This window comes from Pseudophryne corroboree, chromosome 5, assembly GCF_028390025.1.
Source record: "Pseudophryne corroboree isolate aPseCor3 chromosome 5, aPseCor3.hap2, whole genome shotgun sequence".
In the NCBI taxonomy this organism is placed as follows: domain Eukaryota; kingdom Metazoa; phylum Chordata; class Amphibia; order Anura; family Myobatrachidae; genus Pseudophryne; species Pseudophryne corroboree.
In genome coordinates, this window is record NC_086448.1 from 741077599 (window position 1) to 741221777 (window position 144179).

Consider the following 144179-nt stretch of genomic DNA (forward strand, 5'->3'; position numbering starts at 1 on the left):
GGCAAGTGAAGGCTTATCTAATGGCCAAACGAGAACCATCCCGAGCGGAGAGAGACATGGCACCTCTTGAATTCTTGCAGATGTGGAGGCAACGAGATAAGCTAAAGATGCGAGGAGAGTTGTTGTACAGACGGTACACTGACCCGAAGACACACTTGGTGAGTGAACAAATCCTCATACCCCGTACAGCAATAAGCGTGGTCTTACAAGCATACCATAACAGATCTGGCCACTTTGGAAGTAAGAAGACGGAAGCCAATCTACGAAGCCGGTTCTACTGGCACAACTTGCGACAAGATACTGAAGAGTGGTGCAAGTCTTGTGTGACCTGTGCAGCCCGGAGACCGACTACCGCTGCATAAAAAGCACTACTGCACCCAATCGTCAGCCGAAGTCCTCTAGAGTTATTGTCCCTCGACCATGTCAAAATGGAGCCCAGTCGTACTGGATACACTCACGTCCTCACCATTGTGGACCACTACACGAAGTTTGCAGTGGCCTTACCGGTGAGGGATCTAACGACCAGGACCACCGCAGAAATCTTCTGGAGGGCGTTTGTTCGACCATATGGATTCCCGCAGAAGATTCTTTTCAACCAAGGCCCGTCTTTTGAATCTCAGCTTTTCAAAGAACTGTGTGCCCTCTATGGCTGTTACAAACTATGCACGACCCCATATCACCCCCAGGGAAATGGCGCATGTGAACGCCTGAATCAAACACTCATCCACATGTTACGGGCGTTTCCCCCAGCTCAAAGATCCGAGTGGCCTACATTGCTAGCAGAACTGACATTCATTTACAATCATACGTGCCACACCTCTACAGGGTACTCACCCTATTATCTGCTTTTCGGACAACCAGGAAAACTACCGGCTGATTTGCAGCTCCACCTTCCGGATACAGAGACACAAGTACAATTACAGACCCCTTGGGTACGTGAACACCAGTGTAGATTACATGAGGCTAGCGTACTCGTGGATCAACACCTGAAGGCGATGCATGAACATCAAAGGAGAGACTATGATAGAAATGCACAGGCGTGCCCTTTACCTGTGGGGAGCATTGTTTTTAAAAAGAACAACAGACCCCAAAGTAAACTGGATTCTAAGTGGGAGCTGAGTCCGTATGTGATTACAGAGGAACCTCTATCCACGATGGCTGTCTATCAGATTACTAGACAGTACGGCACCCAGCCACAATGGGTCCATCGAAATCAAATCAAACCCTACTCCAGTCAAGATAAAGTGCCTGAAGAAGTGCTGACCGATGATCGGGACAAAAGACTACATATTGCCGACAAACCCCTACCTCAACTACCAACTAATCCACTTGAACTACTGATGAATGTGAGTTGGCAGGTGATGCCTTCCCAAGTACAACCCTGTTTACCGGACATTGTCCAAGTACCCAATGTCCAGGTGGAGGTGCCTCCTGACTCTGAACTGAGGCTTTCCACTAGAAGTACCAGGGGCACTCTTCCACATCGTTACCAAGATTAATGTTGGTACTGCATAACCATGTTGTGTAAGTTATATGTTGATGTGATACGTTTTGAAAATGTGATCAAGTACACTGTTATATTGGTAAACTTCTGCAAATTATGTTAGGTGTCTATGCGTGAGGACACGCACTTGAAAAAGTGGTGTTGAATGTGGTACCCTGCAGGGTCCCTGAACAGCCCAGTAGTAAGGCCTGCATGCTGTAGATAAAAGTACAGGACTTCCTGGAGATAATGTATCCTGGTGCCTTTAAGGATTAGAGGAGGGGCGGGACCTACCCAGGGGTTTGATTGACTGATGAGAGGAGACTGGATTGGCTGGTGGAAGAGCAGGAAGAGGCGGATTTTGAGGACTCAGTGTGAGGAGTGCAGCAGCATGGAACGAAGCAGGAGAGTGAGCTGGTAAGGTGACCAGGCTGACAGGATAAGTTGCCACCATTGACTGCACTAGTGATTGGTGGCTAGCTAGGAGAGTGCTGCGGGCAGAGGTTCCAGTGACACAGCCAGCCATACAACACCGGGTGTGGGCGACACACCAGCGGGAGAAACTAAGCAGAGTTTGGAAGTTCGGTGACTGCACGACCCGTGGAGCGCCTCGCAGACAAGGAGCAGCCGCGTGCGCAGCGGTGAAGACTGCACATACCGGTGAGACACCACATTTTGGAAAGAGTTAGGGAAAGACACTGACAGTCACCACATCACATGCATCTGAGACACCATTGCAACCCCCATGGTCAGCACCTGTGAATTAGGACCACCCCTGCTCATTTACCCTGTTCCTAAAGTACTCTGAAGGGTAAAAAAGGGGTCCACACAGCCCTTACTCCACTGTCCTACCCAATGGGATAGACTGACCAAACCAGATTACGCACCCCTCCCTAGACCGGGACTGTATCCTAATTGGAGGGCTACAAAATACTAACTCTCTTGTAAGAAGAGGGGAGAGGGGCTACCCAGGCGGGCTATTAGCCTAGTTGGGAGTGCGCATATCATTACTTACACTGATTTATGGAGAGACAGCGCCACCTACTGACTGTAACTGGGATGAACCCAGGTTGTGTGCAGATATTTACCTGAACCAGCAGCAGGTCTCCTGCATAACAGATGCCCCAGAGAGAGAGTTAATAACTGGAAAAGGATACACGTTGCTCGAGAGATATTTAATGTACGCAAGGGGACGCCTCAGTAAACTCCTGTGCACAGGTCAAAAGACAACCCGGGTTGCTGTGAACATATCTCGCACCATTGGGTACCCAATAGAGACATAATTTGGTGCATCAAGGTCATTAAGAAATACGTGAAGTTAGTATTGAGGTTAGAGAAGTATTGTATTAATATTGTGGTTTTGCATGCAAAGTGCGTGTTTATTGGCAAATAGTGTCGCCTTCCAGTATTAGTGGTATTGCTGCGGTTCGTCCTAGTGAATTGTTATTTACAGAACCTAATGGGCTGGTTGGTCCCGGGTGAAGCAGCGTATCACCCATATTTCGAAAAGCTGTGGCCGACCTAAGTGTTTCATAAGTGTTAATGCAATTCTATGTCGTTTTGGTGATTACTATGTTGTACGCGTTCTATAGCTAGAGTAATAGTTGTTTACATAAAAGTTCATTATCTGCAATTGACAATCAGGCACACAAAAGTATATTACCTGCATTTGATATTTGAGATTACAATCAAATAGTTAATAAAACAGATGCAGTTGGAAAATTGTTATTCCTTTCATTGAAGTGTAGTTGCCTCCTCATTCACCGGAAACAAAGTACCAAGATTCTCCAGAGTTGCATCCAGCGAACGGAGGTAAGGAAAGACTCACCCGGTCACCACACATAACACTGGATAAATGTACAGGCGACATATAGAGAATAATAAAGTCTAGTGAACAGTGCATGAAGAGGAGGCACTAGAACGGCTAGAACTGTGCGTTTTACAGACAGTATTTGTTAATCCAATCTTCATAGATGGTACAGAAGCAGGCATTGCTGAGGTTGCTACAACCTAACTGTAATTCAGGAGCTAACTATTTATTAAAGTGCTAAGTGTATCCAGTTACTGCTACTGTACTATTGATATGTCCAATACTTGAATGGGCCCCGTTATTGAGTTTGCTATAGAGAGAAACAAGTGACTGTGAATTAGACCCTCACAAATAACAACACATCCAGCCTACAAGCAAGGAATAGTCAACATAGATAGAGACATTAGCAGGATCATAGAGAGCTGGAGATATAGACTCACTTAGCTCCATTGATATAACCTAGAGACTATAGCTAGAAACAGCTGCAAGGACACAAGAGTTGTTCAATCGGAATAGTCACCAGGTACTAGCATAGTGTTATACAGGGTGACCTAAATCTTGATGTGAGAGAGCTGCAAAAGTCACAACATGTGAGGAAGTACTGGTAACTTGGCTCACTACCAAGATAAAGTATCGTTGAATTATTAAATTGAGGACACCATCAGAGAGCCATGTGTTAAAATTATGGCTGCAGGAGAAAGGGTCTAGAATTTTGTTAAAACTTATTTCTCTTACGTCCTAGAGGATGCTAGGGACTCCGTAAGGACCATGGGAATAGAAGGGCTCCACAGGAGACATGGGCACTTTAAGAAAGACTTTAGGTATGGGTGTGCACTGGCTCCTCCCTCTATGCCCCTCCTCCAGACCTCAGTTTACTACTGTGCCCAGAGGAGACTGGGTGCATTACAGGGAGCTCTCCTGAGTTTCCTGTCAGAAAGTATATTTGTTAGGTTTTTTATTTTCAGGGAGCCTGCTGGCAACAGACTCCCTGCATCGAGGGACTGAGGAGAGAGAAGCATACCTACTTCTGTGAGTTTCAAGGCTCTGCTTCTTAGGCTACTGGACACCATTAGCTCCAGAGGGATCGCTACGCAGGTCTCACCCTCGCCGTCCGTCCCAGAGCCGCACCGCCGTCCTCGTCGCAGAGCCGGAAGGTAGAAGCCGGGTGAGTATGAGAAGAAAAGAAGACTTCAGAGGTGGCAGAAGACTTCATGATCTTCACTGAGGTAACGCACAGCGGTAAAGCTGTGCGCCATTGCTCCCATACACCTCACACACGGCAGTCACTGTAAGGGTGCAGGGCGCAGGGGGGTCGTCCTGGGCAGTATATGAACCTCTCTTTGGCAAAAATATATATATATATACAGCTGGGCACTGTATATATAAAGAGCCCCCGCCAGTTTTTAGTATATTTGAGCGGGACAGAAGCCCGCCGCCGAGGGGGCGGGGCTTCTCCCTCAGCACTCACCAGCACCATTTTCTCCACAGCGCTGAGAGGAAGCTCCCCGGACTCTCCCCTGCTTATTCCACGGTGAAAGAGGGTTTTAAAGAAGGGTGGAGCACATAATTTGGCGCATATATATATGTACAAACAGCGCTACTGGGTAAACATATATTTATAGTGTTTTTCCTGGGTCATATAGCGCTGGGTGTGTGCTGGCATACTCTCTCTCTCTGTCTCTCCAAAGGGCCTTGTGGGGGAACTATCTTCAGATAAGAGGATTTCCTGAGTGTGTGGTGTGTCGGTACGCGTGTGTCGACATGTCTGAGGTAGAAGGCTTTCAGGGGGAGGAGGAGAAAATGAATGTGGTGTCTCCGTCGACAACGCCGACACCTGACTGGATGGATATGTGGAATGTTTTAAGTGCTAATGTAAATTTATTGCACAAAAGATTAGACAAAGCTGAAGCTACGGAACAGCCAGGGAATCAACCCATGTCTGTCCCTATGTCGCAGGGACCTTCGGGGTCTCAAAAGCGCCCACTATCCCAAATAGTAGACACAGATACCGACACGGATTCTGACTCCAGTGTCGACTACGATGATGCAAAGTTACAGCCACAATTGGCTAAATGTATTCGATATATGATTATTGCAATAAAAGATGTTTTGCACATCACAGAGGAACCCCCTGTCCCTGACACGAGGGTACACATGTATAAGGAAAAGAAACCTGAGGTAACCTTTCCTCCCTCACATGAGCTGAACGAGTTATGTGAAAAAGCTTGGGAATCTCCAGACAAAAAACTGCAGATTCCCAAAAGGATTCTTATGGCGTATCCTTTCCCGCCAACAGACAGGATATGGTGGGAATCCTCCCCTAGGGTGGACAAAGCGTTGACACGCTTATCCAAGAAGATAGCGCTGCCATCCCAGGATACGGCTACCCTCAGGGATCCTGCTGATCGCAAGCAGGAGGTTACCTTGAAGTCCATTTACACGCATTCGGGTACCTTACTCAGACCGGCTATTGCATCGGCCTGGGTATGTAGCGCTGTAGCGGCATGGACGGATACCTTATCAGCGGATATTGAAACCCTAGATAAGGATACCATCTTATTGACCCTAGGACATATAAAGGATGCTGTCTTATATATGAGAGATGCTCAAAGAGACATTGGTCTATTGGGTTCTAGAATCAACGCTATGTCGATTTCGGCTAGACGAGTCCTGTGGACCCGGCAATGCACAGGTGATGCCGACTCAAAAAGGCATATGGAGGTTTTACCTTACAAGGGTGAGGAATTGTTTGGAGAAGGTCTCTCGGACCTGGTCTCCACAGCTACACCTGGTAAATCCAATTTTTTGCCTTATATTACCTCACAGCCTAAGAAGGCACCACATTATCAGATGCAGTCCTTTCGGTCACAGAGAAACAAGAAAGTACGAGGTGCGTCCTTTCTTGCCAGAGGTAAGGGAAAAGGAAAGAAGCTGCACAACATAGCTAGTTCTCAGGAACAGAAGTCCTCCCCGGCCTCTACAAAATCCACCGCATGACGCTGGGGCTCCACTGAGGGAGTCCTCCCCAGTGGGGGCACGTCTTCGACTTTTCAGCCACGTCTGGGTTCACTCACAGGTGGATCCCTGGGCAATAGAAATTGTTTCCCAGGGTTACAAGCTGGAATTCGAAGAGGTGCCTCCTCGACGGTTTTTCAAATCGGCCCTGCCGACTTCTCCCCCAGAAAGGGAGGTAGTGTTAAATGCAATTCACAAATTGTATCTTCAACAGGTGGTGGTCAAGGTTCCCCTACTTCAACAAGGGAGAGGATATTATTCAACCCTGTTTGTAGTCCCGAAACCAGACGGTTCGGTCAGACCCATTTTAAATTTAAAATCCCTGAACCTATACTTGAAAAGGTTCAAGTTCAAGATGGAATCGCTCAGGGCGGTCATCGCCAGCCTGGAAGCGGGGGATTTTATGGTATCTCTGGACATAAAGGATGCGTATCTTCATGTTCCCATATATCCACCTCATCAGGCATACCTGAGATTTGCGGTACAGGATTGTCATTACCAATTTCAGACGTTGCCGTTTGGGCTTTCCACGGCCCGAGAATTTTCACCAAGGTAATGGCGGAAATGATGGTGCTCCTGCACAAGCAGGGTGTCACAATTATCCCGTACTTGGACGATCTCCTCATAAAAGTGAGATCACGAGAGCAGTTACTGAACAGCGTGTTACTTTCACTGAAGGTGTTACAGCAACACGGCTGGATTCTCAATATCCCGAAGTCGCAGCTGGTTCCTACGACTCGTCTGACCTTCTTGGGCATGATTCTGGATACGGACCAGAAAAAGGTTTTTCTTCCGATGGGAAAAGCTCAGGAACTCATGACTCTGGTCAGAAACCTATTAAAACCAAAACAGGTGTCAGTGCATCACTGCACTCGAGTCCTGGGAAAGATGGTGGCATCTTACGAGGCCATTCCGTTCAGCAGGTTCCATGCGAGGACCTTCCAATGGGACCTATTGGACAAATGGTCCGGGTCACATCTACAGATTCATCAGCGGATCACCCTGTCCCCCAGGGCCAGGGTATCTCTCCTGTGGTGGCTGCAGAGTGCTCACCTTCTAGAGGACCGCAGGTTCGGCATTCAGGACTGGGTTCTGGTGACCACGGACGCGAGCCTCCGAGGTTGGGGAGCAGTCACACAAGGAAGGAACTTCCAGGGTCTTTGGTCAAGTCAAGAGACTTGTCTTCACATCAATGTCCTGGAGCTGGGGGCCATATACAACGCCCTTCGTCAAGCGGACACCTTGCTTCACGACTTACCAGTTCTGATCCAGTCAGACATCACCGCAGTGGCTCATGTAAACCGCCAGGGCGGCACAAGGAGCAGAGTGGAAATGGCGGAAGCCACCAGGATTCTTCGCTGGGCGGAAAATCATGTAAGCGCACTGTCAGCAGTGTTCATTCCGGGAGTGGACAACTGGGAAGCAGACTTCCTCAGCAGACACGACCTGCATCCAGGAGAGTGGGGACTTCATCAGGAATCTTCGCACAGATTGCAAGTCAGTGGGGACTGCCCCAGATAGACATGATGGCGTCCCGCCTCAACAAAAAGCTGCAGAGGTATTGCGCCAGGTCAAGAGACCCTCAGGCGGTAGCTTTGGACGCCCTAGTGACACCATGGGTGTTCCAGTCGGTCTATGTATTTCCTCCTCTTCCTCTCATCCCAAAGGTGTTGAGAATAATAAGAAAAAGAGGAATACGGACAATTCTAATTGTTTGTTACGCACACCAGTGCTAACAGGAGTATACCGGTGTATGAACAGAGAGGGAAGCGAAGCAAACGAACTCACAGACAGTATAACATACACAGGAGGTGATGGAATAACTAATAAACACAAAGTGAAAGGAGAAGCACAAAGGCTCAGGAATTGGGTGTCTCCCTAGTGTCAGGAATGCTCAGATGGAATAGAGCGGACAATGAAGCGAGGTGTAGTGATTTAACATGTGGAGCACCTGAAATGATATTGCTAAGAGCAACAGAAAAAACCCCAAAGGGTTATCAACGGGTGTGGGAATAAACTCCTTGGTCAGAGATAGAAATATAGACACAAGGAGAGTATCCACAATCCTAACCCCCACTTGCAGGGCACAGGTTCAACTTACTGCCACTAAACTGACACCTGGACGCCCTGCACAGTGAGGGAGGATTAAGCAAGCAGGTCTGAGAGTACAGCCGCAAACCTGCTGGGTTCACGGAATAGCAAAAGAACCCCAGCAGGTCAAACAACTGACTCCAGTCTTACTGCTAGGTCCGGATTGGCAGAATGAAGTACCGAATCCCAAGGCCTATTCGCAGTAAGCAACAAGTAAATACAAAGTCACACAGTACTAGCTAACTCTCTGGAACTGACTAACAAACAAAGATTCAGCAGCATTTGCCTAGCCTGAGATGATGGTTTATATAGCAGGTGCTGTCCACGCCCCACTCAGACCTCACAGACTGTGAGCACAAAAACAGCGCCGGATTCCCTGCCGTGCACAGAGCCTGTAACCACTACACAGTAAAAACCCGGACCGGAGTATCAGCTGCGCTCAGGTTACTTCGCTAACACTTGCCCCCCGGTTGCCATGGCGACGTGGCAGCAGAGAGCAGGAGATCCTAACAGTACCCCCCCTCTGACGAGGGGTCAAAGAACCCCTACCACCGGGTTTATCGGGGAACTGCGAGAAGAAAGAGCGTATCAGTCTGGGGGCATGAAGATCACAACTGCGCACCCACGACCGCTCCTCCGGGCCATACCCCTTCCAGTGCACCAAAAATGACAGCCGACCCCGAACCATCTTGGAGTCAAGAACCCTTTCAACCACAAACTCCCTCTGACCCCGTATCAGAAGAGGAGAAGGTCTTCCACTGGAAGAAGGATTACTAACAGCCAGTTTTAAAAGGGAACAATGAAATGTTTTATTGATACCCAATGAACGGGGCAGATCTAACTGAAATGCCACCGGATTGATAACCCTGGTGATCTTATAAGGGCCGATGAACCGGGGGCCTAACTTATGAGATGGCTGTCTCAACTTCAAATTCTTGGTGGACAACCAGACGAAGTCTCCTAATTTGAAGCTGCAGGGTCTTCTCCGCTTATCAAAAACCCTTTTGGTCACTAATGACACAGACACAAGGGCTTTCTTCACTTTCCTCCAAATACCCCTAAGGACCGAAACAACAGAGGAACCACCAGGCGTGGAATCCAGGGGGTCAAAAGAATTGGCCGTAGGATGATGCCCATACACACAAAGGAAGGGAGAGATCCCTGTAGCAGAGTGAGCCGCGTTGTTATAGGCAAACTCCGCCATGGACAGATGAGCAACCCAGTCAGTATGACACTTGGAGACATAACACCTGAGGAACTGCTCCAAGGACTGGTTCACCCTCTCAGTCTGCCCATTAGACTGTGGATGGTAGCCTGACGACAAGCTCACAGAAATCTGGAGATCAGAACAAAATGCCCTCCAGAATTTGGCCACAAACTGGGATCCACGGTCAGAGACCACATCAAGTGGCAACCCGTGGAGGCGCACAACATGCTGCATAAATAACTCAGACAGGCGTCTGGCCGATGGCAACCCAACCAGTGGAACGAAATGCGCCATCTTCGAAAACCTGTCAACGACAACCCAAATGGCTGTCATCCCCGAGGATTTGGGCAAGTCCACCACAAAATCCATGGAAATGTGGGTCCATGGCTTAGACGGAATAGAGAGTGGATGTAATGGGCCGACTGGAACCCCTCTAGGAGTTTTATTTCGGGCACAAACGTCACATGCCCGAACCCACTGATCCACATCCCTAGTCACCGAGGGCCACCACACCGCCCTAGACAGCAACTCCCGAGTTCTGGCAATACCCGGATGCCCTGCCGACCTCTTGGCATGGAATTCCAGGAACACTCGCTGTCTTAACCTAGGAGGCACAAACAAGAGACCTACCGGAAGGTCTGGAGAAGCCTGCTCCTGTGCTCTAAGGACTAATGACAAGAGGTCCTGGGTAATGCCCACTTTAATACATGATGGGGACACAATGGGCAATGGCTCCTCGGTGGTCTCTTGAACTAGAGCAAAACTCCGCGAGAGCGCATCAGCCTTGATGTTTTTTGACCCAGGGCGATATGTTATCAAAAAATTAAAGCGAGCAAAAAACAAAGCCCATCGTGCCTGCCTGGCATTGAGCCGCTTCGCTGACTCTAAATATGCCAGATTCTTATGGTCGGTGAGAATTGAGACCACAAACTTAGCCCCCTCAAGCCAGTGTCTCCACTCCCCGAGTGCATCCTTTATAGCCAACAATTCCCGGTTACCCACATCATAATTCATCTCGGCAGACGAAAATTTACGGGAAAAGTAAGCACAGGGATGAAGGCGATTATCAGACACCCCCATCTGAGAGAGCACTGCCCCAATACCTATCTCAGAGGCATCCACTTCTACCACAAAAGGACGCTCTGGATCTGGGTGTCGCAGCACCTTGGCCGAGACAAATGCCCTTTTGAGACGGGCAAAGGCCGCTTTGGCCTCACAAGACCAGTGAGCAACATCCGTCCCTTTCTTAGTGAGTGCCACCAAGGGGGCCACTATAGACGAAAATCCAGCGATAAACCGTCTATAAAAATTCGCAAAGCCCAGAAAATGCTGAAGCGCCTTCAAACTAGTGGGCTGCACCCAATCCAGGACTGCCTGTACCTTAGAACCCTCCATTTGGAAACCTTCTGAGGAGATAATATACCCTAGAAATGCGATTTGCTGGACTTCAAACTCGCACTTCTCCAGCTTCGCCCCAAGCTGGTGGTCTCTGAGTTTCTGGAGGACTAAGCGTACATGCTTCCGATGTTCCTCCAGGGAATGAGAGAAGATTAGGATGTCATCTAGATAAACAACTAAGAATCTATCCAAATATTCCCTGAGCACATCGTTCATGAATTCCTGGAAGACTGCCGGGGCATTAGAGAGCCCAAAAGGCATCACCAAATATTCATAATGCCCTGAGTGGGTATTAAAGGCAGTCTTCCATTCATCCTCCTCTCTTATTCGGATTAGATTGTACGCACCGCGTAGGTCAATCTTAGAAAAAATGGTGGCAGTACGAAGCTGGTCAAACAAAACCGAAATGAGAGGCAGTGGGTACGAGTTTTTAATCGTGATACGGTTCAATTCCCTGAAGTCGATGCAGGGTCGCAACGAACCGTCCTTTTTTACCCACGAAGAAGAACCCCGACCCAACTGGGGACTGTGAGGGTCTGATAAATCCCTTAGCCAAGTTCTCCTGAATGTACTCTGCCATAGCCTGAGTCTCAGGACGTGACAGGGAGTACAACCTGCTCTTGGGAAGCTTAGCATCCGGCAACAAATCAATGGCACAGTCATAGGGGCGATGGGGAGGTAGTACCATCGCAACTTTTTTGGAGAACACATCCGCAAAATCTGCATAACATCCTGGCAATCCTGGCAAACTTAGCTGCGAGAGCCTGACTGGAAGGCTCAAGCAACTCCTGAAACAATCACTACCCCAACTAAGAATCTCCCCAGAGACCCAGTTAAATTGAGGGTTATGGGCCCTTAACCAGGGTAACCCCAAAACCAATGGGGCAAAAGAACAGACAGTCACATAAAAAGACAATTTTTCAGAGTGTGTGGCTCCAATAAACAAAGGAATTTGGCTGGTGCAGGAGGTAATTTTACCCTGGGACAATGGTTCCCCGTTTAACCCACAGATCTCAATCTCTGATGCCAAAGGTACTGAGGGAACAGAGTGTTCCAGGGCGAATTAACGGTCCATGAAAACCCCATCGGCCCCACTGTCAACAAAGGCCTCAGTCTTGACAGTTTGACCGAGGATCTCCAAAGTCACCGGAATGAGAAAAGTCTTTTTGGGAAATTCTGACTTCTGGCCTGACAGGATATTTCCCATCACCCTCAGGCCCTGAAGTTTTCCGGTTTTTCTGGGCATGATACTACAACATGACCTTTATTCCCACAGTACAAACACAAACCCTGCTGTCTCCTCTGCGTCTTCTCACGCCAGGAGAGGCGGGTAGCCCCAATCTGCATAGGCTCCTCTGAATATTCCTCAGAGTCTGAGGTTCCCTTGGGAAAAAAGGAAACTGCGGTCTCCCTTTCAAGCCTACGCTCTCTCAGCCGTCTATCCACCCGGATGGATAACTGCATGAGCTGATCTAAGCTATCAGGCGAGGGATATTGTACCAGTTGGTCCTTTATCTGGTCAGAAAGGCCCCTTCGGTACTGGTTTCTCAGGGCTGGGTCATTCCACTGGGTATCATGAGCCAACCTCCAAAACTCCGTACTATAAACCTCAGCTGGCCGTAATCTGAGCCTCGGCTGAAGCCATCTTGTCAGGGTCATCATACAGAATGCCCAGTGCCGTAAAAAAAAGCATCAACACTTTTAAGCGACGGACAGTCAGGCTGTAACCCATAAGCCCAGACCTGTGGGTCTCCTTGTAGCAAGGAAATCACCATGCCCACCCGCTGAATCTCTGACCCAGAAGACTGGGGCCTAAGCCTGAAATATAGCTTACAGCTCTCCTTGAAACAAAAGAACTGCGAGCGATCTCCAGAAAAACGATCCGGGAGATTTACTTTCGGCTCCTTAACCCCTGAACTTGCCGCTGCTGCTGCGGGAGCTCCGCTAGCGGCCTGCGGGGTGTTCATTTTAATGGACATCTCATTAAATTGTCGAGTCAGGACCTGCACCTGATCGACCACCTGTTGCAAAGTATTTTGAGGGGTATGCTCCATATTCCCACAAAATTTCAACAGGAGTAGGGCTGCTGAATATGTTACGCACACCAGTGCTAACAGGAGTATACCGGTGTATGAACAGAGAGGGAAGCGAAGCAAACGAACTCACAGACAGTATAACATAACTAATAAACACAAAGTGAACGGAGAAGCCCAAAGGCTCAGGAATTGGGTGTCTCCCTAGTGTCAGGAATGCTCAGATGGAATAGAGCGGACAATGAAGCGAGGTGTAGTGATTTAACATGTGGAGCACCTGAAATGATATTGCTAAGAGCAACAGAAAAAACCCCAAAGGGTGTGGGAATAAACTCCTTGGTCAGAGATAGAAATATAGACACAAGGAGAGTATCCACAATCCTAACCCCCACTTGCAGGGCACAGGTTCAGCTTACTGCCACTAAACTGACACCTGGACGCCCTGCACAGTGAGGGAGGATTAAGCAAGCAGGTCTGAGAGTACAGCCGCAAACCTGCTGGGTTCACAGAATAGCAAAAGAACCCCAGCAGGTCAAACAACTGACTCCAGTCTTACTGCTAGGCCCGGATTGGCAGAATGAAGTACCGAATCCCAAGGCCTATTCGCAGTAAGCAACAAGTAAATACAAAGTCACACAGTACTAGCTAACTCTCTGGAACTGACTAACAAACAAAGATTCAGCAGCATTTGCCTAGCCTGAGAGGATGGTTTATATAGCAGGTGCTGTCCACGCCCAACTCAGACCTCACAGACTGTGAGCACAAAACCATCGCCGGATTCCCTGCCGTGCACAGAGCCTGTAACCACTACACAGTAAAAACCCGGACCGGAGTATCAGCTGCGCTCAGGTTACTTCGCTAACACAGAGCAGGAGATCCTAACATTGTTCCAGATTGGCCACGAAGGGCCTGGTATCCGGATCTGCAGGAGATGCTCACAGAAGATCCGTGGCCTCTTCCTCTAAGACAGGACCTGTTGCAACAGTGGCCCTGTCTGTTCCAAGACTTACCACGGCTGCGTTTGACGGCATGGCGGTTGAACGCCGGATCCTAGCGGAAAAGGGCATTCCGGATGAGGTCATTCCTATTCTGATAAAGGCTAGGAAGGACGTGACAGCTAAACATTATCACCGTATATGGCGAAAATATGTTTCTTGGTGTGAGGCCAGGAATGCTCCTACGGAAGAATTCCATCTGGGCCGTTTCCTTCACTTCCTGCAAACTGGAGTGAATTTGGGCCTAAAATTAGGCTCCATTAAGGTTCAGATTTTGGCCTTATCCATTTTCTTTCAAAAGGAATTGGCTTCTCTCCCATAAGTACAGACTTTTGTGAAGGGAGTGCTACATATTAAGCCTCCTTTTGTACTTCCGGTGGCGCCTTGGGACCTTAACGTGGTGTTGAGTTTCCTTAAGTCACACTGGGTTGAACCACTTAAAACGGTGAAGTTAAAATATCTCACTTGGCTTTGTCTCATAAAAGCCCCTATCTAGTTTTCCATATGGATAGAGCGGAATTGCGGACCCGTCCTCAATTTTTGCCTAAGGTGGTGTCGTCTTTTCATATGAACCAACCTATTGTGGTGCCTGTGGCTACAAGAGACTTGGAGGATTCCGAGTCCCTTGATGTGGTCAGGGCTTTGAAAATTTACGTGGCCAGAACTGCTAGAGTCAGAAAAACAGATGCACTGTTTGTCCTGTATGCAGCCAACAAGGTTGGCGCTCCTGCTTCAAAGCAGACTATTGCTCGCTGGATCTGTAACACGATTCAGCAAGCACATGCGACGGCTGGATTGCCGTTACCAAAATCGGTCAAGGCCCATTCCACTAGGAAGGTGGGCTCGTCTTGGGCGGCTGCCCGAGGGGTCTCGGCACTACAGCTGTGCCGAGCTGCTACTTGGTCGGGTTCAAACACCTTTGCAAAGTTCTATAAGTTTGATACCCTGGCTGAGGAGGACCTCCTGTTTGCTCAATCGGTGCTGCAGAGTCATCCGCACTCTCCCGCCCGTTTGGGAGCTTTGGTATAATCCCCATGGTCCTTACGGAGTCCCCAGCATCCTCTAGGTCGTAAGAGAAAATAAGATTTTAAACCTACCGGTAAATCTTTTTCTCGTAGTCCGTAGAGGATGCTGGGTGCCCGTCCCAAGTGCGGACTACTTCTGCAAGACTTGTGTATAGTTTTGCTTACATAAGGGTTATGTTATAGTTTTCATCGGTCTCCGACTGATGCTATATTGGTTTTTCATATTGTTAACTGGTTAGTATATCACAAGTTATACGGTGTGAATGGTGTGGGCTGGTATGAATCTTGCCCTTGGATTAACAAAAATCCTTTCCTTGTACTGTCCGTCTCCTCTGGGCACAGTTTCTCTAACTGAGGTCTGGAGGAGGGGCATAGAGGGAGGAGCCAGTGCACACCCATACCTAAAGTCTTTCTTAAAGTGCCCATGTCTCCTGCGGAGCCCGTCTATCCCCATGGTCCTTACGGAGTCCCCAGCATCCTCTACGGACTACGAGAAAAAGATTTACCGGTAGGTTTAAAATCTTATTATAACGCAAAGTTAAATTGTAGAGTGATTGTATGTTACACACTGCTATTCTGTATGGAGTAAGAAGTTGAGCCCAGCCAAGTGAACACTTACTTTGTTTCAATTCCGAAGATACACACAGATGCAGTCAGTGTAGCACAAGTGTGGCAATGGTATGTCGTTACTGACTGTCAGGACAGGATAAGAGTAACCAAGAAAGGGATCACAGCCGCCAACGAACCCAGGAGTCAGTAGTATACATTTATATGGCAAACATCATCTTATACTTTGGAAACCTTAGTTACAGTTACCCAAAAGCATTCTAACCAGTACAGGGAGAGAGGGAGTCTGAATTTGGTACCTAGAACGTATAAACAGTCCGCATCATTTCAGTGGAGCTACAATCTAGAGATAGCTGTTACAGTGATTTAATTGAATTCCATTGACTTGCTAGTAACATATAGTGTTTAAGGGCCCCAATTGCGCACTTATTTTTTCTAAAGAGTACCCGGGTCACTCATTATTTCTTCAGTGACGGATTGAAGGAGTGTTTTTTGTGTTGCTTGCACATTGATTGTATAGTGGTTTACGGTGGGTATTAGTGGTGGTAAAGTTTAAGTGTTGTAATGTATTTTGGACGTACTTGTACTTAAATTGCTTGGAGAAATGTTCACCATGACTATAAGTCTGTTATATTAAGGAATGAATACTTACCCATCATATTGTTTGTTTAAAACTTGCTGTCCAGGCTACAGGAGCTGAAAGAAAGAACAAGTATCAAGAGTTGAAGCGAGTTATATTCAGGAATAACAATAACCTTTATCAGGCTTTCTCAAGCGAGCCGTGAGTATAGTTAATACAGCTTGGGTTGAGGCACACTTGACCCGTAGTCACCTTTCTGTATAGCATCATAGAGGGTGGGCTACATTATTATTATTGCAAACTCTCCACTCATTTTGCAGTATGTCAACTTTGTTATTAATCTGTTGTTACCATGTGATTTGGCCTACAATACACCGACTGCCTTCCATCTCTCTCCATAGTCCTCATCGTGGTTCCTTCCCCTCCCTTTTTTCTTCAATCCCCTTCTGGGTGCTTCTTTGTGTTAATACTTTTTTCTTTGTTCTGTAATACCCCACTGTATATTACATTTCTAGGAACTGTACACCCTGCCCACTGTAACCTATGTAGTGCACCCCAGATGACTGTCTAGCCTGCTACATTCATAGACAGGATGTACAACAAATGGAACTATTGTTGCAATGGGTACCCTATCTGTGACTTCTCATTTTACCCGTTTCCAAGTATTGCTTATCTCGCACATAGTAATCTATGTACTACAACCAAGATGGCTGCCCTACCTGGTACTTTCATGTGTAGGATGAACAATGCATAGTTCTGATGATATTGTACGGATCTTTCTTCTTGCTTCAGTATTCTGTATGGAATACATATGTTTTGTTGACTGTCAAAATGTTGACAGGAGAATGTGTCGGGATTATAACTTTAAACATGATTGTAAATCCTCATGTTCAGATTTATAATGCCGACACCATTTGCGGCTCCAGAGATGGGGTTGCAGTGAAGTCCAAAATGCAAATAGGGGAGCCGCACCAACCACCACCCCAAACGCTGCTGGCCGGGACTCACTGGCAGTACGTGTGGCCCCCCCTATGTGAATTTTGGACTGCGCTGCAGCCCCATCTCTGGAGCCACCACTGGTCAACACAGTTAAAATATTTAACTAACATTACATCCTTGTCGGCATTCTGTTGCCTGCATTCTCTTGTCGACACATTGCCTGTCAACATAATGCAAGAATGAGTATAGTGTCTCTTAAATGTGCAAAAGACTGCTGCCTATGTCTAGGTGATCTCCACACCTCACAGTGGGTGGTATGTACCAACCTCTTATAATACATCCTGCCAAACATCATGCTGATACTAATCGCATATGTACAAACATATGCAATTAGTATTGCAAAGAGCAGCTCTCCCAATAAGAGCTGCCCGTTGTGATGGCTGCCAGTCCCTGGACTTCCGGGTTTGCATGCGCAGTGTGACACACAGCCATGAGGGATGCTGGGAGTGATGCATTCGGATCTCTCTGAGAGCACCGATGTGGAAAGAAGCCCATAGATTTCTATAGGGTAACGCCAGCTCCTCCACACCGAAGCCCCAGCATCCAGGAATTAGTACATACGGGAAATGCGGTAAAGCCCTATAAACGGGGGTTTTACCACATTTTCCTATTAGTACATCCGACCCAGTATCAGTTAAAAATGAAACAATTGGAATCCTTCACACTGGCGCTGTCATTTATACCACTTTTCCACCAAAAACCCAGGTCTGACCCAATTTTCCGGATACAGGGGCCGATTCAGGGGGTCATTCCGACCTGTCCGCACACAGTGGTTCTTCGCTGAGGTGCGAACGGGTCGGAAATGCGCATGCACAGCGGACGCCAGTGACAAGTGTGATCGCAGCGCCGATTGCAAGAAGATGGACAGGCGGGAGGCGTTCCGGGGGGGGGATACTCACCGTTTCCAGACGTTTTCGGGGAATGGTAAGAAAAACGCACACATGTCCAGGCGAACGGAGGGCGGATGTCTGACGTCAAAGCCGGGACCTGCATCGCTGGATCCGTCGCTCAGGGTAATTAGGTCTAGGGCTAGTCTTGTTTTGTGTGAAACTTTTTAGCATAGCAGGGCTGCACAAGCGTTCGCAGCCCTGCTATGCTAAAATACACTCCCCCATAGGCGGAGATTAGTTGATCGCACCAGCAGCAAAAAGTTACTTGGTGCGATCAACTTGGAATGAGGGCCTCAGACTTGATCGCTGCTGTGTGTTTTCTCACAGGTTGCGATCAGGTCTGCACTGCGCATGTGTATGCACCGCAATGCGCAGGCGCGACGGTCCCCAGCAACGGGGATCGCCAGTCAGCGACTGAATGGTGCGAAAATTCCGCGCGCACCGGTGATTGCAAGATTGACAGGAAGAGGGCGTTAGTGGGTGGCAGCTGACCGTTTGTAGGGAGTGTCCGGAAAAACACAGGAGGAACCCGGCATTTTGTGGGAGGATTTCTGATGTCAGCTCCGGCCCCGATCATCGCAGCGGCAGAGTAAGTCCTGGGCTGTGCAGAGACTGCACAAACTGCTGTCTGTGCAGCTCTCCAGCACAAGAGATCGCACACCTACACACATCTAATACTCTCCCTCTGTAGGCGGCGACTACCTGATCGCAGGGATGCAAAAAAACGCACCCTAGCGATCAGGTCCCCCTCAGTTCCAAAGCAAAAGGGTGGGAAGGCACAATACACAGTGTTATAACAGAAATGAGACAAAAAATAACCCACAGAAAAACAGAACCAAGACTTCCCTTTTGTATAGGCACATCTCCCGAGAGTTGAGTATTTTTGTTAACGTGGCTCTTAGGTTTGCCCACATTTTGTATTCTCAAGCAGTTCAAGGTGTGGAGAAAAAGGGAAAGAAAAAAAAAACAATAGTGTAGTACAGTGTGTCAAAACTCAAATAAGAGTGGTGTTCTTGTAAGTCTCAGAAGGGTTTTCTTGTCAATTATAGGGTCCATCCACTTTTTCTTTATGGAAATGATGACAAACATATCATACAATAGAAGGAGTAATAACATGTATAGTATATAGAGGTTTCTTTAGAGTTATACATATGTGTGTTCTACCCAAAGTCACAGTATGATAGATGTAAACCTGCACATTGTCACAACTGAGGGTTTAGGCTGACAGGTGGAAGCCTCAGTTGTAGGGGCTGAAATGAAATTAAACTTGGGAGGTTTAATCAGACCCCTGGACATGTAAGTGTAGAAGAATTACCCGAAGGTGTGACCATGACAACCAGGTTAAAAGTCAATAAAAGATTTATTAACAAACTCCGTGTTGAACAACAGTATTCACAGTTGATAAAAGCAGTGGCAAATAATACAGTTCCTGGATCACTATAACCATGGAAGGTATAACAGAGCACTGGTAGGTTGAGGAACAGATGTTAAAGTCCTTTGATGGAATAACCTTACCAGGCCTGGCTGTAGTAGTGAAGATAGCCGAGGAACATGCCAGTAGAAGTATAGATGTAGTTGGTAACTTGAACAGACTGTTGTAGATACTGGATGGAACCAGCCAGGTGGTAGAGACACGGAGTGGATGCTGAATGGAATCAGCCAGGTGATGAAGACACGGAGTGGATGCTGGATGGAACCAGTCAGGTGATGAAGACACGGAGTGGATGCTGGATGGAACCAGTCAGGTGATGAAGACACGGAGTGGATGCTGGATGGAACCAGTCAGGAGATGAAGACACGGAGTAGATACTGTAAGATGCTAGGGAGCGTGGAAACAGAAGAGTTGACAAGAGGTTTCCGGTGGTAGTGGATAATGCTGGTAAGTAGGAATCCGCTGGAACAACACCGGCACTTTAAAGAAACTGGATACTGCTGGAAGCTGACCGCTGGAAGCAGATGGGTTAATAGCTGGAAGCTGGAATAGCCACGGAGGGCTGCAGAGTCAGGCTGCACCGCAGGATGGAAGGCAGGTGCGGGTCTCGTAGTGGATGCTGGAGACAGGAGCTGGACCCTGGAGAAACAACCACAGGAGAGAGAGACTGGAACAAGGTTTGACATTCAAAGCACTGACCATCTCCTGGTTCAGGCACAGGATAGGATACTTATACCTGCTGGCCAATCATGCAGATTCACAGTGCAGCGGATTGGTGGAGATTGAACATATGACTGGAACAAACATGGCTGCGCCCATGTTAGTACTGGAGGGAAAGTTGGTTTGGAAAACCATGTGGAAACATAGCAGCAATGGCAGAGGACAGGAGACGCCAAACTGACAACTGCACACTGAGACACATGGATGACAGCGGAGGCCGCGGCAGGCATGGGGCACCACTCTGACAACCTGCATACTGGAATACAGGAGTGGCGGCGGAGGCCGCGGAGGACGGGAGACGCAACACTAGATTCAAACATGGCGCCGCTGTGACAGCGTCTCAGAGTGACAGGAGGGATATGCAGAGTGTGGACATCAGTAACACAGATGAGATCCGGCCCTGGAACGCTGAGCCAGCTTCAGAAGGCATCTAAAAGGCAAGTAATGGCGTCCAGATACCCGGATCGTGACACACATAAAGGTATTACATATGGGACTAGCTTGCGTACCTCAACTCACAATTAAATGTGCTGGTTTACTCCTATCAAGGTTTCTTTCAATAGTCCAAAAGACAAACCAATATAGTAAAAAGAGGTATTTATTGAATAATACCACATGTACTGTAGGGTGGCCAATCCCGGGATCATGATCAGCGGGATCCTGGGATTTAGGCCTAAAATTGGGTGGGATTCAATCCCGGGATTAGAGCTTCCAATCCCGGTTATTTCGGGATTAGAAAGCCCCATGTTTTTTCAATGCCAGGCAGCGTTGTGTGTCCTCAGGAGGTTCGGATGCTGCCCAGCTCCTGGCTCCGCCTGCAAGCTGTGCGCACTGCACAGGGTGACGACGTGAAGTCAGAGGTCATGCTGCGCAGTCTAATACCAGTCTCCCGCGCTGCCCGGATCACACTTTGCCGCCCACTACCTGCAGCAAGTGAACCTGCCCGCTCTCCCAGAGGATCGTGAGTAGTTCTGTGGGATGGGTGTGTCCGGGAAGGGGTGGGGGGCACTGAAGATTTTAATTTTAAAATTTTCAATCTAATCCCGGGAATCCCAGGATTGATAATTTTTGAATCCCGATACCCGGGATTGAAAAAAAAAGGCCCTGGATCAGCCTCCCCAACCACATGTAATTAAAAGGTCCAAAGGTTGTACAAGTATCAGAATATAAAACATAAAATTCCAGGGTGCACTTGATAATTCCTTCAGATAGGAAGGGGGCCATGAGAAGATGTTTTCTAAAATCCTGATAAAGAGAGGTCCAGATACTCCTTGTCATCAGTGTCCCAATGGTGGGGCATATGTCACAAAAAAAGAAGAGGGAGGTTCCCCTCTGCTGCCAACGCGCTTAGATCCTCTTGGATCTTTTTGAAGGTGTGCAGAGGGGAGCACCTGAAGTGCTTTCCTATCATAGTGGGTGAGACAGGAAGTCAGACCCCATTTACACTGCACCTTGATTATTCCTGGGTCAGCCCCGTTTACACTGAGCCCATGTCTGCCCTGCATGTCACTCAAAGACACTTTGGACCTCTGCATACACAGCCAATCTGACGATTTTAAGCATAACTGGGGTTGTGCAGTTTACACGGTACCCTTACCCGGATCGGACCTGGTAGTTGCCAGGGCTGCATTCCTAGATCACTCAACCTGGGTTTTGTTTTAAGGACCCTTTTACACTGAATTATGAACCAGATAGACCCAGCAGTATCCCAGGTTATTGCAGCAGTGGAAAAGGGTATTCAATACCAAGCAATGATTCCTATTTAGTATAGTGGTATTTGTCCTCCACTTTCTTCTCTGAAAATGTTATAACTCCACACTGGTCCATTGTCCGCACTTTAAGTCTTTGTCTCCCCCTCACTCATGTAGGGTCAGTGGTGCAATTCAGTGACTCAGTGGTCACATGGCAAGTACACAAAAATAGAGGAAGGTTGAGATCAGGCCCATTCCTAGACAATTTGGCTCCCAGTGCGAACAGTAAAAATTGCGCCCCCATCCCCCCATAGACATTCAAAATGCGCCTCCCAGACATAAAAACCCCTATTTTACACGCCCTCCCGGCGAGGGGGCATGACCTCACTAAAATGGGCATGGTCTCACTTAAATGACCTGCTCGTTGCCAGTGGTTTTATGCGCTGAGTGTCATGCTCGTTGCTAGGGGTTTCATGCGCAGGGTGTCATGCTCGTTGCCGGGGGTTTTATTCACTGGGTGTCATGCTCGTTGCCAGGGGATTCATGCGCTGGGTGTCATGCACATTGCCAGGGGTTTCAATCACTGGGTGTCATACACGTTGCCAGGGGTTTCATGCACAGGGTGTCATGCATGTTGCCAGGGGTTTCACGTACTGAGTGTCATGCACGTTGCCAGGGGTTTCACACCCTGGGTGTCATGCTCGTTGCCAAGGGTTTCATGCACTGGGTGTCATGCACGTTTCCAAGGGTATCATGCGCTGGGTGTTGTGCTCATTGCCAGGGGTTTCATGCCCTGGGATCCATGCTCGTTGCCAAGGGAATGCTCGTTGCCAAGGGGGTGTATAAAGAAAATTCGCTGGCGGACACTAACCCGCCAGCACTAATATTACGCTCCCCCTCCACCCTCTTCTCTAGTACTCCGTTTGGGGGGGGTGGAGTTTTGCAGAATGACGCAGTTGTGTCGTGAAGTCACTTCATAACAGCATCATTCTGTGAAACTCTGCCCCCCGAGCGGAGTACTAGGGGAGAGGAGGGGTAGTAGAATGAGGGACAAAGTGTCGCGGCGGGCACCCCATGCGGTCTCACGACTCGTCTCACTGGTTGAGATTGTTCATAGAAGCAGTTTGCTAAGAAATAAAGACAATGCAAATGCAAGAGATAAGAATTACAGCACGTTTGAGTGGGCTTTTATCATTGGCTATAATGTTCATTATAAACATTTACAAAAATCCCTGCAGAAACACTGGGCGACATTAAAAAAGACCCGATTATTAGTAATTTATTTCCAGACAAACCAAGATGCACAGTATTTACAGGACGGCAGAGAGAGATGTGTGCCGACCCCTGTGTTTTAATTTTGGATCTGTAATTTTTTTTTTTAATTGCTAAAATCACATAATTTGGTCCTGCTTTTGTTCCTACAGTATTCTTAACCTCAATAACATGAATTTCCAGTAATTTCTAGTCAACTTTGACATTGTCACAGCTCACAATATTGTTCACCAACATAGGGGGTCATTCCGAGTTTGTCGCTAGCTGCTTTCGTTGGCTGCGCAGCGATCAGGCCAAAAAATGGCACTTCTGCGCATGCATATGCAGCGCAATGCGCACGTCGTACTATTACAACAAACATTGTAGTTTCACACAAGGTCTAGCGAAGCTTTTCAGTCGCACTGCTGGCCGCAGAGTGATTGACAGGAAGAGGGCGTTACTGGGTGTCAACTGACAGTTTTCAGGGAGTGTTCGAAAAAACGCAGGCGTGCCAGGGCGTGTTCGTGACGTCAAAACAGGAACTGAATAGTCTGAAGTGATCGCAAGCACTGAGTAGGTCTGAAGCTACTCTGAAACTGCACAAAATTATTTTGTAGCCGCTCTGCGATCCTTTCGTTCTCACTTCTGCTAAGCTAAAATACACTCCCAGTGGGAGGCGGCATAGCGTTTGCACGGCTGCTAAAAACTGCTAGCGAGCGAACAACTCGGAATGACCACCAAAGGCTGGCTGGCTAAACTAAGCAACAGAAGAGAGAGCAGAGGCCCCCGTGTTTTGGTTCTGGATCTGTATTAACTTTGTGTTTTGGATTCGGTAAACCGCCCTCACATGTTTTGGTTTTGGATCTATTTGAGGTGTTTTTGAAAAATTATAACAATTGCTAAAATCATATAATTTGGGCCCGTTTTTGTTCATACAGTAATATTAACCTCAATAACATTAATTCCCAGTCAACGTTGACCACCTCACAGCTCACAATGTTTAAGCGTGACTACCAGATAACAAGATGGTCTAAACAGAGTCAATCCTATCCATAAGAGTCCCGGTAACTCCCTCACATGCAGGCAAAAAATGCTAACAGAAATGGTAGTTCAACACTCCACAAAGGTATGGTGATCTATGGAGGCTGCACTTTTTTGTTTATCAGCGCTTGATTTCACTTATTACATTGTATTTGTCACGTCTAGCAAAGTTTGAGGATCCGGCAGCTGAGATTTGCCCGAGGAGGTAGCAGGCTGTGACTGAACCAGATGAGGCGGCTGGATATAGTTCCTTCGCATGGGACACGGAGCAATGAAGAACGTAGGCGGGGTTTGAGAGTCAATGGAAAGTATTTATTATGTACAGTGCTGAGGTAGAGGAACGAGGCTGGAGCACGATGGTTAAAGACGTGGCAGGGGGCGAAGAACTGTGGACTGTGATTTGAAAGATGAGACTGCAGATGAACTGTGGAACTGTGGATGGTGGTTGAAGACGTGGTTGGAGACAAGGACTGTGGACTGTGGTTTGTTAAACGAGGCTGAAGATAATAATCTGCAGGCTGTGGTCGGTGGTACAAAGGCGTGGCTGGTGAAGGAGATCTGTGGAGTGTGGCTTGAAAGATGAGGCAGAAGACCCGGGGCCGACTGTGCCCAAAGAGTCTTACTGGACCGGGTTTTCCAGGAGCGCTTCCACAGGCAGTAACAGGCTAGAAACGGCAGGGCTGCAGCAGCAACAGAGAACCGACCAAGCAGGATCAGGAGGAACCAGAATACAGCAGGAATCCTGGGAGCACAGGCTAAAGCACCTACAACAGGGTTGTAACTTGAAGCACTGGCATCCCTGTCCTAAACCAGCCCCCTTTTATAAGGAGAGCTTCCCCTGGATTGGCTGGAAGAAACAGGAAACAGGAACTATGCTTAAAACTTGGTCTCCAACATGGCGGCGCCCAGTAATGCAGACCTTTTTGCAAAGCCACAATGCTCACTGCCCCTGGTCTCCTAGCAATGGCTCAGCAAGAGCGACCCGCTGTAGCAGCGTCCCGCCGCCACGAGCGGACCCCCTCACCGCCGCTACTGCTGCCCACGGATCCGGCGCAGCAGCCCACCTCCGCCACTGCCCGCACATAGCCAAGGAAGCCAGCCCCGCGGCCCCAGCGTACCGGTAAGACTCCGGATGCTGACAGTACCCCCCTTTGCGGGTGGACTCCGGACACCTTTGTGGTTTAGTTGGAAACTTGGCATGAAATGTCCGAAGAAGTCTTGGAGCATGGACATCCTCTGCATCTACCCAAGATCTCTCCTCTGGCCCATACCCCTTCCAATCAACAAGGTACTGGATGCGACCATAACGTCTGCGAGAATCGAGGATCTTGTGAATCTCAAATTCGTCTCCATGTGCTGATTGGATCTTGGGTGATTTAGGCACAGCGGCTCTGAACCGATTAAGTACCAATGGTTTTAAGAGAGAAATATGAAATGCATTAGGAATTCTCAACTGCGGAGGTAATTTCACTTTGTAAGCCACAGGATTCAACACTTTTTCGATTGGGTAAGGCCCAATAAATCTGGGAGCAAACTTTTTTGTAGGAACCTTTAATCTTAGGTCACGTGTGGAAACCCAAACCCGATCTCCTACCTTAAGTCTTAATAGAGCTTTTCGTTTCAGATCTGCATAGGTCTTATATCTCTTGGATGTCTTGAGCAAAGTCTTGTGAACTTCTTTCCGGGCTTCAGTAAATTGTCGAAGTGTTGACTCTGCGGCAGGAACCTCGAGCGTAGGCAGAAGTTGGAAGTCAGGAACTCTTGGATGGTAACCATAATTAATGAAGAATGGAGAAGAGTTTGTGGCAGAGTGATAAAGATTGTTATGGGCAAATTCTGCGAATGGGAGGAAGTCCAGCCTGTGAGGAGGACATGAATAAACGCAGAAAAGTCTCCAGATCCTGGTTCACTCTCTCTGTTTGGCCATCCGTTTGGGGATGATATCCTGAGGAGAAGTTTAATTTCACACCAAGAGCAGAACATAGGGATCTCCAAAACTTGGCCACAAATTGAGGACCTCTATCAGACACAATTTCCTGTGGTAGACCATGGAGTCGAAAGATCTCTGCTATAAACAATTTTGCCAACTGGGATGCAGATGGAAGATTAGCCAGAGGAACAAAGTGTGCCATTTTAGAGAATCGGTCAACTATGACCCATACGGTGTTCCGCCCACCAGACGTAGGTAAATCTGTAATAAAGTCCATAGAAATATGCGTCCATGGTCTTAGTGGTACCGGCAAAGGATGGAGTAACCCAGCTGGTGGACCCTTGGGACTTTTATGCTGAGCACACTTTGGACAGGCAGCTACGAATTCCTGAACGTCAGTCCGGAGATGAGGCCACCAGTAGGAGCGCTGAATGAATTTAAGTGTCTTATGACCGCCCGCATGGCCCATGAAGGAGGAGGAGTGAGCCCATGTAAGAAGTTTTTTGCGAAGATTTGGTGCAACGAAGATCTTCCCTGGAGGAGGAAGTGGAGAGGTATTAGTTGCAGAAAAAGAGGTGGATTCCAGGATAAATTGCTCTTTTGAATGGTCAGAGGGTTCTTCTGAACTTAGGGAGCGAGATAATGCATCTGCCTTTTTGTTGAGGGAACCTGGTCGGTAACTGAGTTTAAAATTAAAACGGGTAAAGAAGAGTGCCCATCTTGCTTGGCTTGGGTTCAGACATCGGGCTGACTGTAGATACAGAAGGTTCTTGTGATCCGTGGTCACCGAAATTGGATGCTGAGCTCCCTCCAACAAATACCTCCACTCCTCAAAGGCCAACTTAATTGCCAGTAATTCCTGTTCCCCAATAGCGTAATTCTGTTCAGCAGGTGAGAATCTTCGCGAGAAGAACGCACAAGGATGGACCTTCTTGTCCTCGAAAAGCTGGGATAATACTGCTCTCACTCCCACAGTAGAGGCATCAACCTCCACCAAAAACGGACGGCTGAGATCGGGTTGTCAAAGAACTGGAGCAGTCGTGAAGGCCTCCTTTAAAGATGAAAAAGCTTCCAAAGCCTCAGGAGACCACTTGGCAGGATCGGCTCCCTTCCTAGTTAATGCGGTTATAGGAGCTATGATAGAAGAATAATTTTGAATGAATCTTCGGTAGAAGTTAGCAAACCCTAGGAAACGTTGAATTCCTTTAAGGGTAGCTGGAAGCACCCAATCCTGAATCGCCTGGACTTTAGCGGGGTCCATCTGTAACCTCTGCCCTGAGAGAATGTAACCAAGGAATGGAATCGTGGGTACTTCAAAGGTGCACTTCTCTAACTTACAGAATAACTGATTCCTTCGTAAACGAGTTAACACTTCTTTGACTTGTTCCCGATGGGTCTTCAGATCCCTAGAAAAAATGAGGATGTCATCCAGATACACTACCAAGCAGTCGTAGAGGAGATCTCTGAAGATTTCGTTAACAAACTCTTGAAAGACGGCTGGGGTGTTACATAGGCCAAAAGGCATTACCAGGTATTCGTAATGGCCGTCGTGGGTATTAAATGCCGTCTTCCATTCGTCCCCTGGGCGAATACGTATAAGATTGTAGGCCCCCCGTAAGTCCAACTTAGTAAATACAGTAGCTCCTTTAACACGGTCGAACAGTTCTGGAATCAGAGGTAACGGATATCTGTTTTTAACTGTTATGTCATTGAGACCTCTATAGTCAATACAGGGCCGCAACCCCCCATCCTTCTTTTTGACGAAGAAAAATCCTGCTCCAGCCGGAGATGTAGAAGACCTGATGAACCCTTTCTCCAAGTTCTCCCGGATATACTCCGACATGGCCTGTGTCTCGGGAAGTGAGAGAGGGTAAATTCGTCCTCGGGGAGGAGTCTTACTGGGTACTAGCTCAATGGGACAATCCCAAGTACGATACGGAGGCAAGGTGTCCGCCCCATGCTTACTGAAAACATCTTGAAAAGCTTGGTACTCCACAGGAAGGCTGGAAGGTCTGAAAGAACAGAGAGGTCTAACTGAAGGTAAACAGTTCTGGAAGCAGTCTTGTCCCCAAGAGAGAACATCCATAGATTGCCAATCTATGTGGGGGTTGTGTCTGATTAACCATGGAAACCCTAGTATTAGTTCATGAGAGGCTTTAGGAATTACAAGGAAAGAGATTTTTTCTGAATGGAGAACTCCGACCTTCATCTTGAGAGGAATAGTACGAAAGGATATAATCCCCTCAGGGATATAACTTCCATCCACTGCGGTAACAGAAATGGTACGATCCAAAGGAACCATTTGTATTCCAGATCGTTTGACCAGAGCTGACATAATGAAACTTTCGGCGGCTCCGGAGTCGAGTAGTGCAGGGATGAGAAGAGAAGAAGAAGGGAGCTCCAATTGGGTTAACAGGACAGACTCTTTCTTGGTATGTAATTCTGAGAATTCTCCTAGCTTGACCTCTCCAGCACAAACTAGGAGCGGGCGTTTCCCGGACGTAGATTACAAGTTTTAACAAAGTGATCAGATGCACCACAATACAGGCAGAGGTTCCCTTGTCGCCGTCTCTGACATTCTTCATTGGAGAGGCGGGAGCGATTAATCTGCATGGGTTCTTCCGCAGTTGGTGATGATGGTGTTGGTGGAAGAACAACTCTAGGCTTAGGGCGATCTGACCGCAACCTCTCCATACAGCGCTCTCTGTACCTTAGGTCTAACTTATTGCATAAAGAAATTAGTTTATCCAACTTATCAGGTACGTCCTGAGTTGCGAGGTCATCTTTGATCTTTTCGGAGAGACTGCTCCAGAAAGCTGCAATGAGAGCCTCCTCGTTCCAGTTCAGTTCTGAGGAAAGGGTGAGAAACTGGATCACGTACTGACTGAGCGTACGCGTGCCCTGACGCAGGCGCAGGATCTCCAATGAGGCGGCAGAAGTCATGCCCGGTTCGTCGAAGATTCTTCGAAAGGTGGCCATGAATTCTGGATAGTTAGATAAGATCCTCTCCCACAATGGTGAAGCCCATTCCAACGCTTGCCCGGTAAGTAAAGAAATTATATAGGCTACTTTGGTTCGTGCTGATGGGAAGTTGGCCGACTGTAGTACGAACTGGATTTTGCACTGGTTAAGAAACCCGCGGCATTGTTTTGGATTCCCATCGAATTTACTGGGAGGTGGCAAATGCAACCGTGTAAGTGGTACTGGTACAGGAGGGAGCGGGACCGGAGGTGCTAATGTAGGAGCAGCTGTAGATACTTGAGGGGCCGTCATGGCAACACAGAGAGAATCGAGACGTTCGGACATACTCTGCATGAACTGCACGATTTGAGATTGTGTGGCCTCCTGCTAATTTAAGCGAGACCAGATATCTGCAGTTGAATCCCCTCCTGAGGCCTGATCACCCGTCGAATCCATTGGTCCAGTGCTTACTGTCACGTCTAGCAAAGTTTGAGGATCCAGCAGCTGAGATTTGCCCGAGGAGGTAGCAGGCTGTGAATGAACCAGATGAGAGGGCTGGATATAGTTCCTTCGCATGGGACTCGGAGCAATGAAGAACGTAGGCGGAATGATGACACTGCGGAAGCAGGTAAAGTGTCCATTGTAGTATAGGGTATGCTTGTAAAGGAATGGGCATAACAAAATTGCACTTTCATTAAAAGGTCCATCAAAAGAAGTATGGAGCAGCAGAAGTGGCTCTTCTGTTAGACATCACCACAACAAACCTGTGGCCGAAAAGAAAGCAAGGTCGTCTGTCCCGCCACAAACACAGCAGGCTACCCCGCCACGTAGATTATCGTCCGTATGTTCTGTCCGCCCACTCCAAATTTTGGACACACCTCCAAGACGTCATCCACACTCCCCTCATCTTGATTGTGAGTATTAAACTGGAAAAAAAGTGTAAAATGTCAGGACATAATCATAATCAGTCATAACCGCATTAAGTCCAAACACATCCAAAACAAAAATACTTACCGCAGTAAGTAAAAGCTGAAATGGAATCCAAACTAAATGGCCTTGTCCACATCCAGTAAAGATATGTATGTCCACTTGAGTCATACAGTATGACATTGGGTGTAAGATGCTGCAACAAAAAAGCATGTTGGTTTGTTTGTAAAAAGTAAGTTTGTTTTTCCAAAAATCTCATGTGTGCTTAAGGTAACATTGCAAAATACCTACAAAAACATTACTATGTTTGTTTGAACAAAGCTATAAGGTAACACATTATGTATTACAATGTTTATTTTATGCTGGAGTATGTGTGAGCTACAATAAAACTAAAGTGTTTGCTTTCACAATTAAGTAACCAGACACATTTGCCACAAGCAGGCATATGTATGTATTTAAGCTATGAGTGATGATGTTGCTAGGCAGAATAGTTGAAAGCAACAGTGAATGACATGTGTTCCATGTGTAGTGTTTTGTTTTCATTTCACAACCATATGGATAGCTAACGGAGATATGTTTAACATTTCAGCTTCGAGTCCTGGGAACAGCATCCCTCCACAACAACACCAACACAGTGACATGAAGGAGACAAACATCTTAGAAATGCAGCCATTAATGCAAGGAATGAGCCCCACAGCACCTGTGAGTACACCACCACTGCAAAGCACACCACCCCCACCACAACACAGCCCAACAACACCAGGAACACAAGGCCCTGATCAGGTGTTTTGGACTATTTGGGCTAGACAGCAGGCCACTAATGAAGATTGCCTGCATAAGCAGACACAAATGTTTGCAAGCCTACCATCTCACCTCCGAAGAATCTCTCGAAATCTGAGTGGACAAAATGAGCAAACAACCAGAATAGGCAATACCATGGAACTCATGCGTACAGACATTACACAGGTCATGGGCAACTTACAGCGCATAATGGAAGAACAGCACAGACTAATGGAAGAACAGCACAGACAACAGCAAAGTTATATGAGCATTTTTCAAAACAGTCAAAAGATTAATGAAAGCTTATTCAGAATAGTAGACAATCAAAATGCTGCTACACGTGAATTCAATGCCACCCTCACTAACCTGAATGAAACACTCAGATGCATGCACCAACAGCAAACAACCAGCAGTTCTGGTACGACTACTCCAAATATCACGCCAGTCTCATCACCACCAAGATGGTCCACCAGAGCACGCCAACATGACAGTGCTAAAGGCAAAGGGCAGGACAAGCAGCCACCAAAAAAAACGTAACATAAAAAGTTAGACATTTGTGATAATTAAAGTTAGCAAGTGTTTTTGATGCTTTACAAAATATCACAATTAGCTCCTTGCCCCATTTTTAAACATCATTAATTATAAGTGCACCAAATTAATTGAGAAAAATAGTACGCACATTTGTTCCTTTTCATTTATTTTTAGTATTGGAGGAGGAAAATGTTGATGGAGCCACACATACATGTTAGCAGGAAGTAAACTGACCACTTGATTTTTTTCTAATCATTACTCTTTCTAGATTCCAATCATTCTCTTTGCCTGCAGATACAATAATTACCAGCCAGGCAGAATGTCTTTAGCAGGAAGTAAACTGACCACTTGATTTTTTTTAAATCATTACTCTTTCTAGATTCCAATAATTCTCTTTGCCTGCAGACAATCCAAATTACAATGTTAGTGATACATATCTTAGCTATCTTATCTATACAACAGAAATAGCTATTGATGATGTGTTGCCTAACCTGCCTCCCTACATCAGTACTCCAAGTATCACCAGATGTCTCTAATTCCTCTGCTTGCTGGCTGCTTTCTTCCTCCTCCTCCTCCTCAACATGTGGCAGATGTTGTTGCAAACACATGTTATGAAGAAAGCAGCAGCAGAACACAATTTGAGTCACCTTGGAGGGACTATACAACAAAAGGCCACCAGACTTATCCAGACACCGAAACCTAGATTTCAGCACACCACAACATCTTTCTATCACATTCCGCGTGGACTTATGTGCATTATTGTAATTGTGTTCAGCAGGGGTATCAGGTCGGGACAATGGAGTTAGAAGCCAAGAGAAACAGCCATATCCTCCATCACCTAAAAGACAGATATAGTAACGTGATTCATGTGAAGATACAGCAACGCATAAGTAACACACTGTGGGGCAGATGTATTAACCTGTAGAAGGCATAAGGAAGTGAAAAACCAGTGATATGTGCAAGGTAATAAAGGCAGCAGACAATCTGATCCTAAATGTTCATTTACATATTGGAGCAGATTGGCTGGTGCCTTTAACACCTTGCACAGATCACTGGTTTCTCACTTCCTTATGCCTTCTACAGGTTAATACATCTGCACCTATATTTGGGCAAAGTATACGCAGGCCTACACATATCAAATTACATACCCAGCAGCCATCCATCTGGCATTTGTCCATCCTCAAACTTATCAAAGAGGGATGACTGACTGAGGATGAAGGAGTCATGACAGCCCCCAGGGTAACCAGCAACATTACTCATTATTTTGAGATTTGCATCACAAACCACCTGCACATTTGTGGAGTGTTGAAAATGGCGGTTTGTATATATGTGCTGCCTGCCCCTAGGTGGTCTCAGCTGAATGTGTGTGCAATCTATGGCTCCAAGCACATTGGGCATGCCAGCCAGCTCATAGAAATCTACCCTGACGGCATGCCACTGAGACTCCTGGGTAGGGAAGCAGATTGAGGCCTCGATGTGTGGCTGCAAAACGGCCAAAACCTGTGTGAACATTTTAAAGAACAATAAACTTGAGATTTTAGGACAGAACTGGCCACCGAAAAATTAAAACAAACACAAAACAGAAGAGGTTGCTAGGTATACATCACCTGTGTTAAGATTCTGGAAAATGTGGGCTGTGAGATTCCTATGACATCCCCAGACACAGCCTGAAAGCTACCAGTAGCCATAAAGTGCAACACAGCCAGGAGTTTGTGCAGGCCTGAGACAGGGCGAGAGCGTGCTGTCTCAGGGTCTAGGCCCAGTTTGACAAGGTCATACAGACGGAAAATGTTGTTACGATTTAGATGGAACATCTGTATGACCTTATCATCGGACAATGCGTTCAAGTTTAAATGCCCCCTAAAAAAACGAGGCCTGCGCAGCCTCCGCGGAACCTGTACAACCTGCTGACCATGTTGAGTCTCTTGGCCCTGGGTACTTACAGGCTGATGTCTGAGTCTGAGGAATCCCACAGCACACAAAAGATCACTGGCCCACAGTCCTGCTGCCATTTCTGAGTGTAGGTGTATTGAAATGGGCCTAACATCCTTTTATAAGCATCCTAATTCAGGTGTGAGTGATTTTTTATTTGCAACACATGTAAACACGACTGAAAAAAGCAGGTCTATTTTTTTGCCGCTTTTTTTAACGAATCGCAAAAAAATACGACCGCATTTGAGCCCTCAGAGACTACACCCAAATACGAATGAATAGTGAATTCCCGTATTCTATGAAATAACAGCCGCGTTTGACCGATGGTCTATTCATTCGTATTTCGGGACGTTGTCATTCAAACCATTACGAATAGACCAAACACTACCGAGATTGGTGCTTAGTGAATTCCCGGATTGGGACTTAGAAAAAAAAACACAAATCGACCAAACTCGGACTTTTAGTAAATACTGGCCCTGGATTCTTATCAATATGCATGCAAAGAAGTTTGCTAATATCCTATATAATAAAAGGCTAATGCTGCTTCTCACCTCTATGGGGGGAATGCAAGTGTTGTGCACACTGGCGGCCACTAGATGGCACCCAACGGAACATTACTGTTATGTAACTGTTATGTACTGTTATGGACTGGATCCAGCTGATAGGAGGCTGGAGAATACATTAAAAAGTATATACACACATACGGGTGTTATACTGAGACCAGCAATCGCCTCAGCCTGGATGTGCAGTGCTGGCGTGGCTTGGTCGGAGTCACTGTCTGAAAATATTGATACCCTGGATAGGGACAGTATTTTACTGACTATAGAGCAGTTAAAGGATGCATTTCTTTATATGCGAGATGCACAGAGAGATATTTGCACTCTGGCATCAAGAGTAAGTGCGATGTCCATATCTGCCAGAAGAAGTTTATGGACGCGCCAGTGGTCAGGTGATGCGGATTCCAAACGACATATGGAAGTATTGCCGTATAAGGGGGAGGAATTATTTGGAGTCGGTCTATCGGATCTGGTGGCCACGGCAACGGCCGGAAAATCCACCTTTTTACCCCAGGTCACCTCCCAGCAGAAAAAGCCGCAGACTTTTCAGCCGCAGTCCTTTCGTTCCTATAAGAACAAACGAGCAAAAGGACATTCCTATTTGCCCCGAGGCAAAGGAAAGGGTAAGAGACTGCAACAAGCAGCTCCTTCCCAGGAGCAGAAGCCCTCCCCGGCTTCTACAAAGGCGTCAGCATGACGCTGGGACCTTACAAGCAGACTCAGGGGCGGTGGGGGGTCGCCTCAAACATTTCAGCGCACAGTGGGCTCACTCGCAGGTGGACCCCTGGATCCTGCAGGTAGTATCTCAGGGTTACAGGTTGGAATTCGAGAAGTCCCCTCCTCGCCGTTTCCTAAAGTCTGCTTTGCCAACGTCTCCCTCCGACAGGGCGACGGTATTGGAGGCCATTCACAAGCTGTATTCTCAGCAGGTGATAGTCAAGGTACCCCTCCTACAACAGGGACAGGGGTATTACTCCACGCTATTTGTGGTACCGAAGCCGGACGGCTCGGTAAGACCGATTCTAAATCTAAAATCTCTGAACCTGTACATACAAAAATTCAAGTTCAAGTCCAAAATCCCAACTGATCCCGACGACACGTCTGTTGTTCCTAGGGATGATTCTGGACACTGTTCAGAAAAAGGTATTTCTTCCGGAGGAGAAAGCCAGGGAGTTATCCGATCTAGTCAGGAACCTCCTAAAACCAGGAAAAGTATCTGTGCATCAATGCACAAGAGTCCTGGGAAAAATGGTAGCTTCTTACGAAGCGATTCCATTCGGCAGATTCCATGCACGAACTTTTCAGTGGGATCTGCTGGACAAATGGTCCGGATCGCATCTGCAGATGCATCAGCGGATAAAATTGTCCACAAGGACAAGAGTGTCTCTGCTATGGTGGTTGCAGAGTGCTCATCTGTTAGAGGGCCGCAGATTCGGCATACAGAACTGGGTCCTAGTGACCACGGATGCCAGCCTGAGAGGCTGGGGAGCGGTCACACAGGGAAGAAACTTCCAGGGCGTGTGGTCAAGCCTGGAGACGTCTCTTCACATAAATATACTGGAGCTAAGAGCAATCTACAATGCTCTAAGCCTGGCAAAACCTCTGCTTCAGGGTCAGCCGGTGTTGATTCAGTCGGACAACATCACGGCAGTCACCCACGTAAACAGACAGGGCGGCACAAGAAGCAGGAGGGCAATGGCAGAAGCTGCAAGGATTCTCCGCTGGGCAGAAAATCATGTGTTAGCACTGTCAGCTGTGTTCATCCCGGGAGTGGACAACTGGGAAGCAGACTTCCTCAGCAGACACGATCTGCACCCGGGAGAGTGGGGACTTCATCCAGAAGTCTTCCACATGATTGTGGTCCATTGGGAAAGACCAATGGTGGACATGATGGCGTCCCGCCTCAACAAAAAACTGGACAGGTATTGCGCCAGGTCAAGAGACCCTCAGGCAATAGCTGTAGACGCTCTGGTAACACCATGGGTGTACCAGTCAGTGTATGTGTTTCCTCCTCTGCCTCTCATACCAAAAGTACTGAGAATTATACGGCAAAGGGGAGTAAGAACGATACTCGTGGCTCCGGATTGGCCAAGAAGAACTTGGTACCCGGAACTTCAGGAGATGCTCACGGAAGATCCGTGGCCTCTACCTCTAAGACGGGACCTGCTTCAGCAGGGACCGTGTCTATTCCAAGACTTACCGCGGCTGCGTTTGACGGCATGGCGGTTGAACGCCGAATCCTAAGGGAAAAAGGCATTCCGGAAGAGGTCATCCCTACCCTGGTAAAAGCCAGGAAGGAGGTGACTGCACAACATTATCACCGCATTTGGAGAAAATATGTTGCGTGGTGTGAGGCCAGGAAGGCCCCGACGGAGGAATTTCAACTGGGTCGATTCCTACATTTCCTGCAAACAGGATTGTCTATGGGCCTCAAATTAGGGTCCATTAAGGTTCAAATTTCGGCCCTGTCGATTTTCTTCCAGAAAGAATTGGCTTCAGTTCCTAAAGTCCAGACTTTTGTAAAAGGAGTACTACATATACAGCCCCCGGTTGTGCCCCCAGTGGCACCGTGGGATCTTAATGTAGTTTTGGATTTTCTCAAATCCCATTGGTTTGAGCCACTCAAATCGGTGGATTTGAAATATCTTACATGGAAAGTAACCATGCTACTGGCCCTGGCTTCAGCCAGGAGAGTGTCAGAATTGGCGGCTTTATCGTATAAAAGCCCATATCTGATTTTCCATTCGGACAGGGCAGAACTGCGGACGCGTCCTCACTTTCTGCCTAAGGTGGTTTCAGCGTTTCACCTGAACCAGCCTATTGTGGTGCCTGCGGCTACTAGCGATTTGGAGGATTCCAAGTTGCTGGACGTTGTCAGAGCATTGAAAATATATATTTCAAGGACGGCTGGAGTCAGAAAATCTGACTCGCTGTTTATACTGTATGCACCCAACAAGCTGGGTGCTCCTGCTTCTAAGCAGACGATTGCTCGTTGGATTTGTAGCACAATTAAACTTGCACATTCTGTGGCAGGCCTGCCACAGCCTAAATCTGTCAAGGCCCATTCCACAAGGAAGGTGGGCTCATCTTGGGCGGCTGCCCGAGGGGTCTCGGCATTACAACTCTGCCGAGCAGCTACGTGGTCAGGGGAGAACACGTTTGTAAAATTCTACAAATTTGATACCCTGGCTAAGGAGGACCTGGAGTTCTCTCATTCGGTGCTGCAGAGTCATCCGCACTCTCCCGCCCATTTGGGAGCTTTGGTATAATCCCCATGGTCCTGACGGAGTCCCAGCATCCACTAGGACGTCAGAGAAAATAAGATTTTACTTACCGATAAATCTATTTCTCGTAGTCCGTAGTGGATGCTGGGCGCCCATCCCAAGTGCGGATTGTCTGCAATACTTGTACATAGTTATTGTTACAAAAAAATCGGGTTGTTATTGTTGTGAGCCGTCTGTTCAGAGGCTCCTACGTTTGTCATACTGTTAACTGGGTTCAGCTCACAAGTTGTACGGTGTGATTGGTGTGGCTGGTATGAGTCTTACCCGGGATTCAAAATCCTTCCTTATTGTGTACGCTCGTCCGGGCACAGTATCCTAACTGAGGCTTGGAGGAGGGTCATAGGGGGAGGAGCCAGTACACACCACCTAGTGGTCAAACTTTTAAATTTTGTGCCCTGTCTCCTGCGGAGCCGCTATTCCCCATGGTCCTGACGGAGTCCCAGCATCCACTACGGACTACGAGAAATAGATTTATCGGTAAGTAAAATCTTATTTTTTAACCCCAATTTGTGGAAAGGCGTCAAGGTCAACATGGAAAAAGGTCAACATGAGTATTTTATGTTTTTTTGGGTGTCGTTTTCTTCATAAAGAGAACGGGAACCCCAATAAGTGACCCGTGTATCCTTGTCATGCTTTGGGCAAGGTGCCTCGCTGTGGTCGGCACAGGTTACTATTCACAATCGTAGTCCACGTGGATCGTAAAGAACTTTATAAACAAGTTTTTAAAAAAACAATTTCAACAACTCATTTCGACCTTTTGCCATGTTGACCTAATGGCCATGTCAACCTATATCTGGTGTCAACCTACTGTAGTAACTGTCGACCTATTGGTGTCGACCTAGGCGGTGTCATTTTTGACGTGGATAGTACAGGTTGAGTATCCCATATCCAAATATTCCGAAATATGGAATATTCCGAAATACGGACTTTTTTGAGTGAGAGCGAGATAGTGAAACCTTTGTTTTTTGATGGCTCAATGTACACAAACTTTGTTTAATACACAAAGTTATTAAAAATATTGTATTAAATGACCTTCAGGCTGTGTGTATAAGGTGTATATGAAACATAAATGAATTGTGTGAATGTAGACACACTTTGTTTAATGCACAAAATTATAAAAAATATTGGCTAAAATGACCTTCAGGCTGTGTGTATAAGGTGTATATGAAACATAAATGCATTCTGTGCTTAGATTTAGGTCCCATCACCATGATATCTCATTATGGTGTGCAATTATTCCAATATACGGAAAAATCCGATATCCAAAATACCTCTGGTCCCAAGCATTTTGGATAAGGGATACTCAACCTGTAAATGCAAAAAAGTTGGAAAAATTTATAAAAAAAATACTTGACCCTGGTTAACTTTTGCACCTTGTTTAACCATTTGTTTAGCACAGGTACTGTATAGACCGGATACTTGCTGCCACAGCAGACCCTGTTTTATACAGTACCTGTAATTACAGTAACCTAAAGTACAGCAATCTACTGTACTTACAGTCACGCATGGCCTGCAGGCGTCTTGGGGTCCTCCGGATAAGGTCACTCCATCACCTTTGGAGTGACCTCACCGTCCGACTCTGGTTATATTTCCGGAGGATCTCCCTGCATGCCTTCCGGTATACTCTCACCTTCTCCTCATTGCTGGCGAGAACTTGGTACCGCCAGCAAACGAGGAGTCGGAACTCACAGAGGGAATACGGATGGTCCCTGGCAGCCATGATATACAGTAATCACAACGAGCGTCTCAGACGTCACGCGTCTCAGACGTTGTGTGTCTCAGATGGCGTGCGTCCCAGATGGCGTGTGTTCCAGACGGCGTGCATCCCAGGCATCTTAGGTTGTTCATCTTGCACCCAGGACATCAGTTCCCCTTGGTTTTGGTTACTGTATGCCTTGTCTTTGAACATGGTATTTAGTCACCACCTACCCCTACCCCCATCACACTCCCCCCTTCCCCCTGGGGACCTACACAGTTCATGCAGTAGACAGGGAGGGAGGTCAGGTTACAATAAATGTACAACACAATACTACAGTATATTGTATATGAAAATCACATAGAAAACTGCAGTCACTTTGATAGATGTGTAAATGGTGCAGTAGCAGTGATCCGTTCTCATAAAGTACAACTCATATTCTCTATCGCCGATGATCTACGCTACTGTGTTGCTCAAACAGTTAATTGCGTCAGGATACACTAATTTATATTTATTGGTATGTCTACGGGTCCTCATTACCGCTGTGTATTTTTGATAGCGGAATCAGACGCTCCTGCAGATTTACCCTGATTTATGTGAAACCTGTGTGCCCACTTCTATTGAATGTATTACAATGGATTACAAAGAAAAAAATAATAATAAAGTGAGTGTCAGAAAAAATCAAAAACCTTCGCACTTTGGGAATCGAACCCAGGATTCTAAGCGTGGAATGCGTAAGCCTTCCTCTGTACAATGAAATATGAAATTGGGTACTGAGGGGTACATTTACTAAGGTGGGAGTTTTTTTTAGAACTGGTGATATTGCCCATAGCAACCAATCTATTATCTTCTAGAAACAGCTAGACAAATGTTAAGTAGAATGTGATTGGTTGCTATGGGCAACATCACCAATTCTAAAAAAAACCTCCCACCTTAGTAAATGTATCCTGTAAAGCTGCCCTGCATGCATTTATTCCATCAATCATGCATGGCGCAGTGGATAGAAAGCTCCAATTCCCCTCTATGCCATGTCCCTTTCTTTCCGCCATGCACATAATAATAATAATAACAACAATACCATGATTCATTGAGGTCAGAAATAAGGACACGCATTGGAATATTTTAGGATACAAATGTAAAGCGGTTGGAGGTTGAACACTGCACCTCTTCATATTTTCAGTTATTAGATAATAAGATTTTACTTACCGGTAAATCTATTTCTCGTAGTCCGTAGTGGATGCTGGGGACTCCGTAAGGACCATGGGGAATAGACGGGCTCCGCAGGAGACAGGGCACTTTAAGAAAGAATTAGGAATACTGGTGTGCACTGGCTCCTCCCTCTATGTCCCTCCTCCAGACCTCAGTTAAGGAAACTGTGCCCGGAAGAGCTGACAGTACAAGGAAAGGATTTTGGAATCCAGGGTAAGACTCACACCAGCCACACCAATCACACCGTATAACTCGTGATAAACTTACCCAGTTAACAGTATGAACAACAACAGAGCATCAGATAAACCTGATGCAACCATAACATAACCCTTATTTAAGCAATAACTATATACAAGTATTGCAGAAGAAGTCCGCACTTGGGACGGGCGCCCAGCATCCACTATGGACTACGAGAAATAGATTTACCGGTAAGTAAAATCTTATTTTCTCTAACGTCCTAGTGGATGCTGGGGACTCCGTAAGGACCATGGGGATTATACCAAAGCTCCCAAACGGGCGGGAGAGTGCGGATGACTCTGCAGCACCGAATGAGCAAACACAAGGTCCTCCTCAGCCAGGGTATCAAACTTGTAGAACTTTGCAAAAGTGTTTGAACCCGACCAAGTAGCTGCTCGGCAAAGCTGTAATGCCGAGACCCCTCGGGCAGCCGCCCAAGAAGAGCCCACCTTCCTTGTGGAATGGGCTTTTACTGATTTTGGAGGCGGCAATCCAGCCGCAGAATGAGCCTGCTGAATCGTGTTACAGATCCAGCGAGCAATAGTTTGCTTTGAAGCAGGAGCACCCAGCTTGTTGGATGCATACAGGATAAACAGCGACTCAGTTTTCCTGACTCCAGCCGTTCTGGCTACATAAACCTTCAAAGCCCTGACTACATCTAGTAACTTGGCATCCTCCAAGTCACGAGTAGCCGCAGGCACCACAATAGGTTGGTTCAAATGAAAAGAGGACACCACTTTTGGCAGAAATTGCGGGCGAGTCCGTAATTGTGCCCTGTCCATATGGAAAACCAGATAGGGGCTTTTATGTGACAAAGCCGCCAATTCTGACACACGCCTAGCCGAAGCTAAGGCCAATAGTATGACCACCTTCCACGTGAGATATTTTAACTCCACGGTTTTAAGTGGCTCAAACCAGTGTGATTTCAGGAAACTCAACACCACGTTAAGATCCCAAGGTGCCACTGGTGGCACAAAAGGGGGCTGAATATGCAGCACTCCCTTTACAAACGTCTGAACTTCAGGAAGAGAAGCCAGTTCCTTTTGAAAGAAAATGGATAGGGCTGAAATCTGGACCTTAATGGACCCCAAGTTTTTGTCACTCCCGACTGTAGAAAGTGAAGGAAACGGCCCAGCTGGAATTCCTCTGTAGGGGCATTCCTGGCCTCACACCAAGCAACATATTTTCTCCATATACGGTGATAATGTTTAGCCATCACGTCCTTCCTAGCCTTTATTAGCGTAGGAATAACCTCATCCGGAATGCCTTTTTCTGCTAGGATCCGGCGTTCAACCGCCATGCCGTCAAACGCAGCCGCGGTAAGTCTTGGAACAGACAGGGCCCCTGTTGCAACAGATCCTGTCTGAGAGGCAGAGGCCATGGGTCCTCTGTGAGCATTTCTTGCAGTTCCGGATACCAAGTCCTTCTTGGTATCCTCTTTTTCTTACGATTCTCAGCACCTTGGGTATGAGAGGAAGAGGAGGAAACACATAAACCGACTGGAACACCCACGGTGTCACTAGTGCGTCCACAGCTATCGCCTGAGGGTCTCTTGACCTGGCGCAATACATTTGTAGCTTTTTGTTGAGGCGGGATGCCATCATGTCCACCTGTGGCAGTTCCCATCAACTTGTAATCTGTGTGAAGACTTCTTGATGAAGTCCCCACTCTCCCGGGTGGAGGTCGTGCCTGCTGAGGAAGTCTGCTTCCCAGTTGTCCACTCCCGGAATGAACACTGCTGACAGTGCTTTTACGTGATTCTACGCCCAGTGAAGAATTCTGGTGGCTTCCGCCATCGCCACCCTGCTCCTTGTGCCGCCTTGGCGGTTTACATGAGCCACTGCGGTGATGTTGTCTAACTGAATCAGCACCGGTTGGTTGCGAAGCAGAGGCTCCGCTTGACTTAGGGCGTTGTATATGGCCCTTAGTTCCAGGATATTGATGTGCAGACAAGTCTCCTGACTTGACCACAGACCCTGGAAATTTCTTCCCTGTGTGACTTCCCCCCACCCTCGGAGGCTTGCATCCGTGGTCACCAGGACCCAGTCCTGAATGCCGAACCTGCGACCTTCGAGAAGGTGAGCACTCTGCAGCCACCACAGAAGAGACACCCTGGCCCTGGGGGATAGGGTGATCAGCCGCTGCATCTGAAGATGCGATCCGGACCACTTGTCCAACAGATCCCACTGAAAGGTCCTCGCATGGAACCTGCCGAAGGGAATGGCTTCGTATGACGCCACCATCTTTCCCAGGACTCGCGTGCATTGATGCACCGACACCTGTTTTGGTTTTAAGAGGTCTCTGACCAGAGTCACGAGCTCCTGAGCCTTCTCCGCCGGGAGAAAAACCTTCTTCTGGTCTGTGTCCAGAATCATGCCCAGGAAGGGCAGACGCGTCGTAGGAATCAGCTGCGACTTTGGAATATTCAGAATCCAGCCGTGCTGTTGCAACACTTCCCGAGAGTGTGCTACGCTGATCAGCAACTGCTCTCTGGACCTCGCCTTTATGAGGAGATCGTCCAAGTATGGGATAATTGTGACTCCTTGTTTTCGCAGAAGTACCATCATTTCTGCCATTACCTTGGTAAATATTCTCGGTGCCGTGGACAGACCAAACGGCAACGTCTAGAATTGGTAATGACAGTCCTGTACCACAAATCTGAGGTACTCCTGATGAGGTGGATAAATGGGGACATGCAGGTAAGCATCCTTTATGTCCAGAGACACCATAAAATCCCCCTCTTCCAGGCTTGCAATGACCGCTCTGAGCGATTCCATCTTGAACTTGAACCTTTTCAGGTAAATGTTCAGGGATTTTAAATTCAATATGGGTCTGACCAAACCGTCCGTTTTCGGTACCACAACATTGTGGAATAGTAACCCCTTCCCTGTTGAAGGAGGGGAACCTTTACCACCACCTGCTGGAGATATAATTTGTGAATTGCCACTAACACTATTTCCCTCTCTATGGGGGAAGCTGGCAGGGCCGATTTGAGGTAACGGTGAGGGGGCATCACTTCGAATTCCAGCTTGTATCCCTGAGATACAATCTGTATAGCCCAGGGATCCACCCGTGAGCGAAGCCACTGGTGGCTGAAATTTCGGAGACGTGCCCCCACCGATCCTGGCTCCACCTGTGGAGCCCCAGCGTCATGCGGTGGATTTAGTGGAAGCCGGGGAGGACTTCTGTTCCTGGGAACTAGCTGTATTGTGCAGCTTCTTTCCTCTACCCCTGCCTCTGGCAAGAAAGGACGCACCTCGGACTTTCTTGCCTCTTTGTGATCGAAAGGACTGCATTTGGTAATATGGTGCTTTTCTTAGGTTGTGAGGGAATATTTGGCAAAAAATTTGACTTCCCAGCCGTAGCTGTGGAAACTAGGTCCGAGAGACCGTCCCCAAACAATTTCTCACCCTTATAAGGTAAAACCTCCATGTGCCTTTTTGAGTCGGCATCACCTGTCCATTGCCGAGTCCACAGGACCCTTCTGGCAGAAATCGACATTGCATTTATTCTAGAGCCCAGTAGGCTAATGTCTCTCTGGGCATCTCTCATATATAGGACAGCGTCTTTTATATGCCCCAGGGTCAGTAATATAGTATCCTTGTCCAAGGTATCAAGTTCCTCAGACAAAGTATCTGTCCATGCTGCTACAGCACTACACATCCAGGCCGACGCAATTGCCGGTCTTAGTATGGTACCTGAATGTGTATAAACGGACTTCAGGATACCTTCCTGCTTTCTATCCGCAGGATCTTTTAGGGTGGCCGTATCCTGTGACGGCAGGGCTACCTTCTTAGATAAGCGTGTCAAAGCTTTGTCTACCCTAGGGGAGGATTCCCAGCGTAACCTGTCCGCTGGCGGGAAAGGATACGCCATAAGCAACCGTTTGGAAATCTGCATTTTTCTATCTGGAGATTCCCAAGCTTTTTCACATAACTCATTTAACTCATGTGAAGGGGGAAAGGTCACCTCATGCCTTTTTTCCCCAAACATATAAACCCTCTTGTCAGGGACTGGGTTTTCCTCTGAGATGTGCAATACATCCTTCATTGCTATAATCATGTAGCGGATGGCTTTAGCCATTTTAGGCTGCAACTTTGCATCATTGCCATCGACACTGGAGTCAGAATCCGTGTCGATATCTGTGTCAACAATTTGGGATAGTGGGCGCTTCTGAGACCCTGACGGCCTCTGCGCTGTAGGAGCAGGCATGGGTTGAGACCCTGACTGTCCCAAGGCTTCAGCTTTATCCAACCTTTTATGCAAGGAAGTAACATTATCATTTAAAACCTTTCACATATCCATCCAATCGGGTGTCGGCGCCGTCGGCGGCGATCCCACATTCATTTGTACCTGCTCTGCTTCCACATAGCCTTCCTCATCAAACATGCCGACACAAGCGTACCGACACACCACACACACAGGGGATGCTCTATTTGAGGACAGAACCCCCACAAGGCCTTTTGGAGAGACAGAGAGAGAGTATGCCAGCACACACCCCAGCGCTATATGACCCAGGAATTACACAGTAACTTAGTGTTTACCCAGTAGCTGCTGTATATACTGATTTTGCGCTAAATTTATGTGCCCCCCCTCTCTTTTTACCCTCTTTCTACCGTGAATCTGCAGGGGAGAGCCTGGGGAGCTTCCTCTCAGCGGAGCTGTGGAGAGAAAATGGCGCTGGTGAGTGCTGAGGAAGAAGCCCCGCCCCCTCAGCGGTGGGCTTCTGTCCCGCGATTTTGTGTAAATAATGGCGGGGGCTCTTGCACATATACAGTGCCCAACTGTAAATATGCCACTTTGCCAAGAGGTCTCTAATTGCTGCCCAGGGTGCCCCCCCCTGCGCCCTGCACCCTACAGTGACCGGAGTGTGTGGGTTTAATGTGGGAGCAATGGCGCACAGCTGCAGTGCTGTGCGCTACCTCATATGAAGACTGGAGTCTTCTGCCGCCGCTTTTGAAGTCTTCTTGCTTCTCACGCCGGCTTCTGGCTCTGCGAGGGGGACGGCGGCGCGGCTCTGGGATCGGACCACCAAGTGTTCCTGTGTTCGATCCCTCTGGAGCTAATGGGGTCCAGTAGCCTAAAAAGCAAGACCTATCCACAGTGAGTAGAGCTGCTTCTCTCCCCTCAGTCCCACGTAGCAGAGAGTCTGTTGCCAGCAGATCTCTCTGAAAATAAAAAAATCCTAACAAAATACTTTCTATTTAGCAAGCTCAGGAGAGCTCACTAAACAGCACCCAGCTCGTCCGGGCACAGATTCAAACTGAGGTCTGGAGGAGGGACATAGAGGGAGGAGCCAGTGCACACCAGTATTCCTAATTCTTTCTTAAAGTGCCCTGACTCCTGCGGAGCCCGTCAATTCCCCATGGTCCTTACGGAGTCCCCAGCATCCACTAGGACGTTAGAGAAAACATATTGTAGCTGAGACATCGGATAGGCCCATGTACTGGGGGGCATGGCCACTGGAGGGGGCAAGCTAAGCTGCTTCAGGTGTATATTCATATTGTGCACAAAGCAGCAGCACATATTACCTGGCTGGCATCGTGGGTGCCTCCTCTCAATTCCCTGGCTTCTACTTAAGCCCGGGATATTTGTACCCACCCCCATTTTCTCTGCCCCACTGGCACTGGGCGGTATATACTGCACATGCCCAGTGTTTAATAAATAAACACGTCTGATCTCTAAATCAAAGGTATTGGCACTAAGGGTTGAATCGCTCCCCATTCCTGAAGCACAAGGTCAAATTATTATTTATTTATTTTTTTTAATAAATAAAAGCTGCCAGTGAATTCCTGTGTGCTCTTATACAGTATGTACTATTGTAGGATATCTAACATACACAGTATCAGGGAATGCAGACATTAATTATACTCCGAGTCCTCAACTGTGTTACTATGCTCGACAGGTTGACCAATAAGCTTTTTATCAGGCTTGAGAATTTCCTGTAGTGCAAGTAACTCTTCCATCAAAGCCTAATTACACTCTAGATGCACAGTCTTACTTTCACATCATTAAGCAATACTCAAAACTGTAAGCACTGTAGTGTGAAGTATTGAAGGGAGGAGACCAATGTTCTCTGCTGTTCGCAGTATCTCCCCCCTGTACAACCAAGGCTGGGAATGAAACACACGGCTTACAATGCAAACTGAATATAATTTACACACTGGTCCAATTACATTGCTCAGAACTGTTCAAAAATATAAAAGCTGCAGAAACACATTTCTGAAAATGAGATCCTTTCTCATAACTGTCATTGATTCAGTAATGAATCGTTTTCCATATGACCGGTGAGTGGGTATCATAAAAGATCCCACACTTTAAATTCAGTTCACTTAGAAGCCACAGCTGCATCGCATTGCCCCCCTCTCAGTTCAGTTCTTCAATGTCTATGTGTCTCTGCTGCCGGAACTCTTGTCTGCTGTAAACCTTTTCACAGTGGTCGTCGCAGCACTTAGCCATTAGTTCTATAGTCTGATCAAAATGTTTCCGCAATCACCAGAACTTCTTCCTCTTGCAATCTGACAACTATTCCAGTTGATATAAAACACAGAATTCCCCTTTCCTCCCTTAGTTACTTGCATTACGTTATGTAACTTTTTGTTCTATGCTTCAGGAGACCTGGGCCAGTATTTACTAAAAATCCGAGTTTGGACGATTTGTGTTTTTTTTTCTAAGTCCCAATCTGGGAATTCACTAAGCACCAATCTCGGCAGTGTTTGGACTATTCGTAATGGTTTGATTTGTAAAGTTCCGAAATACGAATGAATAGACCATCGGTCAAACGCGGCTGTTATTTCATACAATACGGACATTCACTATTCATTCGTATTTGGGTGTTAGTTTCTGAGTGCTCAAGTGCGGGTCTGTTTTTTTTCGAATCGTTAAAAAAAGCAGCAAAAAAATAGACCTGCTTTTTCCAGTCGAGTTTGGATAACCATGCACGGATCAGTGAGATCTGTGCATGGTTATCTATGGGAAAGGGTCTGTTTAGTGTAAAAACTAAAAAAAAAAATTGCGTGGGGTCCCCCCTCCTAAGCATAACCAGCCTCGGGAACTTTGCGGTCAGCGGTTGACCGAAAGTGACCTCACCGCTGACTGCAAAGTTCCCACCATTGGCTACAATGGAGCGCATAGGCGCTACATTGTATCACTGCCGTGTGCTGCCTAACAGACACTACAGGAGCACACAGCCAATCAGGAGAGTGCCACGACGTGGCGCTCCCTGATTGGCTGAAGGGACCCTCTTTGACAGGAGTCAGGGGGGGTCCTGGCAGACGGGGAAAGGGGTCCCATGTGTAAACATGGGGCCCCTTTCAGTGCGTGGTCGGGTTTCCATTTTTTTGTTTTGCCAAGTACGTGGATTATACAAAGAAGACAAGCAACACTGGATTATGTGAGTATAATTTTATTCACAGGTACCCCAAGGATTCTACATGGAGAAGAGGGCCGAGCCTCGTGGGAACATAGGTAAGTTTGTATGTTTGGAGTTGTGCATGTATGTAATAAACTTATACTTTCACGGTGTGTGTGTCCTGTTTTTTGTTGGGTATTTTTTTAGTAGTAGTACTACAGGTACCAGCGGGCCCAGTTTTCCACCGCATGCTGGTACTTGTGGTTCTCCAAGTACCAGCTTGCGGGGGAGGCTTGCTGGGACTTGTAGTACTGCTACTAAAAACAATATTCACATTTTTTCAAAAGGCTATCAGCCCCCCATCTGCCGCCCTTGGATGGGGGGGACAGCCTTGGGCTTCACCCCTGGCCCTTGGGTGGCTGGAGGGGGGACCCCTTGATTTAAGGGGTTCCCACTCCTCCAGGGTACCCCAGCCAGGGGTGACTAGTTAGCGATTTAATGCCAGGGCCGCAGGGACCTATATAAAAGTGTCCCCCGGCTGTGGCATTATCTCTCTGACTAGTGGAGCCCGGTGCTGGTTCCAAAAATACGGGGGACCCCTACGCTTTTTGTCCCTCGTATTTTTGGCACCAGGACCAGGAGCAGAGCCCCGTGCTGGTTGTTAAAATATGGGGGATCCCCTGTCAATTTTTTACCCATATTTTTGCAACCAGGACCGGTTTAAAGAGCCCGAGGCTGGTTGTGCTTAGGTGGGGGGTTCCCACGCAATTTTTTTCTTGATTTTTAACACTTTAATTTTTTTTAAAAAGGTGCACAATGAAGCCCTGCACGGATCTCACAGATCCGGTAGGGATTCCTTGTGTTTTGTCAGGCAGTGTTTTACTCATCACTCCCGTAAAACACTGCCTGACATTACGAATCACATCGACATCGGAAAAAACGAATGTGCAAAACTCGGCAGCTTAGTAAATGACCGTATCAGGATTCAAAAAGCTGCAGTAAAATGCACCCGATACCATTTGAGTTCAAACACCCTTAAAAACGGCAAAAACAGGAATATTAGTAAATAAGCCCCCTGGAGAGGTCCTGGTGGTATGGACAGCAAAATCACAGCAGTTCATATCAACGTAATGCAGCAAATCGTTGGGGAGAGGTCTTGATGGCACAATTCAAAACAGGTCTCTAGAAAACTGGGTGGAATTTGGGATTTTTGTCTACTCTCTCAGAAGCCCAGGAGAACTCCAACAAATTCAGGAGATATCCTGGGAAATTCCAGGAGAGTAGGTAGTTGTACTTCTAGTACTTTGGGGGTCATTCCAAGTTGATCGCTCGCAAGCAGTTTTTAGCAGCCGTGTGAACGCATTGTTGCCGCCCACTGGGGAGTGTATTTTTGCTTTATAGAAGTGTGAACGCTTGTGCAGCAGAGCGCCTGCAAAATCGTTTTGTGCAAAACAAGACCAGCCCTGTAGTTACTCTTCGTGTGCGTTGATTCTTACGACGGAGGGACAGCTTTTGACATCACACACCCGCCCAGCGAACGCCCAGCCACGCCTGCGTTTTTCTGCCACGCCTGCGTTTTCCTAAGCACTCCCTGAAAACGGTCAGTTGACACCCAGAAACGCCCACTTCATGTCAATCTTCCTGCGTTCAGCCGTGCGACTGGAATGTTCGTTACACTCTGTGCAAACCCACAATGCTCATTGTACCCGTACGACATGCCTGCGCATTGCGGTGCATACGCATGTGCTGAAGTGCCGATTTTTAGTCTGATTGCTGCTCTGCGAACAATGGCAGCTAGCGATCAACACGAAATGACCCCCCTTATTTCCTGCTGTGTTTGATCTTCTCTCTCTTATATCTGTGCTCCGAAAAACGTTTACAAATGGTGCTTGCAATGTTGGACCTTTCAAAGTTCTATATGAATTTTTTTTTTTTTTGGAACAAAAGAAACACATTAGTATAATATGTGTACAAGAAGTTTAAAAATAGAAAGCTACAGTGGCTTGCAAAAGTATTTCTCATACGTCCTAGAGGATGCTGGGGATGCTTCAAGAACCATGGGGTATAGACGGGATCCGCAGGAGACATGGGCACTTTAAGACGTTAAATGGGTGTGAAATGGCTCCTCCGTCTATGCCCCTCCTCCAGACTCTAGTTAGATTCTGTGCCCAGAGAGACTGGTCACACACAGGGGAGCTCTACTGAGTTTCTCTAAAAAAGACTTTATGTTAGGTTTATTATTTTCAGGGAAACCTGCTGGCAATAGGCTCCCTGCATCATGGGACTGAGGGGAGAGAAGCAGACCAACTTCTGTGAGTTTCAAGGCTCTGCTTCTTAGGCTACTGGACACCATTAGCTCCAGAGGGTCTGATCGCTAGGTACGCCTAGATGCTCGTTTCCAGAGCCGTGCAGTCACCCCCTTGCAGAGCCAGAAGTCAGAAGACAGGTGAGTAAAAGAAGATCAGAAGACTTCAGTGATGGCAGAAGACTTCAGTGTCTTTGAGGTACCGCGCAGCGCGCTATGCTCCCACACACACAGCGGCACTACAGGGTGCTGTGATGTTAGTGTATTAGAATGCTTAATATTTGTAGACACTCCCTTATTAACATGTGTAAGCCTGAATCTTCAGTGATGGTCCCTAGGACCAGGGGGATGCTGGGAAGTGGGTGGTCCAGTGTGCAGTGTTTCTGGAGTTGGTGATGGAATAAAACAGCACAGCAGTGAACTCACATGTCTCTGTGTCCTGATGACTGGATTTACAAACATATGAACAAAACATGGTGTTAGAAGAATTTTAACTTGGACTGCTAGTGCTCTCAGAGTGTGAGAGAATCCTGCAGCAGTCTGCAAGGCTGTGATACTCTGTGTCTGCAAAGCCTGCCGTGTGCTCCTCTCTTCAAACAGTGAGTAACCATGGATAAACTAGCTCCTCCAACCGGCATGCTGATGTCTGGTAACTTGTCTGAAAACTGGAAAAGATTTAAGCAAAGGTTTAATATATATCTTGCTGCATGTGGAGCTGATACAGAGGCTGACAAAACGAAGGCATCCATTTTCCTCCGTGTGATAGGAGAGGATGTGCTGGACATTTATAATAGTTTTCAGTTTGATGAGGGGCAGAATATGGTGCTATCTTCTATAATGCAAAAGTATGAAGATTACTTTGTGCCAAGGAAAAATGTGACATATGAAAGATATAAGTTTTTCACATGTGATCAGAAGTCTGTAGATGGATTTGATAAGTATGTTACAGAGCTGCAATCACTCGGTAAAACCTGTGAGTTTGGTGATTTAAAGGATTCACTGATTAGAGATCGTATTGTCTGTGGAATACCTGATAATGGACTCAGAGAGGGATTGCTGAGAGAGCAAGACCTAACACTAGATAAGGCAGTGACTATGTGCAGATCTGCAGAAATAACTAGATTTCAAGCCAAAAAGTTACACAAGGAAGTTGATGCTGCTGTCCATGTAGTGCAGAACACAGAGCCAAGCAAACCTCCATTCTCAAGAATGAAGCAGTCTAAGCCACAGCCTAATAAGGAAATGTGTAATAGATGTGGAAATGCTCACAATCCTAAAATGTGCCCTGCTTATGGTAAAATCTGCATGAAATGTGGTAGACTTAATCATTTTGCCAAATGCTGTAAAATGAAAAGGGAAACAAGCAATGTGCATGCTGTTAAACAAACAGAGGAATTCTTTGTGGATTGCATTGAACTTTGCAGTGCAGATAAGAAAGAATGGATTGTCCCTTTAACGAGATTGTCATTGCTCCTGTGAACGAGATTGTCATTCTCTTTAAGCTTGATACTGGCGCGCAGGTGAATTTAATATCGTTTCAAGACTATAAGACTTTTAGAGTAAAACCTAAAATTCATCCAGCCAAAGTTAAAGTTACAGGGTACACTGGGGAGGAAATTCCTGTGAAAGGTACATGCTTAGTGACACTGAAATATAAGGGACAACAGTTTAAAACATCTCTACTGATTGTGGATAAAAATGTGCAACCGATTCTAGGATTAAGTTCCTGTGAGAAACGAAGCTTGCTAAAGAAAGTTTTTATGGTGACATCACAAGTAGAAGATGACTGCAAATCGATGTTTACAGAATACAGATACTTGTTTGAAGGTCTAGGTTGTTTGCCTGGAGAGCATAAAATAAATATAGACACGCAAGTTTCTTCAGTGATACGCCCCTGTAGAAAAGTGCCGTTTGCGCTAAGAGAAAAACTGAAACAGTTAAATCGCATGGAAGCCTTGGGTGTGATACAGAAAGTTGATGAGCCTACTGAATGGGTAAGCTTCTTAGTAATTGTTGAAAAGAAAAATGGACAACTCAGAATATGTCTAGACCCCAGAGAATTAAACAAAGCTATCAAACGAGAACATTTCAAACTACCAACCAGAGATTAAATCATGTCGCAATTTGCGGGAGCAAAATGGTTCAGTAAATTGGACGCATCTTCAGGATTCTGGCAAATGAAGCTAGATGAGGCCAGCTCAAAGCTTTGTACATTTAATACACCAGAAGGTCGATACAGATTTCTTCGACTACCATATGGAATATTGTCTGCTCCAGAAGTATATCACAAAAAGATACAAGATAAACATGATTTTTGAACATATTCCAGGTGTTGAAACAATGATGGATGACATTATTGTCTGGGGATCTACAAAGGAAGAACATGATTCTAGACTGAGACAAGTAATGGAACTTGTCAAGAAAGTGAATCTAAAGCTAAACAAGGACAAATGTGAATTTGGCGTGAATACACTTACCTTTATGGGCGACGTGGTCTCGGATCAAGGTGTAAAACCAGACCCAAGGAAAATATCAGCCATACTGAACATGGAACATCCTAACAACAAAGACGACGTCAGAAGATTCCTAGGAATGATTATTTACTTAGGAAAGTTTATTTCTGAACTCTCTGAACGAACAGCCTCTTTTAGATGGTTGTTGGACAAAGATAATGAGTGGATGTGGTCACATGAACAAGAAGAAAGTTGGCAAAACTTGAAACAGATCATTACAGACTAACCAGTGCTAAAATTCTTTGATCCTGCGAAAAGAATAAGAATTTCAGCAGATGCTTCGCAATTTGGCCTAGGCTCAGTGCTGTTACAAGAACATGAGGATACATGGCAACCAGTAATCTATGTTTCAAGAGCACTGACAAGTGCTGAAACAAGGTATGCTCAGATAGAAAAAGTACTTCTAGCGATCACATATGCATGTGAGCGATTTCATCAGTTTGTGTATGGTCAAACATTCTCAGTGGAAACTGACCACAAGCCATTGGTAGCTATCATGACTAAATCATTACATGACTGTCCCATGAGAATTCAACGAATGCTTATCAGACTACAGAAATATGATGTACACTTGCTGTACTGTCCCGGCAAATACATGTACATTGCTAATGCACTTTCTCGTGCTGTGGACAAAAGTGGAGGTTCCAAAAGTCTGATGGATGAAGAGATAGAAGCCTATGTTAATTTGATCGTAGCTTCTCTACCAGTGTCTCTTGCAAGACAAGAACAGATTAGGAAAGAAACTGAGACAGATGACACAATGAAGTGTTGAAAGATATCATTCTGAAAGCTTGGCCAGCAGAAAAACATGCATGCCCGCTGTCTATCCATGATTATTGGATGTACCGCAGTGACCTTACAGTTGTTGATGGTATTATTTACAAAGGCAATAGGTTTGTCATACCTGCATGACTAAGAAAAACTATGCTGTGCAAGATACATGAAGGCCACTTAGGAGAAGAAAAATGTAAGCGGAGAGCGCGTGAAGTTATGTATTGGCCAAGAATGAACCAAGACATAGCACAGACTACAGCTACATGTGAATTATGTCTTACGTATAGACCGAAACAACAAGTCGAGCCACTGAGTCCTCACGCAGTGCCAGAGAGACCGTACCAGAAAGTTGGCGCAGATTTGTTTGATTGTAATGGGAAAACGTACATTGTCGTGACTGATTATTACTCTAACTACCCTGAGGTGAAGACTCTACATACAACTACTAGTATAGCTGTAATTAATTGCATGAAGTCAATCTTTGCAAGGCATGGTGTTCCTATGGAAGTGTTCACTGACAATGGTCCTCAGTTTTCCAGTGCTGAATTTAGACAATTTGCTGATGAGTGGGAATTTGTCCATACTACGTCAAGTCCCCACTATCCACGCTCAAATGGGTTGGTGGAAAGTTCAGTAAAAACTGTAAAGAGTCTCATGAAAAAAGGTCAAGAAGGTAAAGAAGATTTCTACAAAAGTCTTTTAATCTACCGCTGTACACCTTTACAGAATGGACTTTCTCCTGCGCAAATGCTGATGGGAAGGAGGATTAGAGCAAATCTCCCGATACATGATGAACTGCTTAATACACATAACTCAGCGTTGGTCAGACTGAGTAAGGAACGTCAACAGGCGAAACAGAAATTGTTCCATAACAGACGAACAAAAAGCTTATCTGATCTAAAATCAGGTCACCAAGTCCGTCTCAGAGATCACGAGAAAGGTATTTGGGGCAGAAAGGTATTGTGCAAGCACAAGTAGCACCAAGATCTTATACTATATGTACAGAGCGTGGAACGGAAGTAAGAAGAAATCGGGTGGATTTAAGATCTCAACCTAACCATAATGAAGACAACATGACTGAAGAATACCCTTCATCTGACATGTATGATGATCCTGATAATGGTGAACAAACCACGATTCTAGAAAGGTCCAACATGGTCGATGAAACACAGACTGTGTATGAAAGACCCAAAAGGGAAATACGCAGACCTGAGAGACTCATTGAAACGTGTTAGATGATGTTCTTAATATGACGTTGTTGATTGTTGCATTGAAGCATATAGGGCTTATCTTTAAAGAAAAGAGGATGGGATGTTAGTGTAGAATGCTTAATATTTGTAGACACTCCCTTACTAACATGTGTAAGCCTGAATCTTCAGTGATGGTCCCTAGGACCAGGGGGATGCTGGGAAGTGGGTGGTACAGTGTGCAGTGTGTCTGGAGTTGGTGATGGAATAAACAGCAAAGCAGTGAACTCACATGTCTCTGTGTCCTGATGACTGGATTTACAAACATATGAACAAAACAGGCGCAGGGCGCCCTTGGCAGCATAATACCTCATAAATACCTGGCAAAAGAGGAATACAGTGCGTTGGCACTATATCCAGACCCCCGCCAGTATAAAGAATATGAAAATTAGCGGGACTGAAGCGCGCCATTAAGGGGGCGTGGCTTAGCCCTCAAAGCTCTAATCAGCGCCATTTTCTCTTCAGAGAGCTGCAGAAACGCTGGTCTTGGCCTCCTACACTACTATCCAAGTAACAGGGTGCAAAACAGGGGGGGGGGGCACAGTAAATTTGGTGCTGTTTTAATAATTATAAAAGCGCTAACAGGTCTGAGGCATTGTGTGTAAGTTTCAGTACCGGGATAGGCACTGGGTTGTGAGCTGGCAAACTCCCTCTGTGTTTCTCTGACAGGCTTTACTGTGAGTCTGTCCCCTATAGGCCAGTGTGGTTGCGGGTGTCGGTACGTGTGTGTTGACATGTCTGAGGCTGAGTGCTCTTCCCAGGAGGAGGCTGGAGTGGGGACAGAAAAGTCTGTGGGAGTGACCGTGTCGGCACCGCCGATGGCTGATTGGGTAAATGTTTTAAGTGTTTTGAATGCAAATGTGGCTCAATTAAATAAGAGATTAGATAAATCTGAGTCTCAGAACCAGACATGGAGAAAATCCATGGAGGATGCATTATCACAAGTTCAGTCCCATTCGGGGTCACAGAAGCGTTCATTTACCCAGATAGCGGATACAGATACCGACATGGACTCTGATTCCAGTGTCAACTATAGTGATGCCAGATTGAATCCTAAACTGGCTAAGAGCATTCAGTACATGATTGTGGCGATAAAAGACGTATTACATATCACGGAGGACCCTGCTGTTCCTGATACTAGGGTCTGTATGTTTAAGGGACAGAAACCTGAGGTGACGTTTCTTCCCTCTCATGAACTGAACGCTCTTTTTGAAAAAGCTTGGGAAAATCCTGACAAGAAGTTACAGGTTCCCAGGAGAATTCCAGTGGCATATCCGTTCCCCTCTGGAGACAGGGAAAAGTGGGAGTCAACCCCCACGGTGGACAAAGCTTTATCACGTCTGTCCAAAAAGATGGCGCTTCCGTCTCCTGACATGGCAGCCCTAAAGGATCCTGCGGATCGTAAGCAGGAAAATACACTAAAATCCATTTATGTCGCTACAGGTGCGCTGCTCAGGCCTGCCGTGGCTTTGGCATGGGTGAGTAGCACTATTGGAAAGTGGGCAGATAACTTGTCATCTGATATGGATTCCCTGGACAGGGATAGCGTTCTTTTGACACTGGGTCATATCAGGGACGCTGCAGCCTATCTAAAGGAAGCTGCGAGGGATATTGGCCTTTTGGGATCAAGGGCCAATGCCATGGCAGTCTCGGCTAGGAGGGCATTGTGGATTCATCAATGGAATGCTGATGCTGACTCTAAGAAGGCTATGGAGTCTCTGCCGTATAAAGGTGGTGTCTTGTTTGGTGACGGCCTCGCTGACCTGGTATCTACGGCTACCACGGGTAAGTCATCGTTTCTACCTTATGTCCCTGCACAACAAAAGAAAACGCCACACTATCAGATGCAGTCCTTTCGGCCCAATAAATACAAAAAAGGACGAGGGTCTTCCTTCCTTGCTGCGAGAGGAAGAGGAAGGGGAAAAAGGTCACAGGCTGTGGCAAGTTCCCAAGAGCAGAAGTCCTCCCCGGCTTCTACCAAATCTACTGCATGACGCTGGGGTTCCTCTGCGGGAGTCCGCACCAGTGGGGGCACGTCTCCGACTCTTCAGTCAGGTCTGGGTTCGCTCGGCCCTGGATCCTTGGGTATTGGAAATAGTAGCCCAAGGGTACAAATTGGAGTTTCAAGATGTGCCCCCTCGCTGATTTTTCAAATCGGCCTTGCCAGCTTCTCTTCCAGAAAGGGAGGTAGTATGCGCTGCAATACTAAAGCTGTGTCAAAATCAAGTCATTGTCACGGTAACCCCGTCACAACAGGGGGAAGGCTTTTATTCGAGCCTGTTCGTGGTCCCGAAGCCGGATGGCTCAGTCAGACCGATTCTGAACCTAAAATCCCTCAATTTCTATCTAAAAAAATTCAAATTCAAGATGGAATCTCTCCGAGCAGTGATCTCCAGTATGGAGGAGGGGGATTTTATGGTGTTGGTCGACATAAAGGATGCCTACTTACATGTCCCCATATATCCTCTACATCAGGCTTATCTGAGGTTTGCTGTTCAGGATTGTCATTACCAATTTCAGACGTTGCCGTTTGGTCTGTCCACGGCTCCGAGGATTTTCACCAAGGTTATGGCGGAAATGATGGTTCTCCTGCGCAAGCAGGGAATCACAATTATCCCGTACTTGGACGATCTCCTGATAAAGGCGAGATCCAAGGAGCAATTACTGAAAAACGTTACGCTCTCCCTGACAATCCTGCAACAACATGGTTGGTCCTAAACTTGCCCAAATCACAGTTGGTTCCGACAACACGGCTGTCATTCTTGGGTATGATTCTGGATACAGAATTACAGAGAGTTTTTCTTCCGGTGGAAAAGGCTCTGGAAATACAGAACATGGTCAAACAGATTCTGAAACCAGCAAAAGTGTCGATTCTTCAATGCACTCGGTTGCTGGGGAAGATGGTGGCGGCCTACGAGGCCATTAAGTTTGGCAGGTTCCATGCCAGGGTATTTCAGTGGGACCTGTTGGACAAGTGGTCTGGGTCTCACTTGCACATGCACCGGAAAATAATCCTATCTTCCAGGACCAGAATCTCTCTCCTGTGGTGGCTGCACAGTTCTCACCTCCTAGAGGGACGCAGTTTCGGGTTTCAGGATTGGATCCTGGTGACCACAGATGCAAGTCTCCGAGGCTGGGGAGCAGTCACACAGGGGGAAAAATTTCCAGGGAAAATGGTCAAGCCAGGAAGCTTGTCTGCACATAAACATTCTGGAATTAAGGGCCATTTACAATGGCCTTCTGCAAGCGGAACATCTTCACGGTCTGCCCGTCTTGATTCAGTCAGACAACTTAACAGCAGTGGCGTACATAAACCGCCAGGGCGGAACAAAGAGCAGAGCGACGATGGCGGAGACCACAAAAGTTCTTCGCTGGGCGGAGAAACATGCAAGCCCTCTGTCAGCAGTTTTCATCCCAGGAGTGGACAACTGGGAAGCAGACTTCCTCAGTAGACACGATCTCCATCCAGGAGAGTGGGGTCTTCATCAAGAGGTCTTTGCAGAAGGGACAAGTCGTTGGGGAATTCCTCAAATAGACATGATGGCGTCTCACCTCAACAAGAAACTTCAGAGATATTGTTCCAGGTCAAGGGACCCTCAAGCAATAGCGGTGGACGCCCTGGTGACACCGTGGGTGTTTCAGTCGGTCTATATGTTCCCTCCGCTTCCACTCATTCCAAAGGTGATAAAGATCATAAGAAGAACAAGGGTTCAGGCGATATTCATTGTCCTGGACTGGCCAAGGAGGGCCTGGTATCCGGATCTTCAAGAATTACTCATAGAAGATCCCTGGCCTCTTTCTCTACGAGAGGACCTGTTACAGCAAGGACCGTGCATATATCAAGACTTACCATGACTGCTTTTGACGGCATGGCGGTTGAATGCCAAATCCTAGCCCGAAAGGGTATTCCCAGTGAAGTCATTCCCACACTACTTCAGGCTAGAAAAGCAGTAACGGCGAAGCATTACCACCGTATTTGGAGGAAATATGTGTCTTGGTGTGAATCCAAGAAGGCTCCTACGGAGGAATTTCAGCTGGGGCGTTTGCTCCATTTTTTACAAGCAGGTGTGGATGCAGGCCTAAAGTTAGGCTCCATTAAAGTACAAATTTCGGCCTTATCAATTTTCTTTCAGAAAGAATTGGCCTCCCTTCCAGAAGTTCAGACCTTCGTGAAAGGCGTGCTGCACATCCAACCTCCCTTTGTGCCCCCAGTGGCACCATGGCATCTTAATGTGGTGTTGCAGTTCCTGCAATCTCATTGGTTTGAACCTTTACGTAAGGTTGAGTTGATATTCCTTACTTGGAAAGTAGTCATGCTGTTGGCCTTGGCATCCGCAAGGCGGGTGTCTGAATTGGCGGCTTTGTCTCACAGAAGCCCCTATTTAATCTCCCATGCAGATAGAGCGGAGTTGAGAACTCGTCAGCAATTTCTATGAAAGGTGGTTTCATCGTTTCACGTGAACCAACCTATTGTGGTGCCAGTGGCTACTGACGCCTTGGCGGAATCGAAGTCTCTTGATGTGGTCAGACCTTTGAAAATCTATGTCGCCAGAACGGCTCAGATTAGGAAAACAGCGGCTCTGTTTGTCCTGTGGGCTCCCAACAAGATTGTGGCTCCTGCTTCCAAGCAGACTATTGCACGCTGGATCTGTAATACGATTCAGCAGGCTTATTCTACGGCGGGATTGCCGTTACCGAAATCGGTGAAGGCCCATTCTACCAGAAAGGTGGGCTCATCCTGGGCGGCTGCCCGAGGGGTCTCAGCATTACAGCTTTGCCGAGCTGCTACTTGGTCGGGATCGAACACCTTTGCGAAGTTTTACAAGTTTGATACCCTGGCTGAGGAGGACCTCTTGTTTGGTCAATCAGTGCTGCAGAGTCATCCGCACTCTCCCGCCCGTTCTGGAGCTTTGGTATAAACCCCATGGTTCTTGAAGCATCCCCAGCATCCTCTAGGAAATATGAGAAAATAGGATTTTAATACCTACTGGTAAATCATTTTCTCTTAGTCCATAGAGGATGCTGGGCGCCCGTCCCAGTGCGGACACTATCTGCAGTACTTGTTTAATAGTTATTGCTTGTGTTACACAAAGGTTGTGTTTCGGTTATGGTCAACCTGTTGCTGATTTTGTTCATGCCGTTGAGTGGACTTTTTGCTAATGCTATGTTGTACGGCGTGTTTGTGGTGTGAGCTGGTGTGTATCTCACCCTTAGTTTAACGATAAATCCTTTTCCTCGAAATGTCCATCTCCCTGGGCACAGTTCCTATAACTGGAGTCTGAAGGAGGGGCATAGAGGGAGGAGCCAGTTCACACCCATTTAAAGTCTTAAAGTACCCATGTCTCCTGCGGATCCCGTCTATACCCCATGGTTCTTGAAACATCCCCAGCATCCTCTACGGACTAAGAGAAAAGGATTTACCGGTAGGTATTAAAATCCTATTTTAACTCCATTAGAAGTTAAAATACAGATGTACAGTAGCCACGCTCATCCAACCTACGGCACGACTGCACATGCCGAGGCGTGGCTGCACCTTAGTACGCCAAGCTGAAACTTATGGGCACACGTTCTTAGATGCATGTGTGCATCCTAGTTGCAGGCACACTTGCCACACCTGGCTTTCTGCGAATACGGCAAGCTGCAGGCTAGATGAGCGTGGCTACATCTGTACTTGTCTATATTGCGAAAGACACATACACAGATTCCTCCAAACAGTATGTTTGTTCTGAGCCTGCAGACGCTTAAACTTTTTAAAACTCATAATGCCATGTTATTATAAAAAAAATGGAAAAAAAGTTGCTTCCATAAGTATTCAACCCCTGTGCGGTGGATGCTCCAAGTATACTCATATGAAAAATATTGCCCTAACAATTTTATATACTGTCTGGAATAATTTGTAATATAGGCAAATCTGTTGATTTATTTTTTAGAGGGGATGGGTTTTTTTTGCAAGTCACTGTATATTGGTTACAGTTTTGGCTGGCCGCTTGTTTTGGCTGTCAAGATTTCAGAATGTTTTACTAGGTAGGGGAGATTTTAGACTTTTTTTTACCTCATCTTCCTTCCACACCGGTACAGAAGTTAAAGAGAAGCCCTAAGGAAGCAGGAGAAGCAGGGCCGGCTCTTCCACTAGGCAGCTTTAGGCGGCTGCCTAGGGGCGCTGGCCATTGGAGGGCGCCACTGAATTCATCAAGCAATAAATTCAAGGATGTCGCTGTACAAGACATCCTCCTTTTACACTGCACTGGCAGCGGCTGTAGGTCTAATCAGGGTATCCGGACTGAAGGTCGACACCAAAAAGGTTGACACCACTTAGGTCGACACCAATTGGTCGACATCCCTTAGGTCGGCACCTGAAAGTGTCGACATGGAAAAAGTTTGCGTTTCCATATTTTTTTCAATATTTTGAACTTTTTCATACTTTACGATCCACATGGACTACAATTGGGAACGGTAACCTGTGCCGAGCACAGCGGTAACAGAGCGAGGCACCGTGCCCGAAGCATGGCGAGCAAAGCGAGCTATACGAGGGGACACGGTGCACTAATTGAAGATCCCGGTCACATTACGTAGAAAACAACACCAAAAAAACATAAAAAACTTTTTCCATGTCAACCTTTGGTCCATGTCAACCTATTTCAGGTGTCGACCTTTGGTGTGTTGACCAATTGGTGTTGACCTGGAGTCCCATACCCCAGGTACAGATGCCGCTATCAGGCTGCGCTGCATAGTGCCTCAGCGCTTCCTCCGTGCCGACACGTGTATCATAAAGTCACGTGAAGGCACATAGGCGGCAGATGTAACTATGGCTTCCGAGGGGCGCCCCCACGATCGCTCCTCATAGCCCTGATGCACCTCCTCCAGGCCACTGGATCCCGGCTCTCCAGCAGCAAGTTGAACCTGACTAATGTCTGCACCCAGCAGCATCAATGATGAGGGAAAACAACATAAGGTAAGTAACCCATAGCGGTTTCTGCGGGGTGGGGGGATTGCACAGCACTTTAGAGAAAACACAGGAACATAAAAATATATGTAGGTGCGTATGTATGTATGTATACACATACAATTAAATATCCCCACCAGATATATATCACTCAGCATAAAAGTGAAACTGTCCTATTCGATTCCTAACATGCCACCTAACATTTATACATATTGCAATCAGGGCCCGATCTATGCCCTGTGGTGCCCAGGGCGAAAAAAATAAGGGCGTGCCTTTGGAGAAGGGGCGTGGTCAGTTATGCCCCCTGTAGCTGTGCCCTCAGCAGTTGTGCCCCCAGTACTGTGTCCCCTGCACTGTGCCCCCAGTAGCGCCGATCACCCCCAAAAAAAAATTTCAATAAAAAAATACCACACCCCTGCTCCTGCTTCCCAACCGCTGCTGTCCTCCGTCTCCGGCCGCCGGCGCCACTCCTCGGATCTATGGTATAACACAGCATAGAAAATAGAGGTCAATTATGACCCCTAGCGTTTATGTACCGGTCCCACAATGCCGTGCGATGCCGTTATCGCACAGCACCGGACAGCACCACCAGTAGCGGATCTTGCCATGGCTGCGGCACCCTCCGGTCGGGGGCGTTGCCCTCTGGAAGGTGGCGCCTCGGGCAAAATTCCTGTGTATCCGTAGCAAGATCTGCTACTGAACAAAATATGTCTTTTCATTTTAAAATAATGAATGTCATCCCTTTTCTCTGTCTATGTAAAATGTTACCTCCGGGAGGTGGTGAGGGAGAGGCGGTTTGCAGATTAGGGGGCTCTAGGCTGAAACTTTGCCTAGGATGCAGAGAGACCTTGCGCCGGCCCCGAGGGGCACACCACTTCAGTCCACCGGCCCCGAGGGGCACACCACTTCAGTCCACCGGCCCCGAGGGGCACACCACTTCAGTCCATTTCAAAAAATTTCCATTTACCACCACTCGTTGTTCCCTATTATCCAACCAATTTCTAACCCAAGTGCATATCGTGCTTCCTAGCCCCAGTTCTCTTGAATTTATAGATAAGTCTCATGTGAGGTACAGTATTGAAAGCTTTAGAAGTCTAAAAAGATGACATCCACCTCCCTTACCATGATCTAGGTTCACACTAACTGTTTCATAAAAGCGGACAGCCATTGACTAACAGTCAAAATACAGACACGGTCAAAATACCGACATTTATTATGCCAACATGTGCAAAATGCTGACATAGAATACCGACATTTGAAATACCAACATTTCAAAATACCGACATGAGTTTTTCTGGGTTTTTTGGGTCAGTCGACATGGACACCATGTAAGTGTACCACGTCTCTTCGTATGGCTCACTGTGCTCGCCATGCTGCGCTCGGCACACTATTATATTCCCACTCCAGGTCCACTGGGATGGTAAAGTATGAACAACTCTGTTTTTGGGCAAAAATTCCTTAAAAACGCATGTCGACATTTTGACATGTCAGCATTTCAAATGTCGGTATTCTGACTATGTCGGCATAATGAATGTCGGTATTTTGACCGTGTCAGTATTTTGACTGTCGGTCAATGGCTGTTGGGATTATGACCGTCAGTAAATCAACTGCTACCCTGTATTAATGCCTATTTCCCTATAGATTGTAAGCTTGCCTGCCGGGCCTTCCTACCTCTATGTCTGTCTGTTTTTACCAAGTTTAGTTCTATTACTGTTGTTCCAATTGTAATGTGCAACGGAATATATTGCACTACTGTATATAAGAAACTGTTAATAAATAAATAAAAATAAATAAATAAATACAGCTGTGAACCAGTAAACCCAAGAGAAATGTTTGTTATACACCTTTCACATCTCACAAATAACCCGGTATCGACACGGCATATTGCCGTGTCGACAAGGGGCAGTATGCGATGTGAAAGCACTTTCCAAGAATTAGCGGGTCGTCTGACCCGGTAATTCAACCCGGTATAAAAGAAGGATTATACCCGGGTTGAATACCGGGTCAGGTGCAGTGTGAATGGGAGCCGCGTCGATGCGACACGGTTCCCATTCACAGCATAGGGAGAGGCAGCGCAGGACATGAGCTCATCTCCCAGCGCCGCCTCCACCCCCGCCCCTGCTGCGCCCCCCCGCTGCTATGGCAACCGACCCGGTATATTGCCGGGTCGGAAAGCCAGCAAAGGAGCGCAAATGACGGATCCCACCCGGTAAGGACACGTTTCTTTTACCGGGTTGGAGACGGCATTTGCGATCTGAATGCGGTATTAGTCAGTAACCTCAGGCCTACTTTGTCCTTTGCCGACACCTACTATATTATGGGAACAAAAAGATTACTGAACATTGTTTTACTGTACTCCTTTATATATACAGTACAATCATAATCATGTCATGGCAGTACTTTTAAAGTGGCAATCATTTACAAGGCAAAACCAGGGTGGATTTGCCTTGTAAATGATTGCCGCTTTAAAAATATGGCCATTCTCGGATGAAATCCTAGACCTCCGGCAACTCGGACCCTATTACATTTACCCCCTTGAGTCTTTTAACTGTTATGACCCAGTATCTTATTATTACTGTTTTGTTGACAATTGCAAAGCGCAACATAATTTGCTGATGCTTTATAATAACTGTTAATAATTAAGTAAGAAATAAATAAATATATTGTGCACGATACTTGCAGCAACTGACAATGCTCAGTACTGTTCTTATTGACAAAGGAAGATATTTATCTTTGGTCATATTTGTGTCCCATTAATTACCGCCACTATTCGTTTAGATAACCGATGAATTAACAGGGCACTTAACCACGGAAGTAATTCAGGAACAGTATATCTGATGATGTTGCCCCATGACTGGTCGTTCACTGCTTGCTTATCGCAGCCATCCAAAAGATCTCGGTCCGGCAAAATATGTAGTCATTATGTCGACATTCATTACATCAATAATTACTGTCGACACAAGGATCCTGGCCCCAATATCCCAACATAGTTGTAATGCTACTTAAAGCGCTTTAACTGTGTGGGCATTTTAACTATAAACACATTCCTTCACAAGCATGTTCAAAGTTACAATGTGTGCACTGAGAAAATGCTTTAGGTAGCGAAATACCGGTGGTTGCAATGCCGGTGGTCACATGACCGACAACGTCATCCACAACACTGAAGATCCCGACAGCAGACGGGGTAAGTATTTCTACCCTCCCCTGTCCCGTACCCTAACCCTCTGGGGGTGTCGGCTATGGCTAACCCTCCAGGGTTGTCGGCTATGGTTAACCATCAGGGGGTGTTAGCTATGGCTACCCCCCCCCCCCCCAGTGCCTAACTAACCTCCCTAGTGTCTAACCCCCCGATCCCACCCCCACCCCAAACACTACCCCTGAACCCCAATACTCACCTTCCGGCTGTCGGCTGTTGGTAATCTGGCGCCGGTCTCCTGAGTGGTGTCAGGATTCCAACTGCCATGATGCTCAACGCATCCTATTACAACTGTGTCGGGATACTGGCACCTGCATTTTCACTTCAACATAATCACATAGTGACCGTCAAAATATCCCTTCGGCTATATACTGTAGCCTTTAGACTACATCGAAAAAAGCCATCGGTGTCAAGTTCAAAAAGTGCATTAATGGTACAAAAACAGCCGCTTCCAGATGATTACGGCTTGAAAATAGACACCTAAATCTGCTCCATCTGTAATGACATTGTTTCCTACAATATATAGGAACGTTATGTGCTTCGCTAGATGCTGATTCTAGAAGATAATAGAATCTGATTGGTTGCTATGGGCAATGGGGGTAATTCTGAGTTGATCGCAGCAGGAACTTTGTTAGCAGTTGGGCAAAACCATGGCCCTCATTCCGAGTTGTTCGCTCGGTAAAAATCTTCGCATCGCAGCGATTTTCCGCTTAATGCGCATGCGCAATGTCTGCACTGCAACTGCGCCAAGTAAATTTGCTATGTAGTTAGGAATTTTACTCACGGCTTTTTCATCGTTCTGGCGATCGTAATGTGATTGACAGGAAATGGGTGTTACTGGGCGGAAACTGGCCGTTTTATGGGCGTGTGGGGAAAAACGCTACCGTTTCCGGAAAAAACGCAGGAGTGGCCGGAGAAACGGAGGAGTGTCTGGGCGAACGCTGGGTGTGTTTGTGACGTCAAACCAGGAACGACAAGCACTGAAATGATCGCAGATGCCGAGTAAGTCTGGAGCTACTCAGAAACTGCTACGAGGTGTGTAATCGCAATATTGCGAATACATCGTTCGCAATTTTAAGATGCTAAGATTCACTCCCAGTAGGCGGCGGCTTAGCATGAGCAAATCTGCTAAAATCCGCTTGCGAGCGAACAACTCGGAATGAGGGCCCATGTGCACTGCAGGTGGGCAGATATAACATGTGCAGAGAGAGTTAGATTTGGGTGGGTTATTTTGTTTCTGTGCAGGGTAAATACTGTCTGCTTTATCTTTACACTGCAATTTAGATTGCAGATTGAACTCACCACACCCAAATCTAACTCTCTCTGCACATGTTATATCTGCCTTCCCTGCAGTGGACATGGTTTTGGCCAACTGCTAACAAAGGCCCTCAATCCGAGTTGTTCGCTCGCAAGCTGCTTTTAGCAGCATTGCACACGCTAAGCCGCCGCCTACTGGGAGTGAATCTTAGCTTATCAAAATGGCGAACGAAAGATTCGCAATATTGCGAAAAGACTTCTCTGTGCAGTTTCTGAGTAGCTCGAGACTTACTCTTCCAGTGCGATCAGTTCAGTGCTTGTCGTTCCTGGTTTGACGTCACAAACACACCCAGCGTTCGCCCAGACACTCCCCGTTTCTCCAGCCACTCCCGCGTTTTTCCCAGAAACTGTAGCGTTTTTTCACACACTCCCATAAAACGGCCAGTTTCCGCCCAGAAACACCCACTTCCTGTCAATCACATTACGATCACCAGAACGAAGAAAAAACCTCGTAATGCCGTGAGTAAAATACCTAACTGCATAGCAAATTTACTTGGCGCAGTCGCACTGCGGACATCGCGCATGCGCATTAGCGACTAATCGCTCCGCTGCAAGAAAAAAATAACGAGCGAACAACTCAGAATGACCCCCCTTATGCGCTTCGCTAGATGTTATGTCTCCTTTATGTCTTTATTGGCTGCCATGCTGAAAATAAAATGACAGTATTAGAGTCCTGTTCATTAAGGCTGTATGTTTTTTCTGTAGTAATCTGCACTCTTGTACAGCCGGACCAGATGTGATGGAGTGCGCCTAGAGCTGTGTATCCACTGTAACAATCTGGATTTACTGTGGTGTAAATGATGTTCTGTTTTACTGGTGCCAAGCAAATCGTGTGTAGCATTTTCAGATCGTGGTCCATGTAAGTACAGACTTGAGATCATCCCGGGATTTTTACATAAGCAAAATCATTTCATTTCTATCATTTTCCTTGTTTATCTTGAAAATAAAAGAGGGTGTTTGTTGTTTTGAGGCAAATAGCAAGGACTGCAGAATGCATTATTGTTATCACATTATTAAAACATTGGGGGTCATTCCGAGTTGTTCGCTCGGTGCTGATTTTCGCTATACTGCAATTAGTCGCTTACTGCGCATGCGCAAGGTTCGCAGAGCGCATGCGCTTAGTTATTTTACACAAAAGTTAGGTATTTTACTCACGGCAGTGGCGGAACAAGCGAGCGGTGGGCCCAGGTGCGACAAAATGCTTTGGGCCCCCCCCCCCCCACACACATATCCCCACACACACACATCCCATCCAAGTCCACCCCCTCACCCCTGGAGAGGATCTGGTGAGGGGGACCTGCTCAGGGCCAGAGAAATGGATACCTAGCAACAGTGCCGTAACTAGACATTTTAGCACTGTGTACAAGAAACGGCATCGGAGCCCCACCCCTGCATGCAAAACAGGGGCAGTGCGCGCCGTAGGCGCGCGTAAAAATACATAGTGGCGTGGCTTTGTGGGGAAGGGGTGTGGCCACAAAATAATACCATTTCATAAAACGGTACACAGTAGTCTCCATTATTCAAATTACGTCGCACAGTAGCACCACTACACCAGGTAGAGACCCTTTTACACCTTACAGCGGACAGATTCCTCTTTTTACACATTACAGCAGACAGCGTGCACTTTTTACACATAACGGCAGACAGCGTGCCCTTTTTACACATAACGGCAGAGAGCGTGCCCTTTTACACATAACGGCAGACCGCGTGCCCTTGTTACACATAGCGGCAGACAGCGTACACTTTTTACACATAACGGCAGACAGCGTGCCCTTGTTACACATAACGGCAGACAGCGTACACTTTTTACACATAACGGCAGACAGCGTGCCCTTGTTACACATAGCGGCAGACCGCGTGCCCTTGTTACACATAACGGCAGACAGCGTACACTTTTTACACATAACGGCAGACAGCGTGCCCTTTTTACACATAACGGCAGACAGCGTGCCCTTGTTACACATAACGGCAGACAGCGTACACTTTTTACACATAACGGCAGACCGCGTGCCCTTGTTACACATAGCGGCAGACAGCGTCCCCATTTTTACACATTACGGCAGGCAGATTCCCCATTTTTACACATTGCGGCAGGCAGATTACCCCTTTGTACACATAGCGGCAGGCAGATTACCCCTTTGTACACATTGCGGCAGCCAGATTACCCCTTTGTACACAAAGCGGCAGGCAGATTACCCCTTTGTACACATTGCGGCAGCCAGATTACCCCTTTGTACACAAAGCGGCAGGCTGATTCCCCCTTTTTACACATTACGTCAGGCAGTCCCCCCTTTTTATACATAGCGGCAGGCAGTCCCCCATTTTTACACATTGCGGCAGGCTGATTCCCCCTTTTTATACATAGCGGCAGGCATTCCCCCCTTTTTATACATAGTGGCAGGCAGTCCCCCATTTTTACACATTGCAGCAGGCAGGCCCAAGAAAGAAAGAAAGTAAAAAAATAAAGAAAGAGAAAAAGAAAGAAAGAAGAATTATACTTACCCTCTCCGCCGGCTCAGGCTCCTCGGTGCAGCTGCGTCAGACGACGATTCCCGGGCAGTAGAGAATGAGGAGGAGGGAGGTGGAGGAGGGAGCCGCAGCAGCGCTTTGTTACTGGTGGAGGCGCTGCTGCTGCTGCTCCTCTGCTTCCCTATAGGCTGTTCTCGGAAGACAGCCTATAGGGAAGCAGAGGAGCAGCAGCAGCAGCGCCTCCACCAGTAAGAAAGCGCTTCTGCGGCTCCCAGTCCCTCCTCCACCTCCCTCCTCCTTCCCCCGTCCGTGCCGCTGCTCCTCTCCTCGCCGGGCGGCTGTGCGCTGCGGGCAGAGGTTGCCCGCAGCGCACAGCGGCATGTAATGAGTCAGTTTGACTCATTACATGCTTGGGCCCCTGGACAGAGGCGGGCCCCAGTGCAGTGCACTGCTTGCACTGCCGGTAGTTCCGCCTCTGACTCACGGCATAACAAAGCTTTTTCATCGTTCTGGTGATCGTAGTGTGATTGACAGGAAGTGGGTGTTTCTGGGCGGAAACTGGCCGTTTTCTGGGAGTGTGCGAAAAACGCTGGCGTTTCTGGGAAAAACGCGGGAGTGTCTGACGAAACGGGGGAGTGTCTGGGCGAACGCTGGGTGTGTTTGTGACGTCAAACCAGGAACGAAACTGACTGAACTGATCACAATGTAGGAGTAAGTCTGGAGCTACTCAGAAACTGCTAAGAAATTTCTATTCGCAATTCTGCTAATCTTTCGTTCGCAATTCTGCTAAGCTAAGATACACTCCCAGAGGGCGGCGGATTAGCGTGTGCAATGCTGCTAAAAGCAGCTAGCCAGCGAACAACTCGGAATGAGGGCCATTGTGCATTGGTTCTTGTAATTTAATGTTAACTATTGTATAGACACCTCTTGTGTGTTCTTATCAGTACATGCAGTAGATGTTCATAAAATGAATGATGTCTCCTATGAATGTGAGTTGGGTCTCAGGAGCAAAATATTTGGATATTTTTTGTCCCAGACTTGAGTCTGAAATGCAGATTTTCCATCCCGGTCAACTGGTACTTACATAGAAACATAGAATTTGATGGCAAATATAAACCAGTTGGCCTATCTATTCTGCCCATGTTGATTCTACACAAGGATTGCAACATGTTGCCTTTTTTATGTGGGTCCGTGATTCATAGCGGATTTAATCGTCGTGCCGGAGAAATGGTGCTGGCCAGCGGGTTGCTGGAGAGTTGCCTACTTTCCCAGGAGCCATGAGATTCTCCCCCAAATTTGGGAGTTTCCCTGAAGTTCTTGGATAATGAGCAAGTAGGGGAAGAGCAATACTACCAGTAGTCAGTAAGGCAACTTTAAAGCATTATATGGGATGCGGTTACGTGGCCGGCGGTCGGGAGAACGCTGGTAGGGAGAACGCGGTCACATTGCCGACGTCGGAATCCAAACACTGAACAGCCTGCTGGTCTGCATGTCTACCAATAGGGACTATTCCCACTCCTGGGTGTCCATGACATCCATTGAGTGGGAATAGAACCTGTGGCGAGCGCAGCGCAGCAAGCCACTGAAGCCACTGTGTGGTGAGCGCAGCGAACCCGCAAGGGGCTACATTGCACTCGCCCCCACCGCCGGCCATCTAATAGCCAGGATCCTGGTGTCGGTATGGTAACCGCCGGTCACCCGAACCCTACCCCATTAAATTTCAATATTGATTACATCTGCAATCCTGTTGCTATGTGTTGGCATCAATGCTGTTGGACTACAGTATGTACTGAGCATAATTAACAATAGTAAGGTATAAAGCAAGGTGTGATACGCTTTACCGGCATTCAATCATGGCTCCCAGTAGAGAGAATACCGACGGGGGTATGTAAGTATACTTACCCTTCCCCAATACCACCCAACCCTCCCTTCCTGCTGCCTAAATCTAACCCTTTCTCCTCTGCAGCCCAACCCTCCCTAGGGTGCCTAAACCTAACCCCCCACTCCCTGCAGCCTAAACTAACCTGTCGTCGTCCCCCCCGCCACAGGATAACACTAACCGTTATCCGCATACTAACGATCAGGATGCCAGGTGTCGGCATTTCGGCTGGTGTCGGAGTTCTGCCATAAACATTCTGCCCATGTTTTGGGATTCCGGCGCCGGGATTCTGACTGCCGGTATCCCATAAAGCATTCTGTGCACTAGGAGATGGCTTATGAGTTTTTGCATGTCTCGCAAAATGTTCTGTTTTTGTCAGGATATTGCCAAATCGTAGGCTTCAAAGGTGGAGCATACATGGAAATGGGCGGAGTTTCATCACATGGTGGGCATTTTAGATCAGATCTTGGTGGGTTTCTGTAGATTATAGACTGGGCTTATTCTGTATCGACTTTGCATGTTTGAATTGAAATTGAATGTTGTCCACCGGAATAATACCCCTTTCACAAGCCGGGACGCACCCAGGACCTTGTACACGGGTCCAATATGGTGCATCCTGGCTTTGGCCCATTTCAGACTGTGTGGTTGCTCCCGGATTATTGCCGGGTCAGCCGCGTCAACGGTCATGTGCCCCGGGCTGACGCTTGGAAATGAGGTTTTCCTATCGTGTGAATGGGTCCCAGGCCACATCAATCCTGCACCCGTTCACACTGCACTTCAACCAGGGTCATACCCGTGTATAACCCTGCTTTAATCCTGGGTTGAAATGGCAGGTTGGTCAACCCAGGAAATTGTTAAGGGGTGCTTTCATACTGCACCTCAACCCGGGTTGACCTGGCAATAACCTGGGATATTTTGGCCCTGTGAAAGGGGTATAACAGTCCACTCCAGATTGTCTGTCCTTCTATTTAGTAGGCAGGCTGCTCATTTGCAGCATGATCTCCTCTAGAGCAGTTTTTGCAGTGTATTACTGCAGAGTTTACAGGTAAGTGATTAGAAATACCACAACACAGATTGTTACAGGGGCATACTGTAATAATATTAATTAGAACTTGCTGGTGAAATAATTATATCTTACTACAACTAAGCGGGTACTATTAAAAAGCCAGGTGTACTATTAATTATTATTAACTATGAGGAGGGTGCAATTACTTCATATAGGGGTACATTCAATTGACGTCGAAAGCTGCCGTCTGTCGAAAAGATGGCAGTTTTCGACTTTTTTTCGGTCGGAAGGAATATTCAATATTTTTGACAAGTTGAGAAATTCGACCTGTCGAAAAGCACGTGGATCGGTGGTATAGCTGCCGATCCACGTGCTTGTGTCGAAAACAGTTTTGGCCCCCTTTTCGACCATCTCAGTCCGACATAAAAAAATGTCGGACTGAGATGTGGGACCCAGAGGAGGAGAGGGGGGGAGGAGCCGCAGGGAGACAGCCACAGGCAGCCAGGGGAGATCAGCGCTACAGCACAGCGCTGCAGCAGGATGTCACACAGCCGCGCCGCTCATGGCAGCGTCCACCCGGCTCCAGCAAATGAGGTCACGCTTGATGAAGCCCTGCCGTGAGGTCGGGCGGCTGTGTGACATCCTTCTGCAGCGCTACTGTAGCGCTGATCTCCTCCGTCTGCCGGCGGCTGTCCCCCGCTGGTCTCCCCTCGGCTCCCCCCTACCCTCTCCTCCTCTGGGTCCCTCATCTCAATTCGACTTGAAAAAGTCAAATTGAGATGGGATAGAATAGGGTTGTCGGATCCATTCCGACAAATGCATGTTGGAATGGATCCAACGCCAATTGAATATACCCCATAATCTCTACAGGGGCATTAATATTTATTACAACCAATCCAGAACACGGTTCTATGGGGGCACTATTATTATTAAAAATACAAGCCCATTACTATTTATTTTATTTCCATGGGACCCACTGGCCAGAATGACCAAGAGAGACCCAGTTCTAATTTGAATTTATTCTGGCATCCCTAGTTGTGTATGCTTCAAAACCCCATAGTAGGCTGGGACTGTTGCTAATAAGCATGAACCATCAGTGGGTAGACGGTCTTCTTTGTTATATTAATAATTTCTGCAGGTATTTGAATTTGGGTACAAATTTGCAAACTTATTTGATGACTGAGGCATCATCTCAGCATAGATGGATTTTCGCAACATTAATGGCATGGTAAATAAGAGTGGCCCCACAATGGATCCCACTGGGTTTGAGGGAGAATGTTTACCCAAAGCCTTGACGTGAGTTAGTGGTGTCTACACTGATTGCTTATAATGATTAAAGGAGGAGGCTGTGGTCGACAGTGAAGGTTAATACCATTTATGATTTTCAGAAAAACATGTTTGTTTACTTTAGAATGTGATTACAATATATATGTATTTATGGGACAATAATATGAGTTTAAAAGCATTTATTTTGCAATAAAATGTATAAGCAGATATGAACATGCAAAACAAATAATAAAATAGATAGCTAACATAAGGTGTAAAATCATCCAAACTAGGGACGTTTACCAGCACTGTGAGTCAAATGGGCACGTAGTATAAAATATGAGGTGTTGTACTCTTAGGTCTCCATATTGGTGTCACTTTTTAAGGAAGAAGTCCCACTTTTTCGAGTCCAATGCGATTAACCAACACGTTTCAAGGATATGTTTCTTTTACTCAGAGAATGAATATACATGTTAATATTGTCCTATAACTATATGTATGGTATTCACCTATTAAAGTGGACAAACAATGTACAAATACAATATATGAGTAACAAGCTACACATACTGTAGAGTGGCTGATTACGAGTCGCACACAAAGTGACTGTAGTTGCGGCCCATGGAAAGCCATGGTGGATGACAAGCGGAACAACAACAATTTGTAGTCCGAGGGAAAGACACCTGAAATGGTCATTAATAAGTGAGGGAGAAGCTGGAGGGCAATCGGACACCTCTAGTCAGCAATAGTGGTAGCTGGATGAGCCCAATCCCTAAGAGCCTTAACAATCAAACAACTCTTAGTAAGATTAGTATGGCTTTTCAGATGGGAAAATAAAGAGATACCAGCAAAGATTTGGGAAGTCAATGCCCTAGACCTATCCAAGACACAGAGACCCCAAATAAAAGACAGCGCCAAATGATGCATATTCTTGCCTCAATGCCTACAGTGAATTGTAAAATCTTTCCATGCGCATATGGAAGACTAGGATCTCAAAGTGCGCTAAGCTTGATACTTTGCCAAATATAAGAAGGGAAAAGCTTACCAAGTAGGTTATCCTCAGGTACCAAATCCCTGAACCTATGCCACTGAATTCTAGACAAGGTATCTCCTATGATACTCTCAATGCCCAGCACATGACCAATCCTAGAGATGATGTTACCCTAAAAGCAGTACAGCACTATCTGAGCAAGCAGCCACACAGCCCACAATGATGCAAATTGTGACAGTTGTTGATTAATAGCATACACCATGTCATGGTTATCACACCTAAGACTGGTGCTCGTATTTGTCAGCCGATCACTCCAAGCCTACATTGATGGGAAAGAGCGCCAGGAGAAGGAAATCCTTTTAAAACCCTTGGAGATCCAATCAGGAGCCAAGGACCACAAACTAGGAACCATCTAAGTAACATCCAAAGCCAGTGGATCCTGTTTTGTTCTTTGATAGCTGCAGGTCCGAGATCAGAAATGCTGGGGCGATTAATACAAGAACACCATTAAATTAGTCAAGAAAAGATACCCAGATTGCTAGATATATCTTCATTTCATCTGAAAGCCCAATGGTGTGGATTGACAACTCCCAACATCACTCTCTCAAGTATTCAGCAGTAGAGATGCCCCATAGAGATGCGAAGATGAGTCACAAACAATGACTGAGCCTGTCGTAATGTAACTTTCCCTTCAGCAAGCAAAGCTTTGATGATATTTTTTCAGCTTATTCACTTTGTCCAAAAGTACAACTGTCAGTGGTATCAGTTTCAATACCAAGATAAGACAGTTAGACAGTTGTCCCTCACAACTGAGTCTCTAAACACATGGAACAATGATTGAAAAAAAAAAGAGAATATGGGAATAGCAGGGAGAGCTGGTAGTACCTACACACAGAAAGCCGTTGAGATAATGGGCTATCCCTCAAGCTCTGATCACAACACACCACTGAAGGAAGGCACTAAACTGCTCAAAATAGTCTTGAGATATCAAACATCCCATAGCTACGTGTTTGTCTATGTAATATTTATTAATCAGTCAACCCATAAACTTGAAGGAATCAGGATGTAGGGGGCGCAAATGGAAAGTCAACTCAACATCCACCTTACCCCCAACAAGTCTCACGTAGGATAATCTTCAATGATCTGTACTGCATCATCAAATGACTGATGAACAAATGTTCTGATGGATAGCAGTATCAACCAGCCACACTGCAGGATACAACAAGTGCTGATGAGTCAGAATTTTACAGGTGACTTCTTAGTGATGACACCTACTGGTTTACTGGTGAGAGAACCATTAATTAAATTGGGAGACATCAAAAGGAGCAGCCATGCACCTTAAACTAACCTCCTTCAAAAAAAATTCTCTAGCAGCTAAAGGCAACTCACAAGCCAACTTACGATTCTTAGGAGAACCCAGTGAAACATGCCTTGAAACTGGAAACTTACATCCCTGAACAAAAATTCAGCATGCCCCCTTATCCAGATATCAGGCCGACCATTAGCCCGTTGATGAATCAGGGAAAATGCCTTTTTTAGCGGATCTTTCATGAGAACCATTGAGATGAAAACAACTAGACAGGGGATGGCTAGCTCCGCATTTCAAACAGAAGGCCCTGAATCGGCATCTCTGGCCATTAGGGCATTTAACATTATTAAAAGCATGTAGCCTTTATTAGAAGATGCACTAATCAACCTAACAGCACCCACTTACCAGCTGAGCTGGGTTATCGTGGAGTATTTGTGGAGGTTATGTGACCTAAAGTCACACCTCCACATCCTTGCAACCAAAATCTATTACGTGTAAATAATCCTGCTCACAACGGAAATTCTTGTCATAATCCCTCTAAACCACCTCCCTGTCTTTACCTATGTATCCCATGCAGCAGATGGAAATATGGCAGAATATTTGCATTCTCGTCCAGGCGCTTCTTTTGGTAGAAAATATAAAACCAGCAATCCAATTAGAATAGGACTGAAACACATCTAAGACCATTCCACTCTTAAACTTGAAAGCACCTTACGTCATAAGGTGCTTTTGCACCTTATGATCTATCGTATGATACGCAATGGATCCTTACTCAGACCCCATGGCCCCAATCATTTGATGCGATGTGCGACCCATGGGGCTGCGTATCACATCGTAATCGCACCCAAAACATGCACACTGTGCATGAGATGGGTGGAATGACGCATCGATAGTATGTATTCGTACACAATATCGACCTAGTGTATGGCCGGCATAACAAGATGTCACTTCAGCAAAGATGTGTAATACTCAGAAACAAACTATAAACTAACCTTGAACACTGCTGACAGGCTGTACTAATAGCATTTGACTTCCACACAAGGCAGCACTCAGCCATGTTCTATCCTCTTATTCTGTACCTCTATAGGCTTAACACTAAAAAAATGATTTGCTAAAATGGGCCAAATACGTTATCAGACATTTGGGAGTGTCTTTGTCAGTCAGCGTTCTTTTTTTTCTCTTTTGTTCTTGCAATGTTGCTGTGAGATTTAAAGACAATACAATATATATATTGCTGCTAAAAAAAAATCACCGCTTTGCTGTAAATCCCGAGGTAAAACCACAGAAAATCGGCGGCTTTTAATACCACCAATTGACACATAAAGCCCTTGAAATAATTAGTCCAATTAGGCTGATTAAAGTTAATCTTTGCTTGGTGTGGCTGGCATCGCTTCTGTACCAATTCCTCCATATTATTTAATATGTTTATATTATTATTAATAATACATCAATCCTCTCAAATTAAGTGACTTGGGTGTCGGTGAAATACTCTGAAAAACAGACATCTGTGTTGCTAGTGCTCTTTGTACGCAGCCTCCTATGTGTCTTTGCTAAGTCATAAATGGATCATAATTTGTGTTTTTATGCCATACACTTTAATAAAAGCATCGTATCTGGCAACTCCTGAAATGAGTCCCAGCTGCAGCGATTCTTCTTGGAAATAAAGTTTTTGTTTACACAGGTGCAGAAAACCTTAACACGATTTTTATAACTGCAGCGGACAGATGTCTCTGTGCTGTACTTGGCATCTCTCCCTCTACCGAAGCAATTTGTATCAAGCATATCGCAATGTGATGCCGCTGCAAACAATATAGGAAATTCCTGCACATGGAAACGTTTTCTTCATTATGCTTGTAGCAGATAAGTAGTTATCAAAGAACACAGCGTGAGCGCATAGAGCTTATTTAGATGAATGCTATAATCTTGAGAATGTGTATATATATATATATATATATATATATATACATACATGCTTTTAGAATATGATACTAATACTTCATTTTACTCGCCACCATGGAAACACAATACTAGAATCTGCAGCAGAAAGTAACCTACAGATCTTGTAGGGCATTTTTTTTTCCGGGGAGTTATTTTTTTTCTGGAGTGTCTATTTTTCAGTACTTTGGATGTTTTTTGTTTCTTTTTTCTTTTCACAATTATTATATAATATCATATATAATTATGTAATAATATATGAATATAATATACTATATTATGTAATATCGTTGATGATTTCTATCATACAGTACCACCTCTCCTTTAGTATTCACCTTTACTATTCACACTGTGTTCTGCTTTTTGATTTCGGTATTCCATACGAAGAGAAATAATGCGAGCCAATCCCATGGAATCACCTGAAATTATGGGGCAGATGTATTAACCTGGAGAAGGCATAAGGAAGTGATAAAGTAGTGATAAGTGCAAGGTGATAAATGCACCAGCCAATCAGCTCCAATATGTAAATTGACAGTTAGGAGCAGATTGGCTGGTGCGTTTATCACCTTGCACATATCACCAGTTTATCACTTCCTTATGCCTTCTCCAAGTTAATACACCAGCCCCCAAGTTAGCAGTAAGTGGTTAAAAGATTTGGTAAATGGCACTGCAAGCTCTACTATTAATGCATGTAATACTTTTGGATCTATATCATTTGGACTCAACCACTTATCGTGTTTTAATTTGAGAGTTCGAACAACATCGTTTTTGGAGTAAATAAATTTGTGTGTACAGTCCAACAAGATATATATGTCCTTTCTAGTGTAGGTCACCCCATTCAATTTGTAAATACCGTATATACAGTAGTTAGTTAGTCTGCAGTTTCTACCCCATTCTGTTTCTGTATTTACATGGTGGAGTCACATTATTATGACCACCAGCTAATAGCCAGAGTAACCGCCATGTGCAGCACAGACTGCAGCTAGACAAGCTGTACACCGCACACACTGCACCCATTTTGTCTATACCTACCTTTCTGATGTCCATCGGTGTCTCCGCGTGTGGGTCCCCTCCTCCTCCGTAGCCAGCAGCGCAGTTAATTTTCTGAGTACTAGAGAGACTCTGGCACTGTGAAAGAGTTTAAAGCACTTGTGCAGGTCTCTGGAAAAATGGCCACCACGCCATTTTCCCGACACCTGCGCAAGCGCTGTTGTCTCTGACACTGTGCCAGAGTCTCTCTAGTGCTCAGAGCACTAACTGCGCTGCCGACTACGGAGGAGGAGGGGCCCACACGTGGACACTGCACACGGGTCCCCTCCTAGATACTCCCCTGGCTGAATTGTGCATTTATGCTCCTGAGGAAGCTGGTCACATCATACCAGCGAAATGCGTTGAGCCTACCCACCACTGTGCCCTGCCATCTGTATCTCCTACTTGCATGCTGGCGATATTTGGACCCTCTACTTGCCTTACTGGGATTTCAAGCACCTTTGGCCGAACGGATTCCCCGCTTCACAGAGAACTCTTTCCTAGCTGAGGAAATAAGGGGACTGCACCATCACCTTGGCCTACCGGTATCTACCAATTTCACCTCAAGACTTTGCTTAGTCTGGCATCCAGTGATGCTACTTTTCCCAATAATTGAATGTATCTATGAGTCCTAGCCAGCCTTATTGTGGAGACCTTTGGCAACCAAGCTACACCAGCACAGATAATTGGGGATATATATTAATATTCATGAATTTCTGATTATACATGTTGTGTATAATAAATTGTTATATATATTTTTAAAATTACAAGCCATTCTATTTTTCTATAAACAGCCAGCGCTGGTATACACACTTTCCTTTTTGTTATATACCCACACGGGAACTGACCCTTTCCTTACCGGCTGCTGTTGATTGCGCACATGATAATACTTACCTCATTTTGACTGTGAGCTGCTCCACTGTATCGTGTCGGTCGGCCCTCACGCAGCTTCGTAGCTGACGTTCACCTCTCATATTAATGGCACGTGGTGCTCCGCAGTTTCCACGCCGGTTATTCGCAATGGTGCCATTTGTCCAGTCACGATACACCTTCACCACAGCAGCACGCGGACAGTTCACAAACTGCGCTGTTTCAGAAATACTTCCACCCTTGGCCTGAAAAGATGATATTCATCCCTTTTACCCATGACAACAATGAGTGATATGTGTGCAGACGGCCTATCCCCCACCAAGCCAGCACGCGACACGTGATGACGTACTTCACGGGCTACACGCTGCCAATGTCAAATGTAAGAGGTGGTCATAATAATAATAATAAATCGTCCGTGTAAAATAACTGTATGTGAGAAAAGGAAAAAATAAATTTTTAAAGGTAGTTGAGCTTAACACTTTATCATAGACATAGTTTTCTTGTCAGTTGTCCTGGTTTACCACATTGCGAATTTTTGTTTCATTTCCGCCAGAAATGACGAAAATCAATTTATTGACTGGTTCCTCTTCTCCGTGTTCCGTCTTTTCTTCTACTCTGCTTTTACCTGTGAAACTAAATATTCCCTCAGCTACATGCACTGTAAAAACACATTTGAAACCACATACTCCTGTATGGCATCTATGTATGCATTTATACATAAGCATGAAAAAAATCAATAGGATGGCTAAGAAATAAATCATTTTTAGTTGACATTGAGCAAATAAATCAATATACAGTATATGCTTCCTTTACCTTTGTTTGTAAAAGATGCTAAGCAAAGAGAATGTAGATTTGCTTTAAATCTTTAGTCCTAAATATATTTGCATTTTTATTAGGTTTAATTGTTAGACCTTGTTAATTTTATGATCATTTTATAAGCATTCATTGTTATTTTTGGCAGTAGTATTTAATAGCCTGAATTTTATAGCAAGATATTGACTTATATACCGAAGTATTAAAAGAGAAAACTGCCACTATATGTTAAAGTTATACTGATTTATATCTTATTTTTTTTATACATTTTAGCACTCTGTATGCTTTAACAAATTAGGCCATAAGTGGTTATTATTTTGTATTGTTTGTAGCCAGGGTTTATTGTTACAAAAGGATTCCACCCAAACTTTCATCTTGGCTTAAGATTTCTAAGTGGCCTACAATATTTATAATTAAATATTTGTGCAAATATTAAGTATCCCCCAGATGTACTACAGGGGGATCACACCAGATATTTCTTATATCTGCCACGCTCCCTACATTTTCATACAAAAATGCAGTTCACCCAGGTTCTGCTGGATTTACCAAGTTCCAGAAGGCGTTACCCTATAGCAGTGTATAGGCTACTAAGTTGCAAAAATTATTTGGAGAGGGATCCTCCAGCTCCCTCTCCATTGGCCCCTAGTGATGCATATGCCCGCCGTACATGAGCATTGACTGCTGGGAGCCCCAACCAGGAAAAAGTGTTACACAAATACACAGGCTTGGATTGGCCCACAGGGGTACAGGGGAAACCACCGGTGGGCCCCAATTCCTGGGGGTACAACGCCTTCTTTTCCTCCTCTAAGGGTCAGGTTCCAGACTGTGCACTTGAATAATACATTATACATATGTTACCTTATACTGGACTATGGTGTATTTTCTACGGTGCATTGCTGTTATTAATCTGGTACATTATTATGCATGCAGTAGCTGAATTGACTGTATATATTTATGAAGGGGCCCAGACCTTGCCCTCTCTAATGGTTAGTCAAACCAATGTGGTGACAGGCCACACCCCTTCTGCAGACTGGCCACCCCCCTTAACAGTGGCCCCTTCCTCCGGTGGCCCCTACATGCCCCAGTTTGAAACTGCAAATACACTGCTTCCAGTACATTGCCAGGACAAGCTCTTATCGGAGCTATCTTCTGGCAGGAGCATTTTAGTAAATTTGTTCTGAGTACCCCGAAACCCCCCCTGGTCAGTGCTGGCCAACTGACACTATCTACAGCTCCAACCAGAAGATGACTCGTAATGAGCCGACCGGGCGCAGACAACAGAGTTGCCGTCAGTGTCACTGCTGAGTGCACTGCAGCCAGGTGCCACTAGATGCCACCATCTCCCTTTGTGCTGTCTCATCTGCCAGAGTCAGCCCTGCATATGCTGAATGATCACAAACTGAACGCAGAGCTGACTGAGGGATGGTATGCAGCTCAATGTTTTATTTGGTAATACAAACTAATAACTGGTATGGACTATAGCGTCAGAAAGCAGAAATGGTGCAGCAGTTTACTATAGTGTAGTCATAGTCATATGTATCACACATGGGATCCGGTCTCTAGGTCGACAGTAATTAGGTCAACACTATCTAGGTTGACCACTATTGGTCGACAGGGTTTCTAGGTCGACATGTTCTAGGTCGACAGGTCAAAAGGTCAACATGAGTTTTTCATGGTTTTTAATTTTTTTAATCCTTTTAATACTTAGCGATCCACGTGTACTATGACTGGAACGGTAATCTGTGCCGAGCGAAGCGAGGCACTCTGCCCGAAGCATGGCGAGCGAAGCGAGCCATACAAGGGGACACAGTGTACTAATTGGGGTTCCCCGTCACTCTACGAAGAAAACGACACCAAAAAAACATTAAAAACTCATGTCAACCTTTTGACCTGTCGATCTAGTTACTGTCGACCAACAGTGGTCGACCTAGACACTGTCGACCTAGTTACTATCTACCTTCCATACCACACCTATCACACATATATATACTTTATTTTTTAGTAATGGGAACCACTCCCCCCTTATTATTCCTGTGTTTGCCCCTCAGCTGTACAACCACACTGCTGTATAATAAACAAAGCACTGGTTAAGACTTCAACTCTCTGCTGTATCTGGTGATTCCACTGGTGTATACTATTTACTATGCTTATTAACACCAAATAGTACAAACATATGAAAAACACATTGCTCCCCTTAATCTCAGTCTTGTCCCCCACCTATCATCCTTTCTATGCCGCATGCACAAGTGGCTATGCAGAGCAGCATCAATGGGTTGTACCTCCGAAGTCCCAGGCAGATTGGGACAATGCAGCCCAGATTGTGACAGTAGGATCTCACTTAGGGACTATGCCGCTGATATCAGGAAAGCTGACAGGTATGCACATGTACTTATGCTCAACATTGCATCAGGCCCATAGGGGTGGTATTGATGCTACAGTGTCTCCATTATGAATTAACGGTATCTGGTCAGGATCTCAGGAGTCGGTATCCTGGCAGTTGAAATACCGATACCGGAATCCTAACACTGCACAGAATGGAGGATCACAATCCCAGGCCGGAATCCCGAACTAGGTTTTGCCAAGTCTACGACAGTACAGTACAGAGGGGGAGGGTTATGGTTAGGCTCTGGGAAAGGGAGGATTAGGGTTAGACTGTGGGAAGGGGGGTTAGGTTTAGGCACCCATGGGAAGGGTTAGGTTTAGGCTACGGGTAGAGGGGTTAGGTTTAGGCACCACCGAGAGGGTTAGGGTTAGGCTGTGGTAGGGTTTAGGCTGCGGGAAGGGAGGGTTAGGATTAGGCTTCGGGAAGGGAGGGCTAGGTTTAGGCACCCATGGGAAGGTTTAGGTTCAGGCACCACCGGGAGGGTTAGGGTTAGGCTGTGGTAGGGTTTAGGCTGCAGGAAGGTAGGGTTAGGGTTAGTGGGGCATTGGGAGAAGGTAAGTATACTAATCTAGCATCTGACGGAATTCTCGCCATCGGAATGCCACAGTCAGTCTTCTGTCTGCCGGCATCCCAACCGCCATCATATCATACCCAGCCCGAATAAAAATCCCTTTTACATAAAGGCACGCAATCGATGGAGGCATGCAATCGATACTATAGTTGCCTATTTGTAATAGGTAAGATGTAGTCACAGTAAATGTTTTTAACCTAAATAATCAAAGGTGGGTATTCAATTGTTTGAAAAGTCAGTTGGGTGTCTGTTTTTCCCTATCTGATAGACAGGAAAAAACAGACACCCAACCGACTTTTCAAACAATTGAATTCCACCCAAAATGTTTGCACATCCACTTATCATTTGGATGTTAAAAATAAAATTAAAAGTGGATATAATTATTTCTACAACTGTAGCTAGCAATAGGCAAATTAAATATTTTTTATCCACGTTCCAGAACATGTGTGTACATGTTCCATATTTATGCTGCCAGTGCCTTTAGATTACCGACATCCGCAAATGTAAACATCAAATTGACAGATTACAACGGACAGCAGCATTATGCAAAGATTACCCAGCAAAGAGACAGATGTTTCATTTAATGCTCTTCACCATATGATATTATGTTTTCTTCTATTTTCTCTGAGCAGGCTAAACAAGTGACATGCATTCTATGTTGTTGCGCACCAGCGGCCAGATGGACAGAAGTGCAGGTCTGTTTATAACAAACACGGAGATCTGTGATGGGAGATATAAAAACCATTGAGTCTTAATTATTTATGACTTTAAGGTAAATGTGGAAGAAATGAAGGAGTATTCCAACTTCAGATAAGTCCTTCTGATGAAGTGTTTACCAATGCAATACATCTGGAGACAAAGACTCTCTCATGTTATTACTTGCAGTTTGGGGTGACCAGAGCCGGCCTTAGGCATAGGCAAACTAGGCAAATGCCTAGGGCATTTGGTATGCTTAGGGGCACCAGCAGCTTCTGCTGATTAAAATGATATGCGGCATGCCTATATTGTGTGTGTGACTGCGGCTGTATCTGCATACGAAATGCTATGTTGCAGTGTATTCCTGGAAATCACTGTAATGTAGCATTTCGTATGCAGATACAGCCGCAGTCGCACACAGAATATAGGCATGCTGCATATCATTTTAATCAGCAGAAGTTGCTTGTGCATCCTAGCCACATAGTAATGCAAATAAGATGCATTTTCATAAACAAAAGGCGCCCGATGTTAGCAGAGCTGCCAGCTGACTCATGCCAGGCATCTCCTGCAGAACTAGTGGCGTTGCTAGGGGGCACCAGCCAAAATCTTGCCTAGGGCACCATATTGGTTAGGGCCGGCTCTGGGGGTGACACTGAACACATCTCAGATTCTGCAGCTGGCTTTCTATAGCACTCCTCTGGAAAAGCATTTATTTCAACAGTCACTTTCTCACAAGATTAAATGTGTCTCATTGTCATTTTTTTGTATTTCGAGAAAAAGCAATTGAGCCAAGTGGCACTGGCAGCGCTGTATATATCTAGTGTGACTACACAATATTCTCGGGGTCTATTCAACTTTGGCAGGGCTAATTCAATGACCGACTCGCTGAGAGTAGCAGCGGTGGATATTAAAACACCGGAGCAAATCAACATTTCTCTGGTGTGGAAACTGCTGATCCGAATGTCAACTGTGTCCGTATTTCCTGTCACCACTACTCCCATCTTGAAAAATAACAGTTTGGAGCTGCCTGGTTGGTAGTTTGGGGTCTGTGGAGTCTATGTACAAATGCTGTGTGCACACTTCCCAATATATTGGCCGTTCAATTGAGCGGCCGTTATATTGTGGGTATATCGGCAGGTGTATACCACCGATACCTCTATGAACAACGTCATTCACAGACATACTGTATCACGTCGGCCCTGCAGCATAACGGATGGCCGATATAGCTGCAAATAAAGTATATCGGCACATCGTGATGTGTGTTCTTGCTGTCGACCGGACGACTGAACCATTGGCCTAGTGTTTACCCAGCTTAAGCCTTGGAGAGAGTTAAAGTGAATGGAAATAAAGTACCAACCAACTAGCTCCTAACTGTTATTTTTAAAACACAGTGTGAGATGTACCATAATAAAAAATGCAGTTTAAAACCCGTTTTTAAATGTACTAACTAAGCCCAGGCCGAGGTGGAGGGAAACAACAACTTTTGCTGGCTTAAATGTACTAAGCCCTTGCCGAGGTGGAGGGAAACAACAACTTTGCTGGTGTTACCCTATAGAAGCCTATGGGCTTCTTTCCACATCGCAATGTGTGCCTCGCGGCCGCCACATCCCTCTGCACATGCGCTGACGGACTCCCGGGGCCGATACCCAGAAGCCCAGGGACAGATGCAACACTAATCGCATATGTTAGTGCATATGTGATTAGTGTTGGTGTGATGTGTGGCGGAATGTACAGCAGCAGGTTGGTACATCCCACCCACAGCCTGTAACACGGCAGTTAGAAGCTGATTTGCTGGTACTTTCTGTCCGTTCACTTTATCATTCTCCAAGGCTTAGTACATCTGCCCCTGTGTGTGTCTCTATATACTGTAGCGATAGATAGATGTTTTTTAAATATATATATATATATATATATATATATTAGTGATGTGCACCGGACATTTTTCTGGTTTTGTGTTTTGGTTTTGGATTCGGTTCCGTGGCTGTGTTTTGGATTCGGACGCGTTTTGGCAAAACCTCCCTGAAAATTTTTTGTCGGATTCGGTTGTGTTTTGGATCCGTTTTTTTTTTACAAATACCCCTCAAAAACAGCTTAAATCATAGAATTTGGGGGTCATTTTGATCCCATAGTATTATTAACCTCAATAACCATAATTTCCACTCATTTTCAGTCTATTCTGAACACCTCACACCGCACAATATTATTTTTAGTCCTAAAATTTGCACCGAGGTCGCTGGATGACTAAGCTAAGCGACACAAGTGGCCGACACAAACACCTGGCCCATCTAGGAGTGGCACTGCAGTGTCAGGCAGGATGGCACTTAAAAAAAATAGTCCCCAAACAGCACATGAAGCAAAGAAAAATTAAAGAAAAAAGAGGTGCAAGATGGAATTGTCCTTGGGCCCTCCCACCCACCCTTATGTTGTATAAACAGGACATGCACACTTTAACAAACCCATAATTTCAGCCACAGGTCTGCCACACGACTGTGACTGAAATGACTGGTTGGTTTGGGCTCCCACCAATTGCAATTGCTGGTGAATGTCTCCACGCAAGAATTGATTATAATTCATTTTGATGAACATCATCTTCTCCACATTTTCTGGAAGTAACCTCGTACGCCGATTGCTGACAAGGTGAGCGGCTGCACTAAACACTCTTTCGGAGTACACACTGGAGGGGGGGCAACTTAGGTAAAATAAAGCCAGTTTGTGCAAGGGCCTCCAAATTGCCTCTTTTTCCTGCCAGTATACGTACGGACTGTCTGACGTGCCTACTTGGATGCGGTCACTCATATAATCCTCCACCATTCTTTCAATGGTGACAGAATCATATGCAGTGACAGTAGACGACATGTCAGTAATCGTTGGCAGGTCCTTCAGTCCATCACCGCCAGTGGGTGGGCTCGGAATTCTTAGCCTTTTCCTCGCACCCCCAGTTGCAGGAGAATGTGAAGGAGGAGCTGTTGACGGGTCACGTTTCTGCTTGACTTGACAATTTTCTCACCAGCAGGTCTTTGAACCTCTGCAGACTTGTGTCTGCCGGAAAGAGAGATACAACGTAGGTTTTAAATCTAGGATCGAGCACGGTGGCCAAAATGTAGTGCTCTGATTTCAACAGATTGACCACCCGTGAAACCTGGTTAAGCGAATTAAGGGCTCCATCCACAAGTCCCACATGCCTAGCGGAATCGCTCTGTTTTAGCTCCTCCTTCAATGTCTCCAGCTTCTTCTGCAAAAGCCTGATGAGGGGAATGACCTGACTCAGGCTGGCAGTGTCTGAACTGACTTCACGTGTGGCAAGTTCAAAGGGTTGCAGAACCTTGCACAACGTTGAAATCTTTCTCCACTGCGCTTGAGTCAGGTGCATTCCCCCTCCTTTGCCTATATCATAGGCAGATGTATAGGCTTGAATGGCCTTTTGCTGCTCCTCCATCCTCTGAAGCATATAGAGGGTTGAATTCCACCTCGTTACCACCTCTTGCTTCAGATGATGGTAGGGCAGGTTCAGGACTGTTTGCTGGTGCTCCAGTCTTTGGCAAGCGGTGGCTGAATGTCGAAAGTGGCCCGCAATTCTTCGGGCCACCGACAGCATCTCTTGCACGCCCCTGTCGTTTTTTAATAATTCTGCACCACCAAATTCAATGTATGTGCAAAACATGGGACGTGCTGGAATTTGCCCAGATGTAATGCACGCACAATATTTGTGGCATTGTCCGATGTCACAAATCCCCAGGAGAGTCCAATTGGGGTAAGCCATTCTGTGATGATGTTCCTCAGTTTCCGTAAGAGGTTGTCAGCTGTGTGCCTCTTCTGGAAAGCGGTGATACAAAGCGTAGCCTGCCTAGGAACGAGTTGGCGTTTGCGAGATGCTGCTACTGGTGCCGCCGCTGCTGTTCTTGCTGCGGGAGGCAATACATCTACCCTTTGGGCTGTCACAGTCATATAGTCCTGAGTCTGCCCTGCTCCACTTGTCCACATGTCTGTGGTTAAGTGGACATTGGGTACAACTGCATTTTTTAGGACACTGGTGACTCTTTCTGACGTCTGTGTACATTTTCGGTATCGCCTGCCTAGAGAAATGGAACCTAGATGGTATTTGGTACCGGGGACACAGTACCTCAATCAAGTCTCTAGTTGCCTGTGAATTAACGGTGGATACTGGACACACGTTTCACACCGCCCAGGCTGCCAAGGCCTGAGTTATTCGCTTTGCAGCAGGATGACTGCTGTGATATTTCATCTTCCTCGCAAAGGACTGTTGGACAGTCAATTGCTTACTGGAAGTAGTACAAGTGGTCTTCCGACTTCCCCTCTGGGATGACGATCGACTCCCAGCAGCAACAACAGCAGCGCCAGCAGCAGTAGGCGTTACACTCAAGGATGCATCGGAGGAATCCCAGGCAGGAGAGGACTCGTCAGACTTGCCAGTGACATGGCCTGCATGACTATTGGCTTTCCTGTGTAAGGAGGAAATTGACACTGAGGGAGTTGGTGGTGTGGTTTGCAGGAGCTTGGTTACAAGAGGAAGGGATTTAGTGGTCAGTGGACTGCTTCCGCTGTCATCCAAAGTTTTTGAACATGTCACTAATTTCTGATGAATGCGGTCCAGGTGACGTATAAGGGAGGATGTTCCTAGGTGGTTAACGTCCTTACCCCTACTTATTACAGCTTGACAAAGGCGACACACGGCTAGACACCAGTTGTCCACATTTTTGTTGAAATAATTCCACACCGAAAAGGTGATTTTTTTTGTATTTTGACCAGGCATGTCAATGGCCATATTCATCCCACGGACAACAGGTGTCTCCCCGGGTGCCTGACTTAAACAAACCACCTCACCATCAGAATCCTCCTTGTTAATTTCCTCCCCAGCGCCAGCAACACCCATATCCTCATCCTGGTGTACTTCAACAGTGACATCTTCAATTTGACTATCAGGAACTGGACTGCGGGTGCTCCTTCCAGCAATTGCAGGGGACGTGCAAATGGTGGAAGGCGCAACATCTTCCCGTTCAGTGTTGGAAAGGTCAGGCATCGCAACCGACACAATTGGACTCTCCTTGGGGATTTGTGATTTAGAAGAACGCACAGTTCTTTGCTGTGCTTTTGCCATTTTAACTCTTTTAAGTTTTCTAGCAGGAGGATGACTGCTTCCATCCTCAGGTGAAGCTGAACCACTAGCCTTGAACATAGGCCAGGGCCTCAGCCGTTCCTTGCCACTCCGTGTCGTAAATGGCACATTGGCAAGTTTACGCTTCTCCTCAGACGATTTTGATTTACATTTTTGGGTCATTTTACTGAGCTTTATTTTTTTGGATTTTACATGCTCTCTACTATGACATTGTGCATCGGCCTTGGCAGACGACGTTGATGGCATTTCATCGTCTCGGCCATGACTAGTGGCAGCAGCTTCAGCACGAGGTTGAAGTGGATCTTGATCTTTCCCTATTTTACCCTCCACATTTTTGTTCTCCATTTTTTAATGTGTGGAATTATATGCCAGTAATAGATCAACGTATAATACTGGTGGTCACTGGTCAGCAAAACTCTGCACTGTACTCCTCCTATATAATATACTGGTGGTCCCCAGTCCCCACAATAAAGCAGTGTGAGCACAGATATATGCAGCACACTGAGCACAGATATGGAGCGTTTTTCAGGCAGAGAACGTATAATACTGGTGGTCACTGGTCAGCAAAACTCTGCACTGTACTCCTCCTATATAATATACTGGTGGTCCCCAGTCCCCACAATAAAGCAGTGTGAGCACAGATATATGCAGCACACTGAGCACAGATATGGAGCATTTTTCAGGCAGAGAACGTATAATACTGGTGGTTACTGGTCAGCAAAACTCTGCACTGTACTCCTCCTATATAATATACTGGTGGTCCCCAGTCCCCACAATAAAGCAGTGTGAACACAGATATATGCAGCACACTGAGCACAGATATGGAGCGTTTTTCAGGCAGAGAACGTATAATACTGGTGGTCACTGGTCAGCAAAACTCTGCACTGTACTCCTCCTATAATACTGCTGCTCCCCAGAATAAAGATATTTGCAGCCCCCTGAAACAAAGTGAGAGGATGCCAGCCACGTCCTCTCACTATCATTTCCAATGCACGAGTGAAAAATGGCGGCGACGCGCGGCTCCTTATATAGAATCCGAATCTCGCGAGAATCCGACAGCGGGATGATGACGTTCGGGCGCGCTCGGGTGAACCGAGCAAGGCGGGAGGATCCGAGTCGCTCGGACCCGTGAAAAAAAAGGTGAAGTTCGGGCGGGTTCGGATCCCGAGGATCCGAACCCGCTCATCACTAATATATATATATATATATATATATATATATATACAGCGAATGAATGCTTCCACCTATACAATTATGCTGCTTTTACATTGCAAAACCTGCTTTTGAAATGGTATTTGAAACGGTTCTTAAAACGGGTCTGAGCAGCTAAACCCCTTTCACATCTCATGTTGTAACCAGTAAATTACCATTTCATTACCGTTTTGGTACCTTTCACACTGAACCCGTTTCACCCATAGAAAACAGTGGTTGTCATTATAAATGGAGTTTTCTGGCCCACATATTATTAATAATTATTAATTAATTCATTATTAATAATTTGGATAGTCGTACGATGGAACCCAGCAGCTTGAAGCATTTTTGCTATGTTTCTATATATATGAGGGTATCCTTGACTGTCCCAGTAATTTGGCAGCAGATTTCCTCATCCCCTCTGATCCTAAAGCAGCTCCCTCACCTCTTCATCACTCCAATTAGACATTTTATAATGGCTTTGCAGTCTAAACGTTTATAAAGCCACTCTCACATGTGTCTCCTGTGTTTTCCAAGCGGTTTCCTGGTTGTGGCTGCTGACATCACACATGGAGACAGCCTATGACCTGCTGGGGCTTGCAAATACCGTTTCAGACCCTTTCACACTGCACAGTGAAATGGGACTGAAACGGGTAGGACCCTTCTTTTTTACCGTTTCAAAATACAGGTATTTTGAAAACGGTAAATTGAAGGGGACCCTTTCACATCGCAGCTTGACCCGTTTAGGAAGCCAGTTAAAACGGCAAAATACCGGGTATAAGCTGCGGTGTGAAAGGGGTATTACACCAAAGGTGGTTGACTTACTGTACATGGGGGGTCATTACGAGTTGATTGCTAGCTGCCGTTGTTCGCAGCGCAGCGTTCAGGCTAAAAATCGGCATTTCTGCGCATGTGTATGCACTGCAATGCGCATGCGCGACGTATGGGTACAAAGGGGGTCATTCCGACCTGATCACTCGCTGCAGTTTGTCGCAGCACAGCGTTCGGGTCAGAACTGCGCATGCACCGGTGCCGCAATGCGCCGGCGCATGGCAGCTTTCGTTACCTAGCGATCGCCTCTGAGACAGAGGCGGTCGCTAGGCGGGAGGGGCGGCAGGCGCGGCTGGACCGTTGGGGGGGTGGGCCACGGCGGCTGCGTGACGTGTCACGCAGCCGCTGCGGCGAGCGGGAGCGACAAGCAACTCCCGGCCAGCCGCAGGAGCTGCGTTTGCTGGGAGTTACTCCTCAAATACAAAGGCATCGCCTCTGTGCGATGCTTTTGTATTTGTGTGGGGGGCGGCACTGACATGCGGGGCGGACTAGCCCTGTGCTGGGCATCCCCCCGCATGTCTGAGTTTACGATCGTAGCTGTGCTAAATTTAGCACAGCTACGGTCAACTCAGAATGACCCCCAAAGTCCTTTGTGGTTTTGTACAGGTTCTAGCGAAGATTTCAGTCGCAATGGCGGCCACAAGAAGATTGACAGGAAGGGGGCGTTTCTGTGTGTCAACTGACCGTCTTCTGGGTGTGCTTGGAAAAACGCAGGCGTGCCAGGGAAAACGCAGGCGTGGCTGGGCGAACGCTGGGTGGGATGTGACGTCAAAAGCCAACCCTCCAATGTTAGAATCAACGCACACGAAGAGTAACTCCAGGGCTGTTCTTGTTTTTCACAAAATGTTTTTGCAGGCGCTCTGCTGCACAGGCATTCGTGGGTGGCGACAATGCGTTTGCACGGCTGCTAAAAACTGCTAGCGAGCGATCAACTCGGAATGACCCCCATAGGACACAGTAATGTCACTACAGAATACATAAAGTACATGTCCATTGCGATTCTGTAGCACTTCTGGCGTGAATCATTGCCCACAGAATGGCACTGGATGTAGAGCAGTTTATCTGAAGTGCATCTATTCCCAGCCAGTCGCTTTTATTGCTTTGCACATTCATCATTTTTCGAACACCAGCCACAGAAGAACGAAATGTCACTTATTTTAAAAGAACATTTATAGATTGAGGGCATTATGTGATAGAGTCAGGTGGGAGCATACTGCCCGAGAGGTCAGGTGACCTGCCTTGGGTCTCCTGTGGAATTGTCTCAGTGGCACAATTTGTGTGACATTGATCAATATGTGTTGTTTGAAACATGATAGATTTAGAGGAGAAAGATATCTGATTTATACTATTTTATATTCTGTTTCCTTCTTCTTCTTCTTCTTCTTCTTTTCTTTTTTTTTTTTTTTTTTTACAACCAAACTGATTTTGTTCTGTCACATCTGACCTCCTAATGTTACATAATACAGTTTATTTATTTATATATATGTGTATATATATATATATGTATATATATCTATCTCCAGTTTATATTCGGCACTCGTTTCCATATAAAACAGCTCGCCCTGTGCCCTCTTAAACAACCAAGCTAGTTGTAAATATTCCAATGGACAAGCGACGCTCACGGGTCTTCAACAATAAACGGGTCCAGTCACCCTGAATTAGCAACGTTTTGGTTTTATTGCAAACCTTTTTTCAGGCATATGACGAAGGTTTGCAATAAAACCGAAACATTGCTAATTCGGGGTGACTGGACCCGTTTATTGTTGAAGACCCGTGAGTGCCGCTTGTTAATTGAGATTTCTTAGTCTTTCTGGGTATGTTTTGTGATGAAGGCTATGCACCATTTTAGTTGCCCTTCTTTGTACAGTTTCTAATGTATTAATATCCTTTTGAAGATATGGCCTCCAGAACTGAACACAGTATTCTAGATGAGGCCGTACCAATGACCTATACAGTGGCATTATTACTTCTTTCTTTATGCTGCTTATTCCTCTCCCAATGCAGCCAAGCATCTGACTAGCCTTCCTCATTGCTTTGTTACATTGCTTACCTGCCTTTAAGTCATCTGAAATAGTGACTCCTTTCCTCCTCAGTAGTTTCCAGTATAGTGCGATTAATACTATATTTAGCCTTTGGATTTTTGAGACCCATGTGCATGATTTTGCATTTTTTGGCATTAAACTGTAATTGCCAATCTGTAATTAGACTAAAATGGGGTTTTATGCTTTATACTCTAGATGCCATTTATTTGTAAAATTTCTGTTTATTGCCGACTCAGTAAAAACAAATAAATCCTGTTTTCTATCTATTTATGCGATAATGTCAGATATATAATTTGTCACGTGTAATTTATTGCACTTTTAAATATAATAGGTTAATGCATATTTAAGTAGAATTAAAAGCACAGCTGATGACAGACTGGCCCTGCATGTGTTCCACAGAATGTTATCATTAATAGAACATGGTAGAACAGACGTCTGTCCTGTGATGCTCCTGTGGGCACATGGCATATCCAACGTCTGCCTTTAAGGCATAAAATGTCAGCTTGTAAATAATGATCTTTTTGTGACATGCATTTGATCATGTGTTAAATGCTACCATATAAAATATGGAATTTTATGTGTAAAGCTACAAATCCCCAATCTGCCTGGAAAGGTCATTTAAAGCCTAAAAGAACTTGACATTTTCTCTTTAAACATCTGACTCGTTGGCCCAGAATTAAGAAAGGCTCGGTGTAAATGACCTTAACAATTCACACAAAAGGTTTAGCTAAAAACGTAAATAGAAAATGGGGATACCAGTCCAATATATATATATATATATATATATATATATATATCCTCTGTGTGTGTAGGTATGCACATATCCATACAACTTCTGGGGTGCTTCCTTAATTTATACGACTATTCAGCCCAATATGTTCTTATAAGCACTTGTGAGCAGCTGATGCTGAGATGACAGTCTTTGAACAGTCTGTTAATAGACCGAAGTCGACAAATATGCAATGTATGGCATTTCGGATATTATTTTGCAGTATCCTGCATTGAGAGGCATATATGAAATCCAGAGATGGAAGTCTTGAGACAAGTGGCATTATGAATGCTTAGCTGCAATCTGTTGGGCAGATGTATTAAGCCTGAAGACGACATAAGGAAGTGATAAACCGGTGATAAGTGCAAGGTGATAAACGCACCAGCCAACCAGCTCCTAACCGTTAATTTACATATTGGAGCTGATTGGCTGGCGCGTTTATCACTTTGCACCTATCACTGGTTTATCACTTCTTTATGCCTTCTCCAGGTTAATACATCTGCCCCAGTGTTTGTTCGAGCACAGGGTGGTGCAATAAAACAGTAATTAGAGATTTAACATTGGAGAGTGCCCTTCTTTGTATAGACATATAGATAGATTTAAATATATACTGTATATATATATTATAAATAGAATTGAGTGACTTGGAGTATCTGGAATCCACACCGCTTTGGGATCTGAGTATTCCTGAGCCGCGGCTTGGGGCTTCTCACCAGGCTCGGATTCCACATTGAGGCAAAACGCTATCCACCCGACATCGGATTCTCATGGGTTGTGGATTCTATATAGCAGTGCCGCAGCCGGGACTCAATTTTACTCTGCTCAGGCACGCTGTCAGCATATACAGGGGCACGCTGCTGTATGCTGCGCTGGACTCTGCTGTATTGGCTGAAATGTGTATTATAGTCACTGTCAGTGTATACAGTCATGATGCTGTATGCTGCTTTGTACTCTGTTGTATTGGCTGAGCTGTGTATTATAGTCACTGTCAGTGTATACAGGAGCACACTGCTGTGTGCTGTGCTGTACTCTGCTGTTTTGGCTGAGCTGTGTATTATTATACTCAACAGAGGGTCTTGAAAAAAGAGAGCAAATGGATCTTCAGGCTTGGATCTCTTTCACCAAGGGGACTAAATGAAAATATACATTATGGAGCCTTCTTAACCTCCTAAAAGTAATTTCATACAAAACAGCAATTCCATGCATTATATATCAGACAAGGAATTTGGGTTTTTATATATAATAAATAAATTCAAAAATTGTTAATCACTTATATTACAACAGTTTCATGTTCATAACAATTTTCCTTTAAGGATCAACCAATATTATACGTACTTGCTCCTGTATATACATATATGTGCACATGAGTGTACATATTTCTCTTATTAATTATCAATTTCCTTACACAATATCAATTTATATCAATAAATCCTCTTTTCACATTATATGCACTTATATTGCATGTGTGTATATATATATATATTGTATATATTTCATTTCACTTTATTATAAAAAACTTTTTTCTGCTCTCATATTTAATTATTACTCCTTATTAATTCCCCCCCCCCCAACTTTTTTTGCTTAAAAAGTTGCAAACATTTTATCAGCATTTTAGCATTCTATTTTTCTCCTATTGCAATTGGCACATGATACGCAATAATCATTACAATGAACAAGCTTGGTTAATTGGCAATTAGCCAATAGCTTACTTATCCTCACATCTATTACATTTATACTTATTTATTTTATATATAATTTTTTATTTTCTGAATATTATCCCATAAAACCGCAATTTATTATTCAGTTGATTATTGATTAGCTCCACCAGCTTTATAAATATTATTATACTATAATTTCATTTATTCACGCTTTCAATCAGCAAAAAAAGACTCAATTTATTCAGATGCTCTTGCTGCATTCCTAATTAAATCACTAATTTGGCAGCCTCAATTCTGATTGGACATAGCCAGTATATAAGGTAAAGAAAGGCAGGAATCACAATAGGACTCAAGGTGAACAAGCCCGGCTAGGGTGAAACGTACGTCCGCTTCGCTTCTCAGACACTCTGACGTCATTCTGACGTCTTTCCGGGAATCCCGTGTGACGCTCACGGACCCGGACTTGTAGGCAAAACCCCTCACACGCTTTTATAGCAAGGATTTCCACGGGGGCTACAGCAATAGGATCCACTCACAATCAGAGGTATTTTCGGCGCGCACTCATTGCGGGACGGGAGTGGTTTTTTTCCTGCAATGACAATTGTTATCAGGATAACCCCTCTCCGCTTCCCGACAAAAGCAAGTAACGCCACTATCTTCCTTCATACCCGCTCCGGCCGCTGACTCTCTCACCTCCCATTCACTGTGACATTCTTTCACACATGGGAAGGCAGCAGAAGTGAGTGGACTAACGGCACGGGTACTTTTCAATACTTACCTTTATTATCATAAAGTTAATGTTAACCAATCAATATACCAGTTTGGTTATTAATTGTTCTTGCAGTGATAATTAATAATTGTTACACCTGACCTAGCAGATAGAATTCGCTGTATGTATTAACAAGACATTTTTGATATAAATACAGTATCCAATTTAATTATTGTCAGTTACAGCTCTCTACTGTGGGACGTGTTATTTCTGACACTTATTGAGTAACATTTAAAATATCACTGTGTAATACTTTACAATCGTTGTATGCATTAGCAAGACATTGATACAATTACAGTATCTAATTGAATGATTGTCAGTCACAGCTTCCTACTGTGGGACGTGTTATTTCTGACACTTATTGAGTAACATTTAAATATCACTGTGTAATACCTCACAAAGATTGTAATAAGCATATTTGCTATATAACCCTTTTTTGCCTACTTAATTTAATTTATCAGCACATAAATTTTCGCCTAGCATGTAACTAATCAACTCTCCTCCATTACAGATTTTATTAAATCGCATCCCGTGTCAAGAGTTTTGGTATCATTGCCTTCTCTCTATAACACACTACTGTATACAGGGGTTGCTACAAACTATTACAAAGAATCGTTTGAGATATGTTGCTATTTTGGATGAGCGTATTATATGAGATATAATCACCTTCGTACCTTATCTATCTATTCTATAGGGTATACCAATAGGTATCTTTGCCCTTTTTTCTATACACATCAATTTTAATTGTCGAAATAAAGTATAATTTTTTATACAATAAATATTGAAAAATAATACATACATTGTTTTTGAAAGAGTGCACCCACAAAGAGGCTTTTTCTCTTTGGTTCCCCATTTCTTTGGAGGGACCATTTTTTGCTTCTACATTTATATTATTATACTCAGTATATACAGGGGCATGCTGCTGTGTGCTGCAATGCACTCTGCTGCATTGGCTGAGCTGTGTATTATAATCAGTGTACACAAGGGACATGCTGCTGTGTGCTGCGCTGTACTATGCTGTGCTGTGTCCATCTTAAGTGGCTGTATGTTCACAAGCAGTACTATAGTGTGTATTGTCATTTCAGTTGCGTAAAAAGTTTAAAAAAAGTAAAGTTTTTAAAAATGTTTTATTTTAAGTATGCAGAACCAGTATGCCCTGAACCCCTATACATATATTATTCACGTACATAATATAAAATAAAAGCCCTTTGAACTGCCACAGGGAGAGTTGAGCTGCAAAGTGAAAAATGTATTTTTCTATTGTTTGTACTGTTTTGGTGTGCTTTACATTAGTGCACTTTGTTCAAAGCCCAGTGACTCGATGCAGTTTGAACCAATCTGCAAGTTTAAAAAAGTGTGTATATATATATATATATATATATATACAGTATATATATATATATATATATCCACCATAGGTGTGGCACTGAAGGTACAATAAATTCACACGAACAAACCATCCATGTCAATGTTTCAGTTTATGTAAACTGTTTTCAAGACAAATATGAGAAATACATACTCAAATACTTATAGGCCATCACCAACACCCAGTAGAGACTGACTTGCGTTGTGTCCCGACCGGGCCACGGACTCCTGATGTCATCACGAATACAGCGTCTCCAATGATGTCCTGCCGCATCGGCGCATACCACATGACAGCAAACAACCCCCGTCACCTAGCAACAGTATACAAAAGCAGAAGCACTGGACATTAACCATTACCTTCATTGCTTTGTTCAAAATAGCTAGAATTTTATATCAAAGCCGCAATATCTACAGTAATAATTAAATATCCTTCAATAATTAAAGAATCTATCAGCATACCCATACTTCATTAAATGTTAGTTAAATTCGTAATGTTATCACTAGTTTAAGGACCAGATACCCCAACTTAGTAAGTCATACAGTACTTTGTCACCAAAGACAATATGGTTTCAAGGACCATGAAAACACATCCAGAATGACCTCTGGCAAGTACCAGCATAATCCTAACCACCTGGCTTTTTCTAACATTAAAGAAAAAAAGAAAAATAGATGGATTCATTCAAACCCTTAGTGTGAATTGACATCCATCCTGAAAAGCCATTCAGATTTGCGTTTTAAAAGCGTTTTGTCACGATCCCCGCGATGGCAATTCTGCGGGATGTGATAGATTATCCTATATCGTATTTGGGCATTCTTTTGCCCAAAATCACAAGTGGATGCTGATTCATCACAAGATTCATATAGTAATTCAAGAGATGCAGAGGTATCTAGGTTCTCCTCTAAACGACAACCATCAGACCCTTTAGGGGTAACTACTCATATGCGAGTGAATATGGCAAAAAGCGCAACAGTAGATGAGGGGGACAAAATAGAAGGGGAAAAACATGGAAGAAGGCCTCCACTTCCTTGAAGAAATTATATTTAATCTGTCCTACCATACTTTGTCCAATAGAAAAGCCTGTCTTTAGTTCCCTCCAATGCTTTTGATGAGTTCAACTGGCAGATTGAAAAATTAAATCTACATAAACAATTAAAATTGAAGTTTTTTTTATAAAAATCAGAAACCTTCTAAGGAGCCAACTATACCAATGCCCGCTAATCGATTATCCTATATCGTATCCTATATCCTATATCGTATATTGTTGTGATGAGGCAAAAGAATGCTTTTTTCCCCACAAAATGCTGTGCAACTGGCTGGTCGTTGTACCCAGTTGTCAAAGTTGTGCGTATAGCATAGCGCTGATATACCATGTGTTCTTTAAATTTACACATAGTTTTCCCTATGTCAGACAATCCACAGGGACTGATTAGTTGATAAATCAGGTAACTGCTGTTGCATGTCAAATGGTGTCTGATTTTAAATTGCTTCCCTGAATGGGGATAGTTATAGGTATCTCCTGTAATCAGATGTCTGCAAGTCACACAGGCAAATTCAAAACAATCAAATTGTTTTGATGACAAAAAATATTTTGGTAATAACCCCGCTGTAGAGTTAAAATTAGTTTTCACTAACATATCACGTAAATTCTTTCCCCTGGAAGAATCCTTCAGTCCCAATTCGGCATCAGAAGTAAATAAAGGACACAATTTATTGGCCATACTACGAATCATAGGAGATGATGTTGACTATTGAGTTAACCGTGGAAATCTTAGATTTTGGCTCTCTCTTGGATTCCTCACCAACAATCGTTTTCTATCAATGGCCAAGACACGTTGTTTGGTCTTCTCCAAATGCTTACTATTATATCCTCGTACTGCAATTTTATCTACCATCTGATCTAATTGCACCAACGTATTTTGTCTATCACTATTCAACCTATGGATGCAAAGCATTTGTGAATCAGGTAGACCAAGTTTTAAACTCTTTGGGTGACAGCTTTGATATTGCAACATTGAATTTCTATCCGTGGATTTAGACAATCATGTTATCACCAAAGATCTACCCCTTTTACAAATCCTTACGTCCAAAAAAATCAGTGGTCTCACGACTCATAGTATAAGTGAACTTTACAGGGCAGTTAGTCCTATTATGGGCTTTCATGAAATTTATAAATTTATCCTCTGTACCTTTCCAAAAATTAAGTAAGTCATCAATAAAGCGACTATAAAAAAACTATTTCACCCGAGATGTCACAATTTTCAAAGAATAATGAAATCTCAATTTGGAACATGTAAGTATTGACATATGCCGGAACCACTGAGGATCCCATGGATCAGCCCGTTATCTGCTGATAAAATATTCCGTAAAACACAAAGTAATTTTTGTAAGACTAAGCTTAAGCAGCATCAGATATATCTCAATGTGACTTGCATCAACACACCCCTCATTAAGTAACAACCTCCTAACAGATGCTATGCCCTCATTATGAGGAATTACAGTGTACAAACTTGTAGCATCAGCTGTAATTAACCAGAGGTTATCAGGTTACGCACTTTATGACTGTAACTTATTCAGTAACATTATAGTATCAAGCAGACACTGTTCCTGTTTTTGAATAATCGGCTGAAGAATTGAGTACAGCCACACTGATGTCGGTTGGAACAACAATCCTCAGGCTTAAATAATGGGTCGACCTTGAGGGGGAGTCAACCCCTTGTGGATTTTCGGAACAGTATAGAAAACAGGAATAACTGGAAATTTGGGATGCAGAATCGAAAACATTTCCTCATCCACCAATGCTGCATCCTTAGCCATAGTTAAGATCTTTGTTAACTTCTTCCAAAACATAAATGTTGTATCAGCACTAAGTCACTTATAAACAGAGCAATCTTATAGTTGTTGAAGAATCTCCTGTGCATAGTCCCCAGCATCTTGTAGAACAATGCTCCGCCTATATCAGCGGGGCGTATGACTAAATTTGTGTTGTCTTTCCAGTACTGATAAATTAGGGTGGTCTGAAGTTCTGTATCTAGTTTTCTCTTTCACTTCATAATCCAATAATGGTTGCATTATTTGACACCATGCAAAGTTGACTTTTCACTAATTTGTCTTAAATTAGCGGGCATTGGTATAGTTGGCTCCTTAGAAGGTTTCTGATTTTTATATAAAAACTTCAATTTTAATTGTTTATGTAGATTTAATTTTTCAATCTGCCAGTTGAATTTATCAAAAGCATTGGAGGGAACCAAAGACAGGCTTTTCTATTGGACAAAGTATGGTAGGACAGATTAAATATAATTTCTTCAAGGAAGTGGAGGCCTTCTTCCATGTTTTTCCCCTTCTATTTTGTCCCCCTCATCTACTGTTGCGCTTTTTGCCATATTGACTCGCATATGAGTAGTTACCCCTAAAGGGTTTGATGGTTGTCGTTTAGAGGAGAACCTAGATACCTCTGCATCGCTTGAATTACTATATGAATCTTGTGATGAATCAGCGTCCACTTGTGATTTTGGGTAGTTCCTTCTAAAAAATGTTTTTCTCCTTCTATATGCAGATTGACCACCAGACAACCATCGGTAGGCCTGATGCCTTTCGTAATCCATTTCCACCTTTTCGCAATTTCTGTTTCTTAAATTTAATTAGGTCTTTTTTTTATAAATGCTCATTTGACTAGTGAGTTTTTCAATCTAATCAGTGGGGCAGATGTATTAACCTGGAGAAGGCATAAGGAAGTGATAAACCAGTGATAAGTGCAAGGTGATAAACGCACCAGCCAGTCAGCTCCTAACTGTCAATTTGCATATTGGAGCTGATTGACCACATCTGCCCCAGTGTCTTTATCAGCCTGTAACACCTGTAAATGTATACTTTCAAATCTCTCAATTTTATTAGAAATAATCAGTTCTTTTTTAGACTGTTCAATGACTAATAATAATAGAGTGTAAGAACATTTATTAAGGATTGCTATCCACTTTTTACAAAACTTCCAATAAATGGACAATTTCTAATAAGGAACCCACAGGGTATTTTCTTAGATTTAAAATAGTCACTTAATTAAAAGCCATGCCAGGGAGGAGGAGCACTCTCACGGGGTCACTTAAGCTGGCCATACACTTGTCCGATAGGATCACTTTTCACCCGACTCTGACAGATCGGGCAGAGAAATCGGGTGAAAAGTGGCCAAATTGGATGTGTTTGACATCCAATCCGATGCGCGGCCCTGTGCGCATCGGACCAGAGTCGGAAATCGGACGTGCTGCATGTCCAGCCACCGACTCGGGGCGAGCTCCGGCAGTGTGGAACGGGATTGCATGCGATATGTCACATGCAAAAGGACTGCTCCCGGGCAGCTCAAGGGGTATCAGCTGGGATTTCTCCCTTAGGAGAAATCGCAGTAATGTATGAGAAACTTTAGGGATCATATTCCCCTTACTTAAGGTAAGCTTTACACTTTTATGATTGTTTGCACCTTGACGAAAAGGCCAATGGGTCTTGAAATGTGGGCTAAATAAAAGCACACTTTTTTATTTTGTACAAGACCGGAGGAGTGGCCCCTGTTACTTCTTTGGGGGACACCTGCATTTGTATATGATTTTTGGGAAGGCACCCCAGCAGCTTTGCTACATATCCCAGAGTGCCCTTCTACATGTTATATATAGATAGATCTATTGTTTGTACTGTTTGGTGCACTTTACTCTAGTGCGCTTTGTTCAAAGCCCTGTGACTCTATGTAGTTTGAACTGAGCTGCAAGTTCAAAAAAGAAAAAATATATATATCTATTGTTTGTACTGTTCTGGGCACTGTATCAAACTTTGTTGTGGCAAAGTTTCATAGATGTGCTATAAATTGCCACGTGTTTGTGCCACTGCTCTGTCACTTAATAATCAACCAGCTCGCTACAGCCTATGGCCTAAAGCGAATGAAAACAATATTATGAGTTGTGAGGTGGTCAAAATTGACTAGAAATGTGTGGAAATTAATGTTATTGAGGTTAATAATAAAGGCCCAAATGATGTGATTTTAGCTTTTTTTGCCAATGTGTTGAAAAAATAAAAACCCCAAACCAGTCATGGCCGAAATCCAAAACCGGATAATGAATTAGAACCAAAACCAGCAAAAATGGTTTAGCGTACATCTCTAATTATAATATATACAATGAAATATTTAATTACTTAGACATCATCTAAACAACCTAACACAATTAGCTAATCACACTTTAGATGGAGAAGGCCCCACCCACTCTGAGATCACTATCAAAAGCAAGAGAAAGGAGTCCAAGATAGTACAGAGTCTGTAGTCAGCTTGTCTTCCTTTGAACTTAACAATAATATCAAAAGATGGGGATAATATCAAAAGATCTATCATTTGTCCTGACAGTCCCATTTGATCAATTCAGATGGTCTATTGATTAATACAAATTGTTTCATAAACTCAAGAGACTCAAAGAGAGATTTCCTTTCACAAAATTGACTTACACTGTGCAAGGTTCATTTAAATGGAAAAGTAATTTAGATCTCCCTTCCCAAAACACCAGTATAAAAACTTTGCTTGCTTGGCAGCGTAAGCGGGTGAGACATAACCTTAATCAGGTGGAAAGATAACCTAAGCAAGAATTAACAGATTACAATTAAGATAGCAGACAAGGGGGGAGCTGTTGTATAAAATAACATTGATTACAAAACTGAAGTAAAGAGACAACTGTCTGATCAGATGATGTACAGTACCAGAGATTACGAGGGGCACTGGTTAGATCATTTGCTAATGAAATTGCTTGCCGGAAGGAGCTAACAGAATTTGAAAATGGGATCAGTAAAGGTTGCATGATGTTTCCAGGGCGACCCTGGACTGGTATACAGAAAATTCTGTAACCCGAAGGGACGGAACAGCTCAGAGTCCAGATCTTAACCCCGTTGAGAACCTGTGGGATGAATTGTAGTGACTGGTGCATTCTAGAATGACTCGACCTTATTCAGTGTTGCAGTTGGTCACTGTACTTAAGGCAGAATAACAAAACATACCACCTGCTGTTGTGCAGGAGCTTGCGGTCAGTTTGCCAAGATTGGTGTCTGCAGTAATCACTGCACATGGTGAACCAACAAAGTACTGACATCAATAAAATCTTAGTGCTGTCATTGTCCAATAATTTTTGTTTACATTGTGTACGTCCACCCGGAAGGCCGATAATTTCGGCAAAGGAACTCTCTTTTCTCTCATGTTGCACAATATTTGAATAGTTACTTCCAGACATGTGTTAGAAGTATTGATAGTTTTCTAAAAGACACCCATGACTTTGTTGAAAGTGCGTATCATTATGTTACCAAAATGTTAAAATGCTTTGTTGGAAATGATGAATGTATCAACTCTATATATGCTTATTTCCCATGGAGATGGTATCAATACCATTAGAAATTATTTGGCTGGATCACATACAGGAAACCCCTCTGTTGAGTTTTTGATACAACTATTCGAAATGCTGTAACTTTGTCATGTGCTGTAATTATTTCAAATGTAGCAGACTATATTATCACCAGATCCTGGGAACTGCGATGGACAGTAACATTGCACCATCATATGCAAACCTCTACATGGATGCATATGAGAGGATGCATATTATCCTGCAATTTGGAGATAGTCTTGTTCATTACAGCTGCTACATTGATGATGTCTTTTATTTGGCGGGGTACCATGGATGATCTGAATCCCATGTTGGTTTACCTGAATACAGTTGATACACCCATCAGATTTACTATGAATGTTCATATTGATCAAATCAATTTTTTCACAATTTATACCACCGACACCGGTTATGGCCTCAAGCTATATAGAAAAACTGCAGACCGCAACACTTTTCTCTGTTTTGACAGCTTTCATCCAGACATCTTCCTACTGTATTTCACAATTCTTGAAAGTTTTAAAGATAAAAAATAGATCCTAACATGGCAGAAGAACAACTTGGAAATATAGTCAATCATTTTACTCAAAGGAGTTACAGCAGCTCTGTCACTTCATGGTTTCTCACCAAAGCACAGACCAATTTAAGAAGGAAATATAAGAAGGTGGAGGAAGGATTTGGATGAACCCTTTGTAGTTACAACAATTTATGATACATCCAGTACCTCAGTATGGAAGTCCATAATGCAGTATTGGCTGATTGTGGCCGCCACAGACCCAGCATTCTGGAGTTTACTGACCAGTAGACCCCTTATTAGTTATAAATGGGGCCCCAACGTGAGGGATCTCCTTATGCGTCTGGAACTATGTTTATCACAGAACCCTACTACATGGCTTAAGTCTCATAAAATGAGATGTTACAGGTGTGCGGGCTGTACTAGCTGCAGAAGCATGCTTACTGATGACACTTCCCATCATCTGCATATGGAATACAAGCTAAGGATTCATCATAACCTCTGCCGTACCTCCAACCATGTTATCTATTTTCTGAGTTGTCCATGCTCACTGTTGTATGTTGGCAAGACTGTTACTCATTTTGTGACTGTATGGCAAATCATAGGTCTTCTATTTGGGCAGCAATTGAAAGTAGTGAGCTTTTTTACAGTGCAGCCTTTAGCTATATTGAGATGTATGTTGTCAATTTTATAGTAGGCACATTGCAATTAACATGGAACAGGCTTTTTGCACCTTGCTAATATATATTTTTTTGTGGTCAAGAAGCTATACATTGCTGTTCTGCCTTCACTGGGATGTTTCCTTAATCAAATTCAGGCATACAGCATAACCACATCTACTTTCCAATAATCCCACTCAGATGTGATGGTCTGAAGAATGGTATTTATTATATAGTAGAATAAATTGGTAAAACTGATACAAATAATATAATGCTATTACAACATGCCGAAATTGTATAATGCAATGTAAACATATAAACATGCAGGATGCAGAAACATGAACAAAGTATGCAAACATTAATAAATCACATGTCCAAGAATATGCTAGAATACATATTCACTGTCAGCAGATCTATAATGGCAAATATAGGGATGAAAAACTCACCTTTGGATGTTATGCTGGCTGGGACCATGAGAGAACTAAAATGGATGCCTTCCATGATTTCTTCCCAGAATACACTTGGGAGCTGCTGAGGAAGCTTGTGAGGTTCAAATGCCACATCTGTGCTAACCACTAGACAGGGCTAATACTAATGATATAATATGATATAACATATGCTGAAAGTATGACATGTATTACATATGCTGAAGGCATGACACCTGATTTATTCTGATGAAGAAGTGTTTTTTAAATAATAGTGTAGTGCAGTGGTCAGGGAACAGGGGTAAATTACCCCAAATGGGGTAAAAATGAAATTCCTGGGCTAATGGATGGTTGCTCTACCGAGACACAGCCCCGTCCAGCTCGCGATGTGACGTGCTGACGTCACACCGTGCTCCCTCCTGCCCGCCCTGCGCTGTGCTCCTGGCCGCCATGTGCTGTGTTCCTGGCCACGGTGTGACGTGCTGACGTCACACCGCGCTCCCTCATACCCGCCCGTTCTGCGCTGTCCTGTCCTCCTGCCCGTGGCCTGCCAACCCACACACAGAACTTGAAGTGTTCTGTGGCTGACCGCTGACGGAGTTCCGCAGGATCAGACAGTGGCCCACATAACAGTGGGAAATTCCCACTGACATTACTGAGGTGAGGATGTGACCATTTGTCTCCTAAAAGTCGTGTTCCCCCTCCTTCTTCCCCTGTCATTCATCTTTCTTACACTCATTCTGTTGTTTTGGGGAGAAAGTGTTAATAACCCAAAATTGCCAAAAAATTATTGGCGAAAATAATAAAAAAAAGAAAGAAAAAGAATATATATATATATATATATATATATATATATAGCATGGGAAGCAGAGGCACTCAACAGTCTGATGAAGCAAAATGTATAGCCTTTATTACGGTCCTACGCCGTTTCGGGGTAATCCCCCGTCTTCAGGGACAAGCAGTACAAACATACACGCTACAAACCACATCTAATATACCCTATCTAACAAGTGTTAACTACGTCTAACCTCACTCACCTGTCCGGCGCTGCCATTCCCGCCGCGTCCAGCCGCTGAAGTCGCGGGTCTCAGAACAGTGACGTCATCTGGCCGCGCCGGACCCGGAGAGCCAATGAGAGGATGTTTAAAAGTGTTGCTAAGTGACACCTGTACACAAAAACAGACAACAGTGCATATTACAAGATCATGGAGGAAAACATCCTAAAATACCTCAATAATGCTACAGTTAAAAACATTGGGTGTCAGCTGCTGATAGCAGAATCACAACTAAACTATAACATGATATATATAGTGTATGCTGAATAAAATAGAGCTATAAAATAAGCCCGTAATGGAATACAGATAGCGCTTCTATAGTGAACAATAATAAAGAAAAATGAAGCAATGCCTGTCAACCATGGGAGATGACATATGGTATGCACAATAATTTTGGTTATATACTATAATTATGATAAATTGATTATAGAAAACACTGTAGACCCAGAGTTTCATTTAAACCCCCCGGGGATACAGTGTTCAATTCATGTATCCATCTACTTTCTCTCTGTAATAAGATCCTGTTTCGATCTCCTCCTCTGTGGTGCTGGGGAACATGATCTATAATGATCGCTTGTAAACTCGCTACATTATGCTTAGCTATTAGACAATGTCGGGCCAGTGGTTGTTCACTGGTCCCCTTCTCTTTAGCCTGTTTTATGGCACTTCTGTGAAGGGCCATCCGTTCTCGGAATTGCCGCTGTGTCTTGCCGACATAAGCAAGACCACAGGGGCATTTCAACATATAAACAACATGAGTGGTCGTACAGGTCACTCTATGTCGTATTTTGAAAATTTTGCCCGTGTGGGGGTGGCTAAATGTGGAGCCAGTCAATAGGGTGTTACATGTAGAGCAACCTAAACAGCGAAAGCACCCAACTTTCGGGCGTAAGAAATGGGTTTGTTGCTGTTTAGTAAGAGGAAACACATCCAATTTAACAACCCTATCAGCTATATTGGGGCCCCTTGTGTAACTAGGTAATACACGAGAGCCCAATAATGCCGGTAATGTATTATCAGTATTTACAATTGGCCAGAGCTTCTTAACCTGTTTTGTAATAGTAGTGGTGGCTGCTGTGTAATTGTTGACCCACGGTATTCTGCGGGTCACTTGTTTTGTATCACCCTCACCAGATGAATTCAACAATGTTTCCCTAGGTAGAGACATGACCTTGTTTTTACTGGCCAACAGATCAGGGCGTGGATATCCCCGCTGTGCAAATTTATGTACCATCTGGTCCAAGGTGGGTTCCACCTGTTCTGGATCTGAAATAATACGTCTGGCTCTTAAGAATTGTGATTGGGGTAATCCCTTGCGTAATGATACCGGATGGGAACTAGTGTAATGTAAAAGTGAATTACGGTCAGTATGTTTGGTATATAAGGCCGTGTGCAAGCGGCCATCCTGACATCTAATTGTCACATCCAAGTATTGAATCTCTATTGAGGACATCTGATATGTAAATTGAACTGGACTCCCAGTCTGGTTATGTGCCTCCAACAATTGCTCCAGTTGTTCTCGTGTTCCCTGCCACAAGATGAGGAGATCATCTATGTACCTCTTGTAGAGGTACATAGAAGATGCCAATGATGAATCAAACAGTTTGTTCTCAATAGTATACATAAAGGCATTAGCGTACGATGGGGCCACAGGGGACCCCATCGCACAACCAAGTACCTGCAAGTATATGCGACCATTGAAAATAAAATAGTTACGTGTTAAGACCAAAGTCAACAATTTCAAGAACAACTCTATCGAGGGGCCCAAGTAAAGAGGATTATCAGTGATCAGCCGACGAACTGCCTCTACACCCGCATCATGGGGGATGCAGGTGTAGAGACTAGTTACGTCAGCACTACAAAGGGTTAAACCCTCTGGTGGCTGATCCAATGATTGTAAAGTAACCAATAAAGCTGTTGTATCTTTTAAGTATGATGGAATCGCCTGGATACAAGGGTTCAAATATGCGTCTAAAAAGATAGCTACTGGATAATATAAAGAATGCCTGGCCGACACTATAGGTCGGCCAGGTGGATTGTCCAGTGATTTATGCACTTTTGGTACTGTATAAAACAGTGGAATCTTGGGAAAATCCACTGTCATGGCCCGTTTTTGTTCAGAAGATAAAATCCCTGATGTGGTAGCTTGTGTCAACACATCATCCAATTCCTGTTTGAACCGAGTAGTGGGGTCATAAGATAAGGGACTATAAGTCTCTTGGTCTGACAGTTGGCGCTTGCTTTCCGATAAGTAGTCTGACAGGTCTTGTATAACTATAGCGCCACCCTTATCCGCACTACGTATCACCAAGTCCGTCCTATTAGAAAGGTCGTTCAGGGCTGTTAATTCCTGTCGGCTCAAGTTGGAATGGTATGGTTTGGTCACTTCTTTGTGATAAATTTGTTCTGTTAAACGTGAGAATGTCCTGATTGATGGATTATTGGTGTTAAAGATCAAATTTCGACCTCGGTATAATTTTCTTAAGTTTGTCAGGAACTGTGGAATCCGGTGCTGATCTTGAGCTGTCACCAAAATGTTCTTTTAAACGTAAAGTCCGGTTGAATTTATAATTCTCCACTTTGGCCATGAATGTATCTGGTTTCACTGTTGGGACGAAAGAAAGTCCTTTAGACAGGACCTTGTGTTCCATTTCAGTAAGTGGGGAAGTCGAAAGGTTAATGACCAAATCTGCTAAGGATGTGGAGGTCGTCGAGTGTTGTAACCTTTTGTTCTGCCCCGACCTCCTCGTCCGCGAGGGAACTTTGGCTGGTTGCCTGAGCGAGTAATTGCTCCTAAAGGGTAAGATGTATTTCCTGAGGCTGATGATGCATTAATGGACTCCCCGTCACTGGCTGAGGTACTTGATGCCGACTGTTCTTGGAAATTGAGTCGTTGACGGTGTCTTCTGTTATAATATGGGCGCTCATGTGTTGGACCCGTGTTGTTCAGCCAGGCATATACTCTTCTCTGTTGGTAATCTTGCTGTACTTTGTACAGTTTTTCTTTTTTGTATTTAATGAGGTCACTCCTATATTGGTCCATTTGGACCTGTAATTTCTCCAGCCAATTTGTGGCAGTGTCCTGTATTAATGTCGCCTTGTGCGCATTCTCAAACTCAATCAATTGTTCCTTAATGATGGTTAATTCCCGTGTCGACTCTTCCACTACTAATAGTAAAAGATCCATGGAACATTTATTTAGTATAGCTACCCATTTACGGCAAAAGGGGATGCTATACCGGCCAATTGTGGGGGTGTTCCGGATTCTAAAACCCCTCGGGATTTGATTGTTGCGGTAATAGTCGGAAAGACTAATTCCATGATACGTAAAGTCACATTCCCTTTGTTTCAAACGCTGCCAGCGGCGATATAATTCCTCTTTTGTAACGGACTGGGGATCATCATCCAGTTTCCTCCTTATTACTATGGCCTGGGCTTCTGCGTCTGAAAAGCTAAAACGTTCCTTGGCATCTGCCTGTGCCAATTCCCATGCTGACTCCATGTCGGCATTTGCATCTGTCATAATAATGACTGCTTTTGATGCTATCAATAAAGCAGTATTTCAGCAAAAACAGCAGCTGTCACCGTCGTATAAAAACACGTGGTAAAAAAGGCACTTGTCAAGATAAGTATTAAATGCTAACTTAAACTTGAAGTAAAAATGTCCCGTGGGTGCCTTAGCCGGAAGTAACACTCTGCACCTGTGGCTTAGGTGTGAACAGAGAGATATCCTATGTATGCAGCGGTCAGGCTCGGCACTCCTTATCGGGAAGGATTACTTGCTGTGGTGCCATCTGAGGATGTGTGGAATCCTTTGTATAGCATGGGAAGCGGAGGCACTCAACAGTCTGATGAAGCAAAATGTATAGCCTTTATTACGGTCCTACGCCGTTTCGGGGTAATCCCCCGTCTTCAGGGACAAGCAGTACAAACATACACGCTACAAACCACATCTAATATACCCTATCTAACAAGTGTTAACTACGTCTAACCTCACTCACCTGTCCGGCGCTGCCATTCCCGCCGCGTCCAGCCGCTGAAGTCGCGGGTCTCAGAACAGTGACGTCATCTGGCCGCGCCGGACCCGGAGAGCCAATGAGAGGATGTTTAAAAGTGTTGCTAAGTGACACCTGTACACAAAAACAGACAACAGTGCATATTACAAGATCATGGAGGAAAACATCCTAAAATACCTCAATAATGCTACAGTTAAAAACATCGGGTGTCAGCTGCTGATAGCAGAATCACAACTAAACTATAACATACACTATATATATCATTTTATAGTTTAGTTGTGATTCTGCTATCAGCAGCTGACACCCAATGTTTTTAACTGTAGCATTATTGAGGTATTTTAGGATGTTTTCCTCCATGATCTTGTAATATGCACTGTTGTCTGTTTTTGTGTACAGGTGTCACTTAGCAACACTTTTAAACATCCTCTCATTGGCTCTCCGGGTCCGGCGCGGCCAGATGACGTCACTGTTCTGAGACCCGCGACTTCAGCGGCTGGACGCGGCGGGAATGGCAGCGCCGGACAGGTGAGTGAGGTTAGACGTAGTTAACACTTGTTAGATAGGGTATATTAGATGTGGTTTGTAGCGTGTATGTTTGTACTGCTTGTCCCTGAAGACGGGGGATTACCCCGAAACGGCGTAGGACCGTAATAAAGGCTATACATTTTGCTTCATCAGACTGTTGAGTGCCTCTGCTTCCCATGCTATACAAAGGATTCCACACATCCTCAGATGGCACCACAGCAAGTAATCCTTCCCGATAAGGAGTGCCGAGCCTGACCGCTGCATATATATATATATATATATATATATATATATACACTGCTCAAAAAAATAAAGGGAACACTAAAATAACACATCCTAGATCTGAATGAATGAAATATTCTTATTAAATACTTTGTTCTTTACATAGTTGAATGTGCTGACAACAAAATCACACAAAAATTATCAATGGAAATCAAATTTATTAACCCATGGGGGTCTGGATTTGGAGTCACCCTCAAAATTAAAGTGGAAAAACACACTACAGGGTGATCCAACTTTGATGTAATGTCCTTAAAACAAGTCAAAATGAGGCTCAGTAGTGTGTGTGGCCTCCACGTGCCTGTATGACCTCCCTACAACCCACACAAGTTGCTCAGGTAGTGCAGCTCATCCAGGATGGCACATCAATGCGATCTGTGGCAAGAAGGTTTGCTGTGTCTGTCAGCGTAGTGTCCAGAGCATGGAGGCGCTACCAGGAGACAGGCCAGTACATCAGGAGACGTGGAGGAGGCCGTAGGAGGGCAACAACCCAGCTGCAGGACCGCTACCTCCTCCTTTGTGCAAGGAGGAACAGGAGGAGCACTGCCAGAGCCCTGTAAAATGACCTCCAGCAAGCCACAAATGTGCATGTGTCTACTCAAACGATCAGAAACAGACTCCATGAGGGTGGTATGAGGGCCCGACGTCCACAGGTGGGGGTTGTGCTTACAGCCCAACACCGTGCAGGACGTTTGGCATTTGCCAGAGAACACCAAGATTGGCAAATTCGCCACTGACACCCTGTGCTCTTCACAGATGAAAGCAGGTTCTTACTGAGCACATGTGACAGACATGATAGAGTCTGGAGACGCCAAGGAGAACGTTCTGCTGCCTGCAACATTCTCCAGCATGACCGGTTTGGCAGTGGGTCAGTAATGGTGTGGGGTGGCATTTCTTTGGGGGGCTGCACAGCCCTCCATGTGCTTGCCAGAGGTAGCCTGACTGCCATTAGGTACCGAGATGAGATCCTCAGACCCCTTGTGAGACCATATGCTGGTGCGGTTGGCCCTGGGTTCCTCCTAATGCAAGACAATGCTAGACCTCATGTGGCTGGAGTGTGTCAGCAGTTCCTGCAAGATGAAGGCATTGATGCTATGGACTGGCCCGCCCGTTCCCTAGACCTGAATCCAATTGAGCACATCTGGGACATCATGTCTCACTCCATCCACCAATGCCACGTTGCACCACAGACTGTCCAGGAGTTGGCGGATGCTTTAGTCCAGGTCTGGGAGGAGATCCCTCAGGAGACCATCCGCCACCTCATCAGGAGCATGCCCAGGCGTTGTAGGGAGGTCATACAGGCACGTGAAGGCCACACACACTACTGAGCCTCATTTTGACTTGTTTTAAGGACATTATATCAAAGTTGGATCAGCCTGTAGTGTGTTTTTCCACTTTAATTTTGACGGTGACTCCAAATCCAGACCTCCATGGGTTAATAAATTTGATTTCCATTGATAATTTTTGTGTGATTTTGTTGTCAGCACATTCAACTATGTAAAGAACAAAGTATTTAATAAGAATATTTCATTCATTCAGATCTAGGATGTGTTATTTTAGTGTTCCCTTTATTTTTTTGAGCAGTGTATATACAGTTCACAGTATCTCAGAAATGCCATATAAACAGTGATAACCAGTATAAATGCACAATAATATATGATTTCCTTCCTTTCAAATCAAGAGGGTAACGTCAGCGTATCTAAATATATTTTGAGGTAAAAGGTAAAAAAGTTCCCTGATCCCTGGTGTAGCGTAACAAGTTCTGATGATTAGTGAGATGTTTAATGGATACCAGGCACCTTATGGTAATCCCCCCCCCAAAAATCACAATCACTATAAGAGTATTTGACACACGACTGTGCCATAATAATACTATGGGAGTTATGCAATAGGTTCCTATTTTACGGTTCCAGCGAGATATCTGTAATTGTGCTGCTAAATTTAAAGCAGCAATCAGTTATAAGACAGTAGACAGTACACAGTGCGATCAGCATGGCAAACTTTACCAGTTGTTTAGCTTTCTTCAAATGTATACAGGTATTCACAGTGGTGCAAGTAGAATTTTTTTCTTAGTGGTACTGATAGTAAACATGGGCATGGTCACGTGTCATAGGAGGGCACGGTCACCAGGGCTTTTTCTACCCAATTTGGCTCCAAGTGTGAGATTTAAAAATGCGCCCTCTCCCCATTGCCATAAAAAAAAATGCCCCCCACCCCCAGAGGCGCGCGCATTCCCGACAAGGGGCGTGCCCTCAATAAAGTTGGCGTGACCTCGTTAAAATGGGCGTGGCCTCGTCTAAAAAGACTACCTTACACCCCAGTTTTTGACCTTGTGCCGACAGATCACGGTGACCACAGGAAAAAAAGAACAAACTGATATTATGCCATACACCGCAATGCCCTTAATACATTAAATGCCCATTTTACACATTACGGCAGGCAAGAGTCCACATTACGGCAGGCAAGAATCCCCATTTTACACATTACAGCAAGCAAGTGTCCCCATTTTAAACAATACGGCAGGCAAGTGTCCCCATTTTACACAATACGGCAGGCAAGAGTCCCCATTTTACACATTACGGCAGGCAAGAGTCCCCATTTTACACAATACAGCAGGCAAGAGTCCCCATTTTACACATTACGGCAGGCAAGAGTCCCCATTTTACACATTACAGCAAGCCTGTGTCCCCATTTTACACAATACAGCAGGCAAGTGTCCCCATTTTACACATTACGGCAGGCAAGAGTCCCCATTTTACACATTATAGCAAGCCTGTGTCCCCATTTTACACACTACAGCAGGCAAGTGTCCTCATTTTACACATTACGACAGACAACAGTCCCCATTTTACACATTACGGCAGGCAAGAGTCCCCATTTTACACATTACGGCAGGCAAGAGTCCCCATTACGGCAGGCAAGAATCCCCATTTTACACATTACAGCAAGCAAGTGTCCCCATTTTACACAATACGGCAGGCAAGTGTCCCCATTTTACACAATACGGCAGGCAAGAGTCCCCATTTTACACATTACGGCAGGCAAGAGTCCCCATTTTACACAATACAGCAGGCAAGAGTCCCCATTTTACACATTACGGCAGGCAAGAGTCCCCATTTTACACATTACAGCAAGCCTGTGTCCCCATTTTACACAATACAGCAGGCAAGTGTCCCCATTTTACACATTACGGCAGGCAAGAGTCCCCATTTTACACATTATAGCAAGCCTGTGTCCCCATTTTACACACTACAGCAGGCAAGTGTCCTCATTTTACACATTACGACAGACAACAGTCCCCATTTTACACATTACGGCAGGCAAGAGTCCCCATTTTACACATTAAGGCAGGCAAGAGTCCCCATTTTACACAATACGGCAGGCAAGAGTCCCCATTTTACACATTACGGCAGGCAAGAGTCCCCATTTTACACAATACAGCAGGCTAGAGTCCCCATTTTACACATTACGGCAGGCAAGAGTTCCCATTTTACACAATACGGCAGACAAGAGTCCCCATTTTATACAATACGGCAGGCAAGAGTCCCCATTTTATTCATTAGATGGCGAGTGGCAGAGGAGGAGGGGTGGGTGGGGGGGGGGAGGAGAGAGAGAAAGAGAGAGATAGACTTACGTTAAGGTTCTTCCCGCTCTTCGGCCCGCCTCTCCCTCGTCACGCCGACTCTTCCTGTAGCTTGGCTCCCCCTCCTCCCTCTTCCCAAGTACCCAGCTTGGGGGTCGGAGTTTCGCGGTTGTACAGCTCGCCCGCCGCAAGAAACGGCACTGACCAGAACCATTGATCATTGAGAAAGAATGTGCAGGGCAGGGTTCTATTTCTTTATTTTAATTTTTACTGGATGACAAGCAACATTGCAACAATTTAAGTTATCACAACAGCCTCTATTTTGGGGGATTTGAGGCGGGTGCTCCTTATGTTTTTTTGAGGCGTTATGATCGAAAATGGTGATTTTACTGGAATAAATGCAGCGACTTCAACAATTGGCCAATAAGTAACAATTTCTCTCTCATACTAGCTGAGTTATACGGTGCTGTATAGAATACATGATCATTTTTAGATATGTAGATTTCATTAGTGAGCTGCATTAACCATTACTTATAATGAGTCAGAGGCGTAACTAGGGTTTTTGGAGCCCAGGGCAAGATCAATAATGGCGCCCCCCCCCAAAAAAAAATAATAATAATAATTTTTTCTTAATAAAAATAATAAATTAATAAAATGATAATAAAAAAAAATACAAAAGGAAAGTATGTGCAGACGCCACCGGTGTCACTGCATATAAAGATGTCAGGGTGTGTGTGTGTGTATGTATGTGTATGTAGGTGCAGTGGTCGAAGTTGAAGCTCCGGAAAAGGGGCGCGGTCACTCAAAAGGGGCGTGTCCTTCAGTGTAGTAGGACCCCTTATACTATCTAGTACTGGTGCCCCTTTCACATTATAGCACACGGTATGAGCCGAAATTCACATTATAGCACACAGTATGAGCTGAAATTCACATTGCCCCACACGGCATGAGCCGAAATTCACATTATAGCACACAGTATGAGCCGAAATTCACATTACCCCACATGGTATGAGCCAAAATTCACATTATAGCACATGGTATGAGCCGAAATTCACATTATAGCACACGGTATGAGCCAAAATTCACATTAATCCACATGGTATGAGCCAAAATTCACATTTCCCCACATGGTATGAGCCGAAATTCACATTACAGCACACGGTATGAGCCGAAATTCACATTACAGCACACGGAATGAGACAAAATTCACATTACCCCACATAGTATGAGCCGAAATTCACATTATAGCACACGGTATTAGCCAAAATTCACGTTACAGCACATGATATGAGCCAAAATTCCCATTATAGAGTTAGGGGATCCTACACCCAGAATTAACATGGCCTGTGGGGCACTATGATGAGGGGAGCCCACCCCCTTAATAGACTAATTGCAGAGTTTAGCAGCGGAAGGGCTGCAGCGGTTTCTCACCCCAAGCTGCGGCGCTTCTGCCACCTCCGACACTCCACATCTTCGGCACCACCCGGGATGCAGAGCACCGCACCGGGTATGCACCCTTTTCAGTGTGGTCTGCTGCGCTCCGAAGGGGTTCTTGTTTCATGCTGCAGGATCCCGATGTGCGCCTTCCTCCCCGCTGTTACTGTCACGGTAAGCATTAGTATCGTTTACCGCAGAGGCCATTTTCTGAGGCATATGTGTTAAACCTCAGGAACTGAGATGCCCTTCTCACCATACAGCTGTGTGGCCGAGCCGGCCGGGCGGGGGGACAGCCAGCAGCAGCATGCCGGATATCAGCAGCAGAGGGTGCGGGCTGTACATACTTGGGGCAGCTGGATATTCAACAGTGCTGAAAGCCTCTGGAGCCCGCACCCCCGGAGCTGCAGTACACCGGCAGAGGACACCCATCCCCCGAACCCTGCGTAGCCCAAAGCCGGAGATCAGCAGCATGTTGAACGCGGAAGCAGAAGCTGCTTATTGACGGTCAGCATGCTGCTGATCTCCGGCTTTGGGCTCCGCATGTGCATTACAGCCCCCACCCTCGGCTGCTGATATCCGGCATGCTGCCCCTGCTGCTGGCTTTCCACCCGCCCGGCTCGCCCACCCAGCTGAATGGTGAGTGAGAAGGGCATCTCAGTGCCCGTGGTTTAATACATATCTCTCTTCGGTAATGGCCATTAGTACATTCCACACACACTGATTACACACACACAGACTGGCCACCCCCAAATCCTACACACACCCACTCAGACTACACACACACATTCTCATACTTTCCTCTCCCCCACACACACACTGGACTGCAAAAATTTACACACACTGACACTGTTCCACACACACACAATTAACACACACTCACACTGTCCCACACACACAATTAACACACACGCACACTGTCCCACACACCAGTGGCGTGCGGTGAGGTCAGTGGCGTGCGGTGAGGCACTACAGCCATAATGTCCGCCGAATCCTGCCGATGACCCCTACCGCCACCGAGCCAATGCCCGCCACTGCCTCTGAGCCGATGCCCGCTGCCACCACCAATGGCTTACAAACTCGCCCACCATCAACTGACCCAGCCCTCCGCCACTAATTTGCAACTCAGTCCAAAGTCGCCAATGCCCGCTGCATGCCTGCTCATCATACTTGTGATATATTGTACATTTTTATAGAAAAAAATAATAATCAGTGTTTGGGACTGGGAAGGGAGTGGGAGGAGGACATGAATGCAATTTTGTTGTCCAGGGTTTCCATTAACTTAATGGAGAAGGGTCTGAATGGGTTAAAAATGTAAAAAAAAACTGCGTGAGGTCCCCCTCCTAAGTATAACCAGCCTCGGGCTCTTTGAGCCGGTCCTGGTTGTTTAAATACTGGGAAAAAATTGGACAGGGGTTCCCCGTATTTAGACAACCAGCATCGGGCTCTTAGTCCGGTCCTGGTTCCAAAAATACGGGGGACAAAAGATGTAGGGGTCCCCCCGTATTTTTAAAACCAGCACCGGGCTCCACTAGCCAGGGACATAATGCCACAGCCGGGGGACACATTTATGTAGGTCCCTGCGGCCGTGGCATTACCCCCCCAACTAGTCACCACTGGCCGGGGTTCCCTGGAGGAGTGGGGACCCCTTAAATCAAGGGGTCACCCCCCCTCCAGGCACCCAAGGGCCAGGGGTGAAGCCCGAGGCTGTCCCCCCCATCCGTGGGCTGTGGATGGGAGGCTGATAGCCATGTAAGTAAAAAAAAAATATTGTTTTTTGTTGTGGAACTACAAGGCCCAGAAAGCCTCCCCCGCTTGCTGGTACTTGGAGAACCTCAAGTACCAACATGCAGGGAAATAACGGGCCCGACGGTACCTGTAGTTCTACAACAGAAAAAATACCCAAATAAAAACACAACTCACACACCGTGACAGTAAAAATTTATTAAAGCACACTGACACACTCACACATACTTACCTATATCCCACGCCGGTCACGTCCACTTGTCCAGTAGAATCCAATAGGGGTAGCTGTAAAAATGAGAGACAGATTACTTACCTACATCCCACGCTGGTCACGTCCACTTGTCCAGTAGAATCCAGTAGGGGAATCTGTAAAAATGAGAGACAGATTACTTACCTACATCCCACGCCGGTCACGTCCACTTGTCCAGTAGAATCCAATAGGGGTACCTGTAAAAATGAGAGACAGATTACTTACCTACATCCCACGCCGATCACGTCCACTTGTCCAGTAGAATCCAATAGGGGTACCTGTAAAAATGAGAGACAGATTACTTACCTACATCCCACGCTGGTCACGTCCACTTGTCCAGTAGAATTCAATAGGGGTACCTGTAAAAATGAGAGACAGATTACTTACCTACATCCCACGCCGATCACGTCCACTTGTCCAGTAGAATCCAGTAGGGGAATCTGTAAAAATGAGAGAGAGATTACTTACCTACATCCCACGCTGGTCACGTCCACTTGTCCAGTAGAATCCAATAGGGGAATCTGTAAAAATGAGAGACAGATTACTTACCTACATCCCACGCCGGTCACGTCCACTTGTCCAGTAGAATCCAATAGGGGTACCTGTGAAAATGAGAGAGAGATTACTTACCTACATCCCACGCCGATCACGTCCACGTGTCCAGTAGAATCCAATAGGGGTACCTGTAAAAATGAGAGACAGATTACTTACCTACATCCCACGCTGGTCACGTCCACTTGTCCAGTAGAATTCAATAGGGGTACCTGTAAAAATGAGAGACAGATTACTTACCTACATCCCACGCTGGTCACGTCCACTTGTCCAGTAGAATCCAGTAGGGGAATCTGTAAAAATGAGAGACAGATTACTTACCTACATCCCACGCCGGTCACGTCCACTTGTCCAGTAGAATCCAATAGGGGTACCTGTGAAAATGAGAGAGAGATTACTTACCTACATCCCACGCCGATCACGTCCACTTGTCCAGTAGAATCCAATAGGGGTACCTGTAAAAATTAAAATGATACTTACAAACTGCAATCCACAGGAGGAGAGAGAGAGAGAGAGGGGGGAGAGAGACTAACCTGCTGCTGCTGCTGCTGGGGAGACCGGCACACACTGCAGGGCCACGACGGGAGGACGGAGCCGGCGGAGGAGGGGGAGAGCCGCACACCGCCGCTCCTGTCAGCGGCAGCGGAGGAGGACGGGGCGCACACTACAGACGCCAATAACCGCCGGGACAATTAACACACACACACAATTAACACACGCACACTGTCCCACACACAATTAACACACACGCACGCACACTGTCCCACACACACACAAATAACACACACGCACACTGTCCCACACACACAAATAACACACACGCACACTGTCCCACACACACAATTAACAAACACGCACTGTCCCACACACACACAATTAACACACTCACACTGTCCCACACACACACACACACACACACACACACTTAACACGCGCACACTGTCCCACACACACACAATTAACACACACGCACACTGTCCCACACACACACAATTAACACACACTCAAACTGTCCCACACACACACAATTAACACACTCACACTGTCCCACACACACACACACACACACACACACACACAATTAACACACTCACACTGTCCCACACATACACAATTAACACACACGCACACTGTCACACACACACACACAATTAACAAACACGCACTGTCCCACACACACAATTAACACACTCACACTGTCACACACACACACACACACACACACAATTAACACACACACACTGTCCCACACACACAATTAACACACGCACACTGACCCCACACACACACACACACACACACACACACACACACACACACACACACACACACACACACACACAATTTACACACACTCAAACTGTCCCACACACACAATTAACACACTCACACTGTCCCACACACACACAATTAACACACACGCACTGTCCCACACACAACACACACGCACACTGTCCGACACACACACAATTAACACACACACACTTAACACACACACACACACACATACAAAATGTCCCGCACCCCCTTCCCGCTCACCTGCACTCACTGCTGTTCAGGGGCCGCACGCCCCCCCGAGGTCGCGCACGCGCATGCGCGCACCTCCGCGGTCGCTATCGCGCACGCGATCGCGTACACAGTCACTTTGCAGGGGGGAGTAGGGGGATGCTCCTGGCTGCCGCTGCCTGTCTATTGTGACAGGCACAGCAGCCGGGGAGACAGGGAAAGCGCCGCGGGTAGCGCTGGCGGAATCCCTGAAGCATGGGGCGAGTGGGCCGTGCAGGTGCCGGTGGCGCCCCCCTCTGTTGGGGCTGCCATGGCGCCCAGGGCACGTGCCCTGCTCGCCCCGTGCTAGATACGCCTCTGTAATGAGTTACTTTTGCTGTATAATTCTGTGATGTCATGTCATGGACTTGTGATGTCATAAAGGAGTCTTTGCTCTCCTAGATGATAGCTGAGAATACTGTGACTGCATGCACACTCCTAGCTAAGCATCGAGAACGTTGCCAGCAAGACAGTGACCTCTTGGAAAGTGCATACTTTTGAATTTCTGAGACCATCGCTGTAAGTAACTGTAAGTACCCAATCTCCACATTCCGGTGCTACTTGTCTTTATTCTAATTGGCTGCGCTGTCACCATATCTTTATATCATGACAAATTTAATAGCCTCCGCCATGAACAAAGAGACAAATGTTTCATGATTCAGCTTTGAAATTGAAAGTAGTAATTATTTTGAAGGCAAATCCAACTTGGTTTTGCCTTTAAATTAAATTGTCACTTTAAACCTTGTGGCTAAATATCCAAAATATCTGCACTTTCGAAACCCCAGTGGCTATTATATCTGGCCCATCATCCGGTAGACCTTCTTATAAAAAACTGTATGAATACAAATATATATATATATATATATATATATATATATATATATATATACATACATATACTCATTCTTAAATACAGTGAAATGTCTTGAAATCTCTTTTTATGGCCCTTCATTTGAATTAATCTGTGATCCCCAGGAAGCTGATTTTCTTTGTCCTTACAGCAAATGAAAGCTCCGCCCACTGCGTTCTCTCACATACAGATAGAAGGATAATACATGCAGAGCAGTTAAAATAGAGGGGGGTCCAAAATTGGACTTTCCCTGAAACCCTAGCACCAGAACTGAGTTATATGAGGTCTTTATTTCAGCCATATAATACATCAGAATATAGGCCCTCATTCCGAGTTGATCGCTCGCTAGCTGCTTTTAGCAGCTGTGCAAACGCTAAGCCGCCGCCCTCTGGGAGTGTATCTTAGCTTAGCAGAAGTGCGAACGAAAGGATCGCAGAGTGGCTACAAAAAAAAGATTGTGCAGTTTCTGAGCAGCTCCAGACCTACTCAGCGCTTGCGATCACTTCAGATTATTTAGCTCCTGTTTTGACGTCACGAACACGCCCTGCGTTCGGCCAGCCACGCCTACGTTTCCCCAGGCACACCTGCGTTTGTATCTGACATGCCTGCGTTTTTCAACACACTCCCCGAAAACAATCAGTTACCTCCCAGAAACGCCCTCTTCATGTCAATAACTCTGCGGTCAGCAGTGCGACTGAAAAGCGTCGCTAGACCTTGTGTGAAACTACTTGGCTGTTGTGAAAATACGTTGCGCGTGCGCATTGCACCACATACGCATGTGCAAAAATGCCGCTTTTTTGCCTGATCACTGCGCAGCGTCCGAAAACAGCTAGCGAACAACTCGGAATGACCACCATAGTCATTGACATGAATGCTGCCACATATTATCTATATGATAATGGGCAGATGTGATACTGGCAGGGATTCAAGTGAAGAAATCCAGTGCACCAACCACAAAATTGCATATAGAAAATGCATTGGTCTGTTTGTGTGTCTGTCTGTGAGGTCATGCTGTGATGTCATAATGGTAACAACTGCCTATACCAGGACTTTGCTGTTGTTACCCTGTCTCATAGTCCTGCAGAGACCTGGCAACACACAGCTCACCAGCAGTAGGCGATATCACCGGAAAAGCTATTCACATAAGGTTAGTGACTGGCCAAATATAAGGCTGCTCATTAGGCAGATCATCCTAGGTGCGTTGGCCTCATCATTTTTTCAGTTGCCTGAGGCAGAGTAACTCTGGGCTTATAGAAAATGGAAGGGAAGGACAATTTTTTCCTCATTATTTCAATTCAGAGAGGCAGAAGACAATGGTCAGCGCTTGTCCTTACCCCTGCAGGTCTGCGTGACTATAGCAAGGTGAATACATGAGGCAATACTTTATATATTGGTCAAAATATTTAAGGTTGCAACCTGATGTCCAGGCTCCACAATTCATGTGGTGTGAACTATTTGGCCTGTTAGAGGCACATCTTTCTTTACACTAGTTTGTGTCTGGTTGCCGTGTAGGTTAGCAAATCACTGCTCAATACAGGGAACGGTTTCTATACCTCCCATATATGCAAATTGAGATGGAGAGTTAATCCTAGTGGTTTAAATTCATAGATTTCCTTTGAAGTTTGGTGTTCGGGAGCAGCATTGCGGCATTGGGGGGAGTGGAGCAGGAAACACAGGTATCCTCTATTTGAGTTGCTGTGATGCGATCTCAATGTAAATGCGATCAGCTCTCTGAGTTCCTAAAGCCTCTACCTACTTGGTTTATTATCCCACTTGAAGAAGCAATTGCGACACAAGTTAGTTTTATCAGACATATGTTTGCCCTGATCTGTACGTAACTACTTGTATTTCTGCAACTGAGTTCATGAATAGGGAGAACTATAGCTAGTGACTAACATACCGGCTGTCGAGATCCCAGCGGTCAGGATACAGACGACGGAATCCCAACAGCCGGGGAAATGCCTGTGAACGGAATCCTGACACAAACCCAGTATTCCCGCTTGGGTGGTGGTCCATACCACCACCCACAGGGGAATAAAATAGTGCGGTGAGCTAAGCTCGCCACCGGGCTCGAAGTGCGGCGAGCGTAGCGACCTTGCAAGGGGACCCGCAACGCTCGCTGCCGGGATTACGGAGTCAGTCTCCTGGTCGCCGGGATCCCATACTAAATACATCTAAACATTTTAATCTATGGAGGCGTGAAACATGATCTTTTGGCTTTCTGTGAGACCCCTTTAGTGGTGCCACATATAAATACATTTAATACAGTTATTATTATTATTATTATTATTATTATCCTTTATTTATATGGCGCCACAAGGGTTCCGCAGCGCCCAATTACAGAGTACATAAGCACATAATCAAAACAGGAAAACAGTGACTTACAGTTGAAGACAATTTAGGACAAGTACAGGGTAACTAAGCATAACTACACCAGTAAATGACAGAGATAAGTTCCAGGTGGCCAAAAAACCGCGTGATTTGGGCAGTTGAGGATTATTAAAGTAAGAAAAGGATAAGCACATGAGGGAAGAGGGCCCTACTCGTGAGAGCTTACATTCATCAACAAATATTACTATGACTTATTGTGTTATATACTGTAAATACATAAATAGCCACCTATATTTATTTTGCATTAGTGGCAGTGAGCCCTGAAGGAGGCTTTAGGAGGCAGCGCGTGGGTAATACAGATGTACAGGATCTTGTGTTGCAGACGGGAGACATCTGGCCACCGAAAGAAAAGGGATACACTGACCATTGGAAAGAAGTCATCAGAGAGAGAGACGAAGATGGAATGACATCACTGCACACACAGTGCTACTTTAGGATGGATTTTGTGGAGCCCAGGTGGGTGCTTAGGTAACCTTGCAGTAAATCTGGGTGAGAGGCGGTGGGGACAGGTGGGGTGGTTGGGCAGGGTAAGAGGCGGTGGGGACAAGTGGGGTGGCTGGGCAGGGTTTGAGGCGGCGAGGCCAGGTGGGGTGGCTGGGCACGGTTTGAGGAGGTGAGGCCAGGTGGGGTTGCTGGGCGAGGCCAGGTGGGGTTGCTGGGCAGGGTGAGAGGCAGTGGGGACATGGGTGGCCGGGCAGGGTTTAAGGCGGCGAGGACAGGTGGGCTGGTTGGGCAGGGTAAGAGGTAGCAGGGACAGGTGGGGTGGCTGGGCAGGGTTTGAGGCGGCAGGAACAGGGGTGGCTGGGCAGGGTTTGAGGCGGTGGGTACAGGTGTGGTGGCTGTGCAGGGTGAGAGGCGGCGTAGACAGGTGGGGTGGCTGAGCAGGGTAAGAGTCAGTGGGGACAGGTGGGGTGGCTGGGCAGGGTTTGAGGTGGCAGGGACAGGGGTGGCTGGGCAGGGTTTGAGGCAGTGGGTACAGGTGTGGTGGCTGTGCAGGGTGAGAGGCAGCGGGAACAGGTGGGGTGGCTGAGCAGGGTAAGAGGCAGTGGGGACAAGTGGGGTGGCTGGGCAGGGTTTGAGGCGGCGAGGCCAGGTGGTGTTACTTGGCAAGTTGAGAGGGGGCAGGGCCAGGTAGGGTGGCTGGACAGGGTTTGAGGCATCGGGGACAGTGGTGGCTGGGTAGGATTTGAGGTGGTGGGGACTGGTAGGGTTACTGGGCAGGGTGAAAGGCGGCGGGGACAAGTAAGGTGGCTGTGCCAGGGTGAGGCGGCAGGCACAGGTGGGGTGGCTGGGCAGGATTTGAGGCGGCAGGCACAGGTGGGGTGGCTGGGCAGGGTTTGAGGTGGCGGGTACAGGGGTGGCTGGGCAGGGTTTGAAGTGGCGGGTATAGGGGTGGTGGTTGTGCAGGGAGAGAGGTGACGGGGACAGGTGGGGTGGCTGAGCAGGGTGAGGGGTGGTGGGGACAAGTGGGGTGGCTGGGCAGGGTTTGAGGCAGCTAGGACAGGTGGGGTTGCTGGGCAGGGTGAGAGGTGGCTGGGGAAAGGTGGGGTGGCTGGGCAGGGTTTGAGGTGTTGGGGACAGTGGTGGCTGGGTAGGATATGAGGTGGTGGGGACTAGTAGGGTTGCTGGGAAGGGAGAAAGGTGGCAGGGACAGGTGGGGTGGCTGTGCCAGGGTGAGGCGGCAGGGACAGGTGTGGTGGCTGGGCAGGGTTTGAGGCGGCGGGTACAGGGGTGGTGGCTGTGCAGGGTGAGATGCGACGGGGACAGGTGGGGTGGCTGGGCAGGGTTTGAGGCGGCTACGACAGGTGGGGTTGCTGGGCAGGGTGAGAGTCGGCGGGGAAAGGTGGGGTGGCTGGGCAGGGTTTGAGGCATCAGGGACAGGGGTGGCTGGGCAGGGTTTGAGGCGGCGTGGACAGGTGGGGTTACTGGGCAGAGTGAGAGGCGGCGGGGACAGGTGGGATGGCTGAGCAGGGTGAGAGGCAACTGGGACAGGTGGGTTGCTGAGCAGGGTGAGAGGCGGCAGGGACATGGGCGGATGGGCAGGATTTGAGGCGGCGGAGACAGGGGTGGCTGGGCAGGGTTTGAGGCAGCGGGGACAGGTGGGGTTGCAGGCCAGGGAGAGAGGCGGCGGGGACAGGTGGGGTGGCTGGGAAGTGTTTGATGCGGCGAGGCCAGGTGGGGTTGGGCAGGGTGAGAGGTGGCGAAGACATGGGTGGCTGGGCAAGGTTTGAGTCGACGGGGAGAGGCGGCAGGGACACGTGTGGTGGCTGGGCAGGATGAAAGGCGGTGGTGACAGGTGGCGTGGCTGAATAGGTTAAGAGGCGGTGGGGACAGGTGGGGTGGCTGGGCAGGGTTTGAGACGTCGAGGCCAGGTGGGGTGGCTGGGCAGGATAAGAGGCGGCGGGGACAAGTAGGGTGGATGGGCAGGGTTTGAGGCGGCGAGGCCAGGTGGAGTTGCTAGTCAAGATAAGAGGCGGCGGGGCCAGGTGGGGTGGCTGGGCAGGGTATGAGGCCCGACACCCATCAGGAGTAGGAAGTTGGTGGAGGGGGGGTGGGGGGACAACAACAACAAAAAATAGACATACAGACGAAATAACAAATAACAAGAAACAAGCATATATCGCAAAACGACTTTCCGGTATAAGAACCGTACCGGCGTGTCTATGCATCAACAATTGTATAAATTCTGATAACCACCCTAAAATAACGTAGACATGCAATCATTCCGCTGGGTAGGCCACAGCACCAGAATGCAAAACAAAAGACGTTATCAATCCACCCCGTACAATAAATGAAAGCTAAAAATAAGCAGAACAGTATAGAGCGTAGTAGCCATTAAGGGACAGTGTTGGTAAGAAAGGTGGATTCAATAGGAAGGGAAGGTAGTGGATCTGAGACAGCCCTTCCGCAGAAACATACTAAAAAATATATCTCGATAACATATATAGAATCTTAATAAGAACATATGAAATAAAATAGTAGAGGAGACAGAGGCACCATATCTGAATAGAGATGAGCGCCTGAAATTTTTCGGGTTTTGTGTTTTGGTTTTGGGTTCGGTTCCGCGGCCGTGTTTTGGGTTCGAACGCGTTTTGGCAAAACCTCACCGAATTTTTTTTGTCGGATTCGGGTGTGTTTTGGATTCGGGTGTTTTTTTCAAAAAACACTAAAAAACAGCTTAAATCATAGAATTTGGGGGTCATTTTGATCCCAAAGTATTATTAACCTCAAAAACCATAATTTACACTCATTTTCAGTCTATTCTGAATACCTCACACCTCACAATATTATTTTTAGTCCTAAAATTTGCACCGAGGTCGCTGTGTGAGTAAGATAAGCGACCCTAGTGGCCGACACAAACACCGGGCCCATCTAGGAGTGGCACTGCAGTGTCACGCAGGATGTCCCTTCCAAAAAACCCTCCCCAAACAGCACATGACGCAAAGAAAAAAAGAGGCGCAATGAGGTAGCTGTGTGAGTAAGATTAGCGACCCTAGTGGCCGACACAAACACCGGGCCCATCTAGGAGTGGCACTGCAGTGTCACGCAGGATGGCCCTTCCAAAAAACCCTCCCCAAACAGCACATGACGCAAAGAAAAAAAGAGGCGCAATGAGGTAGCTGACTGTGTGAGTAAGATTAGCGACCCTAGTGGCCGACACAAACACCGGGCCCATCTAGGAGTGGCACTGCAGTGTCACGCAGGATGTCCCTTCCAAAAAACCCTCCCCAAACAGCACATGACGCAAAGAAAAAAAGAGGCGCAATGAGGTAGCTGACTGTGTGAGTAAGATTAGCGACCCTAGTGGCCGACACAAACACCGGGCCCATCTAGGAGTGGCACTGCAGTGTCACGCAGGATGTCCCTTCCAAAAAACCCTCCCCAATCAGCACATGATGCAAAGAAAAAGAAAAGAAAAAAGAGGTGCAAGACGGAATTGTCCTTGGGCCCTCCCACCCACCCTTATGTTGTATAAACAAAACAGGACATGCACACTTTAACCAACCCATCATTTCAGTGACAGGGTCTGCCACACGACTGTGACTGATATGACGGGTTGGTTTGGACCCCCCCCAAAAAAGAAGCAATTAATCTCTCCTTGCACAAACTGGCTCTACAGAGGCAAGATGTCCACCTCATCTTCACCCTCCGATATATCACCGTGTACATCCCCCTCCTCACAGATTATCAATTCGTCCCCACTGGAATCCACCATCTCAGCTCCCTGTGTACTTTGTGGAGGCAATTGCTGCTGGTCAATGTCTCCGCGGAGGAATTGATTATAATTCATTTTAATGAACATCATCTTCTCCACATTTTCTGGATGTAACCTCGTACGCCGATTGCTGACAAGGTGAGCGGCGGCACTAAACACTTTTTCGGAGTACACACTTGTGGGAGGGCAACTTAGGTAGAATAAAGCCAGTTTGTGCAAGGGCCTCCAAATTGCCTCTTTTTCCTGCCAGTATAAGTACGGACTGTGTGACGTGCCTACTTGGATGCGGTCACTCATATAATCCTCCACCATTCTATCAATGTTGAGAGTATCATATGCAGTGACAGTAGACGACATGTCCATAATCGTTGTCAGGTCCTTCAGTCCGGACCAGATGTCAGCATCAGCAGTCGCTCCAGACTGCCCTGCATCACCGCCAGCGGGTGGGCTCGGAATTCTGAGCCTTTTCCTCGCACCCCCAGTTGCGGGAGAATGTGAAGGAGGAGATTTTGACAGGTCGCGTTCCGCTTGACTTGACAATTTTGTCACCAGCAGGTCTTTCAACCCCAGCAGACTTGTGTCTGCCGGAAAGAGAGATCCAAGGTAGGCTTTAAATCTAGGATCGAGCACGGTGGCCAAAATGTAGTGCTCTGATTTCAACAGATTGACCACCCGTGAATCCTTGTTAAGCGAATTAAGGGCTGCATCCACAAGTCCCACATGCCTAGCGGAATCGCTCCGTGTTAGCTCCTCCTTCAATGTCTCCAGCTTCTTCTGCAAAAGCCTGATGAGGGGAATGACCTGACTCAGGCTGGCAGTGTCTGAACTGACTTCACGTGTGGCAAGTTCAAAGGGCATCAGAACCTTGCACAACGTTGAAATCATTCTCCACTGCACTTGAGACAGGTGCATTCCACCTCCTATATCGTGCTCAATTGTATAGGCTTGAATGGCCTTTTGCTGCTCCTCCAACCTCTGAAGCATATAGAGGGTTGAATTCCACCTCGTTACCACTTCTTGCTTCAGATGATGGCAGGGCAGGTTCAGTAGTTTTTGGTGGTGCTCCAGTCTTCTGTACGTGGTGCCTGTACGCCGAAAGTGTCCCGCAATTTTTCTGGCCACCGACAGCATCTCTTGCACGCCCCTGTCGTTTTTTAAAAAATTCTGCACCACCAAATTCAAGGTATGTGCAAAACATGGGACGTGCTGGAATTTGCCCATATTTAATGCACACACAATATTGCTGGCGTTGTCCGATGCCACAAATCCACAGGAGAGTCCAATTGGGGTAATCCATTCCGCGATGATCTTCCTCAGTTGCCGTAAGAGGTTTTCAGCTGTGTGCGTATTCTGGAAACCGGTGATACAAAGCGTAGCCTGCCTAGGAAAGAGTTGGCGTTTGCGAGATGCTGCTACTGGTGCCGCCGCTGCTGTTCTTGCGGCGGGAGTCCATACATCTACCCAGTGGGCTGTCACAGTCATATAGTCCTGACACTGCCCTGCTCCACTTGTCCACATGTCCGTGGTTAAGTGGACATTGGGTACAGCTGCATTTTTTAGGACACTGGTGACTCTTTTTCTGAGGTCTGTGTACATTTTCGGTATCGCCTGCCTAGAGAAATGGAACCTAGATGGTATTTGGTACCGGGGACACAGTACCTCCAACAAGTCTCTAGTTGGCTCTGCAGTAATGATGGATACCGGAACCACGTTTCTCACCACCCAGGATGCCAAGGCCTCAGTTATCCGCTTTGCAGTAGGATGACTGCTGTGATATTTCATCTTCCTCGCAAAGGACTGTTGAACAGTCAATTGCTTACTGGAAGTAGTACAAGTGGGCTTACGACTTCCCCTCTGGGATGACCATCGACTCCCAGCGGCAACAACAGCAGCGCCAGCAGCAGTAGGCGTTACACGCAAGGATGCATCGGAGGAATCCCAGGCAGGAGAGGACTCGTCAGAATTGCCAGTGACATGGCCTGCAGGACTATTGGCATTCCTGGGGAAGGAGGAAATTGACACTGAGGGAGTTGGTGGGGTGGTTTGCGTGAGCTTGGTTACAAGAGGAAGGGATTTACTGGTCAGTGGACTGCTTCCGCTGTCACCCAAAGTTTTTGAACTTGTCACTGACTTATTATGAATGCGCTGCAGGTGACGTATAAGGGAGGATGTTCCGAGGTGGTTAACGTCCTTACCCCTACTTATTACAGCTTGACAAAGGGAACACACGGCTTGACACCTGTTGTCCGCATTTCTGGTGAAATACCTCCACACCGAAGAGCTGATTTTTTTGGTATTTTCACCTGGCATGTCAACGGCCATATTCCTCCCACGGACAACAGGTGTCTCCCCGGGTGCCTGACTTAAACAAACCACCTCACCATCAGAATCCTCCTGGTCAATTTCCTCCCCAGCGCCAGCAACACCCATATCCTCCTCATCCTGGTGTACTTCAACACTGACATCTTCAATCTGACTATCAGGAACTGGACTGCGGGTGCTCCTTCCAGCACTTGCAGGGGGCGTGCAAATGGTGGAAGGCGCATGCTCTTCACGTCCAGTGTTGGGAAGGTCAGGCATCGCAACCGACACAATTGGACTCTCTTTGTGGATTTGGGATTTCGAAGAATGCACAGTTCTTTGCTGTGCTGCTTTTGCCAGCTTGAGTCTTTTCATTTTTCTAGCGAGAGGCTGAGTGCTTCCATCCTCATGTGAAGCTGAACCACTAGCCATGAACATAGGCCAGGGCCTCAGCCGTTCCTTGCCACTCCGTGTGGTAAATGGCATATTGGCAAGTTTACGCTTCTCCTCCGACAATTTTATTTTAGGTTTTGGAGTCCTTTTTTTTCTGATATTTGGTGTTTTGGATTTGACATGCTCTGTACTATGACATTGGGCATCGGCCTTGGCAGACGACGTTGCTGGCATTTCATCGTCTCGGCCATGACTAGTGGCAGCAGCTTCAGCACGAGGTGGAAGTGGATCTTGATCTTTCCCTAATTTTGGAACCTCAACATTTTTGTTCTCCATATTTTAATAGGCACAACTAAAAGGCACCTCAGGTAAACAATGGAGATGGATACTAGTATACAATTATGGACTGCCTGCCGACTGCAGACACAGAGGTAGCCACAGCCGTGAACTACCGTACTGTACTGTGTCTGCAGCTAATATAGACTGGTTGATAAAGAGAAGATGTCTATGTAACTATGTATGTATAAAGAAGACTGAAAAAAATCCACGGTTAGGTGGTATACAATTATGGACGGACTGCCTGCCGAGTGCAGACACAGAGGTAGCCACAGCCGTGAACTACCGTACTGTACTGTGTCTGCAGCTAATATAGACTGGTTGATAAAGAGAAGATGTCTATGTAACTATGTATGTATAAAGAAGAATGAAAAAAAACCACGGTTAGGTGGTATACAATTATGGACGGACTGCCTGCCGAGTGCAGACACAGAGGTAGCCACAGCCGTGAACTACCGTACTGTACTGTGTCTGCAGCTAATATAGACTGGTTGATAAAGAGAAGATGTCTATGTAACTATGTATGTATAAAGAAGAATGAAAAAAATCCACGGTTAGGTGGTATTACAATTATGGACGGACTGCCTGCCGAGTGCAGAGACACAGAGGTAGCCACAGCCGTGAACTACCGTACTGTGTCTGCTGCGACTGGATGATAAATGATATAAAAAATATATATATATCACTACTGCAGCCGGACAGGTATATATTATATATTATATAATGACGGACCTGCTGGACACTGTCTGTCAGCAGAATGAGTTTTATTTTTATAGAATAAAAAAAAAAAAAAACACACAAGTGAAGTCACACGACGAGTGTTTAACTTTTTCAGGCAATCACAATATAAGTATACTACTAACTATACTGGTGGTCAGTGTGGTCAGGTCACTGGTCAGTCACACTGGCAGTGGCACTCCTGCAGCAAAAGTGTGCACTGTTTAATTTTAATATAATATTATGTACTCCTGGCTCCTGCTATAACCTATAACTGGCACTGCAGTAGTGCTCCCCAGTCTCCCCCACAATTATAAGCTGTGTGAGCTGAGCAGTCAGACAGATATATATAATATTATATATAGATAATAGATGATGCAGCACACTGGCCTGAGCCTGAGCAGTGCACACAGATATGGTATGTGACTGACTGAGTCACTGTGTGTATCGCTTTTTTCAGGCAGAGAACGGATATATTAAATAAACTGCACTGTGTGTCTGGTGGTCACTCACTATATAATATATTATGTACTCCTGGCTCCTGCTATAACCTATAACTGGCACTGCAGTAGTGCTCCCCAGTCTCCCCCACAATTATAAGCTGTGTGAGCTGAGCAGTCAGACAGATATATATAATATTATATATAGATAATAGATGATGCAGCACACTGGCCTGAGCCTGAGCAGTGCACACAGATATGGTATGTGACTGACTGAGTCACTGTGTGTATCGCTTTTTTCAGGCAGAGAACGGATATATTAAATAAACTGCACTGTGTGTCTGGTGGTCACTCACTATATAATATATTATGTACTCCTGGCTCCTGCTATAACCTATAACTGGCACTGCAGTAGTGCTCCCCAGTCTCCCCCACAATTATAAGCTGTGTGAGCTGAGCAGTCAGACAGATATATATAATATTATATATAGATAATAGATGATGCAGCACACTGGCCTGAGCCTGAGCAGTGCACACAGATATGGTATGTGACTGACTGAGTCACTGTGTGTATCGCTTTTTTCAGGCAGAGAACGGATATATTAAATAAACTGCACTGTGTGTCTGGTGGTCACTCACTATATAATATATTATGTACTCCTGGCTCCTGCTATAACCTATAACTGGCACTGCAGTAGTGCTCCCCAGTCTCCCCCACAATTATAAGCTGTGTGAGCTGAGCAGTCAGACAGATATATATAATATTATATATAGATAATAGATGATGCAGCACACTGGCCTGAGCCTGAGCAGTGCACACAGATATGGTATGTGACTGACTGAGTCACTGTGTGTATCGCTTTTTTCAGGCAGAGAACGGATATATTAAATAAACTGCACTGTGTGTCTGGTGGTCACTCACTATATAATATATTATGTACTCCTGGCTCCTGCTATAACCTATAACTGGCACTGCAGTAGTGCTCCCCAGTCTCCCCCACAATTATAAGCTGTGTGAGCTGAGCAGTCAGACAGATATATATATAATATTATATATAGATAATAGATGATGCAGCACACTGGCCTGAGCCTGAGCAGATATGGTATGTGACTGAGTCACTGTGTGCTGTGTATCGCTTTTTTCAGGCAGAGAACGGATTATAAAGTAAACTGCACTGTCCTCACTAGTAAACTCTCTCCACTCAGTCTCTACACTTCTACAGTAACAGTACTCCTCCTAGTCAGCTCCAGTAAATCTCTCTCAGTCTCTTATAATCTAAATGGAGAGGACGCCAGCCACGTCCTCTCCCTATCAATCTCAATGCACGCACGGCGGCGACGCGCGGCTCCTTATATAGAATCCGAGTCTCGCGATAGAATCCGAGCCTCGCGAGAATCCGACAGCGTCATGATGACGTTCGGGCGCGCTCGGGTTAACCGAGCAAGGCGGGAAGATCCGAGTCGCTCGGACCCGTGAAAAAAAACATGAAGTTCTGGCGGGTTCGGATTCAGAGAAACCGAACCCGCTCATCTCTATATCTGAAGTGGTATTAGTCTCGCACAGTAACATTTGTGTATACCTGCAGTAGAGTACTAGAAGCACATATGCAGGTCAGACGTAAAGTAACAATCTGTCAGGTATCCAGGCAAACCACCAGGTTGGAACATAATCATTCGCATAGTTCAGAGTCCTCAGAATGCATCTGAAGATAAGCTTCTGCGTCATGTACGGAGAGGAAGTCCTTGAAAGAGTTCTCTTTATATATACGCAGCCATGCTGGATACAATAACGCAAACTTCTGATGTTCTTGGATAAGTTTAGAACACAGCGGGGAAAATTCCTTTCTGGCTTTTGTCAGCTCAGCAGAATAGTCTTGAAATATTAGCAGAGAATGGCCCTCCCAAGATAGGTTGCGATATTTACGGGAAGTGTGCCACAATATTTCTTTATGTAGGTAGTTCAAAACTTAAAAAATCACAACTCATGGTCTGCCACCCCCCTGTGGACGAAACGGGCCAAGGCAGTGAACCCTCTCAATGACAATGTCAGCACATTCAGTTTTTACCTGCAATAGGGCCGGCAGGGTATCACGTACAAAAAGTAGCAGATCCGCACCTTTCACAGCCTCAGGCAGCCCAATAACACGTAAATTCTGCCTTCTGGCCCTGTTCTCCAGTTCATCTGTCTTGTTATGGAGACTGTAGCAAGCCTTCGTATTCAGACTGACTGCTTTCTTCAAGTTGGCTTTATCAGCGAAACATTCCCCCAGCCTGAGCTCCATAGTAGAGAGCCACTGAGAGAACTAAGCCAGCTGCTTGTTTATGTCCGCAGTGTGTTCTTTTAAAAGAGGGCCCACTGTCTCTTTAATAGCTTGGACAATGGCAGTATATGTGACAGGGGCTTCTGAGACAGGGGAGGCCTCAGCGGGGCTGCTGCTCTCAGAGGGGCTATGAGAAATAGAGGGAGAGGGGGACTTGCCCCAAGGATTCTGTGGGGGAAGGGGGCACTGGTGAGTGAGAGGCATCTGCAGGGGCTGCTGAACAGGCATGGACTCACCCACAGCCACGTCCGCCACCATCTTGGATTCGGCGCTGCGCTGCTCCTTCTCCCTGCGTCCCTTATTGCGCGGCATGAGAGGAGCAAAGTAGCGCTCCATACACCGGGGGGGCTGACTGTGGAAGTGCGGGGGGCCAGCGGGCCGATTGCGGGAGACTCAAGAGCCATGAAAAGGCACAGATTAGCAGGGGTCAGCGGAGCTCCACGCTTCAGCTGCATCCCATGCAGCACCCAGAACCGGAAGTCACTGTGCTTAAACTTAGGTCCCATTGCCATAATATTTCATTATGGTATGCAATTATTCCAAAACTAGGTGCGTCATCGTGCCCTACGGGCGCTCTTCACACCGTCGCAAGGGGCTGCGCCCCCTTAACCCTTGCATGCCTTTCTGGGGTTCAATATTTGTATTATATGGAGTATTACCTGCAATCCTTTGTTAGTGGTTAAATATTGCACAATGAAAGGGTGTGCGATGGTGAAGGAAGCGCAGCCCCTTGCGACGGCGTGAACAGCACCTGTAGGGCACGATGTACAGAATGTAGTGGGTGCGGGGGGGACTGCGGATGGGGGAAGGTGTCTGTAGATGCTGCGGGTGGAGGAGGGGGTGGATGCAGGGGGGGCCCGGATGAAGAAAGGTCGGGAGGTGCTGCGGGTGGGGCAGGGGTAGAGGAGTGGGGGCTGCAGATGGGGGAGGGGCAGGGGTGCCACGGGTGGTGGAGGGGCAGGTGGGGGGATGTTGCGGATGGGTGAAGGGTTCCGGAGGGACTGTGGGATGGGAAGGGGCGGGGGTGCCGGGGGTGGGGTAGGGGGTCCGGAGGCGCTGCGGGTGGGGAGGGACAGGAGGAGGAGGTGCAGCGGATGGGGAAGGGGGTCCGGAGGCACTGCAGGTGGTGGAGGGGCGGGGGTGCCGTGGGTGGGGGAGGGGTGGGTGAGGGGGGGACCGCGGATGGAGGAGGGTGTCTGCAGATGCTGCAGGTGGAGGGGGGGCAGGTGTGGGGAGAGACATATATGGGGGGTGGATGGTGGAGGGGGTCTGGAGGTGCTATGGGTGGTGGAGGGGGTCTGGAGGCACTGCGTGTGGGGGAGGGGTGGGGTGCCGTATGTGGTGGAGGGGAAGGTGTGGAGGTGTGGTGCATTGGGAAGGGGTCTGGAGGTGCTGTGGGTACTGTACCTGCCAAAAAGGTAGTTGGAGGGTATGCAGTAACAGGGCCAGGACAGGGGTGACAGGGTCAGAACAGGGGTGACGGGGCCAGGACAGGGGTGACAGGGCAAGGATAGGGGTGACGGGGCAAGGACAGGAGTGACGGGGCCAGGACAGGGGCGACGGGGCCAAGACAGAAATGACAGGGACAGGATAGGGGTGACAGGGCCAGGGTAGGGGCGGCAGGACCAGGATAGGTTTGACAGGGCCAGGATAGGGTTGAAAGGTGCCTGCAGAAAGTTGGGAGGTATGCACCCCTGCCTGTGCCATGCCCATACCATCTGCTTCTGCTCCTATTTGCCCAGATCTGTGACTCATTTGACTATCTCCACCCAGTGCTGTGACTCCGCCAAGCGTTAGCAAATGAGGCACAAAGTCACAGATCTGGGCTAATATATAGGAGATATGGAAAAATCCGATATCCAAAATACTTCTGGTCCCAAGCATTTTGGATAAGGGATACTCAACCTGTAGTACATACACAGGACACATTACATTAGCTTACTATGTTCCCACTCTCTCCCTTGAAAAACAAAAATAGATCAAAAGTGATGAAAAAAGTTACACGGAGGTAACACGGAGCTAAAGTCAGAAGACCACTTGTACTACTTCCAGTAAGCAATTGACTGCCCAACAGTCCTTTGTGAGGAAGATGAAATATGACAGCAGTCATCCTTTTGCAAAGCGTATAACTGAGGCCTTGACAGCTATGTTGGTGTTAGACGTGCGTCCGGTATCCTCCTTTAGTTCGGGGGGGCTTAGAGAAATGTTTGAGGTACTGTGTCCCTGGTATCAAATCCCATCTAGGGTCCACTTCTCTAGGCAGGCGATACACAGACGTCAGAAAAAGAGTCACCAGTGTCCTAAAAAATGCAGTTGTACCTAATGTCCACTTAACCACAGACTTGTGGACAAGTGGAACAGGGCAGACTAAGGACTATATGATTGTGACAGCCCACTGTGTAGATGTATGGCCTCCAGCAGCAGCAACACCAGTGGCGGCAACAGTAGCAGCATCTCGCAAACGCCAACTCATTCCTAGGCAGGCTACGCTATGTATCACCGCTTTCCATAAGAGGCACACAGCTGACAACCTCTTACAGAAACTGAGGAACATCATCGCAGAATGGCTAACCCCAATTGGACTCTCCTGGGGATTTGTGACATCGGACAACACCACCATTATTGTGCGTGCATTACATCTGGGCAAATTCCAGCACTTCCCATGTTTTGCACATACAATTAATATGGTGGTGCAGAATTTTTTTAAAAATGACAGGGGTGTGCAGGAGATGCTGTCGGTGGCCAGAAAAATTGCGGGACACTTTCGGCGTACAGGCACCACGTACAGAAGACTGGAGCACCACCAAAAACTACTGAACCTGCCCTGCCATCATCTGAAGCAAGAAGTGGTAACGAGGTGGAATTCAACCCTCTATATGCTTCAGAGGTTGGAGGAGCAGCAAAAGGCCATTCAAGCCTATACAATTGAGCACGATATAGGAGGTGGAATGCACCTGTCTCAAGTGCAGTGGAGAATGATTTCAACGTTGTGCAAGGTTCTGATGCCCTTTGAACTTGCCACACGTGAAGTCAGTTCAGACACTGCCAGCCTGAGTCAGGTCATTCCCCTCATCAGGCTTTTGCAGAAGAAGCTGGAGACATTGAAGGAGGAGCTAACACGGAGCGATTCCGCTAGGCATGTGGGACTTGTGGATGCAGCCCTTAATTCGCTTAACAAGGATTCACGGGTGGTCAATCTGTTGAAATCAGAGCACTACATTTTGGCCACCGTGCTCGATCCTAGATTTAGCCACCGCATGCCGAAGACTGGAGCGCCAGGAAACACGCCTGAACCTGCCCTGCTATCAACTGAAGCAAGAGGTGGTAACGAGGTGGAATTCAACACTCTATATGCTTCAGAGGATGGAGGAGCAGATAAAAAGGCCATTCAAGCCTATATATCTACCTACGATATAGGCAAAGGAGGGGTAATGCACCTGACTCAAGCGCAGTGGAGAATGATTTCCGTCTTGTGCAAGGTTCTCCAACCCTTCGAACTTGCCACACGTCAGGTCAGTTCAGACACTGCCAGCTTGAGTCAGGTCATTCCCCTCATCAGGCTTTTGCAGAAGCAGCTGGAGAAATTGAAGGAGGTGCTAAGATGGAGCGATTCCGCGAAGTATGTGGGACTTGTGGATGAAGCCCTTCATTTGCTTTGCCAGGATTCAAGGTTGGTCAATCTGTTGAAATCAGAGCACTACATTTTGGCCACCGTGCTCGATCCTAGATTTTAAGCCTACATTGTATCTCTCTTTCCGGCAGACACAAGTCTGCAGAGGTGCAAAGACCTGCTGGTGAGTAAATTGTCAACTCAAGCGGAACGTGACCTGTCAACAGCTCCTCCTTCAATTTCTCTTGCCACTGGGGCTGCAAGGAAAAGGATAAAATTTCCTAGCCCACCTGCTGGTGGCGATGCAGGGCAGTCAGGAGCGGAAGCTGACATCTGGTCCGGACTGAAGGACCTGCCAACGATTACTGACATGTCTACTGTCACTGCATATGATTTTGTCACCATTGAAAGAATGGTGGAGGATTATATGAGTGACAGCATCCAAGTAGGCATGTCAGACAGTCCGTATGTATACTGGCAGGAAAAAGAGGCCATTTGGATGCACTTGCACAAACTGGCTTTATTTTACCTAAGTTGCCCCCCCTCCAGTGTGTACTCCGAAAGAGTGTTTAGTGCAGCCAGTAACCTGGTCAGCGATCGGCATAGGAGGTTACTTTCACAAAATGTGGAGAAGATGATGTTCATCAAAATTAATTATAAATTCCTCCAGTAAGACCAGCAATTGCCTCCAGAAAGTACACAGGGACCTGTGATGGTGGATTCCAGTGAGGACGAATTAATACTCTGTGTGGAGGAGGATGTACACAGTGAAAGGCGTGAGGAATCGGAGGATGATGATGTGGTGGACATCTTGCCCCTGTAAAGCCAGTTTGTGCAAGGAGAGATTGATTGCTTCTTTTTTGGTGGAGGCCCAAACAAACCAGTCATTTCAGCCACAGTCATGTGGCAGACCCTGTCGCTGAAATGATTGGTTTGTTAAAGTGTGCATGTCCTGTTTATAAAAAAAAAAGGGTGGGTGGGAGGGCCCAAGGACAATTCCATCTTGCACCTCTTTTTCTTCTTTGCATCATGTGCTGTTTGGGAACTAGTTTTTTTTAAGTGCCATCCTGTCTGTAACTGCAGTGCCACTCCTAAATGGGCCAGGTGTTTGTGCCACACACTTGTGTCGCTTAGTTTAGTCATCCAGCTACCTCACTGCACCTCTTTTTCTTCTTTGCATCATGTGCTGTTTGGGGACTAGTTTTTTTAAGTGCCATCCTGTCTGTAACTGCAGTGCCACTCCTAGATGAGCCAGGTGTTTGTGCCGCACACTTGTGTCGCTTCGCTTAGTCATCCAGCTACCTAATTGCACCTCTTTTTCTTCTTTGCATCATGTGCTGTTTGGGGCCTATTTTTTAAATCTGCCATCCTGTCTGCCACTGCAGTGCCACTCCTAGATGGGCCAGGTGTTTGTGTCACACACTTGTGTCGCTTAGCTTAGTCATCCAGCTACCTCATTGCACCTCTTTTTTTTCTTTGCATCATGTGCTGTTTAGGGCCTATTTTTTAAATCTGCCATCCTGTCTGCCACTGCAGTGCCATTACTAGATGGGCCAGGTGTTTGTGCCGCACACTTGTGTTACTTAGCTTAGTCATACAGCCACCTCGGTGCAACCTTTTGACCTAAAAACAATATTGTGAGGTGTTCAGAATAGACTGGGAATGAGTGGAAATGAATGTTATTGAGGCTAATAATACCGTAAGATCAAAATTACCCCCAAAATCTGTTATTTTAGATGTTTTTATGTTTTTTTAAAAAAATCATCCAGATCCAAAACCAAAACCCGAAAGGGTGGTTTTGGCAAAACCAAGCCAAAGCCAAAACACGAAAGTGGAATTAGAACCAAAACACAAAACACAAAAAATGCCAGCCGTACATCTCTATATAGTATATATATAATATATATATATATATATATACAGTGGGGCAAAAAAGTATTTGGACAGCCACCGATTGTGCAAATTGACCCACTTAAAAAGATGAGAGAGGTCTGTATTTTCCATCATAGGTACACTTCAACTGTGAGAGACAAGATCTGGAAAAAAAAACCTAGGAAATCACATTGTATGAATTTTAAACAATTTATTTGTATATTCTTGTGGAAAATAAATATTTGGACAATCAAAAATGTAACTTAATACTTTGTAATATAACCTCGGTTGGCAATTACAGAGGTGAAACGTTTCCTGTAGTTCTTGACCAGGTTTGCACACACTGTAGCAGATATTTTGGCCCACTCCTCCATGCAGATCTTCTCTAGATCTGTTCTGTTTTGGGGCTGTCGCCGGGCAACACGGACTTTCAACTCCCTCCACAAATTTTCTATTGGGTTGAGGTCTGGATACATGCTAGGCCACTCCAGGACCTTAAATGCTTCTTACGGAGCCACTCCTTAGTTGCCCGGACGGTGTGTTTGGAGTCATTGTCATGCTGGAAGACCCAGCCACGTTCCATCTTCAATGCTCTTACTGAGGGAAGGAGGTTTTTGCCCAAAATCTCACGATACATGGCCCCATTCATCCTCTCCTTAATACGGATCAGTCGTCCTGTCCCATTTGCAGAAAATCAGCCCCAACGCATGATGTTTCCACCCCCATGCTTCACAGTGGGTATGGTGTTCTTGGGATGCCATTCATCATTCTTCTCCCTCCAAACACGTCGAGTGGAGTTTATACCAAAAAGTTCGATTTTGCTCTCATCTGACAACAGTACATTCTCCCAATCCTCCTCTGGATCATCCAGATGGTCACTGGCAAACTTTAGATGGGCCTGGACATGTGCTGGCTTAAGCAGGGGGACCTTTCAGCCTCTGCAGGATTTCAATCCATGACGACGTAGTGTGTTACTAATGGTAACCTTTGTGACTGTGGTCCCAGCTCTCTTGAGGTCATTGATCAGGTCCCCCCATGTAGTCCTGGGCTGATTCCTCACCGTTCTCAATATCATCGATACCCCACAAGGGGAGATCTTGCATGGAGCCCCGGCTCGAGGGAGATTGTCAGTGATCTTGTATTTCTTCCATTTTTTTATATTTGCGCCAACAGTTGATCTCTTCTCACCAAGCTGCTTGCCTATTGTCGAGTAGCTCATCCCAGCCTTGTGCAGCTCTGCAATTTTGTCCCTGGTGTCCTTAGACAGCTCTCTGGTCTTGGCCATGGTGGAGAGATAGCAGTCTGACTGTTTGAGGGTGTGGACAGGTGTCTTTTATACAGATAACCAGTTCAAACAGGTGCCATTAATACAGGTAACGAGTGGAGGATAGAAGAGCTTCTTAAAGAAAAAGTAACAGGTCTGTGAGAGCCAGAAATCTTGCTGCTTGGTAGGTGTCCAAATATTTATTTTCCATAACAATATACAAGTAAATTGTTTAAAAAATCATACAACGTGATTTCATGTTTATTTTTTTCAGATTTTATCTCTCACAGTTGAAGTGTACCTATGATGGAAAATACAGACCTCTCTCATCTTTTTAAGTGGGTCAACTTGCACAATCGGTGGCTGTCCAAATACTTTTTTGTCCCACTGTATATATATATATATATATATATATATGAAAACAACAAATACCCCACTGCGCTAAAATCAGGAGTCAGCTGCACCTCTAGAAAAGCCCTCTGCTAGAAAGGGCCAACACATAAAACATGGAATACAATTTCTGGGGGCGCTAATATTAGTCGGAATCAGAAATATTAAAGAACAATATAAAATATGTAAAATTTATTCACAATTTCCACATAACAGACATAATCAAAACTTTATCCACACAGGGAATAGTTCTAATTTAATCAATCATAATTTTCTTGCCAAATAGTTTTCAAAAAAGGTGATGTATGTATCAAGAAGACACAGAACCCAACGTGTTTCGTCCCAAAGGACTTCCACATATAAATAAATAAAAGAATACATATTTCTTTCGTAAAAATGATCCTTTATAGGGATTATTTAGATGTGCTAGCCAACAATTGTGTTGGACCAAAGTGCAAAAGATCATAAGGAACACTACTGGACTTGTGAAAGTCCTGCTGGATGGTATAGTGGTATTCACCAATACAATAAGGCAAGGATAGAGACCAGCAGATAGACAGCAGGTCTCTATCATTGCCTTATTGTAATGGTTAATGTGGAGGTACTTATCCTTGATATCCAGGGATACCAGAAACTCTCCCTCCTCCAGACCTGCGATCACCGCTCTCAGAGACTCCATTTTGAATTTGAACTCCCTCAGATAAGGGTTTAACGATTTCAAGTTCAAAATCAGTCTGACCGAACCATCCGGTTTTGGTACAACAAAAAGGTTTGAATAATACCCCTTGGTTTGCATATGAGGTGGAACAGGAACAATGACCTGTGACTTTTCCAATTTTTGCATGGCTACCTGTAGGATAGCCCTGTCTGCCAGCAAAACTGGCAAGCCTGATTTGAAGAATCAGTGCGGTGGAAGTTCTTGAAACTCCAGTCTGTACCCCTGGGACACAATATCCTGTACCCAGGGATCCAGGCCGGACGACACCCAGACATGGCTGAAACGTCTGAGCTTCGCACCCACCAGCCCATCTTCCAGGCTTCGTGGACCACCGTCATGCTGAGGATTTTGAGGAACCAGAAGCCGGTTTCTGGTCCTGGGAGCATGCGGGTGCAGGCTTTTTGGATTATGCACGACCACCTCTAAAGAAGGTGGTAGGAGGCTTGGACTTTTTTGTCTTAGTGGTCTAAAAGGACTGCAATGCAGATGAAGAAAAGGGTTTCTTCGTAGAAAACGTAGCTGAGGGAAGAAAAGGTGACTTACCCACGGTTGCTGTGGAAATCCACGCATCCAATGCTTCCCCAAATAGAGCCTGACCTGTGTAGGGTAGGTTCTCCACACTTCTGCAGATAATTGGCGTAGCCAGAGACCCCTGCGAGCTGTGACAATCTGGGCAAGTGCACGTTTTTGTGGGTATATACTGGGGGACTTTGAAGGAATAGGGACAGACAGGGCTCTTTCTAGCCAATTTGGCTCCCAGTGCGAGATTTAAAAATGCGCCCCCCCCATTGACATTTAAAAAAAATGCACCACCCATATAGATATAGAAAGAAAAAGTATGAGCGCGCTCCCAACAAGGGGGCGTGTCCTCAATAAAGTGGGTGTGGTCTCGTTAAAATGGGCATGACCTCATCTGAAAAGACTACCTTATCCTTACACCCCAGTTTTGACCTTGCGCCGACAGAAAAATGATATTATGCCATACACTACAATGCCCTTGATACATTAAATCCCCATTTTACACATTACGGCAGGCAAGAGTCCCCATTTTACACATTACAGCAAGCACGTGTCCCCATTTTACACAATACGGCAGGCAAGTGTCCCCATTTTACACATTACAGCAGGCAAGAGTCCCCATTTTACACATTACGGCAGGCAAAAGTCCCCATTTTACACAATACGGCAGGCAGGAGTCCCCATTTTACACAATACGGCAGGCAGGAGTCCCCATTTTACACATTACGGCAGGCAAGAGTCCCAATTTTACACATTACGGCAGGCAAGAGTCCCCATTTTACACAATACGGCAGGCAAGTGTCCCCATTTTACACAATGCGGCAGGCAAAAGTCCCCACTTTACACAATACGGCAGGCAAGTGTCCCCATTTTACACAATACGGCAGGCAAGTGTCTCCATTTTACACAATACGGCAGGCAAGAGTCCCCATTTTACACAATACGGCAGGCAAGTATCCCCATTTTATACATTACGGCAGGCAAGAGTCCCCATTTTACACAATACGGCAGGCAAGAGTCCCCATTTTATTCATTAGGTAGCAGGTGGCAGAGGAGGAGGAGTGGGTGGGGGGGAGAGAGAGTGAGAGAGAGAGAGACTTACGTTGAGGTTCTTCCCACTCTTCAACCCACCTCTCCCTTGTCACGCCGGCTCTTCCTGTAACTTGGCTCCCCCTCTTCCCGAGTACCCAACTCGGGGGGTGGAGTTTCACGGAATGACGCATTTGCGTCCTGACGTAATGACGCAACTGCGTCATTCCACGAAACTCCGCCCCCCGAGCTGGGTACTCGGGAAGAGGGAGGAGGGGGACAACGGAGAGTAGCAGAAGTGCCGCGGCGGGCGTCCTGTGCAGTTGCAAGGCTCGCCCGCCGCAAGAAATGGCACTGATGGTCACACAAAACTAGGGGAATGGCTACATGACAATAGGGGCATGGCCACATTATGCCACACACCGTAATGCCCCTTTCACATTATGCCAAACACTGTAATGCTTATTACACATTATGTAACACACCGTAATGCCCATTACACAGTATGCCACATACCGTAATGACCATTGCTCATTATGCCACACACCGTAATGTCCATTACACATGCCACACAACATAACACCCATTACACATTATGCCAAACACCATAATGCCCATTACATATTATGTCACAAACAGTTATGCCACTGACATCATTTTACAAAAATACCCCTTATAAATTATGCCCATTGGTGAGCTGGTGGTACTGCATACCACCACCATATTTGTTAATGGTACTCCGTACCACCCTACTTTCAGCACTGGGTATTCATATGTGTGTGGCCTCCTTCTGTTATTTAGGTCATCTTCCATGGATATGCAGTAGTCTCTTCTGGTCCAGACTCAAATTACTGCTCCAGCAAAACTGCTCACCAGATACGCTTGATTTGTCAATTATCTTGTCAAAGTTTAATTTAATGAGTTTATTTCACATGTGTGGTAATA

At 45.9% G+C, this 144179-nt stretch overlaps 1 protein-coding gene and 1 long non-coding RNA gene across 2 annotated transcripts; one reads left to right on the plus strand and one right to left on the minus strand.

Moving 5' to 3' along the window:
- Positions 1–16275: 16275 nt before the first annotated feature.
- On the minus strand, positions 16276–106043 carry LOC134929405 (uncharacterized). Its single transcript, XR_010178544.1, has 3 exons — positions 105920–106043; positions 97046–97202; positions 16276–16320 (listed from the first exon to the last, which is right to left on the minus strand). It is a non-coding gene; the product is annotated as an uncharacterized LOC134929405 (long non-coding RNA).
- On the plus strand, positions 29790–31941 carry LOC134929404 (uncharacterized). The gene is made up of 2 exons (XM_063925047.1): positions 29790–30033; positions 30636–31941. The coding sequence occupies exon 2, from the start codon at positions 30686–30688 to the stop codon at positions 31361–31363; it is 678 nt and encodes a 225-aa protein (XP_063781117.1). The 5' UTR covers positions 29790–30033; positions 30636–30685; the 3' UTR covers positions 31364–31941.
- Positions 106044–144179: the final 38136 nt, after the last annotated feature.

What these genes read in the sequence shown, in the direction of transcription:
- LOC134929404 (XM_063925047.1), top strand. Translation starts at nt 30,686, where the DNA reads ATGAAGGAGACAAACATCTTAGAAATGCAGCCATTAATGCAAGGAATG.